The sequence below is a fragment of the Pinus tabuliformis genome, chromosome 5_1 (assembly GCF_031772625.1).
Source record: "Pinus tabuliformis cultivar Carrire ecotype Pingquan chromosome 5_1, CPIR1, whole genome shotgun sequence".
NCBI classification, from domain to species: Eukaryota; Viridiplantae; Streptophyta; class Pinopsida; order Pinales; family Pinaceae; genus Pinus; species Pinus tabuliformis.
The window spans coordinates 459,419,542-459,563,720 of NC_142305.1; the positions used below are offsets into that span (position 1 = coordinate 459,419,542).

General features: G+C 37.7%; 1 protein-coding gene and 1 pseudogene across 1 annotated transcript; both read left to right on the forward strand.

Moving 5' to 3' along the window:
* The first annotated feature begins 43,835 nt into the window (after nucleotides 1–43,835).
* On the forward strand, nucleotides 43,836–79,393 carry LOC149165469 (lysine histidine transporter-like 8; annotated as a pseudogene).
* Nucleotides 79,394–82,746: 3,353 nt separating this feature from the next.
* LOC149165470 (alcohol dehydrogenase 1-like) lies at nucleotides 82,747–87,421 on the forward strand. The gene is made up of 8 exons (XM_089432312.1): nucleotides 82,747–83,139; nucleotides 83,313–83,449; nucleotides 83,645–83,691; nucleotides 83,821–84,164; nucleotides 84,274–84,356; nucleotides 84,538–84,613; nucleotides 84,753–85,182; nucleotides 85,306–87,421. The coding sequence occupies exons 1-7, from the start codon at nucleotides 83,100–83,102 to the stop codon at nucleotides 84,821–84,823; spliced, it is 798 nt and encodes a 265-aa protein (XP_089288438.1). The 5' UTR covers nucleotides 82,747–83,099; the 3' UTR covers nucleotides 84,824–85,182; nucleotides 85,306–87,421.
* Nucleotides 87,422–144,179: the final 56,758 nt, after the last annotated feature.

Here is a 144,179-nt window from a genome sequence, read left to right on the forward strand (position 1 = left end):
AATATATATAATCAATTAATATAAAGCTTATTAATTAAAATTTAAAATTATTATTGATTTTTATTATTCAAAATTAAAATTAAAATTATATATAAACATTTTAAAATAATCTTATTATCTTCTTAAACTTATAAAATAGATATCATAAATGGAGGAGGCAAGAGCAGGACGAGGCAAGAGTGGGAGAGATTCTTTATAGCCCGGACAGAAAAATAATGACACGATTTACCTAGGGTTTATGCCTAACAACTAACAATATGATGAAATATCTTGCATTCTGGAAAGACCACGAGGTGATCATAGAAAATAAAATTTAAAGTCTAATACTTTTGGAGATTCCATTCTTGTCATCCTCCAAATGACGAAGGCCAAGAAAGCAATATCTTCATATTCCCTCCCTTGAGCCAAAGAGTACTTATTTTCTGCTTTTTACTTTGTTTTCTATGGAAATCTCAGGAATTGGAAATGCGCAGTCAGTTCCGGGTGATGAAGGTCCCAACGCCACCGCTGGAGGGAAGCAAACACAATCATCGTTAAGTTTTTATGTCATGAAGTTTTGGGTAACATCCTATACACTCGTTTTCAAATGATGTTATGTAAATATTATCTAATGCTGGATGGTCTTTGTAAAGTCTAAAGCGTTAATATATTTAGTTTAAGATGGAATAACAACCCTAGAGCTTGTAACCTTTTTAATCAGTCACTTTTTCATATCATAAAAAAATTGTTAGGTAAAGATTTTAGTCGCTGATCCAAATTTATTAATATGAAAATATCTCTATCTAAATATAAATATAAAGATAAAGATATATAAAATAAACAAACCGGCTATTTTCCACCATCCATACATTTTTTTCACTATAAAAATGAAATTAATGAAATGAAAGGACATGCTTCTCGACAAAGCGAGACTGCTCGGCTCGACCTAATTGCCCCAGAGTCATTTGAGCGTTGGTTTGATTGACACGTAGAGAAAATTTCAGACCGTTGTCAGTTCCCCTATATTTAATATCAGTGGACTCAACTTTAAGTTTAGTAATTGTTTACTCAGTCTTCCCTATATTTAATATGAGTGGACATTTCAGAGAAGTGGGTGCATTGAATAGCAAAATATATCTACTTTTCTAATTTTATATTATTTTCCTTTTCACTTCGGATTTGGAAAACTATTTAAAATGAACGACATCGAAAATTGATTTTTTTAATAATATTTTATCCATATATCAACTTCAATATGAGGTACATCATTAATGGAGCTATGCGTTTGGCGTAAAAAAAGTTGTTTATGGAAATGGAGAAATTGTTGAGATAGTTAAAAATGGTTGGAATTTAAGTTAAAAAATTCAATTCTTTTTTGTAAAAGTAGTGTTTGAATCTTGTTTTTGATGGTGGAAATAGATTAAGTACCATCAAAAACTTCAAGACATCTAAAATTATGAAGTTTGACAGCTTTTACTTGTATTTACAAAAATTTTTGCCAAATTTTTTCAAAATTCAACTGAAATTTCCATAACTTTCAGAAAGAAGAAAGAAGAAATATTACATTGAGGAATTCAACCCTACATGTGATTTACAACAAAAAGAGTTCATTGGAGCTAGCATTTAGTGGAGGGCAAAGGTTCTTATTGCTCAATTAAGGACCAACTTACATCAACTTCGGTGTGAACCATGACGGTGGAAAAGGCCTAAAGAAGCTTGGGAAGAAAGGGTGTGTACATTTTGCACGTCTGGCAGTGGAATCGGAAAAACATTTCATTTTGGAATGTGATGCATTCAAAGACATCAGAGAAATTTATGAGAACATGTTAGCATTAGTTTCTTGGCATTGTCTTTTTAGCGAGGAGATTGTTGGAAGATTAGGCCAGCGCATCATCAATTTGAATGGAAAAAAAATTAAATTACAAAAAGCGAACTAATAATCTCATAAACTACTTTTAGTCTCGTAAACCTTAAAATATTATTTCATTTTCATTTCATTTCATTAAACTAAAAAAATACTATTATCTACCTATGCGATGACATAAGGTTTAAGTGCCACCTTTCTAGTGAGAGATTCAAAACTATGCCCTTTACTATTGTTGACGTGATGACAAGGTGGACCTTACATTTTGTGGCCTTTCGTCTAGTGCCACACATTAGGTTGAGAAGAAAGGGATGTTTTAGTACATTGCACCGTTGCCAAGAAACGAAAATTAAATCCACTATGATGTTGTGGCAACAAATGAGATCGGTAGTTGCTAAACTTTTTGTTATTGGTTTGAGAAAAATAATTCCACCATTATGTTGCGGTGGCAAAGGAGATTGGCCAGTTTACATTGTGGCCCAATAAAAATTATTATATATATTAAATTAAAGATTAAATATTATTAAAATATATATATTTTTATTTAAAAAAAAATTTGAACCGAACAATTATCTAGTCTACCTTAGTCTACCCATTGTAATTTTGTAGTAGGGTGGTCCACCCAAAGGAATGGTAACTTTGTAATATGATTATCTAATAATGATATATATTAAATTAAAGATTAAATATTATTAATATATATATATATATATATGTTTATTTAATATATTTTTTTGAACTGAAAAATTATCTAGTCTACCCAAAGAAATTGTAATTTTGTAGTAAGGTGTCCACCCAAAGGAATGGTAACTTTGTAATATGATTATCTCTGTTTCTATGAGTAAACCACATTAATCCAAATTATATCATGTTTCTAGAGATTTGAATCCGCCATGGTTAGAAATATAATCGTGTGTCATATCGCTTGAGTTAGGGTTTTTCGATTTATTTAAAATAATTTTAATAATTAATTATTTTTAAATTAGGTTGGAATTATTTTTTAATTATAATATAAAATATAAAATTATTTTTTATTAATTAATAATTTATTTGGTTAAACATAAAGAAATATGTTATCAAATTAATATGGATAATAATTATCTTATTGTACGGAATAATAATTAGATTATACTAACTCAACAAAAAAAACTCAAACAAAATTTATGGTGTCACTTGCATAATAAGCATTCTCCCAATCACCCAAGATAAACCCAAGTAGCACACACATACATCACATATACATATCGAATTGTAAAATGTCGTGGATATTTCACTAAACAATTTGTCACAACAGATCTAGTAAATTATACTTAAAAATATGAAATCTAGAATGTGAAATTTCATTTCTCTTTAGATTTCTATATATGTAGTTTATTGTTTATTGTGTATGCATGCAAATTAAAATTATGTAGAGAATAGAGAACAACGAAATAAAAATTCACAAACCATGATTTGACACAAGATATAATATGGAAAACCCTTTCAGGGGGAAACTCAGTTGGAAGGTGAGGCCTCTTTACTCTCTTTCTATGCATAGAAAATGGTTGTGAGTACAAAGAAGTAAGGCATGTGGCCCGTGGGGTACTATAGTGCACATATCCTCTCTGTGTACTCTCTCCCTATCCCTCTTAGCTAGTATACTAGTATGTGGAACAAGATACACTCGAAAAGAATGGAACTCATTTTCCTCCTAGTGGCCTTGTTATAGCACAACCTGATAGCCTACTAATGGTTAGGTTTGACTCCTTCAACTCTTAACATGAGTTACAATATGGACTCTTCTAGAGTCTTCTTCATCATCATCATGTGCCTAACCCTTTTTCCATGAGTTATGGGGATGATGTGGCATCCTTTCAAATTATGGTCATGAAAATAGGAAGGTCAACTTCCAATTGGCATAACTTTTGCATACAAACTTTGATTGAGGCAATTCTTATGTTGTTGGAAAGATCTTTGTGTGTAAAATAGGAAAAAAAATGTGGTTCTAAAGCAGCAAAGTTTTATCCCCAAAAGACATCATTTGATGGCTTAAAATGCTCCTGGAAAGTTTCAGACCCCAATTTGCCAAATTGGGCCCCGTTGATAAAACTATTCCTATGAGTCGATTCCCCCACTTTTCCACTCTGAAAGCATCGAGATGGATGAAAAACAATACAATGATCCAATCTTTGATCACATATATAAAAATCTATTCTAGCCATATAAATTAGCATTTCCACTGATGAAAGCTGATAAGCTTAGGATATTGATACAAGCAAGAAAGATAATTTTGGCAATAGGGTTGGAAATAATTCAAATATTAAGATTAGAGATGTACTAAGTCACTAAAAAACATTTTAATAAGATAAATCATCACAATTTTTTTTTTATAAAATGTAAATAACTTAATGAATTTAATCACAACCTTTACGAGAGAATGTTCTTTTTTATTAGATCTTGACACTCTCTTTCCCTTTTTTTGAAATAAACATGCCTATTGAGATAGTTGATTAATATAAAAAATTAAATTTAAATTTAATATATATAATATTATATATTATGGATAGTTAATTAATATAAAAATTTAATTTTAATTTTAATATATATAATATTATATATTATGGGAGATTGATTCATATAAAAATAATGATTTTAATTTGTTCTTAATATTCTACATGGATATCATCCAAAATAATTGAAGTTTTGTCTTTCATTGAGATTTGAATGATAATTGTAGTCAGTGTAAATAATATGACAACCTCTTATTTCGACAACTAAATTACATAAATTTAATAATGAATAAATATTTAATATCAAAGAGGATTCCATCCTCTTCCAACCTATAATCTTTAAAATCCTTAAATTTCAGTTGTACATAACCTCATTGTAATCCTCCTTTAACTTGTACATTATGATGATCCAATGTTATATATTCCAAAATTGGTTGTAGTATGCATTTCATGTACCTATCCATTTAGTGCATGAAACACTTTTTTCTCTTTTCACTTTGATGTACTCAATGTCAAAGTCATATTTGTTGAGAAATTCCAACCATTTAGTTTGTCTAGCGTTTAGTGTTGGCTACTCAAACAAATATTTCAAACCACTATGGTTTGTCCCCAATTCTTTTTTTTGCCCATGAGATAATGCTTCCACATTCTCAATGCATATACAATAGCCACAAGCTCCAAGTCATGTGTAACATAATTCCTTTCATGCTCTTTGAGTTTGTTATATAAATAGCAAATAACATCCCATTTTGGGGAGGGACTCCACCAAGTCCTTCCTTACACATGTATATGCATATAACAAAATCCTCATTTGGATCGATAACCTTTTAAATAAGCACACTAATTAATAATTCTTTCAAGTCACGTTGGAAACTTTCTTCACACTCAATAGTCCATTCAAATATTATTCATTTCCTTTGTAGTGATCTGATTAGACATGCAATCTTCGAGAAAGCTACAATGAATCTCATGTAGTATCCAATTAGACCCGTAAATGATCTCACTTCTAAAGCATTCCTTGGTTTAGGTCATTCTTTGGTTGCCTCAATCTTCTCTAGATCCATTTTTATGCCCTCCTTTGAGACATTGTGGCCTAAATAGTGGATTTTCCTCTAATAAAAAGTGCACTTGCTCACGTTGGCATACAATTGGTGGTATCTCAACCCCTATAATACCATTCTCAAATGCTACCCATGCTCCTTCTCTATCTTGGAGTATATAAGAATAGCATCCAAGAAGATAATAACAAATTTTCCTAAGTAATCTTTGAGTACTCCATTCATTAGACACATAAAAATAGTTGATGCATTTGTCAACCCAAACTATCGTATTACTATTGTAACCCAAATGTTGATATCTTGTCTAAAAGGTTTTCTTGCTAGTGTCTTCTTCTCTGATTTTAATCTAATGGTAACTTGACCTTAGGTCAATTTTGGATAATATCCTTTCTCTTTTCATCAAAACAAAATGGTCATTAATCCTCAACAATGTATACTTGTTCTTTGTAATAACCTTATTTCATTGTCTAAAGTCAATACACAACCTTAGAGTTCCATATTTTTTCTTCACAAAAAGCATCAAGGCATCCTAAGGTGACACTTTTGAGTATATATGCCCCTTCTTAAAAAAATATCCTAAATACATTTCAAACTCCTTCAACTTTCGAGTGCACATTTTGTAGGGATCCTTGGAAACTAGGGTGGATCTAGGAATCAAATCAATAGAGAAGTCATATCTCTATTTGGTGGCAATTCTAGTAATTCCATAAACACAACATCATACTCTTTCAATAGTAGATAATATTCCACTTGGTTCCTTATCCTTGATTGACTCATTTATACAAGATACATATAACTAACACCCTTTCCTAAAACTTATTTTCAGCTAAAGTGGTCAAGTCCCTCTAATGGATATGGGCCTTTGAAACCTTGAACTATCCTTGAATTCTTTGGCTAATCAAGGCATGCAAAAACCTCATTGTAGCAATATAGAACAACATGATGCTTTTCCAACCAATCCATACCAAATCATATGGCCTAATTGTTATGATGTTAAAATTTTCCTTAGTGATAACTTCATTCATGTTCACTGCCCAATCCCTTACAAGCTCATTGTTTTTTCTCTTAGTTCTATTGGCTAGCTAAACCAACCATGACTTTTCATGCTTATTCTCTTCAATTTAAATCTTTCGACTAGATGATGATCTATATAGCTATGACTAGCTCTGAAATCAATCAAAATAGTTATGTGTTTATTATCAATCCCACCTTCCACCTCAATCATGTGGGATTGATTATCTATTTATCTGTTGTTTAAGAATGCATAAATCCTTGGAATTCTCTTCAGCATATCTTCCACTATATATGCTTCTTGGTTCTTATGTATAGTCTTCATCCTATGTTACTTATGAGAAAGATAATTTTACATATGGTCTCCTTCACATCCCCAACACTTTATGGATTATTTCCTTGGCCTCTTCCCTAAGGAATCTATCATTTTAGGTTCAATTTGTTTTGGTTTCTCTTACTAATATGCTTGAGAGTGTTCTTGGAGAAAGGTGGCTTGAATCTTTTCTTCCTCTGATACATCTTGCATTTCCTTTTGTTATTTTAGCCTTTTGAAACACTAGCCTTCCCTTGTTTTGATCATATAAATATTTGGTCTTCTCCATGGCTTCCTCCAAAATCTTCAACTCTTCAAATTGGATTCTATCCCTGTAGAAAGATTGTATCCCACTCAAGAACCTTTGAATTTTCAATGTTTCATCCTTGATGAAATACACATATGTTAAAAGCTCCAAGAATTTCTTCTCATACTTCTCCATGGTCATGCTTCCTAACTTGCATATTGCATATTCTTATCATAATAATGCTTTAACAAGTAATGTTGCTTGAAGTATTTCTTGATTCGTTTCTCAAAAATTCTCTTCTCCTCAATATATTTGACCTACTTCAGCTCTTCCCATCACATCGAAGCTTTCTTCTAAAGTTGATATATGGAATTCATTTCTTCCAAATTCGATAAATAGTTATGCACTTGAAAATATTTTCTCATGTCCAACAACTAGGATTCGACATCATCACCCTTCTTATACTCTCCACCAAAATTTGGTGGCATGAACTTCTTCAACTCTCCTTGAAAATATCTAACTTATTCCTTCTACATTGATGTTTGGCAAGGGAACACTTGGGCTACTCTCTAATTTTGAAAATTATTGTGCTCTTATGGTTGAATTTCCAAGTGAATAATGATGTATACTAACAATTATTGAGTGCCAATATCCCCTAAGATTATCCCTCCTAGCATGAGATTTGAATGCCCTTCTGTGTCTTACACTTTCTACATGTTTTGTGTTAGAATACTTATTAATTTTCCTTTGCAACTATTTAGACTCTATATAAATTGAGTATAATTTTGGCTTTCTCCTCTTGAGTTCCAATCAAATTTTTATCATTATCTTAATAACTGAGCATTCCTTCTATAATACCTTCATTATCTCAACCAACTCTATCAGTTTCTCCCTACTTCTATGTCCATTGGATTATGTTTTTGCATTTCCCAAGATGATTTGTAAACCTTTTATTTCATCTTCATGTCTATAATGCCATTTGGCATCCTCCATATCTCTAGTCCTCGTATTGATCTTAATCTATTTTTCATATACCCGTAATTATGCAAAATGTTCATGCAACCATAACTATTAGAAATTATGCATATTGTAGAATGTTTCATTAATTATGGTATAAATTCTTCTTCATTTTGATTAATGAATAACATACATGTACTAATCCACATTACAATAATCTATACGTGACAATACCATCTAACTTGGCTTTCAAAAGACTATTGCTTTGCTCACTTTCAAGCTATGTGTTGTAGTGTTTTCTTCTGAAAGATGTACGAAAAGAACTCACTTAAGATTGTGGATGACAAACAATCTCAACAATATAAATGGTTGCTAAAAATTGTAGATCTACAACAACTGATAGAAACAAAACTTGCCAAACTCTGGATCTATCCCACAATCATAGTTAAACAAGAAAAAGAAAGAGTAATAACTCCAACCATCCAATGGAAACCGGATATACAAAGAATAACTTTATTTTTGCACCTGTGAAGGAAAAAATAAATGATACCAGTCCCCTCTATGGAATGGGTTCTTGGCTATCCTCAAACGTCTTCAGCTTGTGTAGAGTTTCTCTCCTCTATAATGTGTAAACCCAACAAAAATATGGTGTGTGACAATGAAAATAATCAGAGTTACAACAGTGAGTGCAGCCATGAAAATAATCAAAAGTGAATAATGAATGGAAAACCCTTCTATGTATAACAAAATATTGAGTTATCCTCGAATAATAAGCAATAATAAAATATTATTGATCTCATTCTTGGATAACCACCTGGAATATTTTATTATATTTGTTTAGGAGGGAAAAAGTATTTAAACTTTTATTTAGAAATAATAAATAAATGATTTATTTATCATCTCAAGGAATTAGTTAAGGAATAATAAACAAAAAAGGATTTATTTGATTATTCCCAAGGGATTTAGTCAAATTTGACAAAGAATAATAGTTAATTAGTGATTAATTAATAGTTCTTAGAGAAAAATAAGATAATTAATGATTTATCTCTTTATTTTTCATGATTGGGTCAAACATGACAAGGAATAATAATTGAACAATGGTTTAATTAATTATTTCTAGAAGAAAATCAAATAAATAATGATTTATTTAATTATTCTTCATGGGTTTAACTATAAATTACTTTAAAAAGGTGGTTTATTAAGTAATTTATCACAGTGAAAGCAATTTTACTATGGGAAAATTGGCTTTACATGGTGTAGTTGGATCCATCTAGTAAATTAGGCTAGACGATCAATTTGTTGGTGATAACATATTTCCCCCAATGTACAAGTGTTAGGAGCAAAACGTATGACCAAAGCACATTGTAAAGACACAATCACTAGACAACACAGGGGAGTCAGAGAGAGAGAGAGAGAGAGAGACCAATGAAGCTGAATTGAAAGAGGATAGGGACAAAGGGGGAGAGACTAATTCAAGTCTCTTTTATGTTGTGGTACCGGACCTCAACGAGGCGGGGAGGCATATCCGTACTCGCCGAGATAACTTAGTACAAAAATACTGGTTCACGAGTAATATAAAACTGTGTAATGAAGTACATGCTGAATGGTACATGACATGCTGGAATAACAGAGCCAGAAAATAATGCATTGTGTCCCATATACATAATGCACCTAGAAAAAACATGTGTCAGAGCTGAATACAATAATATTTGAGTACATGTGATACAAAGCCCCTTCCCTCAAAAAATGGGTGGGAGGGAGGGTAGAACAACCGAAGAAGCCCTGCTGAACAGGGGAGGGCTCTACAAACTAAATGGATCATCTGGAGGAGACGTGCATGCTATGAACATTGCGATCGGTAGGAACCGAACCCATCAACTCTGTGGAAATTCATCTAAGGTTGTAGCATAGTAGGTATGCATCCAGGCATGTGGGGGGCTACCTGAAGGGCCACCCCATCGTGAGGTTTGAAACATCACACACACACACACACCAAGGAATCATTAGTACAAATCTACTGCATCACTAAACCATCAAGTGTATGGATCACAGACATGAAATGACCAATTCAAAGGGAAATAATGAGACCGTCTACTCAATCCAAGGCACCGAACAAGAATGGAAGTTGGAACCGATTTACACCGCCCTCTAGGTCGTTCTTTTGGAATAAATGAGTTGATGTCAACAGAATAGGGTCCGTGATAGATGAGGCAATGAGGATCCTCAACTAAAGAACGAGGGAAAATAGTAATGTGATTGATGGAATGACACCAGGGATAATGGGGAAAAAGTGAGATTGAGGGACAAACATATGACTACCCTTGTCGGAGCATAAAATGCATGGTTGACCTAGCAGCAATGGACTCAACTCTAGAGGGGATGGGGACAGTATGACTGGAGGCAAAAATGGGAAACACAGGATGAACGATATACAAATATGGATGGAACACTGTGACATGATATAATGGGACATGAAATAGACTCCAAGAATGTAAGGGTGACTCATCACAGATGCTCTAATCAACGGTGACTCGATGACGCTGCCACATAGACTAGGCCCGGTGGGGACCATCAAAACATGAGTAAATTATGGTTACTCATGATGAAGATAGGCATATGGTCCAACAAGTATTAAGAGGAGGTGGAACTTAAAGTACAAGTGTCTCTTTATGACAAAATTCGATTTTGAGAGGCGACGAAGTGACCTTTCATGGAAAATAGTTTCCTGGTGAGGTGTCAAATAATAAAAAACTGAGGAAGACCCATTATAGAACTCGGTGAGATATTTCCAACAGTGTTGACGGTTCATTAAACTGAGCTATGCTCTAGTCGTAATGGGAAAAATTGGGGATTTTTCTATGAAATGACGTTTTCCCTCCAATTTGAGAGGCGAAGAAAGCCCTAAATCTTGTGGAGATTGCAGTGGAAAAACCAACCATCAGAATCGGGATCTACAACTTTCAGGCAAGTGGCCTTACTTGTCTAAAGATGGACTTAATGCTTCTTGGAATGATGGTTCCTGATGAAGAATTAAGGGAAGAGGAAAACAAGAATGAACTACTAGAGGAGGTCTAGAATCATCCTCGCCCACTAAGTCAAACATGGGGACTACATGGACATAGAGAAAAATATTTGAAGATCTGGTATCAAATGTCTACAATATACGATGGGCATATGGCTCACCGGAGAGGCTGGTAGGACAAACTATCCAAGGAATGGGAGGATATTGACCATACCTAGATCCAGTGGAATTTAGGCCGAGACTTATGTTAATCAATTGAGAAGATGGCCAAGGGAAAAACATCATGCCCCTAAGCATGGGATACTTCTCCCAAGCATATGTGATGGAGGGGATTGATCTGGTATGCAAAGGTGGGTATGATGCCCCCTATCAGGAGGAGCTTGTGGAGCACCATTGTGTTTCGAGTGCTCAAAAAAAGGGATTCAAGCATCTCGGCCCAACTTGGCACGAGATCCTCCAAAGGATGATAAGGAGATGTAGGGGCCTATGTGCCCCACCAGTATGCTATGGGCATACTGGATTTATTTAGAGTGACAGACTCCAAATATGGGAGGAAGTACGCACGATGGTGCATATGGTTCCAAGGGTAATCAGGGGTAGTCATGGCTTCCATGATGTCCTCATCAGAATGTGAGATGGGGGGATGGGAGGAAGATAGATGACATGATGAGGCGGAAATACTTGGTGCATCAACATTAGAAAGAAGGTTCACATACGCATCATCTTGAATGGTAGATAATGGGCTAGTAGATGGAGGATTTACGGATGTTGAGAACTGAGATTATGTCGAAAGAGGTTTGATAGAAGTGCGCGCAGAAACCTTAGAAAGTTTTTCATGAGAGGAACTCAAGGATGACGATAGGTAAAGGATATGGCCTATGGTGTCTGTCATCTCGACATCAGGGGGAAGGATCATGATAGTTGGACCAGAGTCCCCCTGTTCTGGTTAACTAGTGGTACCAGAATCCACGGGTAGAGGAGTAGATAATCCACTAAGAGTGGCCTCGTATTCGCGAAGCGCCCAAAGGAAATCGTGAAATTCATCGAGACGATGGAAACAATGGGAATAGTGACCATGATGATCACACAAGGCACAAGGGTGATTTGTGCACAATGTTTTGAGTTTCTTGGCTGGTCCCGGTAAGGTAATTTGGAACTCATGGATATTTGACTCAGGGAACGCTTCATGAACCAAAGGTTTGCGTTGAGGAAGTTCGGGACAATTATTGGTGGCATGCCCAACAACTTCACACAAAGCATATGGAGGTGACAGATTTGGGGCTTTGGGGGTTGAAGAAGATTAGGGAGATTTGTCCTTGGGTTCTTTTCTCTTAGCTTCCCCCCTTGTCTAGATGCTATCACAACAGGAGTTGGTTCCTGTTGAGGTTATGATGGAACTGAAGTAGCGACAGGGGTCATGGGGACCGGTTGAACTTGGGTGAAATCATGATAAGGTATTAGCTGACCAAGCGGAATGTTTGCAGGGGGATTGGTGTATCATACTGGGATCCCAAAAATCATGTTAGGAAGGACTAGCGAAGCCATGATAGGGACAAAAAATACTCCCGGAGGGGGGAATAAGAAAGGTATTTGGCCTGTAGGGTAATGTCTCGACAAAATAGCTCCTGGATGGTTGAGACCTGGAGGAACAGTTCCTAGTGGAAACATAGGAGAGGCACCCACAAATGGAGGAGGTCCTGGGCAGGTGGATCCAGAGTGCTCAGCTGGAAGGGCAACAACAGGGTGCTGAGGAGCTAGCTATTGATTAGGTGTACCGAACTACTTAAGGGCAGCCTATGACGCTTGTAACATGCAAACACTCATCGAGTTAGGCTCTGATATGGGAGGGGAGGACCAGGGAAAGAACCCAACAATGAGGAATCTTTATAGAATCCGGCTGAAACATTGGTGGTAGGAGTTGAAGACTATTTGTCAGACATTGACGAGATAATGGACTCGAGGGAGGTCACAGATGTCGGCTCGTATTAAGTCAACTAATCGATGGTATTGATCTTCCCTTCATGGGGGAAACACATATTGCAGAACACTGCAAACATGACGACTAACATGGCATATGTGTAACTACGACCTAAGAGAATGTTGTAATCCAAAGGGGCATCAATGACTTCAATGTCGACATGGATAGTCTTGCCCACAAGGGTCACTAGATAGTTGCGGTACATGCCAAGGGGCTGGGGGGATTTTCCATACCAAGCACGAAAAATTACGGTGGAGGGGGACAACTCAGGTGACTTAAGTTGTTTCCAAACAGCAGTGAACATCACACAGGTGGATGCACCTTTATCAATAATGCATCGGGAGATGATGGCATTACGGAATCGAACTGGTATCTGGAAGGCAACAGATGAAGGAAATGGGGGATGTTCTGATGTATCAACCGGGAAGACAATCAAGCGATTGTCAGAAGGATCCACTGCACCCAAGGCAGTTAGTAGAGCTTTCTTTTGAGATGGGCACAACTGGAGGACTTCCAGTGTCGACATGGCAGCAGGTGATTGTGCCAATTCATCTACTATACTGTATGTATGGGTAGATCTGTTAGAAGCCACATTACGATGTAATGGTCCCTCTGGGATCTTAGGAATGGCTGTTGGGTTGTGTTATATTCTTTCCATGACTAGCCCACATAGTTAACTGAGGGGTTAGAAGGGGGGCGAAGCCCCCCCTTCGTTGCGCCGATTGCGTAGCGGGGGAGTCACAATGGGTTTGAGGGATGCAGGTAACCCCACTCTATGGGGTTTGGGGCAGTGCCTCGGAAAATTTTGGTTTTGGACACTATGTTAGGTTGGGCGGACCTACCTATGGTTTTGTGCATGATTTTCGCACATGGTTTTGGACACGATGGTTTTTAGTCCATGGTTTTGGATAAGATGGTTTTCGGTCCATGGTTTTGAACGTGATGGTTTTTGGTTCATGGTATTAGATGCTTCGGCATGTATAAATATGTATTGTAACATTGAAAGGAACATAATGAAAAATCAAAATGGTAGTACCGTTTTGGGATCCAGGGGAAAATCTCTGTGTATATGTGTTTTATGTGTTATGCTCTAGCATTGTTTATTTTTTGTGTTTTAGAATTCATATGCAGGTAATTTCTATATGGGATTAAAACCTACATTTGGTATCATAGTTGTTTTGGCTTCAAGGGGATGGCTTTGTTGCTGAGGGGTTTCGCTCGGGCCTGTGGTAGACCTTGTTCAGTGAGAGATCTGCGAGATCGATTCTGGTGGTGAAAGAAGATGGCGAGCAGTGGAAAGATAGAGATCAAGAAATTTAATGGTCAGAGTATTGAGCTGTGGAAACTCAAGATGGAGGATCTGTTGGTGGATAAAGATCAGTGGATCGCGGTAGATCCGAGTACTAAACCAACGGGAGTGTCCAATGAAGAATGGAAGAAGTTGGATTGGAAGGCAAAGAGAACAATACGATTGTGTGTCTCAAATTCAATATTGTTGAATTTATCAAGGGAAGCTATGGCGAAGGCTTTGTGGGACAAGTTAGGGACTTTGTACCAATCTAAGTCTATGGTGAATAAAATGTTCCTACGAAAAAAGTTGTATAACCTAAGGATGAAAGATGGAGACTTGGTGACAAAGCATCTGAATGCGTTTAATACTATGGTAAGTCAGTTATCATCTATTGATATCAAAATTTCAGATGAAGATAAGCGCATTAGTTTGTTGTGTTCTCTACCAGATTCGTGGGATAGTCTAGTTATTGCAATAGGTAGCAATGAAAATGCCTTGCAGTTTGATGAAATAGTCTCATCCTTGCTGACGGAGGAGATGAGACAGAAAAATATGGGGAGCTAGAATGGTGATTCCTTGTCTGTACGAGGACGGTCCCAGAACAGAAACAAAAATAAGTCATCGAGTGGGAGATCTAAATCTAGAGGGAGATCTAAATCTCCAGGAAAACCTGCAAAGGTGGTGTGCTGGAAATGCGGAAAGGAAGGGCACAACAAAAGGGACTGTAAATCTAAAGCTCTTGACAAAGGAAAGGGATCTGATGATGAGCCTTCTGTAGAGGCGAAAACCACCTCAGATGAAGGTGGGGATGTGTACTTGGCTTCTTCAAGTACACATGTAGATCATGAGGCATGGTTGATTGACTCAGGTGCATCCTTTCACTTCACTCCCCATAGAGAGTGGTTCTGTGAGTATGATAAATACGATGGTGGTGATGTCTTCTTAGGAGATGATAGGAAGGATAGAATCGTTGGTCGTGGAAAAGTAAAGTTGAAGTTGCAAGGTGGAAGGGTTAGAACACTTCTGGGTGTCCTACATATTCCTGCATTGGCCAGAAATCTGATTTTTGTAAGAAAGTTGGATGATGCAGGTGTAAAAACAGTGTTCAACAAGGATACCTGCAAGATGGTTTGAGGAGCACTGGTATTGATGCGGGGAGTTCGGATTGGAACTCTGTATAAGTTGCAAGGTAGCACTATTGTTGATGGGCACAACAGTTCTACGGTTCCCGAAAGTGGAGCAGAAAATCTAGTGGTCTCTGGAGAGAAGACCATGTTGTGGCATCAAAGGCTTGGACATATTGGAGAGAAGGGCCTTCAAATACTTCATGGTAAAGGTATGGTAGAAGGTATGAGTAATATCTCTTTGGATTTTGATTTCTGTGAAAATTGTGTATATGGGAAGCAGAATCGGGTGAGTTTCCCCTCTGGTGGTAAGAGGGCGAAACAGAATCAGGTGAGTTTCCCCTCTGGTGGTAAGAGGGAGAAACAGATATTAGAGCTTCTGCATAGTGACGTGTTTGGACCTGTCAAGGTTCCATCACTAGGTAAGTTTGTGTACTATGTATCATTTATAGATGACTTCTCAAGGAATACATGGATATATTTCCTTAAGAAGAAATTTGAAGTCTTTGACAGGTTTAAAGAATTCAAGGCTCTGGTGGAAAACCAGACAGAGAAGAAGGTAAAGGTGCTGAGGATAGATAACGATGGAGAGTTTTGCAGTAAGTAATTTGAAGAATTCTGTAAGAAGTGTGGTATAGCACGACAGAAGACTACTCCATATACACCTCAGCAAAATGGAATTGTAGAAAGAATTAACAAGACGTTGATGGAAAGGGTAAGAAGCATGGTTAGGACAGGAATTCTGGGTAGAGGCGGTGGAGATAGCATGTTACCTGGTCAATAGATCACCTTCATCAGCGTTGGAGGATAAAACTCCACAAGAGGTATGGACTGGTAAGAAACCCTTTCTTTCACATATGACGGTATTTGGATGTGATGCATATGTACATGTTCCAAAGGAGAAACAAACCAAGTTGGATAGTAAATCTGAAAAGTGCATCTTTATTGGGTATAAGGATGGTTTAAAGGGTTATAAGCCTTGGAACCCAGAAACAAGGAAGGTTGTGTACAGCCGAGATGTGGTGTTCAAAGAGGTGAAAGATGTTATTAAACATGAAGTCCAACCAAAGGAACCTGAGAAGATAGAGTTTGAGCTAAAGGAGGAAGAATCAGACTCTACAGCAAAGGAGGAATTAGAAGATGAAGAGTCACAAACTCTGGGTGTGAGGAGATCATTTCAAGAAAGAAGACAACTAGAAAGGTATAGTCCATATGCTTTCTGTTCAAATTTTTCTTTATCTATTACTGATGATGATCCCAAAACTGTAAAGGAACCAATAGATTTAGAGGATGGAAAACTCTAAAAAGAGGCCATGGTTGATGAAATGGCATCTTTGCACAAAAATGAGGCTTGGGATCTAGTGGAGTTTTCGGCCAAGGAAGACTAGGATTGGACAGAGTGTTGGATATTCGTGGCTTTGTTGATGCAGATTGGGCTGGAGATCTGGATCAGAGAAGATCTAAAAGTGGGTATGTGTTTAACCTATTTGGAGGTGTAGTCAATTGGATGATTAAGAAACAATCTGTAGTGGCACTATCAACTATAGAGGTAGAATACATGGTAGACACTCATGCAAGCAAGGAAGCAGTTTGGTTGCAGAGATTGTGTTCAATATGGGGTTAGTATAGGGAGCTATAAGGATAGACTGTGACAGTGAAAGTGCAATTTTCTTGGCAAAGAACCCTGCATATCATTCAAAGACAAAGCACATTGATGTTCAGTATCACTTTGTGAGGGATATGATAGAAGAAAAAAAGGTGTTGCTAGTAAAGGTGGACACTTTGAAGAATATTACATATGCATTGAAAAAATCTGTGAGCTCTGAGAAGTTCTCTTGGTGTAGAGAAACAATGGGCGTTGCATGGCTAGATAAATGACTAAACTCTCTTATGGCCCCCTGTAGAAAGAAAACAACAAGTGGGAGAATGTTGGGTTGTGTTATATTCTTTCCATGACTAGCCCACGTAGTTAATCGGGGGGTTAGAAGGGGGGCGAAGCCCCCTCTTCATCGCGTCGATTGCATAGTGGGGGGAGTCACAGGGGGTTTCAAGGGTGCAGGTAACCCCACTCTATGGGGTCCGGGGCAGCGCCCCGGAAAATTTTGGTTTTGGACCCTATGTTAGGTTGGGCGGACCTGCCTATGGTTTTGTGCATGATTTTCACACATGGTTTTGGATGCAATGGTTTTTGGTCCATGGTTTTGGATGCAATGGTTTTTAGTCCATGGTTTTGGACATGATGGTTTTCGGTCCATGTTATTGGATGCTTCGGCTTGTATAAATATGTATTATAACATTGAAAGGAACATAATGAAAAGTCAAGCTAGTAGTCCCATTTTGGGATCCAGGGGAAAATCTCTGTGTATACGTGTTTTATGTGTTATGCTCTCGCATTGTTTATTTTCTGTGTTTTAGAATTCGTATGCAGGTAATTTTTGTACGGGGTTAAAACCTACAATGGCCTCAAATTTATGTTGAGGGATCTGTAAAGGACCATTTGGTGTTGTAAGAGGTTCACCAAATACTTTGGTTTTGGACTCGGTAGCTTACAAAGTCGAGGGCTTGTCATATAGAGTTGAATGGGTTTGTAGGTTGATATTGGATTGGTTAACCTCATCAGATTTCATCATAAGGATCTAGTTGTCACTAGGACTAGAAGGTTGGGGGGGATGGGTTGCTTGACTTGGCTGAGGTTGAGCAGCAACAAACCATTGCCGATGGAAAGGATTTGTGAGCACTTCTAGTTGAGATGGCACAACATTTTGAGGCGATTATTGACATCTAGAAGTTGCTTGAGCTTCCCACATTTAGTGCATTTGGGGCAAAAGAGGACACTCATGTGTATAGTGGCCATGTACACCACAACATGCACAAGGCTTGTTCATACAAATAGCCTTGTTCTGCTTGGGTTGGTCGCCCTGTTGCTGGTTTTTGGTGTTAGGCTGGTTCCCCTGGGGTTCACTAGGTTGGTTACCTTGATTACCATGGTTACCCTTCCCCTTATTCATTTTCTTCGAATTTTGGGGATTGGTTGCACTCTGTTGCGCAAACACCTGGTCTTGAGGGGGTGGTGGCTGTTGGGTTTGAGGATACATGGGAGGCTATGACATTAATGCTTGAGGGGCTGGAGCACCAGGCTGTGCATAAGGAGGAGCAATAGTTTGGTAGACGAGTTGGGGCCCTGGAAAAATGTTACTGGTAGGAGGGGCATAAGTGTTGGAGGAACTAGTGCCCCCCTGTGGGTAGTCATAACTTTGTTGAGTATATAATGAAGAGTTTGAAAGGGATCCAATGATGCCGTCAGCAGCGTGAGACACCCCCAATGCATTGACACTTCCAGGATGAGGGAGCCCTGGAATGACAATATATACATAACCAGATTGTGCATAAATTAGAACATATCTCAGAGAGGTTTGGAGAGCTTCTTCCTCTGTCTGAGGAAAATGGGACGTGACATCTTTTCCAATGAGAGATAAAAGGCTCCTAAGAAACCAATCTAGATAGACATGGTCTTTGAAAGGCAGGGCACGATATGTGCTCCTCCTTCAACGCAACTCTTGAACATGGTCGGAAAGGAAAGTGGCGTAGGACTGACGGAATGTGGTCAATAGATTCGTACCAGTGTTGTACCGGAGAGGCAACTCGAAATATGAGAGGAACACTTTAGAAAGCATCGCGAAAATAGAATGAGATGTGGAAGGCTGGTCTACATACCATTTTGTAGTGTCTCCAGTGAGCATGCATTGGAATAGATGAAGACAAATGGAGCCATCAGTTATGGAGTTGGATGAACACCACATGTGGAAGGATCAAACATGGTTGGTAAGATCCTCTCCAACATTACCCTCAAACTTCAGGATGTCTGAGGGAAGCTTAGTCAGCATAGAGGGCCAACCAGCATCATGGTGTATGGGGTCGTTTATAAACTGGTTAAAATCTAGTAGACTTAACCCAGCCATAAAGGGGAGCATGGGGGTTGCTGGAACGGTTCCTGAGACTGTTCCACTTGATGTGACCACTAGGATAGAACCAGAGCCAACACCAGGTTAGGTTCCTGCACCAGCTGTGGGTCTAGACATGGTGACGATATGCGGTGAAGGAGGCTCGGAATCAGATGAGGAATCAGAAGAACCAGGAGAAGAGTCGGTATGGGGACTCAGAGGGCTATGAAATCGAACCTAACAGGGAGGGGTAATATGCCCAAGTGGAAACTAGGGGTGAAGGCCTAATAGTCTCTGTGACAAACACCTTGGTGGCGCAATGGTGGTAGGACACATGTGACATGGAAATGGTGAAGGGAGATCAACAATATGCCTTTGTCTCAATGAGGGGAGATAAATTTATTATGTTAAGTCTTGGCTTGGCAGTGTAAACCAAGCGCCCTTCGCTTAAGGTGTGCTTGTGTGCACAAGTGTATTAATTGATTAAACCCATAATGTGTAAATTGTAAAAGAGAAAAACGCTTGCTGAAAATAAACTAAAATTAATAACAGAAAATGAACATCAAAACAATTAACTAAACCCCACCCAAACTGGGTTTGAAAACATTGTGTTGGTTAGTGGCTAAATTGATGGAAAATACGCTAAAATGGTCAAGATATCTAAATGTCAGTGTGGACTTGATCAAGTGACGATAAGCTACTAGAAAGTGGTGCAACAACAACAAAAAACCATAGAGGAAGATTGTTGCAAAAAAATAGGGAGATGGGTGAAACACTTAGGGCTACCAATGGGACCCTAAGGCCAATGACCAAACAAGTTTAAATGTGAAACTATGGATGGTAACAACTTATCTTTACAAATCTGAAACAGAAGGGTACAAATATGGAAAATGTGGTTCAAAGCATTGCAGAAACTCAGACTAATCACTCAGCTAAACTCCTCTTAGAAAGGTGGAAGCGTACTAGAAGCCCTAGGGGAGGCTAAATTCAAATTCGATGAGTAAATCAGAGTGGATCAAGGCCTAAGTGGGATGAGATAGAGGTCAGACAACCCAGCAGACAACTCTCTGCAAAACCTAGAAATAGATTTGAGAAGACCCTAAAACCCAAAAAATGCAGGTACTGACCTGTTTTCCTGTAGGGATCGCACTTTTTGGGCTGATAAGTGCGGAGTTGCCAATTTTGTTGTAGCATTTTATTCTCAAAGATGTATGAAAAGAACCCACTTACGATTGTGGATGATAAACAATCTCAACAATATAAATGGCTACTAAACATTGTATATCTGCAACAACTGATAGAAACAAAACCTGCCAAACTCCAAATCTACACCAAAATCATAGTTAAACAATAAAAAGAAAGTGTAATAACTCCAATCATCCAATTTAAACTAGATATACAAAGAATAGTTTTATTATAACACCTGTGAAGGGAACAAATAAATGTTACCAGCCCAACTCTATGGGATGGGTTCTTGGCTATCCTCAAACGTCTTTGGCTTGTGTAGAGTCTCTCTCCTCTATAATGTGTAAACCCAACAAAAATATGGTATGCGACAATGAAAATAATCAGAGTTACAACAATGAGTGCAACCATGAAAATAATCAAAAGTGAATAATGAATGGAAAACCCTTCTATTTATAACAAAATATTGAGCTATCCTCAAATAATGGGCAATAATAAAATATTATTGATCCGATTCTTGGAATAACCACATGGAATATTTATTATATTTGTTTAGGAGGGAAAAAGTATTTTAACTTTTATTTAGAAATAATAAATAAATAAATGATTTATTTATCATCTCAAGGAATTAGTTAAGGAATAATAAACAAATAAGGATTTATTTAATTATTCCTAAAGGATTTAGTCAAATTTGACAAAGAATAATAATTAATTAGTGATTAATTAATTATTCTTAGATAAAAATAAGATAATTAACAATTTATCTGTTTATTTTTCATGATTGAGTCAAATATGACAAAGAATAATAATTGAACAATGGTTTAATTAATTATTCCTAGAAAAAAATCAAATAAATAATGATTTATTTAATTATTCTTCATGGGTTTAACTATAAATTGCTTAAAATATATGGTTTATTAAGTAATTTATCACAATGAAACTATGGTAAATTGGCCTTTCATGGTGTACTTTGATCCATCTAGTAAATTAGGCTAGACGATCATTTTTTTTATGATAATAGAGTGAGTAAGACATTATGGCCCTCTAAAGTTGTCATATCTACTCAATTGTATCACTCTCACTAATGAAATCTAGTTGAGAGGTCATCTTCACCCACTTATAGAAGAAAATCTATTAGGAACCTAGAAAACTTTTATATTAGGTGTATATAGTATTCTTGATTGTGAGTATAAAAAAACGTTTTGATTGGGGATTTGATGCTCCATTCAAATTTTACATCAATATGGAATTCTCAACTTTGTCCTTTTCACATTTTCTCTGGACTTGTAGCAAAAACATATCCTAAACAAAACAAAGCTAGGAAAATATTAGTAACACAGGGTTGTTTCGCTTGTTAAGAAGGTAAAATGTTCAATAAAGAAAATTTCCAAATTTGCGATCTAGGGTCCCTTTTTCTCCTCTGAAAATCTAAAAAATCCCTAAAATGTGGCCCATAATAGTGTATTTGAGCCTATTTTTGCATCTCTATTCCAAAACCCTTTGAATATAGACAAAATATCTATTGGGTTTCATTATGTCTTCTTCCCTAACTCATTGTATAAATTTCATTGGCAAGAGGGCCTCTTTCAAGGAATGCCACATGATTCTTCAAAAACCATTAATTTTCTTTCTATAGAAAAATGGAGCAAAATTGGTGATTGGCCCTCAATAACACTTGTGTAGTCTAACATTACTACAAGCCTACCCCTAAAATTTCACCTTGACGTAAGTTTTTTGTCTTTTATCTTGTTATGGCCAAAACATGATTTTAGCTTTAAATACCTTTATTTTTATTTTTATTTTTTTAATTTTATCTTCATTGTTGTTTATGTGGCAAGTCACCATACTCCTTTTATTTTCTTTTACAATGTTCCTTATGGGAAATGTTTTCAGCATGGCATATCTGATCTCCCTTAAATTCTTTCCTTTGTAATCACATTTCTGTGACACATGAGAAAAATTTTCCCATGAAATATCTTGCATTGGTCAAAATATATTTATTGCATGGAAATATTTACTTGATGCAATGTATCCCATGACGAAGGAAAATATTTACCATGCAACATAAATATTGCCTCCTTGTAGTATATCACACCAATCTTATATTTGATGTGATATATTGCATTGCATGAAAAATCTTTTTTTGCAACATGTGAGAATTTCTAAAGTTTTTTCAAGCTCTTTCATATACTTTTCCAAGTTTTCTTCATCTTGAAGTATCTCTTGCACCTCAGAAAATGTTCATATTTTGCAATGTGTTTCACATAAAATATTTCAGTGTGATACATTGCCCCTTCAAACTTTTCCACATTACAATTATTCTCTTTTCTTTATCACATTGCAACATAATTGCTACTTATAATCTATTGCACCAATATTATTTTGCTACATCACAAAAATATTTTCATCATGTAACACAATTTTTTTCACTTTTATCTTAAATTTGTCTATATCGTGAAGTTTTTCTTTCAAGAAAGGAAATTTTCTTCTCATGATGGTGTATCACACCTTTAAAATATTTGATATGAAATAGTACAAATGGATAAACTTTTGTGAAATCCATTTCTTGTGACATGTTGTATTACACTTAAATATTATTCATGTAATATACATCACCACTTTAAGTTTTTCTAAGTCTTGGAATGTATTACAGTGTTGGAAATGTTTCTCCTTTACATTATATCACACCAAAAATATTTTGGTGAATACATCTCACTTCAACAAAAATTCCTGATGTGTGATACACAAAATCCTCAAAATTTCAAGAAAATTTTCTGTGTCCTTATCTTATCTATGTTGACACTTAATATTTGGGATTAGGAAATGTATGTAAATAATGTAAATAGAAAATAAGGAGACTAGGAATATGAAGAAACACTAGGAGGTGAAGCCTAAGAGTCTCTCCCTCCATGTATATATCCATGAGAAATCTTAAAGCAAAAATAAAATTCACATTGTGGAGTTACCTCCTGGACTGACATGGTATTAGAGCTAGCTCCAGTTCCCTCTCTACCCTTATAACTCCCTCCTTCCTATGTTCTGCCTATTTTACAGAAATGACACCTTTGCCATGGCTCCTGAGGCCCGAATCCACCTTCCATACACGGTAATATGTTTTTTTAATATTCCAAGCCTGGACATTTCCTTAACGCATACTCTTCTGCATATTTTTAATATATTACTGTATTTAATATATTACCACTGCTAGAGATTAATACTTTATCCTCCCCTCGGTTCATTTTCCCAGAGATTACCAGTCTCACCGCACAGTCAGCCTACACTATTGGTTCTGGTCCCCTCCATCGTGACTGGTATTACGTGACTAGTATTTCCCATTCACCCTTCTGTGTCCTCCCATCGTGAAGGTATTGCGTGACTGGTGTTTTGTGGTAATATATATACCATACATTGTATCAGTATCACCTCCTCCAAATGTTGTATCATTTGGTGATACGTTGTGTTGTTTGGTGATATCCCCATACATTGAATACCATTGTAAATCCGCTCTCGGTTATTAACACTCAGCTCTTGGTTATTAGCACTGTAAATCCACTCCCAGTTATTAGCACTTAGCTCCTAGTTATTAGCACTGTATCCATTATCCAAACTGGTCGACATTATCCAAACCGCCTCCTTGGTATACGTTGACCCTCCTCCCCATACAACCCTCCCCCATATAATACCCTCCCATATATCCCCTCCCGCATATAATACCCTCACCATATATCCCCTCTCCCATATAACAACTCCCCCAAGTAATACCTCTATGCAATTTTTTACACCAGAACTGCATTTTATTTCCACCAGAAGTACATTTATGCAGTACACATATTTTAATGCATTCATTGATATCTATTTTTGGAGTAGTTATCTCTGAAAAAGAGAACTATCCTGAATGATCGTGGAAGATAAAACACACTCTCATTTTCAATGAGTTGTGGAAAGGAGTTTGTGTAGTTGAAGGAGATAATGAACTTGCAAAGCCCATCTCTGGTAAGGAGATCACCATTTGGGAAAACAATAACAATAATACCTGTGCCTTGATTGAAACATTTGTAAATGAAGAGGTGAGTCGTCATATTTCACCATTTTCAAATGCTTTTGAAGCCTTACAGAAGTTGAAGGAACTCTATGACTCACACCCTGAACTTGAAGTTGTCCAATTGATGATTAAATTGTTCAGTCTTGAATTTAAAAATGATGATCCTCTTGCTTTAGCATTAGAAGTAAGATCTATTATGCATGATATAAAAACCATTGGTGTTCAAATATACATTCCTCTTATAGCTTATGTCAACGCACTATATCCCATGTATTCAAATTATCTTGAGTCATTGCAAGCAAGTGGAAACCTCAAGGAGATTACCTTTGACTCCCTTGAGAAGAAATGTGTTGAGAGAGAGAAGGAATATGGGAAGAAGACAACTCCTTAGTATTCTGAAGAATTTGTGTATCTTGCACATCGAGAGAAGAATCATGCTCAATATTCTTCTAGAGGAATAGGTGGCCAAAGAGGAAGAGGAAGAAGAAATTTTGGAGGCAGGGGGGCAGACAGTTTCAAGGAGAAAAGTCTTATCTTCATTACATACGTTGCAATAGATATGGACATGATGCATCCACATGTAAGTTGCCTTGGATCAAAATTGAGCAGGAAAGAAATGAAGCCAAAGTTAAAACCCATTACAAAGAGAAAGGCAAAGCATCTGAATCCACTCACTATGTTGTGGCACATTGTAATATTGGAGTAACTGAAGACTTGTTTAATGCTTCACTTGCTTCTTGGAAAAATGATTGGTTTCTTGATTCAAGAGAAACTTGCCACATGAATTTTAGAAGAGATTTTTTTGAAGAATTTACTGACAATGTTGATGGAGCAGTATACTTTGTAGACAAATCAAAACTGAAGCCATCAGGGCTTGGCACAATCAGGCTCAAATTACTTGGTCTTCTAGACTTTCTTCTACATGATGTTTTATATCTCTCGGAGCTGAGGACAAACTTGTTGTATTTGGTCCACATATTCCAACAATGACACTCCATTCATATGTTTGATGGCAAGGTTGAGGTTAGAAAAGCATCAGATCGCTTACTTGTCATGATGGGGACAGAAGAAGAAAGACTTTTGAAGCTACAAGGTGCCTCTGCTCGTGCACAAAACTTCTCATACAGTTCCCATTATGATGAAGGTACATTTCCATCAAATATTTTATGGCATGCTAGATTTGGACACTTGAATTATGGCATCCTTCGTATGTTGAAGAAAAGTGGTGTTACTGGTTTGCCTACAATTCCTAGGAAGCTTAAGCAATGTGCTGTTTGTTTTGTAGGAAAGCATAGTAAAATGTATATTCATGATTCTCATTCCAGAGCACATAGAAAAACTTGAACTTATTCATTCAGACTTATGTGAACCAATGCCTATTCCTTCTGCAAATGGAAATAAATATATGATGAAATTTATTGATGACTACAACAACATATGTTGGGTTTATTTATTGAAGAACAAATATGATTCTTTTCAAACATTTAAGAACTTTCATGCATGGATTGAAAATGATGCACAATCTCATATTGGCTCTATTTGCACTGATAATGGAAAAGAATACACTTCAAATGAGTTTGAAAACTATCTTCACCAGAATGGGATTAAACATCAAACAAATGTGCCTTATAATCCCCAACAGAAAGGAGTAGTTGAAAGAATGAACATGTCAATCTTAAATATGGTATGTTCCATGATGTTTTTCAAGAATTTAAAATTGATGTTTTGGGCTGATGCAGTTCTATGTGTTGTAAATGTAAAGAATAGGTGGCCATCTAGTGCTATTAGAAACAAGACTCCTTATGAAATGTGGTATGGCCACATTCCTTCGGTAAAGCATCTTAGGGTCTTTGGTTCCACCTGTTATGCCTTGATACTAAAGGAACAAAGAACCAAACTTGGTGCAAGGAGTCGTAAGTGTATCTTCTTGGGGTATTCAAATACCTCCAAAGCATACCATCTCTATGATGAAGTTAATAAGAAGTTTTTTGTATCTAGAGATGTGATCTTTCTTGAATCTTCCAAGGCTGACAATGTTGTTGAGCGACAACTCAATCGCTTGTATAGGTTCGGACATGCAAAGTCATTTCAAGAATTTGATAATCAAATTCCACATCTTAAAGGGGGGGTTCCTATACTAGATCAATATGTGGAATCTTCTTTTGAAGCACGCTCTCCCCCACATGAAGCTCCAGCCACTGAAGACAATTTGAGGGATGTGATTGACAGAATTGGGAGACTCAATCTTGATTCAGTCCCAATTTAGTCAACTGAGTAGCCTGGGCCATCTCAAAAAGACAGGAACAAGAAATTCAACCAGGCAAAATGGAGATGATGTAGATGATTCTGATTCACCTGTTGATATGTATGTTTCTTATGATTGTGAACTAAATTTGTCTATATATTTTGAACCAACTTCCTTCAAATAAGCCTCTTCTCATGATGAATGGAAAGAAGTGATGCAGAAAGAGTATGTTGCCTTGATAAAGAATGGCACTTGGAAGTTGTTTGATCCTCCATTGGGAACCAAACCAATTGGTTGCAAGTGGGTCTACAAGAACAAGTATGAAGTTGATGGCTCACTTGACACGCACAAAGCTAGGCTTGTGGCAAAGGGTTTTGCACATAAATAAGGGGTCGACTATGAGGAGACCTTTTCTCCCATAGAAAAATGGGCTACCATCTAGACACTCTTTTCCTTGGTAGCTCACAACAATTGGAAAGTCCATCAAATGGATGTAAAAACTGCTTTCTTGAATGGAGATCTTAAAGAGAATGTTTTTATGTCCCAGCCAAAAGGATTTGTTGTGAAGGGAAAAGAACACAAGGTATGCAAGCTTATGAAATCCTTGTATGGCCTCAAGCAAGCACCGCGAGCCTGGTATGAAAAGTTAACTAAGCATCTTCTGAAACCCAACTTCAAACATTATGATATTGAAGATGCAACTTTGTTTGTCAAGAAACTTGGTAAAACAATTGTATATCTTGTGGTGTATGTAGATGATCTTTTGATGACAGGTAACAATGAGAGCTACATTGCATCCATAAGAAGGAATTGAGGAAAGGTTTTGAAATCACTGACTTGGGCTATGTTCACTACTATCTTGGTATTGAAGTAACTCAAAATCTAAAGTTTATATTCCTCTCTTAAAAGAAGTACATTGGAGATCTGTTGAATAGGTTTGGCATGGATGAGTGCAACCCTTTGACTAATCCAATGGAACATAACTTCAATCTCACATCCATGGAAGGAAAAGAATTTGAGGATGCAACAAAGTATATACAACTTGTAAGAAGTCTTAACTACTTGACTACTACTAGACCAAACATTTCATTTGATGTTGGAATCCTCTCCACACTTATGCAAAAGCCTTGTGAGAGACATTGGTGTGTTGTGAAAAGAGTTCGAAAGTGCTTGAAGGGAACTCAAGACTTTGGACTCAAGTATACACAGGTGGGCGACTTCAGCTTGATTGGATACTCTAATTCAGACTTCGATGGAGATAAAGAAACTGAGGTATCTACTTTAGGTTATGCTATGAGTCTTGGATTAGGAGTTGTCTCCTGGAGGTCACACAAACAATTAGTTCCACCAGATTCCACAATAGAGGTAGAATATGTGGCAGAAGTTGAAGCAACAAAGGAAATTGTGTGGCTTAGGAAAATTATGGAATATTTGGAGGTGAAATAAGTGCATTCAACTCCACTCATGTTTGACAACACTTATGTAATAAAGTTGGCCAAGAACCCAGAATTCCATGATCGAATGAAGCTCATCAATACAAAATACCATTTGATTCGACATCATGTTGAGGCCAAGACAATCCATCTACACCATTGTTCCACAAATGAGCAGATTGCAGACATCTTCACCAAAGCGCTTGGAAGAGAAAAGTTCGAAAGATTCAAAATGATGCTTGGACTCACCAACATCCCTTCAGATTAAGGGGGGGAATGTTGACACCTAATCTTTGGGATTAGGAAATTTATGTAAATAATGTAAATAGAAAATAAGGAGATTAGGAATATGAAGAGACACTGGGAGGTGAAGCCCAAGAGTCTCTCCCTCCATGTATATATCCATGAGCAATCTTAATGCAAAAACACAATTCGCATTGTGGAGTTACCTCCTGGCCTTACAATCTTCTTGGATGATAGCACTATCTTGCATGAAATTTTTTTCAATGTGCAATGTAGATTGCATTGCACAAAAACTGTTTTCATGCAATTTGTATAAATTTCCCCGGAAAATCTAAGATCTTCCACACTAAGTCACTTTCCAAAAATCTGAACTCATGGCTATCATGGAAGTGATAAGCTCGACCTCGTAAGCCAAGTTCAATCAGCTAGCTGCTAAATCAATTCAAATTGTAAAAATATTAAAAAATTACACCCTAGCTTTTTATTCATCATCAACTTTTGCTCTTTAGTATTTAAATTAGAGCATACTAACCATGAGAGGTTTTTTCCTTTTTGTTCATATAATTGCACAACGAAATTTTTAGTGGGATTGTAAATTTTTGACTATTTAAAATGTGTTTCTGAATGCATAAATAAATTAAACACCCTCAAAAACCCTAAAACACTCATATTATATAGATTAGAGAAATCAAAATTAACCTTCCCAGAAATTCTCTTTAAATTTTGGACAATGATAAAAATATCACCAAAAAAATAAAAAAGATTTGTATACATGGATAATACTCATAGTTTCTTCTTTTCTCAATAATATATATTTTTATTTTCGATTTGGATATTGTTACCGTGTCTAAAAATTCATACATTTGAAGAGGACATTTCAAAATCTTTAACATGCTCAATGTTTAACGTTTAGGGATTTATTGGGTTGAGAGTTTAACGCTTAGGGATATATTGGGTTGAGACTAACACTAGTTAGACTATGGTTGTAACATATGAGGTTCAAGTGTCACTTTCCTCAGCTATTGGTTTGTATATTTGTATGCTTATGTGGTTCCCAGCTGTGGTGACCTTACTTTACTTTTGTATTATAGGTGGGGCCTTCACCATGTTATGGACAGATTCACTGACGCACTTTTCATGATACACTAATATTACATTTATATTTTGATTTTTTAATAAATAGTTTATATTAATTTTATTATTTTAAAGTTTTATATTTACGAAAAATTAAATAATATTATTAATGTAATTAATATAATATTTTTTTGTAATTTTAATAATATAATACAATAATAATATAATTTTTAAAATACTATATATTTTTATTTATAAATAAGATTTTTTTTGTAATTTAATTACTTAATTTTAAAACTCTGTATATCTCTTATTATTTTTGAATTCAATTTATATATTAAATATTTTATTTTATTATTTAATTCAATTTATATATTAAATATTTTATTTTATTTTATTATTGGGTTATTAATAATTATTAGGTATTTAGAAGGAATTTTTTTTTTTATAGAATAATTTAAAATATTTTTAATAATGGTATGTCAAAGGTTGAAATTTATCTCAAAAATAATTATGTTTTTTTTTTAATTAAATTGATTAATTAAAAATAAAATGTCTTATGAATATGAGTTTTTTGAGCATGTGATATTAATAAGCCATGGTATTGCCCTATGCTACTGTAACAAAACATATATTTACAAGTTAAGAAATAAAATGTCATATGAACATGAGTTATGAATTTTTGGGCATGTGGTATTTTTTTTTTGTGTTGAAGGCTTGGCAATGTTATTATCTAAGAAGAGTACATACATGTTTTCTTGATGTTAAGGGCTGCCCAATAGGGAAATCGGCCCAAGAACACCAATTCAAAATCCTGAGATTACAAACACCAAAGTTAACTAGATTGTCTGACAAAATTTTAGACAAAAGAGCCTAAGTGTGGCAAAAAGATACTACATAGCCCTAGTTTAGGCCTCTGGCCACAAAACTAACTATATGAGTGACTAACATAACATAACTATGATGAGAACCAGACTATTAGTTGCACTACAAAAGCATACTCGCATAATGGCCAGTAGAGCAACAAAATATTATAAGAAGAAGTCGATAGGTAGATGGAGAGCACACCAATAATAGATACCCGGTTGCTTTGAGGGTTCAATTTTCCAGTAACAAAGATTCAACAATGGAGATCGAGTCGGTGAGTGGGTAGCAGGTGTCAGAGGGGCAAGACGGTGAAGCAGAAAGAAGTTTTCCAGATCTGGTGAAGTGCATTGTAGAGAGGAAAAGATAGCCATAGAGAGGTTGCGCAAGGGTTGTGCAGAAGCCTCTAAGAGGCAGTTCAATTTGCAAATTCGGGAATTCATTTAAGAGTTCCAGAGGTAGGAAAATTTCCGCAGAGGCTGGGAGAAGTGTTTCTAGAGTCAATGGTAGATTGAAGAGGAAACTCAGTGTGAGATCCAGACTGTATGTATTTGTGCCTGCGTAGGGGGTAATGCAAGGAAATTCGTGGAGGGGTTTCAGAGGCCAGTCTTCATTGCCAGATTGCTTGTGGGGTGAGGAAAATTCCTTACTATATTTTTGCTAGTAATTTCTCTGCAAGATTGGTAGTTTTCAGCATCCAGATTGTACTCAGATAATTTCACTGCTGCTTAATAATATAAAACCCTCAGTTGGCGCACTGGTTTTCCCACATTATGTTTTTCCGAGGACATTTGTCCAAAAACAATTGTGTTAATTTTGATGTGTGTGTGCTAGCATATTTCTTAATTTCCAGTTCCCACATTAATTTTGTGAAGATTGCATTGTGTTTATTTCATTTTTGTTATTGCAATAAACTACTAATTTAATTAACAACTATTGTCTTATGCTATTGTAACAAAACCTATTAACAAGTTAAGAATATCTATTGTAAAGTGGGGTTGAATATCAATGATCTAGAATATTGTTTTTTTTTGTAAGTCAGTAGAGAATCTTTATATTACGATATAAACACAGAGTACAAACATGGCAACTGGTCTGCCAAATTGGAAACTAGACCAACTGCAAAAAAAGATTGTCTTGATCACATACTTAACTAGGCATGCCATAAGGTTTTTTTTGTCTTTGGTATCCCTTATATAGTTCAACAAAATTACCTTCCTTACTACTGCTAATTATCGGTCTGTCTACCTTACTGACTACACATTTTAGATCTACAAACTCAAATTTAACAAAATAACTACCATGATGCCTATGAAACCATAAAGTAAAACTAAACAAAAGAGTGGCCAATACCATAATCAACTAACAAGAGTTTCTTTCGTCGCAAGTCCCTAGACGTTCCTCAACCACAGGGGTTGCTCCCTCGCTTTGCATCGCTGATATTCCCACACCTAGAGTGGTATGTTGATGACTGCTTATAGCTCTGACCTCCTGAGCCTGATATTTTCTCAGATGGGCCAGATTTCCTTACTCTTCGCCCAACGTGATGTCCAGATTATGGATATATTTCAGCTAGATTGAGAATATTTTATTCAAATCCCCAATCCTTTCATTCTACAGACATTCAATTCTTCCTACACGTCTGAGAGCCTTCGCAAAAGCTCACAGTCTCTGGTCTATCGCCTTAAATTGGAGTTGTGAATCCATCTGTCCCTTGGATCTCTCCTATGTTGCCTCTGCTTGCAGCTTCCCAACTAGAGTTTTAACATGCCAAATCGTCTCCAAGGTCTTATGGTACACCATCATCCAAGTTATGGTATTCCCTGTGTTGATGATCCAGCCTACTTCCTCTTCAATTTGATCATTCGGGGCATCCTTGCATTGTCTTCTAACTTCCTTCTACCAAGTTTCCACTATCTCCTTCCCTCTTTGTGAGACAGTCGTGTGATAATTGACGCAACCAACCTCACCGCATCTTCCATTCGAGTCCTTTAGTGGCCTCAGAACCTTGAGCATCCATGCAAGGTCTACCCCTCGGCCTGCCTCCAACACTATGACCCTTGGCCATTACACTCCCTAAAACCTTAATTTCTTGTGCTAAAATTGCTAACTCACCCTCACTATTACACCACTTTCCAGCTTCTAGCCTTATCTCTACAATTCCTACTCCATGTCCTGACTCACAATTTAAAGGAAACAACCAAGACATGACCAACCTCACTGATTTTTTAGTGTATTCCTTCTCTAATTTTGGTAACTTCATCATGCCAATGGGATTGCAGTGCAAACGTGTGAGCTTGTGGGAATCCTCCTTCTCATTTGCCCTTTTGATCGATTTGTATAGAGTCATAATCACCACTTCCTTGCTCTAGTACGCCACCCCTCGAGATATCGTACTTCTCCACTCCTCTCGCAACCTTCTCCAATTAATGCAGTGATCCGAAGGATGGTCTATTAAGGAGGAAATCCCCTCTCTCCCATCATCAACCACCATTTCTACTGTATACGGTGAACATGTACCCCTTCTCGTTTCCCAACTAGCTACTACTTGTATTTCCATAATGAGGGTTATTCATTTTCCTCGCTAGGTGGGTTGTTGTCTTGATTTTGGCCCACCCCTTCTCAATCAACCCACCTTCTTGACATGGAGTAATCTCTCTCTACCAACCTTTGGAATCCTCCTTTAATTGACACTCAGACATTTCCTCTCATGCCACGTCGGTTAGTGATTGGTTTCTCTCGACCCCTGCATTTTCCACCCTGTCCACCAATGTGTTTGCTGAGCAACATACTAAGGTGAACTCCACAATTTTCAATACCTCGAGATGTTTCTGAATTTGTTGGATTAACTGGGCTAGGCTCCAGTTCTTCGTTACTTTGCTCAGTTGTGTGCCACATTGCATCCATCATTCCGCTTGGATGGCTAAGGCAAAGTCCCCTTTGACTATCACATTCATCATTCCTTCACGGATCATCATTTCCAGCCCATGCTCCAGGGCCTGGAATTCTGCTGCATTGTTTGAGGCTTATCCCATGTTTATGAAGTATAATCTGCATATTTTACCTATCCAATCCCGAATGACTCCTCCAACCCCTACCTTGCCCAGATTTCTTTTCGATGCCCCATCAAAATTCAGTTTCAAGAAACCATCAGGGGGAGCCAACTACACCGCAGAGCCAAGCTAGATATGGTGTTTGCTGGATCGATGGCTCAGACCGCTCAGGTATTCCATATCAAAAACTTTCAAGATTCTCACTTCTTGGGGGATGGTTGTTCCTCTAAGGATTGAGTTCCTCTCCTAATAGCTATCTCCATAAGCTGAAGACTTATTTCCTCCACCAGGTTTTTGATAGGGAGCTTCTTATCACGAAATATACGATGATTGCACTCCTTCCATACTACCTAGAGGATGAACCCTAGAATTAAACTCCTGGTCATATTCACCACCTCATGTTTGGTATATTGCACCCGCCATTTCTTTATTATTTCCTGTATGCTATCCATGTTTCTATTGTTTTGTCGAAATATGAAGGCCAACCAGTCACAGAGGATCTCCATATAGCTACAGGTGTTAAGTAGGTGATTAAGGTTTTCCTTTGTGTTTTCGCAGAGACAACACCAAGATGAACCTATATATCCTCTCTTTATGAGATTGTCCCAAGTTAGAACCTTCATATGTAAAATCAGCCACATAAAAATTTTAATTTTAGGCTAGTGTGGAGCCACCCATACTTTCTGCCATGATGGGTCCTTGAAATTAGTATGTCCCATACTAAGATATGCTTTGGCTTCCTTGAGGTTGAACTCACCTCCTTCCTTTTCCCCCCACCTAAGCTGGTCCTGATCATTATTGAACAAAATTTGTCTCTGGCTCAGTTCCTCCATTATGTTTTGAATGGCTAAGTCATTCGGGCCTAGCTGTCGAAATATGTTTAGATTCCATCGTCTCCATTTGTTATTCTCTAGTCCTTGTTCCCATAATTGGTGGACTTCTCTATACCCATAGTTGTTCATGCTTTGTTGGAAGGGATGTCATTCCTCTCTGCTTAACTTTGGTTGTTGCTACCAAGCATCATCCCAGAACAAGGCTTCTTTTCCATTTCTTATTTCCCAAAAACAGTGTTGTTGTATGATGCCTCTGTTATTCCATGCCAGATTCCAAATAGCCGACCCCTGGATTGAACCCAAGAGCCTAACTAGGTCTTTTGTTTGGTAATTAGGAGCATATTTTGATTTCCATAGATTCTCCCATGGTGTCGACCCCCCTTTTAACCATCTCCACCACAATTTTGCTCCATTTTCTCTGTTGGTTATTTCTGGATCTTGAAGACCAAGGCCTCTTGCATCTTTTGGTTTACATATAGTATTCCAAGCCACTAATGCCCATTTGCATTTTTCCTCTACCCCTCGCCACAGGAAGTTCCTTTGAACTTCCCTGATCTTTTGGAGCACTCCCTTAGGAGCAGGAAGGATAGATAACATGTAACCTGGGATATCCTGAAGCACCGCCTTTGTTAGGACCAGTCAACCAACCAAGTTCAAGGCTCTTACCGTCCATCATTTAACCTTGTCCTCAAGGTTTGAGATAACTTTCTCCCAATTAGAATTCTTCCAAGATTGCACTGTTAGAGGGACCCCTAGGTACTTTGATGGGAGGGATTTTATTTGGAACCCTAAGATAATTGTTAAATTCCTCTGGATAACAATATGAGTGTTAAAGAAAAAAATCATGGACTTGGACTGATTGATCTCCATACCTGAAGCAAAAGTAAAGGTATCCAAGATGAATTTGAATGAACAAGCCTCCTTCACCATGGGAATACCATGCAACATGGTATCATCAATGACCTATTAGTGTATTGTTTCCTGACCTTCCTCATGTAGCTTAAGGCCCTTTAGATTTCGTTCTCTGCTTACCCTAGTGATCACCCTCCCCAGGCCTTCCATCATTATGATAAATAGAAAGGGAGACATGGGGTCCCCTTGCCGTATTCCTCTAGACAGAAAGAAAGGTTTCTTCGAGGCTCCATTAACTAAGATTGAAAAACTAGGGGATGAGACCAGGGCCATAATCCAACTGATCCATCGCTTATCAAAACCAAATGCCCCTAATATCGCTTTCATATAATCCCAGCTAATCTTGTCATACGCCTTTGATAAATCTAGTTGAATAATCATACCTGCCTTTTTCTGGGTCTTCAATGAGTGAGCTATCTCATGCGCAAGAATCACATTATCCAAAATTTGTCTCCCCTCAACAAAACCAGACTGTTCTGCTGAGATCAAACATGGAAGAATCATTTTCATTCTATTTGCTGCTACTTTGGATATGATCTTGTATAGAAAATTACATAGGGATATTAGCTTGGATTTTTCAGGAGTGTTGGCCCTTTCTTCCTTCAGAATGAGGGCAATAAAAGTCAAATTTAAGGCTTTTAGAATAGTTGATGAATCTTGTGAATCTACTACTACCTCATGAATATATTGTTTAACTATTTCCCAACACACTTTGAAGAAATCAATAGTAAAGCCATTCGGCCCACGGGCTTTTCCATTAGGCATTTCTTTCATGGCTTGGGCCACTTCTTCCATGGAGACTGACTTATTCAAATTCTTATTGTGATCCTCTGTGATCAAATTAGGGATATGCCTAACAATTCTTTGGATATTCTCTCGTCTATCCACTTGAGGCTCTTATGTTATATTTTAGAAGTGCTCAACTAGGACTTTCTCAATATCTTGATGTGCTTCGTAAGTGTGCCCCCTCTCATCCTTAATTATGAGAATCTGATTGGAATTTCTATGTTCAATAGTTGAGAGGTGAAAGAACTTTGTATTCTTCTCACCCTACCTGAGCCATAACACTCAGGACTTCTGTCTCCATATAATTTCCTCCTGTCTGCACCTATCCTCCCATTGTTTTAGTAGTTCCATCTCCTCTTTTTTGCTTCCATCCGAGTAGCCTTCTGTGATCAACTTTTGTTGTAATGTTTCCATCTTTTGTTCCAATTCCTTTTTTGCTTGGAAGATGTTACCAAATTCTAACTTATTCCATTGCTTTAATTTCAATTTGATATATTTTAACCTTGCATGTAAGATGTACATCTTAGAGCCCCTAACTGGGATTTGTTCACCCCACCATATTTTAATATTCTCCATAAATGCAGGGTGATCCAACCAAAAGGCCTCAAATTTGAAAGGTCTATTTTTGGGAGAATCTAACATTGCGAGCATTAATACCACCGACCAGTCATAATGATCTAGAATATTGTTACAGTGTATTTTTAAATGTATATATTTAAGCATAGAGGCTTGTTTACTTTGGATTAGAGTTTCCACAATTTTAATTTAATTATCAATGATATTAGGTAGATGACAGGGATTTAACCTCCATGGAATATTCTAAAATATTCATAGTAATATATAGTGGTATAGATCCATCTTAACTATGGATCTAGCGAGACCCTAAAGAGATCAAATTTCTTGATTTGCAAACTTCTTTTAGAGTGCAAAATATGAAAAATGATTTCCAACTAAAAAGATTTGATCCCTCTCTCTACACACACACACACATGCCACTATTATTATGATTCAATAATTTTTCTTGTTATTATTATTATTATTATTATTATTATTATTTAAATGTTCCATGTTAATTTTATGTTAAAAAGTGAATGAATTACAAATCTCCCTCTTATTACTTGAATTATTTTACTTTTAATTATTTTTCTTCTTTAGGTATTGGAATATTTTATATATATTTGAAGTTGATATTAAATTAAATTAGTTAGCACATATATTTAAATAATTTATTTAAGTTTTATATTGAAATAATTTTAAAATGCATAATAACTATTAAATAGGTTGAAATATTTTAAAATTTATAAGAATTATATTTATAAATTTTCTTCTATTTGGTTTCAAAATCTCAAAAATTGTCCACGTTGAGGGGAAATCCCACTGATAAGGATCAAAATATTTTAGGAAAAATATGATATCAAGAATATGAACTTCCTAAATGCATCTTTAAACAGGTTATGTTGGAATTTATTCCATGACTTATATTTTGTTAGGTTTCAAAAGCCGAAAAATTATCCACAATGAGGGGAAATCCCACTAATCATGTGGTAAATTGTTTAGATATTGGTTCACAATATTTTAGGATATATGAATAGAGGAAGTCGAGCCTCCTAAATGCTCCTAAAATGATGCATGAAACATGTCATGTTAGATTTTTTGTTATAAATTTTCTTTTGGGAAGTTCCATAAGTTGAAAATTTGTACACATTGAGGAGGAATCCCATTGATCATGTGGTACAAATTTCATATATTGAGTCACAATATTTTATGAGATATGAGCAGAGGAAGTGAAGCTTCTTGAATGCCCCTAGAATTGTGCACCAAATAAGTTATGGTTGTATATCAGTTAAAACTTTTCATCTATGAGGTTCTAGAAGTTGAAAATTGAACCATAGTGAGGGAAACTACCATTGATCATCTAGTTCAATTTCCATAACTTGTGCTACTACAGTTTAGGGGATATGCATTGAATCATTTAATATATTAGTTTTCATGCAAAGTGTTTGAAGAAATGCTCTAATAGTTCAATGATTCATTGCATACAAATTGTTTGATGAAATTCCCCAATGAGTATGTTGTTTTGTGGTTGGGAATAGCATTATTGTATAATAGTATTGTTGTAGCTAATATATATTTATTTTGTGTGCAAAGAGTTTAATATCTTAGTTTGCATGCAAAGTGTTTGAAGAAATGTTCAAATGGTTTAATGATTCATTGCATACAAATTGTTTGATGAAATGTCCCAATGAGTACGTTTTGTGGTTGGGGATAGTATTGTTGTGTAATAATATTGTTGTAGCTGATGTATGTTTAATTGTATGCAAGGAATTCATTATATTAGTTATGCAAAGTGTTTGAAGAAATGTTGAAATGAAAATGTAATAGTATAGTAATTGTTTGAAGAAAATGTTGTTTTGTGGATGGGACAATATTGTTGTGTGATAATATTGTTGTAGTTGATCTATGTCTATTTGCATGCAAAGAAATGGAAAAGCAGCATGATTAAATGGCACATTTTTCAGTTAGTATGTTACAAGTGGAATAAGTGCAATGCTTTTGATTTAATCTCATACAAATTGTTTGACAAAAGGTATACAAGATAAATGCTACTTAATTGTTTGTATTCAAAATATTTGAATAAAGGTTTACTTGCAAAGTTCTTTACAAAATGTATAAGAGATGAAAATCAAGTTTTTGCAAGTGTGGTTAGGATAAATTTATTAGGGGTACATGACAAGTGTTCCCATGTTTATAGTTGTAACTTTGAGTTTGCATTGTCAATTTTGAGACCACATTTCCATAAATGGATATTGAAGATTGGGTCTTTGTAGTAGTTTCATCCTTCTACCTTAGTGTGGACCTTGGGTGGTAAGGGGGTATGTTACACATACTTATGTTAAAAATTTGTTGTTAAATTAATTGAAACGATTACATATAATCTAGTAAGCTATACTGATTAAAGAAATGTTTTATGATATTTCATGGGGAAAGTAAAGGCATTAAAGTATTTAGTTTTGGTGAAAGCACTTGTCACACTTTTCAATAGATGTGTTATTGTAAGGATACAATACAACCGTGGAGTTATTGCAATCTTTTTGGTTAAGTGTTTAAATCAAATGTTTAAAGTGCAATTTGATAAGACGAAATTGAGATTAAAGTTTTCCTAAATTATAATAAAAAAAAAATTATATAAAAATTATTATTAATCTTATTATCTACATTAAAAATAGCATACGTTGAGTCAACATATGGATGAAAATCAAAACAACCATACAACAACACATTTATGATTTTTTAATGTGTGTAAAAGAATCAGAAATGTAGTCTTGTTCAAAGAACTTATCATACTTTTCAATGAGTTTGTTATTGTAAGGATGTAGGAATGATGATGGAGGCATTGTTTAAATGGTCTTTTAGGGAGTCAAAATGTAGGATAAAAGTAAGAATATTTTTTTTTTTCAAAATTTTCCAAGAGAAAAAAACATTATCTTTTATTATAAACAAAAGAGAGTTGCAAATGCATACTTCTACGATCCCAAAGGTCTATGAGCATCAAATATCTGGCATAGGAGAAAGAAAAAGTTATTGCATCTATGGATCTATATCATCATCATATATATGTCATGCTATGTAAAATCATGAATATACCTAGTGGTGAGCCCTGGTATTGCACCAAGAATGTTGTAACTCCCAAGGGCTCCTCAACTCAAATTATCAACCTGGGGCTCATATAAACTTAGAGGTGGAAGTGTTATATGCACAGTAGGTTAGACTATACTCATGCCACCATTAGTCATTACATTAGATCAAGGTGTTCATAGGCCATTCCTCCTATTGAACTATAGTGAAAGTTTTCTTATGAAAGTGCAATTGAAAATTAATTCTAGATATGAAAGTGGAAATGTCATTTTCTCAACTTGTAGATGCTAATTAATCATTTCATGAAAGGAAAAGGGATAATATACTTGCAGAAGGAAAGCTACTCTATCTTTCATAATTCATCAAACCAACAACATAATTGCACGTATCATCTACCTATTTCACACTTGCTTGAAAATTAGAGACCTAACTTGCATCATACTTGTAGCTGAAAAACATTATTCTCACTAGTACAAAATGAGAGATTAGTGACTACGCGACTAAAAATGTTAGTCACAATAATTATTTCAAGTGAATTACTACTAACTTGAATGACTAATTTAGTCAAGGACTAAAATACATGACTAGATAATAAGTAACAAAATTAAAAATGATTAATGTAAATGACTACTATAGTTCAAGAATAAAAATATGACCAACTAACAAGTACAACAAGTATATGAATTAGTCATTTATGCTAGTCATTTTTAATTGTCACTCCGGAAATGGAAAATTGCAATTTTGATACTGAAGTGCAGTGCAAGCCAAAGAAGTTTCATTTTGGGGTTGAGGCCATTGTTTTCATCCCTTTGCAATGGTACAAGCCTAAGACCCATTCTTACTATGTAAAACATACTAATGACACTAAATATCCCCCATAGAGGCCTAAGATCCCCTATAGAGGTCATGTGTGGTTCTTTGGGAACTACTTCACAAAGCTTAATCATCAAAGATTCAAATAAGGCCTAAGACCCTTATGTTCCTATTTTGACCAAGCCTACACTTGTAAGCATCATATGTGATTTGAAAGCCTCTTAATTTCATTAAGGTCCAATGATGAGGCTCCAAGACCCAATTGTGGTATGTAAAACTTTTGAATGGTAGACACATCCCTCCTAGAGGCCAAATAATATCCCTTAGAGAATATAATTAATGTGGTGGTTTGAAGCATTTTTAATGGCCACTGATTATTTAGAACTTAAGTCCCATTTTTTTAATTTCCTTCCTTGGTCGTAGTAAAGGCCATGAGACCCATTCTTATTATGCAAAACATACTAAATGCCTATATTCCTAGCTAGAGGTCTTCTTCATGACAATTGAGCATGAAAAAGACTAATTTAAGGACTAAGGCCCTTGTTTTCCTCTCCTAACCATAACATAGATACTAACTCCCATGTGTGGTGAGAAATACCCCTATAGTACCATATCTCAACATAAGACCAAAGATCCATTAAAAAAGATCTATGTGGAATAACCTCATCTTTACTTGCATGAGTGACTTTTAGTCAAAATCAAATCTGAGAGACTGAGTTCTTTGCACTTGAAGAAGAATTCAAAGTTAATGTGACTTTCATTTGGGTTTTATTTCCTTGCATTTCATTTTCTTTGTCACGGGAACAAGCTTTAAATTTGACGTATGTCTTTAAATTTGATGCCCATATACTAGTTTTTATGTTTTTAACCTGTAAAAAAAAGGTCATTTTAAGATAAACACTTCATTACTAACTTCCAATTTTTTTTGAAAAGTGTCATAATGACGAGCGTATAGGAAAATCAGAAGTTTGGAAGATTATATATCTATATATATATAGATATAGATATATATATATATATATATATATATATATATTTGTTCACTAGTCGGGTCCACCATTATTTTACTCCAGAAATGGGTAATTGTATTAAAAGTTGGTCACTCTATTTTGGACTGGTACTCGCCATTTCAGAAATCCTCACAAATTAATATAAAAACATTAGTCATGATATAGCGTGGCCTCCAAGAACAAGGACACCATTTCTTTCTCTACATGGATACCACAGGTGTCCATGCTCACACTATCTCCATACCGAAAATGCAACCATATAGAAAATATCATTCATTCATAATACTCTCAGCCTTTGGACTTGCATGTTTGTCGCACTTGGGAAGGCGTAGCAGGAGCTCATACTATCATTACAATTTAACCGAACTCAAATATTTGTAAGCTATTGATCAGGTGCTCAAAATTTTACTCAAAATTCAAATTTGTTGGATTGGTGTGGAACCTAAACAACCGCATAGTGCTTGTCATCCTTAATTCGGCGCAACTCGTTTTGCACGAAATGTACTTTGTATGCTCCCAAAAACATGTTCTGTTCACTTTTCCAAATAGGTGAATTTAAAAAAAAATTGCAGAACCTAGTCAGCAGTTTATACTGTTGATGTGGCGCTGACTGGGCATGCCTACATGGTAGGGTGACTGTGCATTGCCTATTTTCCTCCAGCGAATTAGGTGGTGCCAAGTGGCATGATTTCAATGGCGCTGACATGGCGTGATATGGTTGGTCGGTTGGTGGCCAATTACAGGCTACCACATGGCCCAGCTAGGGGCCGCCACGTGATATCCCAAGGGCCACCAAAATTGGTTAAAGGGTTGAGCGGAATGGGTAGGGGTCGAACACAAGACCTCCATCCAACTAACATCGTCGCATACCAATACGCCACTGTGGTTCTTATTAAACCATGGCACAAAAATGGTATTTAAAGTTTATGAAGTCGGAGTTGTGGGGGAAGGGAGCTAGGGCTTAGCCTTGGCCCCCCATTTAAACATGCATACGACTTGGGTGGAGAACCGTTGGTGGAGGTTAACCACCCCACCTAACTGCTATATGCTACCATCGACAGAGCACCATGTGAACACTCAGCGATAGTTATCAAACCAGGCAAGATTTTTGAATGGGTGCGTAAGGTAAAGCCCCATCCCCATGGGCGTATGGGGGTAACGTGACCGCAGTGGAGCAGAGTGGGGGCCCGACCGGTGAGGGCGGGCCATTGGCCTTAGCCCCTGGGCACGTGGACACACGTGACCCAACTTTTTCAACTTTAAGGCCTTACCAGATTTTTTAACTGCCCAACAAATCCGCTTAGATTTCAGCGAAATTGTGGGTTCAGTGTCGGAATTTGGGGAGTTTGTGGAGCGAATAATAGCCAAACTTGGAGAGAGCATAACTTGATGAGTTTTTGACCAATTCAGGAGCAGGAAGAGGCTAGACTGGAATTTTTGGCCATTTTGGAGCCATTGGAGCAGGTTTCAAAGATGTTTGAGCATTGTAAACTCATGTATTCACACTTCTGAGCATAATAGAGAGGGCCAAGCCATTGGAAGCTAGACCAAGGAGACGTAGCCCAGGAGGGGTGAACTCCTTCATCATGTGCTATTATGATACTGTTTTGGTGATGTTCTTGTATGTTGTATGTTGTTGTTCAGTCATTTGTTTATGTTTTTTTGTACATAAAATTTACATAAAAACACTCAAAAACTCATGATAAAACTTGCAATTAACCTCATGAATACTTAAGAACTTTTACATATTCTGAAGACGAATTTAGCATAACCAAACTAATTTTCCCATTCATATCAAGTTTGGTATCAGAGCTCTCGGTTTTCTTTATGCAAGGAGACGTAGCCCGGGCGGGGTGATCTCCTTAATCATGCGTTGTTGTGATACTATTTTGGTGATGTTCTTATCTGTTTTATGCTATTGTTTAATCATATGTTTATGTTAATTTGTACATGAAATTTACATAAAAACACTCAAAAACTCATGATAGAACTTATAATTAACCTCATGAATCCCTAAGCACTTTTACATAATCTGAAGAGGAATTTAGCACAAAAAACTAATTTTCCCATTCAGATCAGCTATACCATAACATAATACTTACAAGTTACAACAACAATGGGGGTTCCAACTTCCCAGTATAAGATATGGTAGATGGGATAAGATTTTGGGGCTCATGGGTTCATGCATTTTTCGTGCATTGGTATATCTTTTTCATTGTTTTGAGCACATGACTATTGATAGCATTGTATTATGTTGCAGTACTCGATGACAGTGGAGTTTCCCATGATGATGGCGAAGTAGGAAGAGGAGAATCTCGTGAACAAAGAAGTATGGTGAGGTGAGGAATGTGGGTAGCCTGTGTTTTGTATACTCAATTAGTTGTCCGCGTTGGATATGATGATTACTTGGGGGTGGTTTTGTTGTTATCAAAATGGGAACAGGGCGCAAAAAATCTAAGGAAGAAGAGGATTCATCTGAGGATTCTGTGAGGAGCTTCAGGTTGCAAGCGCCTTCGGGGACTAAGGAGGAATCAGGGGGAGAATGATAACTGGTCTCAATACCGCCCACACCCATGGGAGCCACACCCCCTTTCACCCCTGGTGCTCGTTCTCCCCACCACCAGATTTCTACAAATTCTCATTCTCATGCTCTTACCCCTGGGCAGAGATCCCCAGACCTTCTCAGACAACTGTGAGCACTTGCCCTCCTTCATCCTTGGTGTCTCCTTCCATGCCTAGGTCCCCTCTTCTCAAGACTCCCAGGACACCATGGACTCCTTCCCTTATCTCTCCCAAGGTTCTGAGCCCCATTGAGACTCCCATGCAAAGGGTTTTGACCAATATGAAGACCTATCTAGAGGAGGTTGGGCACCTCACCAAGATCAATCCTCAAGATGCGTGGCTACCCATCATAGAGTCTAGGAATGGGAATTCTTGTTATGTATTGTTTCATAATCTCAATGCAGGGATTGGGTTTCAAGCTAGTGAGCACCAGTATTGTAGCAATAATGCTGCAACTCCTGGGCTGCTTCCTTTACTCTTATCAACCCGGTAGTTTGCAACAAACTTGGAAGCGACGGTGTTGTATGCACAAGTACTAGTTCTTACTGCAAGTTGTCACTTGGTCAGCCGACGCAAGATCACTAGGAGCTCAAGCCAACTTCTATGGATTCTAGAAGAAGCTCTATATGTGATGAAAGAAGAGAAAGACTACTCTACAGATACTACTCTAACTACAGAAAGGAGCAATACTGAAATGTAAAGCAAACCAAGTAAATCCTAATTAACCAACTAATTATAATTTTGTAGAAAGCACTATGAAAACCATGAAAAGGATACCATCATCTATTCAAAGAAGTAAACAACATCTAACTAAGCTATTTCTGGAAGTAAATGAGCAAAAAACATCTTTTTGGATTTTCAAGTATTTTTATGTGAATTTGAAATGCATGTAATTTATTTGTTTGTGAATGTGGCAGCGAATAGGTGGCGTTAAAGGGTGGTTTTGGGACTTGAGAGGATGTAGGATGGTGTGGTTGGGCCCTAGGAGGTCTTCTGGAGACTTTTCCCATACTCGGCCTTCAAAAGAAAGCCTACAGGAAAATCTACAGGAGGAAAAACAACGTTCTACAGGAGGAGGCCGAGAGAAATTTTGGCTATTTTGAGGGTGTGAGAGTGGGTGAAAGAGGTGAATGAAGGTTGGAATGAGGTGTTAGGACACCTAGGGTCTCCCAAGAATCATCAGGAGAGAGAAATATGATTGGATTTGCTCAAGGAGAGAGGAAGAAATTTTATAGAAAATGCATGAAACTAAGGCAGAATTGAGGGGAGACTTGGGCGACCAGTAGGGAATGGATCAGATGGAGGATGGGATGGCTAATAGGCTGGCCTTCTAATAGAATATGTCTTCTGCATAAACAACTGACAGTCAACCAATGAGATTAAGCAAGCAATGAAATAAGTGCATCTAGAAAAACAGAGTTTTGCATCAAACTAGTCTAAACTATGATCTATGAAAGGAAATGCTAAGAAATGTTGCAAGAAAGGAAAGCATGAAAGAATATTGTTGTAAATAAAGAAATGAGCATGATGGAGAAGTTTGGAAGCAAAACAAAACTAGACTATTAACCAAAAAAACTGCAAACACTAGAAGTCCTATGAATGAGGAAAATTTGTGTTTTTGGGGCAGCAAGAGGGTCTTTGCCTCAAATCATGGTCCCAAAGGGAGGAAGAGAGGCCAAGGCACTGTTGCTAGCCTTTTTAATCTTTTCTTTATCACTGCTTAACCTAATATAGAAAGCACAAATGGAAGCAAACTACTGAATCATCAAAAGCAACCTATTCTTAACCATGAAAGAAATACATCTAACAACAACCTAATCTACAAACTGAAATAAAACATACAAATACAAGTAAATAGGAGCTTGGCTACTTGGATTGGGCCCTAACCTAAGAGCTTCAGCCCTCTGAAGTAACTCAGTGCTAACTCAAAAAGGATTCCATCTTTATTTCCAAAACAATAACAAGATTACATGGAACTGTCAAAATAATAAGCTTGAAGTTGAGCAGAGTTTACATAAGCAAAAGTACAACAAAAATCCAACAAAAATCTGACCCTAGTGAGGCCCTAGGCCTCTCTACTTATACAAATGAATCTACCAATAGCTTCCTTAAAATCAGGGAGGCTTGGCTCCCAAAACTCAAGATAATCATTAGTCATCCTCCACTTGCTCGGCTACCTTCTAGTGCATGACTTGGTTGCTTGTACTTCGAGCTGAATGAAGGGGAATTCGAAGTGAGGAGTAATAAATGAGGGGGATTCCCTCCTATAAGTCCTCTCCTTTGTCCACTTCGAGTTATTGCTGCCATTTGTCCACTGGATCCTTGACTTTGACCTCAAAAATCATTAATAATCTGCATTAAACACATGTTAGACCACATGGCATCATAACTAACTCAACTCACTCTATAAGCATAAATATAATCAGAAAAACATACAATAAGCTAAGAGAATGGTTGATTTGACTAGGTTAGGAGTTAAAATGAGGCCATATAACTACCCATTTGTGAGGCTCATCATCACCCCCTACTGAAAGTGTTGCTCATCCTTTGAGAAACTTAGCCCATCTCCTCATATTTTATGGCCCTGGTGGCCTCCCTAGCATCCCATGCTTTTGATGTAGTCTCTTCTTCCTTGTCATAGAATCCTGCCTTCCTGTCTATCTCTTCCCATTGCTCCTGCTCTTCTTCTCCTCTTCTGCCTTCCAGCATGCCTAGCAGTAGTGGGGGACTCAATTTGAGGCCAACCCAATTGACCTTCAGCCTCTACATGGAGCGCTTGTACATTGGCACTCTCCTTAATGCCTTCTTCATCCTCATTGGGGAATGATATTCCCTGATCTGCAGATTGTGTGGTAAGGTGTTTCATCTCCTCATACATGCATGCACACAGTCATCCCCAAGTAGCCTTTCCATATCCTCAAAGTGTGAAATGGCTTGTGCCTGATCACTTATATATCTAGGGGCAATCTGAAGATTATTGGAAAGTAGGTTATGTTTGCTAATAAGTCCCATGGGGTCTGATGGCTTAGCTCTGATCATTAATGGCTCATTCTACTCCTTTATCATCAACCTTCTTATTTATGCTGCCCTTAACTCTTCATGGTTCATCCATGAGGCCATGGCCATTAGTTGTAGGTCCCCTAGCCTAGCATTGGGGTCCCACACATTCATGTCTGTGAGGGCCATGTTATGTAGGTAGAATTCTGCCATCTTTGCCTTATCCTTTGATGTGCTTTAGTCACACAGGTCCATAAACTACCTGTAATCTTGGAAAGGCATTGTGCCTCTTTGTGCCAAAGTCTTTATCTAAAATTGCAACCATTGGTCCTTGAGATACAGGCCATAGGATTTTGCTGGTGTTCTACATTGCAATGCCTCCATGGACCAGCTAGCCATGCATGCCAGTTGGGTCTCTTTCTCTTGCAACTGCCTCCTTAGCAATTCATTTTCTGTTTCAAGTTGGCTTCTTGTAATTGCTTCCCTATGTCTGATAGCACTCAACTCTCTGCCCATTTCTCTGAGTTTGTTCTCCATATGGCCAATATCCTCAACTCCTTTGGATTTGGCTATTTGCATCCACCTATGTGTTCTTATCCTCTCTTTCTCTAATTCAAAGAATAGTGGAATTACAAATTTTTGTGGAATTATTCTCCCCCCCTCAAGAAGATTGTAGTAGGAGCCAAGACTGGGCTAGGGATCAGGTTCTTGTAGCTCTGTTTCTTCCTCTTTTCCATGTGGCTATCCTTCTATCCTTTTCTCAAGCCTTTGGGTCTCCTGTAGTTTTGACAATGTCTCCTGTAGGACTATTTTTGGGTCCTGTAGTTCTACCTTTTCTTTCCATGTGGGAGATCTAGGAGTCCCCCTTTCATATGTGATAGGTGCCTTAGAAGGGGATTCTTTTCCTTGGGTAGAGGGTGAATCTTCAATTATGATTGGCACTTTTGAATAAGGTTGGGGTTTCCCTGTTTTGATTCTTATGCTCTTCCTAGACCTGAAATACATGGAGGCCTACCTTTTCCTCTTATGCTTTTGCTTGATGGGTGTACTGAGGGCAGTGAGAGTAGCTGCTACCTCTCTTTCCAGAGCCTCAGGGGATGCTTCTCCTTGTTCTGTCTTTTTTGCCTCTTTCTCTCCTCCTTCTGTCTCTTTTTCTGTCTCTGCTTGCTCTGTTTCTTCCTGCTCTATTTCTTCAGCTTTCTCCTCCTCTACCTTCATTTCTTCCTCCTTCCTTTCTTGTTCTGCTAAATCACCAGTTGCTTCACCTTCTCCCCCTTGCTGCTCTTCCTCCTCACTGCCAGTAGGACTGATATCATAGGTTAGGGTCTTTATGTCATCCTCAGCTATCATGTTTCATAAGATTTCCCATGCTATAGGGAGTGTAAATGTATGGAGGGCTTCTTCCACTAAAATTTTGATTAACCCATGGTGAGCTAGCTACTCTGAATTTCCTGCTTGAACTTTAGTGCTAGAGCCAATGAGATATTGCAGGAGGAAGTAGGGGATGCTGAGCTTCTGAGGGGCTAGAGTGTCCATGCCATACCTTAATTCATGAAGGATTCTAAAGTGGTAACCATAGAAAATGTTGTACCTCCCCTCACAGGAAATATATTTGATTATTTGGTAGCTGACCTCATCCCAAGGATATGGTATGCTAGCCCTTCTAATGCCATTTTTATCCTCTACAGGGGTTTCATTGTTCTGGAAGAAGTTTTTCTTAGCAGCCTGGCCAATTGGTTTCTCATCCCTACTCCAAGGCAACCCAAGAGGAAGGGTAATGACTCTACTGATAAATTTAGGGGTTACCTCCATGGAAAGACCTCTAAAGGTGATAGTGGCATGTGTTCTAGTGTGAGGGACCAAAGAGTGGGCAAATTATTGAGCAATTTCCTCATCAAACCCTCGAAATTTCTCAAAAAAGTTCATCCAATTTTCTCTTGTGAATATGTCCACTACTTGGGGATGTGCATGGAGCCTGGAGGAGTTGGTGGGCTCCTTCCTCATAAAACCTCCTGCCATTTTGTTTATGCTTCTTTGGGAAACCAAATATGGAGAAGGAGACAACAATTTTTGAAGAAAAACAGAGAAACAGAGAGACAGTGTTTTTTTAAGAAATAAGCAAGAAAAAATAAAAAAATTCCTCCACCTAAAGGCTTGATTTCACCCTCAAATTTAAACCACTGCTTGCATATTTTGATATTCAATGGAGGTATGCATGGAACCTACCTCCTTAGCCCAAGAATTGTGCTAAAACCCGTGTTTTCTCCCTTCAAAACAACTCACTGGCCCTCCTGTAGAAGACTGTTGTCCCTCCTGTAGAATCCCTGTAGGTGCTCCTGTAGAAAACGCCGAGAGCAGGAATATGGGAGAGATTAATGGAGAAAGATGGTTACTAGGGAGAGGAGGTTTACCCACTTGTCTGCATCAGGCAAGGAAACTAGGACTTATGCTTCTTAGCCAACTGGTTAGTAAGCTATTGGGCCTAATAGTCTATATTCTACTGGTCCTATATCATATGCTGAAACTGGTCATGCTCCTCCTGTATATGCTGGTGGTTCAATAGGGGACAGACTATGCATCTACTCCTCCTTATTAAGCTATTACTTTCTATGCTACTGCTCCTAGATCTTAGTAGACTTTCGCTATTAGGTCGTCGTGGATATTTTCTCTACACCAATAGAAACCTCCTCTCCCTCTCCCTTATTGTCGAGCGGCCTAACGGCACCTCTCCCTTATGGTCGAGCCTGCTTGCAAATCCTCTCCTTATCAGTCGAGCCGATGGCAGCCTTATTAGTCGAGCGTGCTACGCACCCTGACGGACCTTATGGTCGAGCGGCCTTACGGCTCCTTGCTGTCAGATTTTCAGCCCTCAGCTGAGCAGACTGTACAATGTCTGACCGTCCTTCACAGTATATGTTTTCAGTTTCTTTATGATCGTCTGCCTCATTTGGTCCTGTGGCTTTCCGGGGCTTGTACTTCAATGAAGGCTTATCGAGGTTGTGGGGGCACGAGGAGATTGCAGGAGCGGAGTTTCGAGGAGAGAATGAAGGAAAAGGTGTTGAGAGTGCTCGGGGAGGAGTACTTATTACTTTTTATGGATATTTCTGGTGATGGAGGGTGAGCTGGCAAGGTGTATGTTGGCCATATTTGGACCGTTCATTCCCAACTACCTTGTCATCGTGGCCCTTTCCTTGTAATCATCCCTCATGATTGCATCGGAGTGCACACTTCCTCCACTACTTGTCCTTGACATCTTTCTTGAGTTGATTGTGCACACGTGCGTGTGACATCTTCAGATGAGTGGAGTCAACTAGATGAAGGTGGCCAAGTTAACTGGCCACCTTTCCCTCATTCAACCTCAACCATCTCGTTGTTGTTGCATGCCTTCTAATTACACAAATGCAAACAGAGGAGTGGTTTAGTTACTTACCTAAGATCCGAATGCATTTACTTGTGAGGTGTTGTGGCTATTCTCTTTGTTGCATGCCCTTGTTTCTTTTGATGCATGTTGTCTTCTTGCTAATGTGTGGTTATGTATTTTGCAAGTTCTTCTCTAGCTGGATCTGAGCTTTAGGTGTTTTCTTCCACCTTCATGTTTTCACTCTCTTATTGCTGATGCTGGATTTTAATGGGATCTACTGCTACAGGAATTACTACAGGAGCTCCTATAGCTACTTCTCCCCTTGAATCTTCAGCTCTTTCTATGCTTGGAGCTGTGAGGATGATGCCAGAGATGTAGATAGGGATGGAGAGGTAATAGGTAGGCTTCATGTGAGGTGGATGGTGTTGTTCCTTTCTTATTTTATTTTTTTCCATTTCCTGAAAAACTATTTTTTATTTTTTATTTTTTTTGGACAGGAAGAAGAATGATGCTTGGGATGTGATGCAGGCTTGGAAATGATGGCAAGGAGGTTTGAAGACTGCAGGAGGATTTATAGATTTTTTATGAAGCTTCCCTGTCCCTCAAACTTCCTTTTATATCCATTTCTGGCTCTCTGTAATTCCTACAGGAGCCTCCTGTAGAAAACACAGTTTTTGAAAAAGAAGCACGATGAGGTGAAAAAAATGCCAAGAATGATGGAGAAAGGTGTGGGAAGGTAGGATAGGTGTTGGTGTTGGTTTCAGGGCTCGCTTGGCTCCTTTTTCTACTTCCTATAGTCCTCCTACAAACCCGCCATGCAACTAAAATTTTATTTTACTTTCTCTCTTTTTTTTTTTGGAAACAACTAGGGCGCCTCAAGGAGGTTTTCACCCTAATTGGCTGCCTTGGGCGCCTCCAAGGGAAGTTTTCATCCAGGGATCTTATTTTTCTCCCTTCTTTTTTTGACATCACTGGGCCGCCTCAGAAAAGGTTTTCAACCCAATGATGGGACTCAAGCGCCTCATAAAGGTTTTCACTTGAGTCCTTATTATTTTTTTATTTTTCTTTTTCTTCAATGAGTGGGTGAAGTGGAGGCTAAGACATGCTCCACTACCATCAATGTCTTATTCAAATCTTTAATGAACTCTCACTTGGAGAGGGGTTTCTTGTAGACTTTCAACCGATTTCCATTGACAAGCATGGGGATGGCTTCATCATCAGTGGCTCTGATCAAAACTGAACCATTGTCATTGCATTTCTCCACAGTGTAGGGTCCCAGCCATCTTGTCCTTAGCTTGCCCTTGAAATCTTTGTATCTTGAATCATAGAGTAGTGCCCAATCTCCCTCTTGGAATTTCTTTTCCTTGATATTTTTGTCATGCCATATCTTTCTTTGAAGTTGAACTACCTCTGTATGGAGAAGGGCCTACATTTTGTGTTCATCCAATCCATTGAGCTAAAGTAATCTTTCTTTCTGTGCATGGGTGAGGTCTAGGTCTAGCTGAGCTGCCATCCTTAGGGTATTGAATTCAAATTCTATTAACAGCAAAGCATTCTTCCCATAGACCAGTTCATAGGGTGTGAACCCTATAGTGGTATTCCATGTTGTGTTGTAGGCCCAAGTGGCCTCAACTAATCTGTCTGCCCAGTCTTTTCTGCTACTGCTCACTACCTTTGTCAGGATTCCTTCCAATGCTCTATTAGTGACCTCCACCTGCCCATTGGCTCGTGGATGGTAAGGGGTTGAAGTCCTGTGCTTGATTCTATGATATGTGAGCAGGTCTTCAATCAAATTGGAATTAAACTGACTGCTTTGATATGTGACCAGCTCTCTTGGATGCCCAAACTTGTAGAATATGTTTTCTCTCAAAAACTCAACTACTTTTTCTTCTATTGTTGCTTTGATTGCTTTTGTCTCTGCCCACTTTTTTAGGTAATCAGTGCACACAATGATATATTGTTTTTGCTTTGAAGGAGGGCTGATAGGACCCACAAAGTCCATGCCCCACTTCTCAAATGGCTCAAAGGTCACTTGAGGTTGCATGGGAATTTCATCCTTTGGAGTAGGTTTCCCCATCCTCTAACACCAATCGCACTGGTTGGTATATCTCCTCACATCCTAATGAAAAGTGGGCCAGTAGTAGCTTGCTTGCAGTATCTTGAAGGCGGTTCTTTTTGCTGCAAAATGACCTCCACAAGGCCCATCATGACAGGTCAGGAGGATGTCAAAGACTTCCTCCTCTCTGACGCATCTTCTCAAGATCTGATCTAGGCTGAGTTTGAAGAGATTGCCTCCAATCCAGGTGAAAGGGGCACTTTTCCTTACTATCTTGCTCTTCTCTTTTGAGGACATGTGTGGTGGGAACTGTGCTGAAACCAAGTAGTTTGCTATATCAGCAAACCATGGAGAAAGTATTGAGATAGAAAACAGATGTTCATCTGGCATTTGGTCATCCACCATTCCTTCTTCACCTGCAGGCATATTTGCTCTATAGAAAAAGTCAGCAACAACATTTTCTTTACTAGGCTTATCAATAATGGTAAAATCAAACTACTGCAGTAAAAGAAACCATCTAATAATGCGAGCATTTACATCCGGTTTTTTCATTAAATATCTAATTGCAGCATGATCAGTGTGCACAAAGGTTTGATAGCCTGTGATATAATGTCTGAATTTGTTTAAGGAATGCACGACATCTAGGAGTTCCTTCTTGGTCATTGTATAGTTTAACTCGGCCTTTGATAAGTTTTTGCTTATAAAGCATATGGCATAAGGCAAATTTTCATCAATTTGTCCCAAGGCTGCTCCTATTGCTTAATTCAAGGCATCCGCGTGAATGTGGAAAGGTAGGGCCCAATTTGGGCCTCTCAGAATTGGGGCAGTCACGAGCTTGCTCTTCAAGGTATCTAGGGCCTCTTGATAGTTTTCCAACCATATGAACTCGACATCTTTACCTAAGAGGCCAAACAAAGGAGAGGCTAGCTTGCTGAAATCTTTAATGAATCTCCGGTAATACCCAGCTAAGCCTAGGAAACTTCTGACATCTCTCACCTTTTGAGGAGGTGGGACCCTTTGGATGATGGCAATTTTGTTGGGGTCCACCTGCAGTCCTTGTTGAGATATTGCATGACCTAGCACGGTCCCTTCAGTCATAAAAAATTCACATTTTTCTGGACTAAGGGATAGGTTCATCTCAATACACTTGTCTAGAACTTTTCCTAGATTAGATAAGGCTTCCTGAAAGTCAGAGCCATAAGGAGTAAAGTCATCCATGTATATCTCTACTGCATCATGAACTAATTCAGAGAATATACTCAATACCGCTCTTTGGAAAGTGGCGGGAGCGTGAGACAACCCAAAAGGAAGGACCCAGTATGCAAAGGTATCCCAAAGGCAAGTGAAGGTGGTATTATCTTGGTCTTTAGAGCTGATTTGAATCTGATTTTACCCGCTAAACCCATCTAGGAAAGAGAAAAACTTTTTCCCTGCCAGACCGTCTAACACTTGGTCTATGACAAGTAAAGGAAAATGGTCCTTTTTAGTGGCTTTTTTCAGTTTCCGATAGCCAACACAGATTCTCCACTTACCATTTTTCTTTGGAACTAGCACCAAAGGAGAGACCCATTCACTATCAGAGATGGGATAGATGAATCCTTCATCAAGCAATTTCTACAATTCTTCCTTAACAATATCTTTAAGTGTTGGATTCATCCTCCTTTGAGGTTGCCTGACTGGCTTGCAATCCTCCTTGATGTATATATGATGAGTGCATACTAAAGGGTGCACTCCCTTCATCTCCTTATAACTCCAAGCGAAGGCATCTAGGTGTTTTCTCAGCAGGCTACACAGTTCCTTCTCCTGGGAAGTGGATAGGGATGGATTGATTTTCAAGGTTCTTTCTGGGCCGAACTCTATATTCTTAACACGGAGAGGAGTGGAGTTGGTCGCACAAAGATCAGTTGAGGGGTTGTTTTGGGTTTCTCTTACTATGTCCTCTAATGGTGATACATTGGGAGGTGGATTCTAAATCAGATTTTCAATCATATCATCCTCATCTTGCAGTTTTCCCCCCATGGCGATTTCTAATGCACAAAGCGGTGTAGAATAGACTTCATCCTCATCTTCCTCCTCCAACTAGAGAGGTAGATCATGTTCTAACAAGGGTTGGGCAGGAGGATATAGGATTAACTGCTTGAACATATGCCCATTCTTTATGGTCATGTTCCTAGCTCGACAACTGATGTAGGCATCGACAGTAGCCAACCAGGGTCTTCCCAGAATGATACCACTTGTTATAGATCTAACCCAAAGATATTATGATAATAGAAATAACCCAAGAATAACAAGATAGAAATAGATAGAAATGCTTCTTTATTGATCAAACCCTTAAGGTAGGGCAACACCATACATTCACTCCTTAAGGAAGGAGAACACTCCACAAGCCATATGCATGTTCATACAATAATCCTTGACATCCCTCAATGTGGAGTCTCTAGCCTCTTTATAGGCCTCATACATACAATACCATGGGTCATTACCATGGTTCCTTCAATACCATCTATCTAATACCATGGGCCCATCACATTATTACTAACTACTTGTGGCCCCTTACATGATATGGGTTAACCACCTTATTTATTACTATGGCCCATCCCATTATTACATTATTACCTTGGGTACCTCCCTTGGTACCTCATATTATCCCCCCTAGGTATATAAAATTCTACCCCCCTTAGCATGTTTCGTCCCCGAAACATGGGAAGAACACAAATAATAAGATCTACTCAAAAGCGTAGTCCACTAGTACCATGAACGTGCATCTAGCCATCCAAGAGAAAGGTGAACCTTCGATCTCGCTGGTGCCTCACTCGCTTGAGATGGAAGTTGACCGTGGCAGCTCTCCTGTGTTGATGTGTAGTAAGTGGATCGTCGTTCCTCGCTATCTGTCATACGGGGGTTGTTGTCCTTATGACTAATTGGTTGTTGGTTGTTTTCTTGCGGGGTGATGTGGGTGATGATATGTTGAATTTTTAACCCACGGTGCCTTTTTCTTTAATTCACCCTGCTGTGGTGCCTGTTGTGGTGTCTTCGTTTCCAATATGACTTCAACCACTGAATCCTCATCAGATGTGTCAGCACCTGTTACCTTTTCAGCTTCAGCCTCTATTTGTGTTTGATTTTCGACCATCATATGCTCATCATCTGATATGTCAGTCCCTGGAACATCTTCTGCGTCAATCTTCGTGGACTCTACCTCTTTATTGATGGAAATATCCTGTAATGTAATTTTCTTCTTTTTATACCAGAGCTTCAGGAATTTCTTTTGCACATTAATATTGACCGTACCCACAGATTCCATCCAAGGATATCCCAAAACAACATCCATGTTATCCATATCTGAAGTATAAAAGTCACAATGCAACACATACTTATCCATAGAAAGCTTCAAATCTTTATAAACTTGAACATCCTCATTATCAACCTGTATGTTTTCAATGTGTTTTGTTGGAACTTGCAATTTTTTTGCCAAATTAACATTGATAAAATTATGCTTACAACTAGGATTTATAGACACAACGATCTTCTCCTTTTGAATGAATCCATGAACCTGCAATAAGGAGATACCAGCAGAAAATAACCCTTTAGGTTCCTTGGTTTCCTTCTTTCCTGTAAAAATAAAATCTTTGCTAGGTTGTGTGTCTGTCTGTGTGAGCTTATCCACAAGATTAGCTTTACGGTCAAAGTGGTCCATAAGAGCTTTTGTGAATTTGTCCCAAGTCAAGGGCCTTCGACAACAACGTTGATGCCCTTGCCACCATTGCAATCTTTCAATGTCCAAGTACATTGTTCCCACACTCAGCTGAGTCTCATCATCCATGATGTAATTCAATCTAAAACATTTCTCCATTTGTGCTATCCATTTGGCTGGATGAGAGCCATCAAATGGATACAAGTCCCTCAAATTCAGATCTAGGCACGCCATCACAAAAAATTGGCGAAAATTTGAAATGGTCACAATTCCGTCAATATTGCTCAGAATCCCTATTATAACATGTTTCCAGAAATGGAACAATCATTTTGCATCTTCCCATGTGATAGAAATCTTGATCCAGACACTAGAATTTCATATCTGTGCTGCAACTCTTCCGCCGTCACCAAAATTTCTGCAAAAAAGAGCTGATTTTAAATCAGCGATATCTCCCTCATCCGGACTCCGATTCGACTGATTTCTTTTTTGAATTTGGGTATTTTTTCACAAAGAATCCATATCTACAATTATATTTTTCAGATATTGCACTAGGACGTCCAGATCTGCGCCGCAAACTCGCTGCCCTGAAAAATTGTTTGCAACCCCACTGATTTTTAGATCAGCGATATCTCCTTCATCCGGACTCCGATTCAACCGATTTTTTTTTTGAAATCGGCTATTTTTTCACAAAGAATATAGATATACAATTAAATTTTGCATATTTTTCACCAAAACATATAGATCTGATCTGCAAACTCGCCGCCCTCGAAATCCTGCAAAAAATTGAAAAAAAATTCTCCACTTTTGTGCCCAAAAAAGTGCTCTGATACCACTTTTTATAGCTCTGATACCACTTGTTATAGATCTAATCCAAAGATATTATGATAATAGAAATAACCCAAGAATAACAAGATAGAAATAGATAGAAATGCTTCTTTATTGATCAAACCCTTAAGGTAGGGCAACACCATACATTCACTCCTTAAGGAAGGAGAACACTCCACAAGCCATATGCCTGTTCATACAATAATCCTTGACATCCCCCAATGTGGAGTATCTAGCCTCTTTATAGCCCTCATACTTACAATACCATGGGTCATTACCATGGTTCCCTCAATACCATCTATCTAATACCATGGGCCCATCACATTATTACTAACTACTTGTGGTCCCTTACATGATATGGGTTAACCACCTTATTTATTACTATGGCCCATCCCATTATTACATTATTACCTTGGGTACCTCCCTTGGTACCCCATATTATCCCCCCTAGGTATATAACAGTTGGGCAGGAGGATATAGGATTAACTGCTTGGACATATGCCCGTTCTTTATGGTCATGTTCCTAGCTCGACGGCTGATGTAGGCATCAACAGTAGCCAACCAGGGTCTTCCCAGAATGAGAGGATACCCAGTGATCTTTGCCTTTGGCTGGAGAACTAAAAAATCAACAAGGTCCTCCCAAGAATCAATGGAGACCATCACATCTTCCACAATCCCTTAAGGGGTCATGGTGGAGCGGTTTGCTAACTGTAGCACGGTCGTGGTCTTCCTCAAGGAGCCCTGGAGGTTGAGTTTGAGTAATGTGTCCTTTGTTATCACATTAATGGTAGCTCCTAGATCAATCAAGTGTGTAGGATCATGGTTCCATTGATGTGGACATCGACTGCTGGGCTTTTAGGGTCCAGATACTTTGGACAGATTACCTGCCCCAACATCAGGTCGGACAGTTGCCCTATGACATTAATGGTTGGGGCATCTCTATTGCGCCTTCCTGGATGACTAAAGCACTTCTCTTTGATCAACCTATTGTAGATAGGCACATCTTTTATGGCTTGGAGAAGTGGTATCTTCACACATAAATGTTTCAATTCTCCCAGGAGTTCAGTTTCTTCTGGGGTAGGCTGAACTGTTGCGGATAGTCTCTCAGGAAATGGTGGATTTGCCCTAGGTTCACTTTCCTCTTTATATTCCTCAACCTCCCTAGGTGGAGGTTGGCTATCTGGGAGAACTTTCCCAGATCATAAGTTAATTTCCTGAATCTCCACAGCATAAGTTGGGCATGATGGTTCCCCACTATACACTTGTTGAGCCTGTCTGTTGTTCGGGTTTGGATTTGGTTGGGCAGGCATTTGGGGTTGCTTTGGAGGAGCAGGAGGTAACGATTGTGGTTGGGCAGGTGGTGGAGGCAAAAGAGTGGGAAGAGAGTTGTATTGGGGCCTCCACCCCTGATGAGTTGCATTCCACTGAGGTGGTGACTGAGCATAGGATTGAAATGAATGGGTGGCTGGTTGAGCATGATATGGAGATGTGAAGGACCAAGGAGGAGGCGTGGATCAGGAAGGATGAGCAGGGGGGCCCAAGAAGGTATGGAAGTGACTTGGTTTGGGTTGTAGTATGCCTGAGATGTCCCTTGCATCCACTGCTTGTATGGTTTAGGCCCATGTGACCTCCTTTGGTTTATGTAATAGAGTTGTTCAGTGACTCCCTCAACCCCTTGATATACAACTTTAAGTCCAGGTAAGGAAGGGCACTTGTCTGTAGAATGGTTTTCTTCACAGATTGAACAAACTTCTATAGAGTTCAATGGGCATTCATTCCTAGGATGCCTCCTAGTGCATCTAGGGCAAAAAATGGCCAAAGCCCTCTCTGCTTCCTCTTGTTTCCTTTTGATATGTAAGGTATCCATTTTCATGGCAAGATTCTGCAGCATCTCACTCTTGAAGTCTTCTAGCATGTTTCCAATTTCTCCTTTAATGGATGAGTTAGAGGAAGAGGTACTGGCTGACTCCCCCTACCTTTCTTTCTGGCTACTCTAGAATGGTTTCTAAAAACAATCTTTATGTCCTCATAGGATAGTTGGTAGATGTCTCGCCCGACCAGTAGATGGTGGGTGTCTAGAAGATCTTCTCGAATTCCCCTGAGCAAGACCAGTTTCAGAGATTCAGGGTCAAGTGTACACCCGACCCTTTTGTAACTGAGTTGGAACCTCTCCTCATAGTCTTCCAGGGACTCATCACTTCTTATAGTCATTCAAAAATTTCTTCTTTAGTATCTTTTGACCTACCATAGTCTCGATACTTGTTATTAGAGGCTTGCTGCATTTGAGCCCAAGTTGTGATGATATTGCCAGGTAATCCCATGAAAAAGCGCAATGTTGCATCCTTGAGAGTAGAAGGGAACAATTTCAAATTTTTCTCATCTTCTGCATAGTCATAGGTTCGACAGATAACAACAAACTCAAACAAAAAGGTGTCAAGATCTTCTGTAGTCAAACCATGGAAATGAGGTAGGGCGGAAGGGTTTATATTCTTCATTTTGGTGTCCCCATTGGTATCCCGAATGGGAAAGGTACCCTTTATTCTCTCCTCATTCCCCCTAGCATTTCTGTGTTCAGCCATTGGCTCCAAAAGAATGTTTTCTTCTTCTTCTTCCCCTATAGGTTCTTTAAATATGTCTGGCTGTGCACCTAAGGGTTCTTCTTGATCGTAGCCACCGAAGAAGAGAGAAGGCTGGCTGTGTGAAGCAGTGGGGGTGTTGGGCAAAAATTTTCCTGAATTATCTCTATTCCTACGAGGCATGAAAGGAAATATTTTTGGTTGGTTTTTGTTTCTTTTTTCCCCACACTGATAGTACCTGCAAAACTAAAATTGATTGAACAAAACAAATTGCAACTAGCTGAAGGGAACTTGCTGAAATGAAATTTGCAGAATTGGAAAGGAAAGCAAGGAAATGCAGAAATTGAAGGAAAAGAAATGACTAGTCTACTCTTTTTAGATAGGAGGAATGACCTGTTATAGAGTTTTAGTGAACCCAACGTTTCGGACTACCAACTGAATCCATCATCAGGGGATGCGTCAATAGATATTCTTCAGATCTTAATGATGTATCCAGGAGCTAGATTTAGGTTATATATATAGGAAATTCAAGAAAAGATGTAAGAAAATAGTTCGGCTCGATTTTCATTTATTTAATTAATTAGTCTACTCTTGCTGAAATGAAATTTTCATAATTGAAAAGGAAAGCAAGGAAATGCAGAACTGAAGGAAAAGAAAGGATTAGTCTACTTTTGCTGAAATAAACTATTAGCAAAATGTTGCAAGAAAAAAATAGAAGAAAGCAGTAATCACAGAATACTCTGACGTTTCCCCGGCAACGACACCAAAAAGATGGTGAGAACCAATATTGCAGCAATAAATCTACAACTCCTAGGCTGCCTCCTTTACTCTTATCAACCCGGTGGTTCATAACAAACTTGGAAGCGACAATGCTGTATGCACAAGTACTAGTTCTTACTGCAGGTTGTCACTTGGTCAGTCGGCGCAAGATCACTAGGAGCTCAAGCCAACTTCTATGGATTCCAAAAGAAGCTTTATATGTGATGAAAGAAGAGAAAGACTAATCTATAGATACTACTCTAACTGCAGAGAGGAGAAAGACTGAAATGTAAAGCAAACCAAGTAAATCTTAATTAACCAACTAATCCTACTTTTGCAGAAAGCACTATGAAAACCATGAAAATGATGCCATCATCTATTCAAAGAAGTAAACAATATCTAACTAAGCTATTTCTAGAAGTAAATGAGCAGAAATCATCTTTTTGGATTTTCATGTATTTTTATGTGAATTTAACATGCATGTAATTTATTTGTTTGTGAATGTGGCAGCGAATAGGTGGCGTTAAAGGGAGGTTTTGGGACTTGAGAGGATGTAGGATGGTGTGGTTGGGTCATAGGAGGTCTCAGATGGCCTTTTGGAGGCTTTTCCCATACTCGACCTTCAAAAGAAAGCCTACAGGAAAATCTACAGGAGGACACATGAAATCTACAGGAGGAAAAACAACGTTCTATAGGAGGCCTACAGCAGGAGGCTGAGAGCATTTTTGGCTATTTTGAGGGTGTGAGAGTGGGTGAAGGAGGTGGATGAAGGTTTGAATGAGGTGTTAGGGCACCTAGGGTCTACCAAGAATCATCAAGAGAGAGAAAGATGATTGGATTTTCTCAAGGAAATAGGAAGAAATTCTATAGAAAATGCATGAAACTAAGGCAGAATTGAGGGGAGACTTGAGCGACCTGTAGGGCATGGATCAAATGGAGGATGGGATGGTTGATAGGCTGGCCTAATACTATAAAATATCTTCTACATAAACAACTGACAGTCAACCAATGAGATTAAGCAATAAATGAAATAAGTGCATCTAGCAAAACAGAGTTTTGCATCAAACTAGTCTAAACTATGATCTTTGAAAGGAAATGCTAAGAAATGTTGCAAGAAAGGAAAGCATAAAAGAAGACTGTTGTAAATAAATAAATGAGCATGATGGAGAAGTTCGGAAGAAAAACAAAACTAGACTATTAACCACAAAAACTGCAAACACTAGAACTCCTATGAATGAGGAAAATTTGTGTTTTTGGGGCAGCAAGAGGGTCTTCGCCTCAAATCATGGTTCCAAAGGGAGGAAGAGAGACCAAGGCACTATTGCTAGCCTTTTGAATCTTTTCTTTATCACTTCTTAACCTGCTATAGAAAGCACAAATGGAAGCAAACTACTGAATCATCAAAAACAACCTATTCTTAACCATGAGAGAAATACATCTAACAACAACCTAATCTACAAACTAAAATAAAACATACAAATACAAGTAAAGAGGAGCTTGGCTGCTTGGATTGGGCCCTAACCCAAGAGCTTCATCCCTCTGAGGTAACTCAGTGCTAACTCAAAAAGGATTCCATCTTTATTTCCAAAACAATAACAAGATTACATGGAACTGTCAAAATAATAAGCTCGAAGTTGAGCAGAGTTTACATAAGCAAAAGTACAACAAAAATCTGACCCTAGTGAGGCCCTAGGCCTCTCTACTTATACAAATGAAGCTACCAACAACTTCCTTAAAGTCAGGGAGGCTTGGCTCCCAAAACTCAAGATAATCATCAGTCATCCTCCACTTGCTCAACTGCCTTCTAGTGCATGACTTGGCTGCTTGTACTCCGAGCTGAATGAAGGGGAATTCGAAGTGAGGAGTAATAAATGAGAGGGATTCCCTCCTATAAGTCCTCTCCTTTGTCCACTTCGAGTTATTGTTGCTATTTGTCCACTAGATCCTTGACTTTGATCTCAAAAATCATCAATAATTTGCATTAAACACATGTTAGACCACATGGCATCATAACTAACTCAACTCACTCTATAAGCATAAATATAATCAGAAAATCATACAATAAGCTAAGAGAAATTTTTATTTGACTAGGTTAGGAGGTAAAACGAGCCCATATAATTACCCATTTCTGAGGCTCATCACAGACCTTGATTATGCCTGTTAGCTCTGCTACAGTTCGAGGAGTTGAGGTGGACTCGGCTCTTGGTTTTGCTGAAAGAAGATTCTTAATGGCCGCTTTAACCTTCCCCTCCGCCTCATCTGTCTCCCTTTCACCTCCATTTCCCGGGTCACTCGTTAAAATCCATATAAGGCTCTTAACCCCGAGAGCGGAGCTTAAACTGTCATATAACTGTATTCGTGTGACCGCGCGCATTCACCAACTTTCCCTGCCACCACAACCCTTTTTCCCGCACGCTAAACCCTGTTCTTTTCCTCCACCGTCGATCACATCCACCGTGAGATCCAACAGTGATCGCTCGTCCCGCGCCCGTAACTTAACCACACGTTAATGCGCGGGGAAAGCGGTTTCCCGCCGGTCCCATCCGCCATGTGTCGTGCTGTAAACGTGATCGCGAGCCCATATACGGATACCGCCGCAGCTCCAAAAGCGGTGCGGGGAATACCGCCCGCCAACAAAACCGCCCTCCCCGCTTGCTAACCCTCGCGCAACTTCCTCGCCCGACGACCGTTGGATCTCCCCGCCCGAGATCCAACGGCCCGCAATCTCCCCGCTCACGTACCTCCCGATACTCCTTATCAAACGATCTCCATCGTCCATACATGTGATCCGACGGATCATAATCACTTCACCCCACGTCCTCCCAATGCCTCCCGCCAAGAGATCTCAGCCATCCGTCTGTTCCATCCAATGGCTAATATTTATTCCCTGCCCTCCATTCATTCCCCATGCAGTTTTCGTGTTTTTGGCCTATCCTGTGCATCTGAAGGAAGAAGGCGATCACCTACCAGTACCTTGCACCATTACTCCTCAACGACTGCGTTCAAAGAGCAGAATGGCTAAGAGAGAAAGGACAATCCTCGAGCAGTTAAATGCCTTCAGCAGTTATGGTAATTTATTCATACAACACTCCACCTGCTTGAGGAGTACAACAAAGTACAAGAGAATGTCAAATTCATTCATTGAAACAGCACATCGTAGCAGAGGCCCATTTTAGACAGTTAATGTGGTTGGTGGTCAATTATGACCCCTCCACGCATAGAACAACAGGATATCTTTGTAAACAAACTCTATATATACCCAGAAACAAGATGTAATGAGGGTTGATGGTTGTAGTTTTGATGTAAGGTTCAACTTCTGGAGACTGTAACTACTGTGATACCTGCAGCGTCTGGTCTTCATTTTCAGCTAATACAAGCTTCTTTTGTTGTTAATTGCTCACTTTCCACTTCTATTTTGTTCTAGGCTGCACCTGTTATGTATTTTTCATTTGCTCTTGATGTTTAGCATTAGAGGGGTTGTCATCCCACCTCTGTGTTAAAATATAGTATGTATTATTGAATGTGCTATGCAGGTTTCTATTTACTTAGTGCCAGAGAGCTGTCATCCTGTCTGTGCATTAGGAAATAGATTTGCAGACCTCTTTACTAGTTGCAGCCGGCCATTACATGGTCTTGTGCATCTGCTGGTGTGGTCAGTATTCTCCATGTTCACTTAATCCTAAAACTGTGAGTAATTGGTGGTCTAAAGCCTTGTAGCCTGGGGGTGTTCACCCATGTCTGGGGTTAAGCATAGTAGAAGTGGTTATCTGGCTTGAACATGCATCATTCCTTCCATTCCTCCACCTATTTCCAACATTTTTGTTGAGTTTGTAATGTTCCCGAGCATCTCTGAGATACAACCTAGGAAAGTTTCTTGGGGTGATAACATTAATTGGCGCCATTGTCGGGGAGAGGAGACTGAAGCTTAGCTTCCCTTGGAAACGACACAGTTCCAAATTTTGATGATAGACAAGGTCTGGGCACATTTCTGGTTGTAATCATCTATCTGGTGACTCTACTGGAGGAAGACCAACCTTTGGCGACTCCACATTGCAATTCTGGCTCAGTTTGTGACTCGAAGAAATCCTTAGAAATCACTAGATGAATCAGTGCCTGACCCTGAGAAGATTGTCAAGTTGAAGAAAACATCATAGAAAGGAGCATCAGGATCAGGTAAGCCTAAGAAAACTCATGCATCTCTGAAAGATAAGGTTATAGCTGAAGATATACAGTTTGAAGTTTTAGAGCCTAGCTTTGCAAGTGAGAAACTTCCTTTAGAGATTCATACAGCTCCTTGTTCAGTTAGTTTCCCTTTGAATCTCAGTCCAAAGAGAGTTTCCCACATAGTCCATAACATCCCTTTGTCTCTGTCATCCATTTCATTGTTTCATACTGCTCAATCTGCCAATGTCCTTCCACATACCCCAGTCATGGCAGGCCAGCAAGCACCTACGAAGATAGAAAGAATTGTAACTGCCAGGTATGGACCTCTGGTCTTGCCCGTTCCTTTGAACACTATGCCTACAAGAGAATACCAGAAGTATATGCCTAAGTTCACTAGTACAGAGGGAGTAATAGCAGAAGAACACCTTGAAGCTTTCTGTAGTTATGCTGATAACTTGGACATAAGTGAAAATGATGTGTGGATGAGAGTTTTCGTACAAAGCCTTGATGGAGAGGCTAGAAAGTGGTTCAAAGAACTAGCCCCTAGATCTATTGATGATATTGAAGCCTTAGATGATGCATTTTTGAAGCACTGGGAGATAAAAAAGATTTTCTATATTATCATACTGAGTTTGGTAACCTGAAGAGGGAGAATGGGGAATCTTTGCTTGATTTCAATAAAAGATTTAATCATATATAGTAAGATACCAGCTGAGGTAAAGCCTACCCCCACTTCTGCCAAACTCACCTATGCCAATGCTTTTGACTCTGATTTCTGTCTGTTATTGAGAGAAAGAAGATGTGCCACTCTAGCTGACATGCAGGATGTAGCACTAGAGGTGGAATCCAATATTATGGCTACAGAAAAGCTAAAAAGTCATGTTGATAGAAGGAGTCAGAGAGGCGAGGCTTCTTCTTCCTTTGCTTCATCTTCAGGTCCAAAATTAGATAAAATGACTAAGATGATAGAGTCATTGGCTGCTAAAATATCTAAGCTGAAGGTTGAGAAGAATTCAGGAAAGACAAGGCAGCATAATACATTTGCTCCAAGAAATCCAAATCCATTCAGAAGAGCAAATGAACAGTTACAAATAATTCAGAGGGGAAAAGAACCAAATGAAGAACAAAAAGTTAAAGCTCCTTTCCAGAATGTAGTCATGGAGGAGGAAAAGATGAAGATGAAATTCATTGTATGGAAGATAATGGCAGTGTTGCTTTTTTTACATTGGTTGCATATGAAGAATCATTGCTGCAGGACCAAATAAGTTAAGAATCGGACATAGAAGCTATTCTGCAGACTGGTGAACAGCAAAGATATAATCTGAGGTCAAATGCAAAAAATGTCAAGGAGAATCCTACCCAAAGAGCTGCTGTCCAAACAGAGTCACAGAATATCAGGCAGAAAATACCAGCAATTGATCCAATCATCCTCAAAGCTCTAGTCCAAGAGGTAAGAAGTTCTGATAAGGTGCCTGCCTCTTTCAGCTTTGAGTCAGAAGTCCAGAAGTTAAAAATATATGTGCCTCTGGTAGAGTTGGTAAAGAGTGAAGTGTTTAGAAAGCTTATCCTTGAAGCTCTTGAGCTGGAAACCACACAAACCTCCACTGACTCTGTCAATTTGCAAGATGATAAGCCCGTTATTGTGCTTAGCCCCATGATTGAACCTGCTGATAATAATTCTGCATCTTTTTATGTTTCATTGACCATTCATGACAAAATCCTCCACAACTGCCTGCTAGATACAGGGGCCATCCACAATTTGATGCCTAAAGCTGTCATGGACGAGTTAGGCATTGACATCACTAGACCATATCATGATTTATTCTCTTTTGATTCAAGGGAAGTGAAATGCCTAGGATTAATCAAAGACTTGGCCATTACCTTAACTCATCTGCCCATGAAGAGTATGATGATGGATATTGTGGTAGCAGATGTCCCTCCTAAGTTTGGCATGCTACTGTCTAGAGGATGGATTAAGAGACTAGGTGGGACATTACAGAAAGATCTATCTTATGCCACTGTCCCAGTTTTTGGAGGAGAAAGCAGGAGATTGTACAGAGAAGTGCAGCTGGCATACATCATCAGTGATGAGAAGGATCCTACTAATCATCCCATATATGTTGTGGACACAGATTTTGGAGCATGTATTCTCCAAATAGAAGAATCTCAGAAGGCCTCAATGCAGATCAAGAAACCAGTTCAGGCTAAAGAAGAGCAAGGAAGTCAAGTTTGGGAGATGTTCTTTGATGGAGAATGTTCCAGGGAGACTACAGGAGCAGGGGTGGTGCTAGTATCTCCAGAGCAAGAAAGCACACATCTGTCTTTCAAGCTGGCTTTTCAAGTCACTAACAATATAGTAGAGTATGAGGCTCTGCTATTGGGCCTTAATGCAGCTAAAGACAGAGGAATCAGGAACATAAGGGTGTTTGGAGATGCTGATTTGATCATTCAGCAAGTAAACAAAACATTTCAAGCAAAGCACCCAAGGCTGAAAGCGTACAGAGATGAGGTATGGAGACTCAAAGATTCTTTTGATAATTTCTGTATTTCATATATCCCTAGAGCCAAAAATCAGCTTGCTGATTCCCTTGCTATGTCTGCTAGCATGTTTGTCCCTCCCATGCCTCCCAGACTAGTTTATGAAGTCCAAATGAAGTATAGGTCATCATTGCCTGATAATGTCCAGCATTGGAAAGTTTTTGAAGATGATGATGAAATAAATAGGTTTCTGCAAGCCATTGAGGAGTTTTCTGAAATGCAAATTGACCAAGAGAATGAAGCCTTGGAAGAAAACCCCCAATCACAGCTTAGAAATAAAATTGGCAAAGATAACATTGTCCAGCTTCCCAGTAATTATATACCTAAGGGTTTAATTCCTTTAGAAAGACTGTTTGACCAGAATGATGTGCCTTACAAGGCTGCTAAAAAAGAAGATCAATCTGCATTCTGTAAGGATGATATAGGAAGTCCAGGTCAGCCTAGATACATAATTCTTTCTTCCCATTTGTCTGTTGATCAAAGTTCTGAATATCGCAATCTAATGAAGCAATTTGCTGATGTGTTTGCCTAGGAGTATAGTGACCTGAAAATCTATGATAAAAAGATTATTCAGCATAAAATCCCTCTGAAGAAAGACACCATACCTTTCAAACAAAAGTTGAGACTAATAAATCCTATGCTTCTTCCTCTGATTGAAAAAGAAATTAAAAAGTTGCTGGCTGCCAAGATCATAGTTCCTCTCAGATATTCAAAATGGGTAGCCAACTTGGTGGTAGTGAGGAAGAAAAGTGGAGAAATCAGACTCTATGTTGATTTCAGAAACTTGAACAAATGCTCTAAGAAAGACAATTATCCTCTACCCAAGATGGAGCATTTGCTGTAAAAAGTCTCAGGAGCTAAAGTATGTCTTTCTTGGATGGATTTTTAGGGTTTAATCAAATTGTTGTGCATCCAGATGACCAAGAGAAGACTATATTCATCACTCCTTGGGGCACTTTTATGTATGCCAAGATGCCTTATGTGTTGATGAATGTTGGAGCTACCTTTCAGAGAGTTATGGATATAGCATTTGTGGGAGAGAAGGATAATTTTGTCCTTATCTACCTTGATGATATAACAGTATATTTCAGCAGCCATCAAGATCATTTGCAGCATTTAGAGAAAGTGTTTCTGAAGTGCATGAGGTTTGGGATTTCAGTCAATCCTAAAAAATCACAATTTGCTTTAGAAGAAGGCAAGTTGTTAGGACATGTTGTTTCTGCTGCAAGTGTCCGAATTGACCCAGAAAGAGTAAAAGCAATACAGACTTTGTCTGTCCCGAGATCAAAGAAGGATATTCAGTCCTTTCTGGGCAAGATTATTTTTGTGAGGAGGTTTATCCCAAATTTTGCAGAGCTGATGAAGCATATTACCTCCATGTTGAAAAATGGGTCAGAGATCAAATGGACTGATATAGAAAGAGGATCTTTTGAGTCCATTAAGAAAGCTATTATGGAGGCTCCCATTTTAATAAGTCCAGATTACAAAAAGGAGTTCCATATATTTTCTTTTGCCTCTAATGACACCCTTGCAGCAGTGTTATTGCAAGCAGATGAAGAAGGCTCAGAGCATCCGGTGGCATTTTTCAGCAAAAACTTAAGGGATGCTGAGCTGAGGTATGATATCATTGAAAAACAAGCATATGCTCTTATCAAATCCTTGAAAGCTTTCAGAGTTTACATTCTGCATTCCAAGATAATTGCATATGTACCCTCTGCTGCAATAAAATATGTCTTAACACAACCTGATGCTGATGGAAGAAGGGCTAAATGGATTGCAAAGCTAATTGAATTTAATATAGAATTAAAGCCCACCAAACTTGTCAGAGGTCAGGGTCTTGCCAAGTTATTGGCTGAAGAAAATTGTAGATCATTGGATATTGATTTCCTGTGCACAATTGCATAAATTGGTCAGACAGATGAAGAAGAGGAAGCAGCTGAACCAGAGAGAAAGCAGTCAGTGGCCAAAAATCTAGCTTCTTGTGATTGGTATTCTGCAATAGTTAAATTCTTGCTGAAGCTAGAAATCCCTCCAGGCTCAAGCACAAGTCAAGCCAGAACTATAAAGCTTAGGGCAGCTAAATATTGCATTAATAAAAATCTGCTCTATTGGAGGGATCCATCTGGAATGCTTTTGAGGTGTCTGGACAAAGAACAGTCAATAGAAGTCATGCAGCAATTTCATTCCAGCATGTGTGGAGGGCACCATTATTGGAAAACCACTGCCCATAAGATTCTCAGAGCCGGGTACTATTGGCCCAGTTTATTTTTTTTATATATTTTCATTTGTTAAATCTTGTGACAGGTGCCAAAGATTTGAAGGAAGGAAGCAATTGAAGTCCCTGCCCTTAAAACCAATACATGCAAAAGGACCTTTTCAGCAGTGGGGCTTGGATTTCATTGGAGAGATCAATCCACATTCCAGTGGCCAGCACAGATGGATATTAGTAGCCACTGATTATTTCACTAAGTGGATTGAAGCAATCCCTACCAGGAAGGCTGATCATAATGTGGTCATGAAGTTTTGAATTGAAAATATCTTTACCAGATTTCGTTGTCCACATAAGTTAGTCACAGACAATGCAACAACCTTCAGGGCAAAGGAATTGGTGGATTTGTGTGATTCAATGGGTATTAAACTGGTTCATTCCACCTCATACTATCCTCAAGGTAATGGTCTAGCAGAATCCTCTAATAAAAGCATGATAAGGATAATTAAAAAACTGCTAGAAGACAAAAAAAAGAATTGGGATTCTAAGCTCAAGTATGCACTGTGGGCTGATAGAGTGACCATTAAAAAATCCACAGGAAATTCTCCATTCAGGATGGTATATGGCACTGTAGTTGTATTCCCAATTCAGTTAACTCTCCCTGTGGCATACTTTCTGCAACAAGAACAAAATGAGGAAGAAGACATGGCAAAAAGGATCACTGATTTGGCAGAGGTACATCAAATCCGAGAACAGCTGATTGAAAAGGCTGCAACACATCAGAAAAAGATCAAGGAAGCTTTTGACAAAGGGACAAAATCAGATTGTTTTCAGGTTGGAGACTTGGTTCTGAAATGGGATGCACTGAAAGAAAAGAAAGGCAACCATGGGAAGTTTGATGCTTTCTGGACAGGGCCTTTCATCATTTCTCAGATTCAAGGGAACAATACCTTCATACTGAAAAGTATGGGGGGAGAAGCAGTTTTTGATGGCCCAGTTAATGGGCGTTTTTTGAAAATTTATGTGATTTAAGGTCTTTTGGCCTTAAAAATTGTAAATATTTGATTTTAGCAGTCTTAGTGTAGGTTCAGTCAAACTCCATGCCCAATGGAACACTAGGAATTTTGCTAATTTGTTTTCATCAGGAAGGCATTGATCTGCAGGTTCTTGAGACCTCACAGGGAGGATCTCATCCCCAGAAGGAGCCAGTGTTAGCTCTGCTACAGTTCGAGGAGCTGAGGTGGACTCGGTTCTTGGTTTTGCTAAAAGAAGATTCTTAATGGCCGCTTTAACCTTTCCCTCCGCCTCATCTGTCTCCATTTCCCGGGTCACTCGTTAAAATCCATATAAAGCTCTTAACCTCGAGAGCGGAGCTTAAACTATCATATAACTGTATTCATGTGACCGCGTGCGTTCACCAACTTTCCCCGCCACCACAGCCCTTTTTCCCACGCGCTAAACCCTGTTCTTTTCCTCCACCGTCGATCGCATCCACCGTGAGATCCAACGGTGATCGCTCATCCCACGCCCGTAACTTAACCACACGTTAATGCGCAGGGAAAGCGGTTTCCCGCCGGTCCCATCCGCCACGTGTCGTGCTGTAAATGTGATCGCGAACCCATATACGGATACCGCCGCAGCTCCAAAAGCGGTGTGGGGAATACTGCCTGCCAACAAAACCACCCTCCCCGCTCGCTAACCCTCGTGTAAATTCCTCACGCGACGACCATTGGATCTCCCCACCCGAGATCCAACAACCCACGATCTCCCTGCTCATGTACCTCTCGATACTCCTTATCAAACGATCTTCGTCGTCCATACGTGTGATCCGATGGCTCATAATCACTCTGCCCCGCGTCCTCCCAATGCCTCCCGCCAAGAGATCTCAGCCATCCGTCTGTTCCATCCAACAGCTAATATTTATTCCCTACCCTCCATTCATTCCTCATGCAATTTTTGTGTTTTTGGCCTTTCCTGTGCATCTAAAGGAAGAAGGCAATCACCTACTAGTACCCCGCGACATTACTCCTCAACAGCTGCGTTCAAAGAGAAGCATGGCTGAGAGAGAAAGGAAAATCCTCGAGCAGTTAAACGCCTTCAGCAGTTATGGAAATTTATTCATACAACACTCCACCTGCTCGAGGAGTACAAAAAAGTACCAGAGAATGTCAAATTCATTCATTGAAGCAGCAGATCGTAGCAGAGGCCATTTTAGACAGTTAATGTGGTTGGTGGTCACTTATGACCCCTCCACGCATAGAACAACAGGATATATTTGTAAACAAACTTTATATATACCCAGAAACAAGATGTAATGAGGGTTGATGGTTGTAGTTTTGATGTAAGGTTCAACTTCTGGAGACTGTAACTACTGTGATACCTGCATCGTCTGGTCTTCATTTTCAGCTAATACAAGCTTCTTTTGTTATCAATTGCTCACTTTCCACTTCTATTCTGTTCTAGGCTGCGCCTATTATGTATTTTTCATGTGCTCTTGATGTTTAGCATTAGAGGGGTTGTCATCCCACCTTTGTGTTAAAATCTAGTATGTATTATTGAATGTGCTATGCAGGTTTCTGTTGACTTAGTGCTAGAGAGTTGTCATCCTGTCTGTGCATTAGGAAATAGATTTGCAAACCTCTTTACTAGTTGCAGCCAGCCATTACATGGTCTTGTGCATCTACTGGTGTGGTCAGTATTCTCCATGTTCACTTAATCCTCAAACTGTGAGTAATTGGTGGTCTAAAACATTGTTGTTTGGGGGTGTTCACCCAAGTCTGGGGTTAAGCACAGTAGAAGTGGTTATCTGGCTTGAATATGCATCATTCCTTCCATTCCTCCACCTATTTACAACATTTTTGTTGAGTTTGTAATGTTCCTGAGCATCTCTGAGATACAACCTAGGAGAGTTTCTTGGGGTGATAACAATGCTAATGGATTTTACCTTCTTGGGATGGTATGTAGAATGTTCTTGATTTCTCTGTCTTTTTTCTTTCATGTTTTCATTGGTTTTTTAACAAAATTGATTTTTAGATTCATCAAAATATGATATGATGTTAGATCACATGGATGTATTTTTCAAAATAATTTGAAGTGATTTTAGATTCATCTTGACCCTGATCTGTTATACTTAAAAAATGATCAAATTCCTCAGGTTAAAAATCTCAAAGTTTTCACACTGACTTGGTGTGATTAAATCATATTGATATTGCTATATCTAATTAGGTTGTAGAATGTGTCAGTCCAATTGAATGTAATGGATAAATACATGGATTTCCTCTGTAGAATGTGTCTCAGCTGCAATGGATAAAAATGTGGGTTGTCGTGGGTTTGTTTCTTTTGCAACCTTTGTTTTCATTTGCATTTTCTTTTTTCTTTGATATTTGTATTGTGACATTATTTGAGATTTGTATCATAACTTAGAACTGAGTTCTATTAGTTTTATATTTAAATAGATCCATCTTTAACTAATATTTAAATAGATCCATCTAAACTCCATAACTCCATATCTGTTCAAATAAATATTGAATTTTTAAAAATAACAATTTTATGTTTTGAATTCCTAAAAATAACAATTTTAATGTTTTTGCACCCAATCGACAGAGTTAAATAGTCATTTAAGTTGTTGGGATTCAAAATAATTGATATTACTACCTTGGCTTTAGAATGTGCCTTTTAGAGCTATGAATATAGAAGTGTGTTGTTGTGGGTTTATTCCTTCTTTAACATTGTTGTGATTTGTAGTTTCTTTCCCATGAGTATAAACAAGATTCCTAGATCTGTTCAAATAAATATTGAATTCCTAAAAGTACCAATTTTTATGTTTTGAATTCTTAAAGGTAACAATTTTTATGTTTTTACACCCACTTGATGGGCTTAAATAGTCCTTTAAGCTGTTGGGATTCAAAATCATTGATATTACTACCTCTACCTTGGTTGTAGAATGTGCACGTGCCTCTCAGAGCTATGAATATAGAAGTGTGGTGTTGTGGGTTTATTCCTTCTGCAACTTTGTTGTGATTTGTACTTTCTTATCCATGAATATAAACATGAGCTGGGGAATAATTTGTTTGACCATAGCATACATGTGGCAACTCTACACTATGTGGGTTCTTATCATGCTTCATGAAGTTGTTCTGAGGGAACGCTACAACAAATATGTGGAGCTTGTGCATGTTGCATTTGGTAACAATAATATATACCTTCTGCAATTACAATCTTGATATCTAGGCTTCTTTATTACTAAGCTTAAGCTACATGCCTGTTTCAATTGGATATCAAAGTGTGGATTGCTATCTCCAATGCAGAGTCCATACAATCTTCAATTTTAGGTCTAAAAATATGAGTTTAGATATATTTTTTGTAGATCTAATAGATTCAAGTATATATTAATGTTGGATATAATAATCCTAGATGGAAGGAATGTATGAATGTCAATTTTTCTTTAAACATTGCAGGGGAGAGGCTTGGTGTATGGTTGACTCTATTTCCAATTGTTTATCTATTAGCCAGGATGACAACTTCCCTGATACTGATTGGTGGAGAGACAATGAAGTTGTTTTTACAAATTGTTTGTGGCCCAACTTGTGGATCCAATCCACTTACTATAGTGGAATGGTATTTGGTTTTTGTGTCCCTTTGCATTGTTTTGTCCCAGTTGTCTAATCTTAACTCCATAGCAGGACTCTCCCTTATAGGTTCTATAACTACAATTACATATTGCACTATGGTCTGGGGTTTGTCCACAAGAAAATCTAGACCCTTGGGCATATCTTGTGAAAACCTAAAGGCCAAGACAGACACTACAACAACATTCTCAGTCTTGAATTCATTGGGAATTATTGCTTTTTCCTTCAGGGGTAACAATCTTGCTTTGGAAATATAGGTATTATGCTTTTGTAGCAGCATAGACTTGTGTTTCCTTATGATTTCTTATCTTTGTCCATATTTTTTAGAGAAGGTTACATGTTGATAGCTTACCTTATAGATGATGTTTCTTTCCTGTGATTGACTAGGAAGTTGTATCTGAGAATGCAGGCTACTATGCCATCTAGTCTCAAGCATCCTACCTTTGTACCAATGTGGAGAGGAGCAAAGGTTGCTTATTTACTTGTGGTCATGTGCATGTTCCCCATTGCAATTGGAGGTTACTGGGCTTATGGATATTTTGTAAGTATCGATCACTTGCCTTCTCAAACTTGTATTTGAGTAAAATCATAGATGCTTTGACTTTCTATATCTTATTGATGTATTTTATGGCAGTAAATCTAATGTTGTTAATTTATTTCTTCATAGTTTGTTATGCCAAGTTGCCAACAATATATTTCCCTCCCGTGCCTTAGGAACCTGCATCATTCAAATTTTGTTGTTAATTGGTTGGTCTCATAATATTCTAGTTCATATCGTTGTGCATATCAATTGTTCATAAAGAACACAATCTTTTACCATTATGGAGTATCATGAACTTACTTTAACTGGTATCATTTTGGAATTTTACATTTGTTACTTAATGGATCCTCTTTTATAGCCATATTTAACTTGTATTAACTAACTTGTATGTAGTTTTCACTTCTTGTGACATGAACAACAAAAAGACAACCATGTTCAAGAAAACCATGTTTGAAGTTGTTTCCTTGGTAATTGAGGAATTTGGTTCACTTAACCTAGGTGCAATTTAGGTTGAGGCTTCTTGCATTGATATTGTGGTCAATAGTTGGTGAATACACTTGCTTTATCAAACTAGACACATAAGATTCCTCTTATCTGACTCCATTCTATGTGCAGATCCTCTACCTGACAATGTTACTTCTCTACTTTTGTTGGGCATATTACTGTCATAGGCCTTTCTCTGTAAGAGTGTCCTAAAGAATTGTATCCCAATGCCTCACTTATTTTAGTTGTAACATAGTCTTCTCCACTTTTCACTTTTAGCTGCAATGCAGGGTAAAATTAAATATTAAAAGTCATGTGAAGGGCGATTTAAAAATAAAACCGTCATAAAAAAAATTATCTGATGGGTAGGGGGACCTATCAAATTTAACGCCTGCACGGGAGGCTTGTAGGAGGCACATCATTGATAACAGAAGTGTGGGGTTTGATGGTTCTTCACAGTATTCTCATAGTAGAGGGGAAATAATATTTGTTGCAGTGAAGGTGAGTCGAACAGAGCTTGCAATTGCTACATAGAGCAGATGGATCAGGTAATGCTCTCCAAGTTTGCTTCACCCCCACCAACGCTTGCAGGAAGGTATGTCTCTTCTTTCAATTTTCTCTCATACCCATTCATGTCTTTTTTTTACTTCAATTTCTTTGTGGAAATGCACTCCAACCCTTAGTGTCTTGCACAAATATTTTCCATTCTTATTTTTGAGTTTTTATCAATTTGATAAAAACGAAGTTTGTTGGGAGAAATTTCTATCGAAAAAGTAGCTATGGTTGGAATACTCTTTATATACTTGGCTTGAATTACTAGTTTTTCTGTCACTTGGAAAATGTGTCTGTTGCTTACTAGTGCAGAGTAATTAGGGTTAATTTATGGCCAGAAAATGGGATTACAACTTGTTGAGGGAAGCTTTGGCATAATATAATTTCCATTCATTAACTTATCACAAATTTATATGATTTTTCTACTTCGATTTTTTTGAACTGCTAGAAATTCTGGTCTTGCACATCTTGAACTTTGCCCGTAATGCTACATCCTCCACTTTATCAACTTGAAAACATTTCCACTAAAACTCCTAGATAATACATTACCATTTTTTTAATGTTATTTTTTATTTACTACTTCAACTGAGATCCGTGACTGGGGTATCTATTCTGCCATATTTTCCTAGGTGTTGTATCTGGTTCCATCCACATGGAAGTTGGAGAAGCCTGCTTATGCAAGTGAGACAACTAGCTTGTATGGAAAGATGGTACATAATGGGTGAATATGTGGCTTGAGACCCAGACCCTGTGACTAGGGTATCTATTCTGCCATATTTTCCTAGGAGTTGTATCCGGCTCCATCCACATGGAACAACTTGCTTATGCAGGTGGGATAGCCCGCTTGCATGAACAAGATGGCACACAAGGGGTGAACATGTTGCTGGGGGATTTGAACCTTTTGTGGGGTAATGAAACACTCTCACTCTATATGTTGAGGAAATCAAGCGTATTGTACAATGGTACTATTCCAAGTTCCAACTTGATTTTGTCTCTAGTTGTTGTATACAAGTACAAAACAAGTGACTCTCATGAAGATATGCTGACAACTTGTCTATGATTGTCATGTAATCCCCATCTATATTTGTTTTCAAATGATCAAATTAAGCATGTATCCACTATTTCTTGAGGAACTTTAATTCTACTTTTCATTCTGAGATTGATAAACGTCTATGATGAGAAATAACTTGACGAAATGACATGTACTTATTATCTACATTGTTTATTATAATACTTAACTATGCATTTTTTGTCTAACCAGTTGTACACAATGTCAGGGGTCTACGACAAATCCACTACATCCATCAAGGATGGGATTTCCAGGATATAAAGTAAATTTTCTTGGCCATCCCTTATTTTCTGGGGATGCCTTGAAAAATTCCCAGGACATGTCTTACTAAAAGTGGATGCCCATAACATGGCCATCCCCTATACTTGGATGGATTCTTTGTCTTTTCTTGACCACTCTTGCTTCCTACAGGGAGACATGGATACTTCTAACAATCTCCTACTGCCCCTTGGCCATGTGTGTGTTTTAACTTTAAATTCCATTAACTTTTTATTTTTATCAAACTCAAATCTCCTTTATTAACCTAATGTAACTTACTAAAAAATCTACACCTCAAACAAAACCCTAAAACTAAAAGTCACTTACAAATAAAATTTTGCAACTGAATAAAGGGGCTGCTTGGGGTAGTGATGAGCCTTGGTAAAGGGATAATGACAATAATGGGGGAATTATTAGATTGCATGGATCTAGAAGATCAAGATGTTCTATCTGAGCTAGGTTAATGATACACCCTTTTCTCTTTTTAATATTTTCATTTAGATTATGGTGATAATGTATTGTTGTATGCTTAATTTTCCTTTGAATGAGAAGATCATTGATTCACCAATTTTAAAAATTATTTAATTTGGTGCTTGCAATGTGCATATTTATTTCATCGTATCTAACATTACAATATTCTCTAGTTGTATTTACCATTTCTATTGGCTTAGACATTATGTGTGTGTAAATTATGTTTTATGTGTTACCACATCCAGTATATCCCATGCTGCCTCCATTTCTCTTGCCCCTTTCCCACATTTTCTTGAAATAGACCACCATATGCACTAGAGATTGCCATATTATGTTTGAAGTGCAGAGAAACACAAGCCTCAATTCAAAGTAATGCCACACACCACATAGAAGCCCCCAAACAAGAGAGCCCACCACCAATAGAGCAAATGAAACCAAGAGCAGACCACATTACCAGGTGACTACCCAAGAAAATCCTTGTGGAAGTCCTACCTAAGTGAATAGAGCCTATCTAGTACTTAATGGACCCATCTCTAATGTGATGACCAATCAAAAAATCCATGTAAGAGAAACCACTGCCAATAGAGAGGTAGACCTTGCCTAGCCATATAATGAAATCCAAATTGCCCCTAATGGAATCTCATCTGAACCAATATCCATGGATTTCCAATCCCCTTCCCCCCAGATGACCCACAATGTCTGCCATGAACCAAAATAAACTCATATAGACGTGGGAAAACTTCCAATGGAAACAAGCCACCGCATCACATCCTTACATAAAGGAACTCTCGAGTGTGGATCTACACCCAACCAAGAGTGAGGGAAACACAATACTATCAATGGGCACCAGAATCCTACTCTATTCCCCCCTGAGCCCACTAATCACCTACATCACCCTGAACAATTGTGCTAAAATACTAGAACCAAGAACCTGTAGCCCAAGCGAGTGTGTCAAAACAAGTCGAAATCCTCAATAATAACCGACTGATATATGCATATTTAATCTGCACAACACCAATATCCTCAACAACACCTTCTCCAGCATCACCAGCTTTATCAACCAAACCTCCTTGCCATCCTTCTCTATAACTTGGGTATCTTTATTGGAAGTTGCAATCTACACAACAGCAATAGTCGCTACACCAACACCAGCTACACTAAATCCAACAACAACAACATTTCTAGCCAAAACTCATTTTCCTAGAACCCAACATCATATTCAGATGACAATACTCACAAATAGAGAAACGATGGGTATTTGCTTTGAGATTACCTGTGAAATTTGAAGCTCGGATTTCTCTGGTGTTACAAATCAAACATAGGGCCCGGGTTGAGAAACACAAGCAGAAGAGTGGCCATGCTTTTGTCGCCTACATTATGGATAAAAGTAAGAATATACAGATCCAAAAAGAGAGACATATTATTAAGGTGATTGAAAGGTAAGGTGAACCTGAGAATTCAATGCCAAAAAGAAAGGTGGATCCTTTAACTAATCTAATGGAACCAAGGTGATGTATAGTTTCTTGTTATCACTAGTTTCAAATCAATGGACAAAATGATTAAAAAAAAGGAAAAAACACTCTAGTAATGTATAATTTAAACTCCATAGTATGAGATAAGCAAATATATTGTAAAAAAACTAGATTAAATAATGGTCTTGTCTAAACCATATAGATAAGTCTCATTTTAATTCAAACACCTAACTTTAAAGTAGAAAAAATTAAAAAAACCAAACTAAATCTTGAGTGAAAAAATTATAACATAAGTAAATATAAAAACCAAAAATAAAATAAAATCTTCAAATCTATCTATTTTATTCTCTTTTATATATATAAGTATAATTCTCAATAATTTTATCTATAAAAAAATTATAATTATAAATCTTATTTTATTAACCAATAATACATAATTAAACCTTAAAATAATACATTCATACTATTATCCCCTCATCTTAATCATTTTTCTATATTCCAACAACAATAAATGTCAATATATTTAAAATAATCAAATCTATAAACATAGAAAACATTCACAATAAACTCACGGAAGGCATAAATACTTTCTTTATGGTATTCCAAAAATTATAGATGCCAAAATGTTTAAAATAATAAAACGTGCATATATGTATAAACACATTAAAGCCAGTTTCTAAGGGTGGATATGGATTTAGAAAAAGACGTCATGAAACTAGTATGTGTTATGCGTTTGCAGGTAGTTGAGAGTAATATCGATTTCGATAGATGGTAATTATTGTAGGTTTTAACTTCGTAAAGAAATTACATGTATACAAATTCTAAAACAAAGAAAATAAATAATGCGAGAGCATAATACATAAAACACATATATATAGAGATTCTCTCCTGGATCCCAAAACCAGCTTGATTTTTCATTATATTCCTTTCAATGTTACAATACATATTTATAGATGCGGAAGCATCCAATACCATGGACCGAAAACCATCGCGTCTAAAACCATGGACTGAAAACCATAGGTAGGTTCGCCCAACCTAATATAGGGTCCAAAAAAAATTTCCCAACGCACTGCCCGGATCCTGTAGAGGGGGGCCACGCGCCGCCCTCAAACCCCCCGTTTGTGCAATCGGCGCAACGAAGGGGGGCTCCGCCCCTCCTCTAACCCACCGGTTCACTACATAGGTTAGTCGTGAAAAGAATATAACACAACCCAACATTTACATCCATTTTGAAATGTATATTTAAAAAAATTAAACTAAAAAAATTAATACTTTTTAATGTAAGTATAAACAACTTTTAGACATTCCCTCCATTGTCACTTTCTTTAGATTTCGAGGATCTTCATAGATTAATGAAAGCTTATTTTAATTTCAGTTTTTGAAAATTCGAGAGGAATTGATTTTATGTAAATATTATTTTTGTTTAGAATTAAAAATAATAATAATAATAAATAAATATTAAATTATAATTTTAAGAATTTTATTTTTATTGACGTATATAGAGTAGGAATTAGTTTAATATATTAATTTTTTTTTTCTCTGCAAATACTAACTTCTATTAACTGTAAGGCAAAATATTTTTACATAGTATCGAGGCTTGGAAGCACTCGACAGAACAGAACTGCACCTTTACAGACATAAGCCAGGGAAACCAGTTACAAAGATCAAGAAACCAGATAACAGACATAAAGAGAGACATGTGTTGCCGAGAAGGAGAACTAAGCGAGCACAGAAACACAAAAACATTGCAACCAAAAAAGTGTCACCAAATTCCCATCTGGGAGCCAAAAAACAGTAGGACATTAGCACTGAACCTTGACTGCGAGCCTGAAACAGTAGCCGAAACAAAAAGAGACAGTCCCAAGTGGCGCTACTTCTCCTTTGTTGGGCCATGGTTCTTCTTCTCAGCCAGACCTATATCATCAGTCTTCAGACCTTCATTGCCGCTCAAGTCGCTGCCAGGGATTGCCATGGCATGGCCTGCCTCGCCATGAGTCCCGTCCTCAGCTGCAGGTCCTGTATCTTCAAGGGGAGGAATATTTTTGAGAAATTCTTCCTGTTCAGATTTCTCATTTTTCCAATTCTCCATCCTGTCTTTGTCCGAGGAATGCTCACTGCTTGGGGAAGGATCAGGGGTGATGCAGGCCAAAGGGGAGACTTGGTTTTCCTCTTCCGAAAGAATAATGGTGATGTGAGCAGTGACCAGGGGCCTATGCAAATTACTTTGAAATTTAAAGTGCGTGGTTTGGAAAGCACTGTTCGGGATAGGCTTACGACCAGAACTTATAGAAGGCCCAGCTTCATGGACGGGGGAGGGATTGAAGGGTTCCGGCGCAGTTTCCATGGCATGACCGACTGGAGGATGCAAGCGACTGTCACGACGCCCCCCTGAACGTTGCCTCTTGCCCGAGCGAACCATGATGACAGACAGGAGGTAGGGCGCAAATGGATTATGGACGGGAGAACCAACAGGACAGAGTCGATTGAGGCGAGAGGGATGCCCAACAGAGCTTGCAACCGACAATACAAAATAACAAAACTTACAGACGACCACAGAACTTGCAGACAACAACACAATGCATGAATCCAGAACAGGGGAGAAATTACCCTTGATAGAGTTGGCTTGGAGCTCGCGGCAGTGAACCAGAATTAGTCCATCACCAACAGCCTCCGCAAACCAGGTTCCGTTACCGCGCAACTGAGCACAAGGCATGGTGAAAGAACTGTGGAGCGGCATGATTATAACAGTAGGAATGTTGCGTCGATCAACGCAGAACATAAATGCGAATCCGCCAACCGATCCAACATTAATAACCTTCCCCTGCTCGCATGAGTTTACGTCCCGGGAGGCCACGCTGCTCTGCAGCTGGCAGTACCGGACATTAACTCCTTGCATGGGAAACAGTAAGGTCGTTGGTTGCCCCGATCCAGGAAGTTTAATATATTAATTACTTGTTAAGCATTGAAAATTTATTTTATTATATATTTTAAATTTTAAAATTAAAATTAATGTAGATTCATATTAAGTTTAGATATATCAAGATTTGAGAGGGATCAATTATTTCAAAGTGCGAACTTATTTTTTCCAGTGCAAAATTTGAGGAAATATTTGCACCTCAAGAAATTCGATCCTTCTTGAATTTGATAGATCTAGAAAATTGTTATATATATATATATATATATATATATATATATATATAATTTTAAATATTTTATTTATTTATTTTTATATAATTTGACCTAGTCATATATATAGACATAGTCTAATTTATTAATTTTTTTCACGAATCTTACAATACAATTTTGAACAAAAACAACTTAAACTCAAGTTATATATATATAACTTAGAATGAAAGCATAGGAAACCAAAGTACTTCCCCAGGTTTTGAGGATGGTAAACTAGGTAAACTTTGAAGAGAGTGATTAGCAATAATATAAAGAAACTTCACATTTGTCTATAAGCTAACCTTTATATATATAAAAATTTTGACATAGTGAAAATAATTTAATAACATAACATAAGAGGACATTACAATAACTCTTCCATATTAAGCGGAAGAACACCTCTTGTGCAAAAATCATAAGAATTAACTAAATTGTAATTTTATTTAAAATAATTATTATTGCTAATAATAATAAAGTGAATTAATATATAAGTTATACAAATATACATGTAAAAAAATATGAGTCTTACCCATAAAGATTCAACCCACTTTGTTATGGAGATTTTAATATGTATTTATGTTTTCTTACAATACTATGATTATCAATACCACATGTCCAAAAGACCATAACTCATTTCATAACATTTTTTTAATTAATGAATTTAATTAAAAGAGGAAAAAAGACATAACTACTTTGCAAATAAATCTCAGGCTTTGATTTACGTGTATATTAAAAATATTCTAAAATATTTTATAGAAATTAAATCTTAACCATTTACATAATAATTATTGATAATTAAATTAAAAAATTTAAAATAACATTTCAAAATAAATATATATAAACATAATTACTCATAAATAAAAATTAATTTACTAATTAGGCCGATAGGCCTTCCTTTGAAAGACCTTTTTCGTCGTCCTTTTGTTTGTGAGACTGACACTTGGCATCCACATTCAGCGGGAAATTGTTCAACCGTTTCTGTTAGCAGTTAAGTGGAAAAACGCAAAACGCAGACTCGGATTTCATAGATCCTGTATGGCTGATAGGTAAGGCCACCAGATAACCATGGACTCCATAAATATTGCAGATAACTATGCCCTCATTAATTCAAACTAATGACATGGAGGCTTATCCCGACAAATATGGCATGCCTGACTTCGCAACGCCTTCACCGCATTCGATATCAGTGTTTCAAGGGAAGTGGGATATAAATTCAGGAACCATATCTGCCTTCACCACCAACGCAAGAAGGAAGCCTTTGTTTGTCCTGCATAATACTACCATAGCGAGAGAAGACCATTTGCGCAGAAAGGAAAATGGCGAGCTCTACTGCAGGCCAGGTTATCAAATGCAAAGGTAATTACTCCAGTTGAGTTCAGTTCAGTGCAAAGAGTCATGGCCACATTCTATTTATTTCATGTATATCATTTCAGGGCAAAATTGAATTTCAGGGTTAAGTTGGATTTATGCAAACTGTATGTGTGCTTCTTGAAATCTGATATATTTTGATATTTGTATATCTGTTGCAGCTGTTGTTGCCTGGGCAGCAGGGGAGCCTCTGAAGATTGAAGAAGTGGAGGTGGCTCCCCCACAGGCAATGGAAGTCAGAATTAAAATTCATTATACTGCCTTGTGTCATACAGACGTTTATTTCTGGGAAGCAAAGGTATGCTTTGAAAAATTATTGGAACTAAATTTATTAAACATCAATAAAAATTAAAGTCTGGATATGTGGCATTCCCTTGCACTGTATGATACATTAGCTTCCTCTTTATACAATTAAGTCACTACAAACATTGATTATTACATATTTTCAACAGTGAAATTAAATTACTGATACTCATACTGCTTTCTGTTGCAGGGCCAAACCCCTCTCTTTCCCCGCATTTTGGGACATGAAGCAGCTGGGTATGCACTCTGTTTTTTATTCAAAATAAATTAATTAGTTATACTAGTAGGCATGTAGAATTTCAGAAGGGAAAAAGAGACAGAAACTTTGTGATTTATTGTTCACTAACTATAGGTTGGTTGACACAGGGTTGTTGAGAGTGTTGGAGAAGGGGTGACTGACCTCAAGGAGGGTGACACTGTGCTTCCTGTATTTACTGGAGAATGTGGAGAATGCAGACACTGCAAGTCAGAGGAGAGCTGCAAGTCAGAGGAGAGCAACATGTGTGATCTTCTGAGAATTAACACTGAGAGAGGGGTTATGATAAATGATGGAAAAACAAGGTTTTCAAAAGATGGAAAACCGATTTACCATTTCCTTGGTACATCGACTTTCAGCGAGTACACTGTTGCTCATGCCGGTTGTGATGCCAAAATTAATCCAGAGGCCCCTCTTGACAAAGTCTGTGTTCTGAGTTGTGGTGCCTCAACAGGTAACTACTTCATGCGAACTTCTTAATGTACTTGGTTGATGATTGTGAAACCCATGATCGTTTCCTAGATTAGAAATGTCCTGCAAACTTCATTTTGCTGTGGATTCAGGGATGGGTGCGGCTTTGAATGTAGCCAAACCCAAGAAGGGTTCAACAGTAGCAGTATTTGGCCTTGGGGCTGTTGGGCTTGGTGTAAGTACTAACGAAAAGTGTACTCTCTTTATGTTCGTGTCAATACTCTTATTTTACAGTCATTAATGGATTATGATGATTATTTAACAGTTCAGCACTGTTCCTGAATATTTTGGGACCAATATCATGAGTGTACCCTTTAGTTTTCTGTTACGCATCTTGTTTGGGTTAATCTATGCAGGCTGCTGAAGGGGCAAGAATTGCAGGAGCTTCTCGAATAATTGGAATCGATTTAAACAGTGAAAGATTTGAAAAAGGTTGAAAATTGACCATTTCCACCATTTGTTAATCAGTGTATATATGTTAAATTGCCCATTTCCGTCATTTGTGAGTCAGTGTGTATATGTTTGACTGAAGAATTGCCTTTCCTTTCTAATTTTTTTGATCCTTTTACAGCAAAACTCTTTGGTGTAACGGAATTTATTAACCCACTGGACCACGCCAAGCCTGTTCAAAAGGTCACTTAGTTTATATTAATTAACTTTTAAAGCTGAAGACAGTTTTACCTTGCCTTGCATTCCATTGGTACAACATGGGGGATATTTAATCTGTGTAGCAGTGGGAACTAAGTTACTAACACATCAATGCCTTGCTCACTACCATTTGCAAGTAAAGTTCCAGAAACAACTGCCATTGAGGCAGTGTCACATGTGCTTATACTTCTCATACAAGCCTTCTTACAGAAATGCTCTTTGGCTTCACCAACCAGTCCACATACGGTGGATGCACCTTGGCAACAACAGTTTTTAACTATATCAGAGAAATTAGCTTCAGCAGAAAAAGTGTAGCAGGAGGTGGCAGATGAGGCCCACTTATTAACAACCTTGTACATTTCTCTTGCCCTTATTTGTTGCAATATTTCTAGCATAATCGGATCACTACATGAGTATTTGACCCAACTTTTAGCACATCCTATGACGCAGTGACTGCCATCACTCTAAAATTGCAGGAGGAATGTTAACTATGATATGTGACTTGTGCCTATCATCTGCACAACTCACTTCTGAAATAGTGGTCATACTGTAGCAAATTTGTTGTTGAACTTCTCCTCAGAGAAAATTTACATTATCATAGGCTCAGTAAACCTCTGATCTTATTTACAATCAAATATCCCCACTTAGAAGTTGTCAGTACTCATCAATTGTCTTACAGTTGAGGAAGTTTCTTCTTGATTTGATTTTCATTTGATCCAAGTTGTACCACTTGCCAACCAAGGGCAATGCCGCAATTGTCCTCTGAGCCCATTCTTATAAAGTTGCACAGTTTCCTATTTGGTTACCTATTCTTTGCACTACAGAACTATGTCTTCTTCCACTGCTGTGCCAAAATTAAGACAATCTACAGAAAATGATGTGATGGACTCCTCTTCATCTTCATCAAGGATGGATGTCTTGTAGAGCTTCAAGCAAAGCTATAGACTGAGGTGAACGCTAGATCAATCCCAATGCACGATGGCAAATCCAACTTAAATGCCTTCTCTCAAATCTGGTGGATGATTCTCTGTGGAGTATGGACCCTATCACAGAGTTTTATGCTTTCCCTCTTTCTTTTTTAAGCACTATTTCTGAAGATACACTAATGCTTTGTCTCCTACATGTGATGAAATGAATCCCAATGCACGATGGCAAATCCAGCTTAAATGCCTTCTCTCAAATCTGTTGGATGATACTCTATGGAGTATGGACCATATCACAGAGTTTTATGCTTTCTCTCTTCATTCTTTAAGCACTATTTCTAAAGATACACTAATGCTTTGTCTCCTACATGTGATGAATGGTCTCATGCCACCACAGTGCTTGAGTGTATTAATGAAGTTTCCACACAGCTCCAAATGGTCTATCTCTAAAGAATTATAATTGGAAATGAAAGTTGATAAACGACATATTCAGCCCAAAGACTATTAAGCTTATTCAAGATAATAAGCTGCTGTGCAAAGGTGTTTACAGAGTTGTTGCACTTGGTACATAAAATGACAAATCGAGCCAGAGCTTTTACACCAGGTAAGGCTCACCATGTGTTAGTGCTCAAAGAAGAGCATGATAATATAAGAGGGGACTGTTACCCACAATAGTGCCTTGCGCAAAATTGGGGTAACCAGGAGGGCTATCCCCGTAAATAAAAAATAGTGATAACAGTCAGAAGTTTGCAAGCAATGTGTACCTGTGACAGTGTTTGCAGAACTGATCAGTAAAAAAAATATAACGCTTTTGCACTCCATAACTATGGTGATGAAGGTATGAAGAAGTCCTTGAGGAGGTTTGATACGCATTTCCTTGTTTATGCAACCCAGAAACAGCTGCGTGAGATGACCAGTGTATCTGTAATCATGAGCACCATTAAGGGATGAGTATTCAGGTCAGAAATTTTGCATCAATATGCTGTGTTAAATCCAACGGAATTGGTTTGGATGAGATCTGTATCTACTGCCCAGAACACTACCATCAAACTTGACTATCTCATCAATAAACTGTTTTCCTCCATTTGAATGTTGCCAAAGTGTCTTGCTTGCTTGATCCCTATCAGGTGGAGCATTGTCTCTGCCAAGCAATCGAATGAACTTACATAGCCTTCTTCAAGAGCAGTTCCACCATCCAAACTTAAGTTCCAGTCAACGTCTCATCATCAAATGCCAAGCTTACTGTCCACATACACCTTTGACATCAATGCTGAAATCACCAACACGTCTCTTTCTCTTCAAGTTTTCTTTCATGCAGTCAATGTCAGATCTGGCAGGTTTGCTTAAGTGCTCGAGACAATTTATTTATCTCTCTTTTTCCAGTTAGTTCTACTTATTACAGGAGAGATCGGACTAGACTATGTTGAACAAGTGCACAAGAATATTACATGTTAAAGGCAGATCCCTGGCATATCTCTTTGGAGCAGAAGAAGCCCCGTCTCCTAGCTTTTAACTTCCTTGAGGAAATTATCCAATTCACCTCTTCAAGGGACATCAACAAACAGCTATCAAGGATCATATAAAAGGGTCCCACTGCAGTGAATTGTTCTTCAAAGGACTCCCTTCTGCAGGTTATGGGCAATGAATCAGTTGTTGGTGACAACGAACAGGTACTGCCTCACAGTATAAATTTTACTTATTTTTTGTACATTGTCTTCAGATTCAGATCATAGATACTGTATGTACTTGTGTACCAGATGTAAGTCCCATCCTCTAGGTCAATTATAATCCTACATGGGTGTTCACGTAATATCCTTCATTCTCTTTAATCATTTATGAATGGTTTGTGGTGCATTTGATTGCCCTTCATCCTCTTTTTGATGCAGGCATTGTCCAAGAGTTCCCTAAATTTTGGTGTGCATTCACTCACCATGAAACTTGGGACTTTTTTCACATCCTCCGGGGCACTGTGCAGCACTATGCTTGTTTCCATATTTACTTTAGTTCCTTTGAAAGTCAGAAATTATAATCATATTGCCTTCGTCACTACTTACCTTTATATCTGCTTGACTATCTATAGAACTTTCTTCCTTTCACTACTTCTATCGGCCTCTCTTTGTACCTTTTGGGACAATTGCTAGTAAATAATATCAATTAATATTAAGATTATGATATATTTACATTGCGTTGAAGGACTCGAAACCTGTTAAAACGCGTTTTGAACACGCGGCTGCTCTACGTGGCAACATCTTTTACAGCAGCGGGACACACGTTATGTGGAACTCTGTTTCTTCCTCATCGCATAATAATTCCATTTTTGAGGTGTAAAGGCATCAAATTGAAGTGGGGAATGTTTGAATTTGACAGTAACCGCCATTGTTTATAACAGCTGTTCCGGAGTTCACCATTCAAACAGAAAGAAGAAAAAATAAATTACCTCAAAAGCGGGTCGCACAGTTTGGAAACTAGTTGCCTTGTATGACACGTCCCAGCGGTACACACCGACTCCACCACTAGCACAATAATTATGTACAAGAAACAAATTTTGCAAACTATGTAATTGTCCAACTTTTGTGAAACATTGGAAAAAAAGCCAAACATAGTATACATAAAAAAAAAAAAAAAAAAAATGTCTCATCATATCAAATAAAATTAATTTATTTTTTACCTTTGTCTTGACGATGAATCATATTAGATGGTTCGAAACATCGACCAAAAATTAATGATGTGATTAATCCAAAAGAATTTATCAAAATTAGTATGGATCACAAAAATCTAAAATCAAACATTATAGTCATTTCTCCTAAGAAAGCCATTAAAACCATTTTTCCAGAAGGTAGAAAAATGATTTTGTTAGTATATTGTCATTATACCACTGATACCCATGGCCACATATGCTATGAAGAAACCAGAGAAAGAGGCTCAAGCTCTCCAGAAAAATCCCGTAGCAAATATAAAAAAATACTTCACTTCCATAGAATCCAAAAGAAGTGGAGTATAATAGCGAACATAAAAACCATAGCTACATATTCTAGAATGAAAATAAGATGCAAACCACCTTGAAGAAACAAGACTTGTAGGACACATATGAAAAATGATAACGAAAATACCTCACACTGCCATTTCTAGTTGTGATCAGAGGAAATTAGAGCAGGTGTTTGGGAACTATCACTTAGATGATATGTGAGGTCACTTGAGGCAGACTCACTCACAAGGAAGTTTTCCACACACACCAAATGAGGGTTCACATTGTCTAGGAAGAAATGTTGGTTTCCTAGCGTACACTTAACGTCCTCCGAAGAGGAAAAAAGTTATAGCTCTCCACTTGTTTGTCCTTAAACTAAGTTGCAAGAGAGTAGCCATTTGTTGATGAAGAGCCAAATAATTCATAAAATAGAGTCGCCTTTTAATGAACCTACCAAAATCATGGACCTATTTCATATCCTCCCCCACCAATAAAGAATCTGAGTGATACAGTCGTTCCCTAGAATCTTTCATCTCTAGCAACAAGATTTCCTTTCTCACCTCCAAAGGTACAACATCAAAAAACGTGGCAACATAGTCATATGCAAAAGGACAAACCCTTTTGTGTCAAATATTACCTCCACCACCCCTTCTATAGCTCATTCTCTTCCTAGAAAGCATGATGAAAGACATCAATGAACACTGGGGACAAATACAAGAAGATTTTTTGCTAAGAAAATTATAGAAAGGACGAGACACAGGGTCTTGAAACGCAAATCTTAAGACAACTAGATCATCACCACACCACAAGGCCAAAACCCAGCAAATTGTCAAGCTTATCACATTGCAATAACATGACACAATCCAATGGCAACTAGTGGGAGTTCTTTAAAGCTAAAATTGACACAAAGATGCTAGAACACAACGGAAAACTTCTAATTTCACCAAGGAACACCTGACACTGAACACTTTGGGCAAACTGAAAGGGACACAAAGGGCTAAGGTCCAAAGCATCAGACATAGAGTTCTTTTGATATAGAAAAACATCACTAACAACAAACACTAACCAGGGTTGAAGAAATTTCTCAAGGACTCATGAAAACCAATGAATTGATAATTTGACCTCAAAGGCCCAAACAGAGGAATTAAAGAGGTAGTCTGACCAGATTCATAACCTAGACCCAATATATAAAACTAGAAGCCCAAGACAATCAGAATGAAACTCATTGGCACAAAGAGGAATAACCAAGCACATTCCAAATGAGAGAAGATCCATAAAATCTGTCTCTGCAACCGAAGAATGAAATGGTATGCCATCAAGAAGAAACCGCTAATGGAGGACAAGGAGAAATCCATGCCTCCTTCCACACAGAATGTGTACCTCAACCAACCCCTATGCATACCTGAGCTTTTAAAACAACAATTCAACCACATACCTAACACACTTGAAGTAACTACCCACTGCCACGCCATGACAAGGAGAAGACATGTGTGATGAAAGCACACACTACGAAGTAACCTTGACATTCTCAGAACCACCCCCATCGTGGACCTCTGATTTGTCTGCCTCCAAATAATCCCAGAGAGGCTCTAAATCCTCCTCCAACCTAGTGAGAGGCCAAACTACATTGAAATCAAAATCTCTAAAACGACACCAAGGTTTACCAAAAGATCAACAACCTTGTTCGCCGATCTCCTGGAATGTTGGACAATAACATATTCCAATTTACATAACAAGTGGTTTAAGCTTCCAAATATACTTTTCAACCAGCAACTCTTCACAATCTTACTTGCAGGTTGTACATTTAAAAGCTTTTGTACACATTGAATAACAATCTTGAATCGCCATCAATCTGCAACAATGGAAAACCTTTATGAATAACAATCCAACTACCTTTCTCCAATGCCAAAAACTTTGCCATATTGTTACTATTTAACTTACAACTATGTGCAAAAACTCTCAAAGTTGAAGAGTTAGAATCTTGGAATACACCTCCACAACCAGAGATACCAGGATTACCCTTAGACGCCCCATCAAAATTCAATTTGATAAAACCTTTTGGTGGGGGAGATAGACAAATTCTAGGATGTATATGGATCCAAACGTGATGTTTCTTTAAGAGTGCTCATTTGAATCCAAATTTAATTTTTGCATGATCATTGCCTTAAGACCATCAACCTTCCATTCATCATTCAGTCAGGAGATAACAAGGAGGGCTTTCTTTCGATTTTACATAATCACCTCTTTAATCACTATTGTCATTCTCCGCTTATCTCTAAAAATGCTTGCATTCTTTCCCTTCCACAAATTCCAAAAAATAAAATCCATTGAAAAAAAACAATTCCAATTCCATTAAGTTACCAGTACCACTAAGTTCTCTTACTACTGATTATGTTGCCAAGGATGAAGAAAGAATGAACCATAAAGCATACCTCCTTAATAGAACCACAAGAAACAAAGATATGATCTGTAGTCTCCTCAACCTTATAACAAAATAAAACAAGAAATACCCTTCGAAGCCTTTTCTTCTTATGCAATCCCAAATAAGTAGCATATGCCTATTGACCAGCGAAAAGGAAAAGCGAAATTTTTAACGAGTGGCCCCGGACAAGACTTTATTCCAAATTGTCTTTCTTTAGACAAGAATAACCCTTATTAAAACATAATAAGCTTGCTTCAAAGTAAACATCCCAATTGGTCGAATACCCCGGTGTGAGAAACGAACTTTCCTTTCAAGTAATTCATGTTGAAGTCTTTATTCCTGCACTACCCTGAAACACGTTCTTTATATTCCCAAACTAGTGTGTGTCACATTCGAAAGGCGCATCCCATTACCGTGTAAGATCCACCTTCTCATAATAATAATAACAAATAACAAAGATCATAGCTTTCAATCTATCACCGCCCTTGGAAAGGGTGACACTTAAGCCTTATGTCATTGGATATCCTTTTCGTTTTCTCCATTATGACAAGTCCAAAACTGGTTCCTTTAACGATGGCCCCCATATTGAGGTAGATATTTACTTTAAAAGATTATTATCTTTTTTTTCGATGTCGTTCATTTTAAATAGTTTTCCAAATCTGGCGTAGAACATAAGTACAACAAAACAACATTTAGAAATAAAAACTTGAAAAGTAGAACAACTTTTGCTATTAGTGCACCCACATCGATATAAGGGAAGACTGAATAAACAATCATGGAGTTATGTGATATATAATATATTAAAAACAAAACAAATTATATTAAATTAAATAAAAATATAATAGAATAAAGAATTCAAGACATAAATGAATTCTTTATTTTAATTTATTTTGGTTTTGATTCATTTTGTTCCTTTTTCTTAGTGATAAACTTATTTTTATATTACATATTTCCTCTTTATATATATATAATTATAATGTTTATAAATATGTTTAACCATAAATTTATTTATTTTAAGGGGTAGTAAGATTGGGAGGGGTAATATATTGTCTTTAAAAACAAAAAGAATATAGTTTTGTCTAGGGTTTAAGATTGGCATTTAATAATCAAGCCAAATTTTGGGCATTTTGGAGAGGTCTCGACTTTGCCAGGGACAAAGGAATCAAGACATTGAGGAGTCTAGGAGATTCAATGGAAGTAATAAGACAGGTCCTTAAGGTGATATCATGAAGCTCATCTTGTTATCCTCCAATTGTCTGTCGAATTGCATTGTTGCCATCAAAATTTGACGAACTCTCTCTCCACCATGTCCTTAGATCCCTCAATGAGGAGGCGCATATCCTAGCTAATTAGGGTTCCCAACTAAAATAAGGTGTTATCCAGCTCTAAGATGGAACAATATTAATTGCGCCAATCTCGTAATTGAAGGTAATAAATGAAAAAAAATGGAGAGCGAACAAATCAAACTCTCTGCCAGTTGAATTAAGGAGAACACAAGTTGTCAAATGGAATGATATTGCCAAATAATGGATTATGAGGGATGACATATGGGAATTCGGTCTACCCAACACATGTTACATACCATGCACGGCAACATCCCCACTTGGAGTATCAATGAAGAAGGGTGGCTTGTTTTAAATACTCATGTGTCTTCTAAATCACAATCGATTTGGGAATTGCATTCATTTGAGGAGCAGCTCTTTAATGCCATCAAGTGATCCCTCTACGCGAGGATTGGCTCAATGGCCGAGGATATTGCTATGATGTTTCACTTGCAAGAGGATTTAATGGTAACATTTGAGGAGAATCCTTCTCGATATGAGTGAGAGTTGATAAATAAGGGAAGAAATTATGCTTATGAGCCTATATGGTTGTTATCTGGTTTGAATCCTCTTCTGAGGAATCGGTCACTAACGGTGATGGAGATTCATGACACCCCTGAGCATGGAAACTTTTAGGGGCTGATATTCGCGGGTGGGCTAATTTTCCATGATTTTTCCAAAAAAAAATTCGCCAATTTCAATTTTTTATAAAAATGATTCGCCCAAATTTTACAATATAACATTATTTTACCTTAAAAATCGTTAACATTATATTGAGAGTATATAAAAAATCCTTATAAATTTGAATAATTTTACAAATACATCAATAAACATTTTATAGTTTGCATATTAGGGACTAGTGAGATTCACCAATGTTTTTAAATTTCAAGATAATTTTCCATCCTAAAAAATTTTCCTGCCCCCAAGGATTTTGATTGTTGGAAGAAATCAGTAGGGAAGCTCTTTAAAAAATTTACAGGCATGTATGAACTACTGTGCAGGAGGCTGAGCTTTATGGAGAAGGAGCGAGATGATTGTGCAAAGATGGTGGACCGTAAATTGGATTGGATCACGCTCGTATGAAGCGCAAGCTTATTCATATGGAGAAAAAAATTCTTCTTCTGAAGATTAGGCAACGAGAGTCGACATGGAGCTCGGAGGATAAAGAAAAGTAGGGTTCCCCAGAACCATTATTGTAGCGGAGGGAGATGATGGAGCAACTCATGGTAAGTAGGTGACACCTAAGAACAAGTTAGACCTTGGCCCTTCTGGGGAAAACTAGACAATAATGTATTATGTGTTGCAGATATGAACAATTTTTGGGGAAAATTTGTAGAATTTATAGACATTTTCAATGTAAGATTGTAAAACAAAAAGCTCGCGACACTAGGAAAACCAAGCTTTGGTTGTAATAGAATTTTGAAGTTGCTTATATAACTGATGAATGTAAACGGAGATGGCCATGAAAACCAGCCTTTTAATCTAATACAAATAGCCACTTTGTTTAAAAATAAAAATAAAAACTAATCATCCCGATCCGCTTTACAGTTATTTCTTAATTTTTATTTTAAATCAATTTCATTATTTTTAAAAGTTTAATATATATGATCCTTCTAATATTTTCTTTCCTTTATTTCTATTTTATAATTTAATAATTAATATATTCTTTAACGTTTCATTTGAATAAAATATTATTTATTTTCTTTTTGTTATGATTTAACCATTGTAATTTTTCTTTGCATCTCTATAATATTTAAAAGCTTGCATAGATCATACTATTCATCTCGGTCCTAATGATGAACCATGTTAGGTGGTTCATTTTCTTTCCTTTATTTCTATTTTATAATTTAATAATTAATATATTATTTAACGTTTAATTTGAATAAAATATTATTTATTTTCTTTTTGTTATGATTTAACCATTGTAATTTTTCTTTGCATCTCTATAATATTTAAAAGCTTGCATAGATCAGACTATTCATCTCGGTCCTAATGATGAACCATGTTAGGTGGTTCGAAATGCATCGACATGAAAAATATATATGTGATTTAATCCGAAAATGCTTTTTATAATCTATTTCACTTTATCATGATATAAGAACATATACATATGAAGGAATATTAATGAAAAATTGAAAATATCAATACAAGGATGAAGGAGAATGAAAATAGGCATATATATATATATATATATATATATAGGAAGGAGGGCAAGATTAAAAAGATAAGAGGGTAAGAGGTCGAGGAATTAAAATTAGGACTAAGAGATAAGAAGGGAATAAAATATGAGGATGGAGCAAAGGAAAAAGGGGAACCTAGAAGGAGGAAAAGGAGAGAATGGGGGAAGGGAAAACTACCGAGTGAGATGGTGGATAACAGGTTTCCAAGAATGACTTCATTTATAACCATCTTCTCTGTTAAACTTGTAGGGGTGCTCCTCTATTTTGAGGGCTTCCTTTTTATTAATTTAATATCATTTATTAATGACTAACTGATAAGCTTCCTTCAATTAAAAATCCCCCACATAGTTTTATTTGAAAAATTCTCTCAATATGAACAACTGTTGAAATCTACACTCTCATTTTCAACTTTTATAACTTTTTGTGTGAGTGTAGAAGCTTCAAACATGTAGTACAAGTTCAAAGAACATGTCATACTTTTCAATGAGTGTGTTATTGTAAGGATGTAGGCATGATGATGGAGTCATTGTTTAAATTCTTTTTAGGGAGTCAAAATGTAGGATAAATGTAAGAATTTATATATCCAAAAAGAAAGACATTTTGTTTAAGTGATTGAAAGATAAGATGAACCTGGAAAATTAATGCCAAAAAAAAAGGTGGGTCCTTTAACTAATCTAATAGAAGCAAGGCAATGTATAATTTCTTGTTATCACTAGCTACAAATCAAAGGACAAAATGACAAAGAAAGAGAAGAACAAAAAAATATCCTAATGTATGATTTAGACTCAAAAGTATGAGATAAACAAAGATATTGTAAAAAGCTTAAACTAAGTGATGGTCTCATCTAAATTATATAAGCCAATCTAATCTCATATTAATTCAAACACCTAGTTTTGTAGTAAAAAAAACAAAATAAAACCAACTCTTACTTGAAGCAAGTCATAAGTGAATGTGAAAACCAAAAAAAATATAATCATCAATATTATATCTATATATAAAGAATTATAAATATAAACCTTATTTTATTGACATAATGGTACATAGTTAAATCTTAGAAGAGTGCATATATCATATCATCCCCTTATCCTAATCATTATGTTATATCCCAAGAACAACAAATGTCAAAATAATCAAACCTATAAGAATAAAAACATGCAAAATAAACGCACTAAAGGCATTTTCTTATGGTGAACATGGATTTAGAAAAAGGTCCCATGAAACTAGTATGCATTTGCAAGTGGTTTGGAGCAATATTGTCGTATAAGCAACTTTACTGCGTTTTCACTTCTTTTTATTTAATTGTCATACACTCCCTCGAGTGTCATTTTCTTTAGATTTCAAGGATCTTTGTAGATTTGAATGAAAGTTTATTTTAATTTCAATTTTTTTGAATTTTGAGGGGAATTAATTATATTTAAATATTAGTTTTTTTTTAGAATATAAAAGGAAAAGAAACATTTATAATTTCAATATTTTGTTTAGTTTAACCAAAAAAATAATGTGTTTTGTTATTTTATTTTTGTTGATGGATTATTATTTGTATATAGGAGCTAGTTTAATATATTAATTACTAGTTAAGTATTAAAATATTTCATGATATTTTCAAGTTGTCAAAATTAAAACCAAGGTAGATCTATTTTAAGTCTGGATCTATCAAGCCCCTTTTGTGGAACTGCAAACCTATTTTTTTAGTACAAAACTTGAGGAAAGATTTGCACCTCCAGAGACTTGATCCCTCTCGACACTAGATAAATATGGAGTTAAGATGGATCTACACCGATTTTTATGTAATTTGACCGAGTTAAAATATTTTAGATAACATAACATAAGAGGACATTATACTCTCTTCCATAGAGAGCACCTCTCGGTGCAAAAATCATAAGAATTTTAACTAAACTATAACTTTACTCAAAATAATAATTATTGTTAATAATAATAGAAATAATTAATATATAATTATACAAATATACATTTAAAAAAATATGAGTCTTAACCATAGAGATTCACCCCCACTTTATTATGGAGATTCTTAATCTGTAATTAGGTTTTGTTACAATACCATGGGCCAAAACCATGGCTTATCAATACCACATGCCCAAATAATAATTATTGTTAATAATAATAAAAATAATTAATATATAATTATACAAATATACATTTTAAAAAATATGAGTTAAGAGATTCACCCCCACTTTATTATGGAGATTCTTAATCTGTAATTAGGTTTTTTTACAATACCATGGCTTATCAATACCACATGCCCAAAAGACCATAACGCATTTCATATGACATTTTTATAATTATGAATTTAATTAAAAGGTTAAAAAAAGACATAACTGCTTTGGAAATAAATGTGTATATACTAGGAATATTCTAGAATATTTTATAGAGGTTAAATCCTTACCATCCACCTAATAGTTATTGATTATTAAATTAAAATTCCGGAAGCCCTATTCCAAAATAAACATGCCTATCGGTATAATTACTCACATACATACGAGTTAATTTACTTAGTTTAATTGATATTGTTAATATTGTGATATATTTAACTATTAAGAAATAAAGTAGAAAGAGAAAAAAAAAAACAAAAGAATTATTTTATATTTTATAATTATTTAAAAAAATAAAACAAATAAAGTTTCTTTATTGTGTTGAGAGGCCATATCTAACCCAATATGGAAGAGATGTTTTCATGTCCTATAATGTCCGGTTATGTAAACATTTTGAATCTTACACGAAAATAAAAATAAAATAATAAATAATTATAAGTATTCCCGATTGTGGTGGCACATCAAACAGATTTGGGAATTTGGGATGAGATTCGCCACCCCACAATCCTAATTAACATTCAGTAAGCATTGTCATGACAGATGGTAAACATGTGTGAGGGTGTGTACTCCCAAGCCAATTCAGGGTGGTTGTTAATGATTTAACATTGGTTTATGTGTTCCTAGGCATGTTGTACCAGAGGAAAAGGTAGTGGATTGTCCGTCGGCAGATGAGACATCCAAGTATAATGGGAAGGAAATTTAGGGGTTGGGTGTTCATTTGTGCATTAAGGCTTGTGAGGATATTTGCAAGGAAGGCCCCCAACCTCAATCCTAAGGAGGAATTGGAGAATCCTGCGAAGAATTGGCCTTAAAGACTGTGAGAGTGTAGGAGGTCTTGGGCGGGGAAAAGTAGATAACTGGAAATGTGCGGAGTGATGGAATTTCTCCAGAGAAGTAGCCTACCTTCAAATCAGACTTAGTGTCTCATGGCTCAACTAAGATGATACTGTGGGTGATTCACGCTAGGTACAAACTTATAATATTGATAGTGTGTTTTGTACTAGTTAATTGTGGGTCGTTGATTTATAGTTCGACTAGGATTGGTAGGGTAGACTGTTGGTCCTGTAAATTGTCTTATGGGTTGCGTTCTTGGTTCCCTGTGGGGAAGTTATACCATCTTGTGGTTAGTTAGTAGGCTAGGATATATTTCTAGGAGGTTTTGTGGAGCACAAGAACTCTGGACCCAGTTGGTCTTCCAACTCTCTAGAATTTACAGGACGAGTCATTTGTGACTCCACTTGCATGTTTGGTGGTCATATTTGGTATTTGTGTCGAGTTTTGTAGTGACACCATGATCGCTCTCTGGAAATTTTGGTTGGCCTCTATGGTGATTTTTGTGGGAATCTTGGGAAAGTGGATTTGGAAGAAAAGAAAGTGGGTGGTGGTGAACCCCAAAGTGGCATAAGGACACTCCAGAATAGTTGCTATGTCATGTTGGTGCGCTAGCAACGCAACCATCCTAGGATGTGAAGGTATAAGGAGGGAGATAAACATGCATCTGCAACGTGGATGGAGACATAGAGGTAGAGAGGCAAGGGATGTCCTGGGTTGGAAACTGTAGATATTATGGCTTAGATTTGCAACTACTCATGAAGTTTTAATCAAAATCACAAGACACAAACCTACTCTACTGCTCTACGGAATTCAATTCATAATTTAGAACATCAATCACAAACATGAATGAGAAATAATGCACATGCAAACAACATTTTTCTAGGGGAAAGCAATCTGCTAAAAACCCCTATGCCTTCTTGCATAAATCTGATGAGTAGAGATGTATTACAATTGCTTTGTTCAATTTAGCACAAGTTGCAAGTGAATAACCTATCTCTCTGCTCACTTAGAAGCTTTGACACATACTTGGTCAATTTTTTCCTCGACTTGAGCCCCTATTTGCTTGCGCAATTCCTTAAGAAATTAGGCCCCTCTTATTTATGAATTTCTCCAAAATGGATTGCACAATTCCAAAGATTGATCATATGACTGCACACAACACTCATACACCCAAGATTAGTCTACAACTGATCTTACACTGCCTTGGAATATCCACCATAGTTGGTGAACTCAAATCCTCTGCATGCACTAGCTACTTTGAGTTGATTAATCAGTTAACTAGATGATAACTGATCTAGACTGAAGTCTCACTGCACAACTGACCTTCCACTAGTTCCTCTAACAGTTGGAACTAGTTTAACTGAAAACAACTTGAAACAACTGACCTTGACTGCTACAAATTCACAATCACACGTGCTTAACTGAACTCTAACTCCTCCAACTCAAATTTACTGATTAAATTGGGTGACACAAACGATGTCACACAAGTTAACTGCATCCAAGTTGTCTTCTGATGTGGAAATTCAAATTTTCTCAATTTAATCAAAGGAAAAATCAAATTGATAATTTCTCACTACATTTTTCAAGACTCCCTCTCAACAAGAAAGGGATTATCAACCACCCCTATCCTGGACCTATGGAACTCGAAATTCCCTCTTGACAAGGCCTTTGTCAAAATGTCAGCATCTTGTTCCTTTATCATAATGTATTGTAGCAACATTATCTGCCTCTACACATAGTCCTACAAATGGTGATACCAGATATCTATATGCTTGGATCGATCGTGAAATACAAGATTCTTAGAGAGCTTGATGTTTTTGGGTGTGTGTTATATTATTTCCATGACTAGCATCGGGCACAGGGGGGGCGGTAGCCTCCATGGACAAGGTCCAGGTAGCGCCTCATGACTTTTTTTTTGGACTCTATATTATGTGGGTGGACTTACCTATGGTTTTGTGCATGGGTTTTGCACATGGTTTTGGGCATGATGTTTTTTTACCCATGGTATCTTATAGATATGGTCAAGAGAACTATGATTATGTTCTAATCCAGGGTTAATGGATTGGGGTTTATGAATGCTTCGGCATGTATATGTATGTGTTGTAACATTGAAAGGAAAATAATTAAAAATCAATCTGGTAGTCCTGGTTTTGGGATCCACAGGAAAATCTCTGTGTATTTGTTTTGTGTTTCTCGCCATTGTATATTTTTTTCCTTTTAAGAATTCGTTTGCAGGTAATTTATGTGCAGGTTTAAAACCTACAGATGCGACTCATATTATCACAGTAGATCACAGTTGGATCCATCATCAGACCAAACATTCCTACAAGTATCTTTATCCCCAAATCACCTCACATGTTTCTTGACTTGCAGCCATGTATTCTACTTCTATCGAGTTGAGCGCTATAGATCTTTCCTTTTTGTTTTACCAGGAAATTGTTGCGGACCCAACACTAAAAATTCCATCTAATGTACTCTTTCAGTCAAATGGCCCAATTTGCGTCTGTGAAGCCAAAAAAATTCACTCCCTTTGTCTGTTTATACCATATTCCAAACCACGTAGTGCATCTAAGGTGTATAAAACATGCTTAGTTGCCTTCCAAAAAAAATCGGTTGGCCTAAACATAGCTTGGCTCAACTAATTGACTGCATAGCATATATATGGTCATGTGTTCATAAGATACATTAGTGAACCCACTAACTGTCGATAAATAGTAGCATCAACTTCCTCACCTGAAGTGGAATCCTCCTTCCTATAATTGGTCACTAGAGGTGTCTCCATGGGTTTACAACTCTCCATCCAGAATCTTTGTAGTATCTCATTTGCATACTTGCTTTGAGACACAAATAGTTCCCCATCGCCTTGCCATACTTCCAACCCAAGGAAGTAGTGCATGAGACCCATGTCCTTCATTTCAAATTCCCTTGCAAGATCTAATCAACTACTCATCACCAGTCAAGATAAAATCATCAACATATGAGAAAATAATAAGCAATTTACCTTCCACCAAGATGTGATAGAGGTTTTCATCTACTTCACTTTTGGTGAAGCCCAAGCCGGTGAGATAATTGTCGATCCTGGTGTACCAAGCATGAGGTGCTTGTTTGAGACTGTACAACACTCGCTTGAGTCTGCACACATGAGACTCTTGATCAAATGTATCAAAACCTTCTGTTTGTTTGATGTAAACCTCCTCCTCAATAACCCCATTAAGAAATGTTGTCTTTACATCCATCTGATGGATCTTCCACCCCATTATCATAACCAAAGAAATAATTTCTCTAGTGGATGAATACCTTGCTACAGGAGAATAGGTCTCCTCATAATCAATTCCCTCAAATTGAGAGTACCCCTTGGCCACAAATCTAGCCTTATACTTCTCTATGCTTTCACCTGCTGCATTCTTAACCTTGAAGATCCACCCATAAATGATTTATCTGTTGGTCTTGGGACCACTTCCCAAACACTTTTATTTACAAAGGATTCATATTCCTCCACCATTGCATCAACCCATACAGGTTGTTCTATTGCTTCCTCGAAAGAGAATGACCCAGTCTCTACAAGATCAATCATTAGATCCATGTAGCCAATGTACTGTTCAGGTGAGCTTCTCTACCTATGCAAATATGAAGGAGCTCCCACATGATCCCTTACATCCTACGCAAGTCTATCAACTTCCATAGTTTTCTGTTTTTCTTCTCTGGATGGTTCTAATTGAGTGAATGTCTCCACTCTCTGCTCCTCAATTTGTGTTTGCTCCATAAATTCCCTAGGATCCTCCTTTGGAGCTAAAATATCCTCTTCTGGTAGGATCTAAATCTCCCTCTCAAGAGAGCAGCACATTAGTTTCTCCTCATCAAAATTGATATTCCTTCACACAACTATCATTCTGATGGATAGTAAGTACACATGGTAGTTGTGACGAGTTTTTGTGTAACCCACAAATACCCCCAACTCTATTATTGGGTCTAGCTTCTCGCTTGATTCTTTGGAGACATGGCAGTAAACAGAGGCTCCTAAAGTGCGACACATCAGACTTCCTCCCCGAGAAAGCCTCATCTAGTGTAATCATACCAAGAACCCGATGACGAATTTGGTTCTACAAGTCGATTGTTGTGTTTCATGCCTCAACCCACAAATGCAGAGGTAGGCCTTGGTCATGTAACATAGCTTTCACAGCTCTCGCAATGCTACAATTCTTTATCTCCGCCAACCCATTTTGTTGTGGGTTTTGGGGTGTTTTCAACTCTCTTTGAATGCCTTATTTCACAGAGAAATTTTTGAATTCATTCGTAACATACTCCCCTCCATTATAGCTCCTGAGAGCCTTCACCTTCTTGTTGGTTTCTTTCTCAACCAGTGCCTTGAATTCTATGAAGTTGGAGAATGTCTCATCTTTATTCAGCATGAAGAAGATCCAACACTTCCTTGAGAAGTCATCAATAAAATTGACAAAATATTTGTGTTTGGAAATGGAGAATATCGAGAAAGGTCCACAAACATTAGAGTGCATCCTTTCCAATACTGCATGTGCTTTGTTGTCTCAATCATGGAATGTGGATTTTGTGTACTTCCCCAAAGTACATCCTTTGCATACATCCTACTACTCAAGTGCTCCTTTAGGGAGGCTAGTGGTTATTTGTTCCATAATCTTCAAGGCGCCATGATGCAAATGACGAAGTATTTTGTGCCAAAGTTCATCGACGTCATGGCTCTGCACTTTCTTCGCCTTAGTGCTTAATGCAGCACAATCTTCCACATCTAGCTTATACAGGTTCTTCACACGAACCTCAATCTACTTCACTTGTCCTATGGCTATGTGTCTCAGGAATTCTTTCCATTTTTTGGAGAGCACATCATAACCACAGTCTTCCAAGACTGATCGGAATCTGGATTAGGGGCAAAAATTAGCTCAAAACTCAAAGTACTCAAAATCAATTGATTCCTAAACGTCCGTGTTTGTCTTGGTGATATGATCCCAACGCAACTTGTTTCACTCAAAACGGAGTTCATATGAGGAAGTTAGAGCCCACTGACCGTTTAAAAAAAAAATTGCAGGTACTGCCGAATTAGTAGTTCGTACTGCTAACGTGGCAGGTGATTGGGCAGGTTATTGTGTAGGTCAAAGGTGGTCAATGCCCAATGATTGCTCGCCAAGTGTTAATCGGTGGTTGTTCTTCAGATGGGTGATGTGGTGCAACATGATTAGGTTTGGGATTGACCAATGAGAAAATTCCACGTGGCAAACCCGGAGGCCGCCATGTGGCACCTCCCAAAGGTCAAATGGCTAATGTGTGTTTGATTAAAATTGTGTGGAGGTGTTAGAGTTCGACCTCGCGACCTCCCCTCCACTAACTGCATGCCTTACCAACTCCACTACACATTAATAATTAACATATTATGGTTTGACATTGTAATTAAAGTATTAAAACCGTGGAGTTGGGGAGTTAACACTAACCTTAACTCTCCACATGTGACCACCTCTACCTAACCGCTAGCATTAAACCTTAACCACAGAGGATTAGCGCTAATTAAGCCATGATTAGCCCTTAATTAAGCATTTTTTAGTTGGCAGAGATTTTGGCAGATTCTGCCAAATCTGGATCCACCCCCAAATTTAGCGAGATTAACTGAAGTTTTCCAGATTTGGAGGAGATTCCTAGGGGAAAATTGAAAAGACCATGACTTGATGGGATTTTAACCAATTTTAGAAAATGAATAGTCAATTTTGGATGATTTCGACCTTTTGAAGACAATGGAATAGGTTTCAGGGGCAATAGAAGAATTATACAGTTGTTGTTTCGACAGGGAAGTTTAGGGAAGCCTAGGGCCACAAGGGAAGGAGGTCATGCCTAGATCAACCAGAGTAAGTTTTCAGAGATCTAATAGTCATTTTTGGGGTTTTTGGGTCCTCTGAACTGAATGGTATAGTCTGCAAGGCCATTGGAGATCAGCAGAAGCTTGTAATCAAAAATTTGACCAATAATTCCAAAGAGGGTCTAGCCATTGAAGGTCCTAAGAGATGTAGCCCAGTACTGGAGGGCAAACTCGATTAGATTTGTCTTATGATTTTTTTGTGTATATTTCTCTGCATTTCATTTTGTTGAAAAGTGTGCAACAAGAAATGCTTGTTGAGAATGCAACAAGATGATGGAGCTTAGTGAAAAGAGTCGCCTTCACTAAGTGGGCCCGCAGGCAAATTATGGCGCAAGTTCTATTTTTTATCACAGTGTGGATGATCACAATGTGAGTGATCACAGTGTGGGTGATCACAATATGAGTGATCACAGTGTGGGTGACCACAGTGTGAGTGATCACAGTGTGAGTGATCAAAGTCTATTTTTAGACTGGCTGTCAAAAATAGAAAAGTCAAATATTATTGTCTCATAATAATATTTGGACTATAAACTTGATCTTATTCTCTTGGAGAACTTCAGGATGAGCTACGGATGTGGTACATGCAGATCCCAGAAGGAAATACGTGGTTACCTATGGGATGACTAATATTTGCATGCAGGACTTCAGTTAGAACTCAAGTGAGTTGAGTTTAGTGGACTGGAGGTGCAGTTGATGGAGTTGTGTTCAGTTTAACTTTGTTAAACTAGTTGTATTTAGTCTAACTGATCAATAGACTAGAGATAAGTTGGGTGAATTAATTATTAATTAATTCACAAGCTATTAACTCATAATGCAACTATAGAATACAGCAATTAACTCAATTGCATGTTAGTGCATGTTCAGTTCAGCGAGGACAGGTGTTAGAGGATCAGATTGCTATTAGTTGTGACTATAGTTGTGCATGATGATTTGCACAATCAGAGGGATTGAGTATGCCAATGAATTGGCCAATATCATGAATTGTAGCCTGTGCTCACGTCCAACAAAGTGTGAGTGATTATTTGTAGGTCAAATACGAGTTTGGTAAACCATTCTCATCAGTTCTCGAGCAGGTATCGAGCTAGAGAGGCAGGCAAGCAGTGGAATAGATTTGGAGATCAGATTTGAGTTGTATTGTGTGTAACAGGTGGAGCTAGTACTTGATTGCTTGTGATAAGCATTGTACTTTGTAATGTTACATGATTCAATCAATATAATATACAGATAGTGTGGGGTTTTTAGCGAGATGCTTTCCCCGGGATACATACTGTGTTAATGAGTTTGATTGATGCTTCTATGTGTGCCTGTGAATGTTTCTGCTTCTGTAAATTGATGATCAACGTAGAGGAGATTATGTATTATACATGTTCCGCTTATAATTGTATGATCAGGATAATCTCTGTGAATATGTGTTAAATTATTCAAAATTTCTACACATTTGTTGTCCATGTTATTTAAGAAACTAATTAACTCATAATTTTCTCACACATGACACATAAAAGAGATATAACTTGACACAAAAAACTCTTGCATAACTGGGTAAATGAGACGATCCTAAACATATTTTAACTAATGAGGGAGCTTACATAGAATTAACAAGTTTTCCCAAGATTTCAGATCAAGTTAGTATCAGAGCACTTGTTAGCTCATTTGAACCTTGAGATGGTTTGCCAAGGTTAGCTAGAGATTTAGCTATTGGTTTTGAGATTTCTACAAGGATAATTAACAATGTGCAAGTTTATGTGATGGCAACTTTAACAAGTGATGTTTCCAATCTCTCTTCCTGAGCAAGACTCTTTAATGAAGATATGTTGTAGGAGTTTATCATCATGAGATATATGGTGCAAGAGATGTATGAAGGTAGGAAGGAGAACACTATACTTCAAGAGCAGTTGGTGGCCATGAAGGAGGAGAAGCAAGCACTTCTTGAAAAGATGCATGAGATGGAGACTCAACTCCATGTTGCAAAGGATACCCTAGCTAAGTATGTGCATGAACAAGAGGTATGAAAATCAAGTTTATCTTCAATTTCCTCTCAAAATGAATGTTTTGGTGCTTTTGAAAGGCATAATAGAGGAATAGGGTCCAAATTATTGATGAAAATGGGCTATGAAGGTAAAGGGTTAGGCAAACATGCACAAGGCATAGTTGAGCCAATTGTTGTTGAGGAAAGGCCTAGGTATTTGGGTCTTGGTTATGGACAAGATGATGGAGAATTCTCCAAATCCAAGGAGGCTCATGAATAGGTTCCAAGAGGGAATTTCATTACATGTTCATTACCTCAAGCTTGTAAAGTTTGTGTTCATGAGGAATGCAAATGTTTTATACCCACTTTGCAAGAAAATGCTCATAAGCATGCAAACAATGGTTTCAATGAACAATAGGATGTTGAAAGTTCTAATGTTATTAACACCATTGTTGGTATTCCAAAGAGAGCCACTACCTCATCAAATTCACCTACTCAAGAAGGCGACAAAGGTGAATGTGCAAGGTATAAATCTGTCTTTAATCAACTTTCTTTTGATTATGTTAAACATGGTAAATCTTCATGTAAGAATTGGAGAAAAAAGTTCATGTTCTTTTTGTGGTTTGAATAACCATAATGGTTCAAGATGTTGGAATAAAATGGCCACATACATGAAACTTTCAAAGAAAAATAGATAGAAAACCAGAGATCCATTGGATAATGGAAACCATACTGCAAAGAAGATGCAATTGTTTTGCACTCATTGCCATAAGCAAGGTCATCTCATAGACAAATGTTGGACTTTGAATCCAGCAACTCATCCATGACATTTGAAGAAGGTGGAGAGAGACTTTGGAAAGAATGGAAAAGAGAATTTCATAATTGGTGTGGGTCTAGATGATTCACAAGATGATGTGGAGCTGCAAGAATTGCCACTGAAATGGTTTGGTAAGAGGTGGATTGATTTCTTATCCAAATAAGGCTTGCAGTACTTTTGTTGATAGATGTAATTCTTTGCCTTACGTTTGAATTTCTTTGCCTTATGAATGCATTACTTTTCTGTTGAAAGTATGTTGCAACTTGTATGATGCAAGATGTTGAAAGTGGAGTTCTGTTGGACTCACTTTAATGCAACAAAGAAGGCAATTTGTGGTTACAAGTTTGTATGTGAATGCATTTATTTTGAAAGCATTCTTGATGTTGCATATTTTTGCCATGAAGGTGTGTGAAAGTTGAGTATGTTACTCACTTCATTTGCAGCAAATTTTTCATTCTTGTTGTTGCATAATTTCGCCATGAAGGTGTATGAAAGTTGGGTATGTTACTCACTTCATTTGCAACAAATTTGTCATTCTTGATGTTGCATATTTTTGCCATGAAGGTGTGTGAAAGTTGAGTATGTTACTCACTTCATTTGCAGCAAAATTGTCATTCTTGATGTTGCATATTTTTGCCATGAAGGTGTGTGAAAGGTGGGTATGTTACTCACTTCATTTGCAGAAAATTTGTCAATTCTTGATGTTGCATAATTTCGCCAAGAAGGTGTGTGAAAGTTGGGTATGTTACTCACTTCATTTGCAGAAAATTTGCCAATTCAACTCTTACATACCCATACATGTTTTTGGGTTTATTGTACTTGTGTTTTACTTGAGGGAGAGTTCAAGAATTGTATACATACATGAGAGTTTGTGTGTGTGTGAACAATGAAACTAGCAACATGCATGTGTGATTGATCTATATTGGTCGATTGCTTTCTGAGCATGTATGATTGACAACTTGAGAATTTTCATTGTGTTTGGATACATGCATGAGTGTCAACTTGTGTCGATTGTTGTCACATGTATGTCATATCGACTTGGAAGAGTTGATTTTATCTCCAAGTATGAAAGGTAGATTTTGACGGATTATTGCATGAAATGTGAAATTCTTGTTGTTTATGCAAAGAATCATCGAGTTGTTGTACATGCTTATGTTTGGCTCTCAAGTCAAGTCAATTGTATGAAGAGGCATGTTTTGTCGACTTATGTTTGGTCGATGATGTTTTTTCGATTGTGTGAGTCAATATTTTGTACACCAAGATGCAAGAGTACATGGTGATGCTACATGTTGTGACATTTGTTGCTTTGAAGGAGAAAAATAAGAGTTCGTTGATTCACATTTCTTGCATAATGTGTTTTTTTCCATTTAATGGTGTATTTGTGACAAGATGTCGTATGATTTTTGAAAGGTCCATTCTTGAGCAAGATGCTCATGATTATCCTTTATTTTCAAATCAAAACATGAGTACCATGTTGAACTGGAGGATGATAGAGGCAAGATGCCAAAAATTTTACAGCCATGGAAGATCGTTGTTTTGTGTTAACACCAAGAAGCAAAAGAGATGGCGAATGCATTCTTCCAGATGTGGAATTTGGAACCGTGGAGGTAAAATAATGGTCATTTCTTTTCTTGTTGTTACTGATATTGGAACTCATTGCTATAGTTCACTCAGATGGGCTTAACTTGGAAAAGTGTTTTCCAAGAAGAAACTTGCATCGAATGCATGTGTTGCGAAGGAAGAATATGATTCTCAGTGGGTAGGCTATCAACCAGTTTTCCAAGCATCAAGGGATCACTTTGGTACAAAAAGGTGTATAATCAGTCAACAAGAAGCCAGCAAGTGTTGGATTGGGTCAGCAGCAAAAGAAGAATAGTGGTTGAGGGACATAGCCATTTGCAATGCAAGGCATGTCAGTGTACCCAAGTGGTTGTCATGGAGACTTTTCAAGTAGAATCAGTTGATATAACTTGGGAAGGAGAAGAGTATTCAGCTCTCATCAGATAACCAGCTTTTGTGGGTCTAAAAGCCCGTCAGTGGGAAGGAGTGATTGAAATTTGGATTAGGGGCAAAAATTAGTTCAAAAATCAAAGTGCTCACAATCGAATGATTCCTGAACGAACGTGCACGTCTTGGAGATACGATCCCAATGCAACTTGTTTCACTCAAAACAGAGTTCGTATGAGGAAGTTAGAGCCCGCTGGCCATTTCACCAAAAAAATTCCAAGTATTGTCCAGTTAGCAGTCCGTACTTCTGACGTACTGCTGACGTTGTAGGTGACTATGCAGGTCAAAGGTGGTCAACGCCCAATGAGGGCTCGCCAAGTGTCAATCGGTGGTTGGTCTTCAGCTAGGTGATGTGGCGCAGCATGATTGGGTTTTGGATGGACCAATGAGAAAATGCCACATGGCACCTCCCAAAGGTCAAATGGCTAACATGCTTTTGATTAAAATTTTGTGGAGGCATTGGGGTTCAACCCCGCAACCTCCCCTCCACTAACCACATGCCTTACCAACTCCACTACATGTTAATACTTAACATATTATGGTTTGACATTGTAATTAAAGTATTAAAATTGTGGAGTTGGGAAGTGAATGCTAACATTAACTCTCCACATGTGACCACCTGTACCTAACTGCTAGCATTAAACCTTAACCATGGAGGATTAGCATTAATTAAGCCATGATTAGCCCTTAATTAAGTGATTTTTATTTGGTAGAGATTTTGGCGGATTCCGCCAAATCCATAACCACCCCCAAATTTAGCAGGATTAACTAAAGTTTTTCAGATTTGGAGGAGATTCCTAGGGAAAAATTGAAAAGACCATAACTTGATGGGATTTTGACCAATTTTAGAAAATGAATAGTCAATTTTGGATGTTTTCGACCTATTGAAGACAATGGAACATTTTTCAGAGGCAATAAAAGACTTCTACATGTGATTTTTCCACAACGAAGTTCAAGGAAGCCTAGGGCCACTAGTTAAGGAGGTCATGCCTGGATCAGCGATAGTAAGTTTTCAGAGATCTAATAGTCATTTTTGGGGTTTTTGGGTCTTCTGAACCTAATGGTACAGTCTGAAAAGCCATTGGAGATGAGAAGAATCTTGTAATCAGACATTTGACAAATAATTCCAAAGAGGGCCTAGGCATTGAAGGAGGTCCTAGGAGATGCAGCCCAATATTGCAGGGTAAACTCCTTGATCATATTTGTATTATGATTTTGTTGTGTATATTTCTTTGTATTTCATTTGTTTTCCATGTTATTTAAGCAACTAATTAACTCATAATTTTCTCACACATGACACATAAAAGAGATATAACTTGACACAAAAATCTCTTGCATAACTGGGTAAATGAGACGATCCTAAACATATTTTAAATCATGAGGGAGCTTGCATAGCATTAAAAAATTTGCTCAAGATTTCAGATCAAAAACTGCAACAGCGATGAGATTCTTCTTTAGACATGGAACAAACATGACATCCTTAAGTCTGAGAAGGGATCTTGACTCCCTTTGAAAGGTGATTGTACCAATCCCAGTAGCACTGTACCTTCCGTCGTCCCCCATCTCGATGTGCATTTGGAGATATTTCTCCTGCAGGTCAATGAAAAATTCTCTACACCCTTTCATGTGGAATGAGGCGACAGAGTCCAAGTACCACACACTCCCTGTCACTGTGTTACCCACATATTTGAAAAGGGTGAAGTCAATCTCAAATTATGAAGCTAAAGCTTCACTTTCTACTCCTCCTAAGGTCTTCTTACTTGACTTTTTGTGTGGAAACTTCGTGGCATAATGCTCGAATTCATGGAAATTAAAGCATTTAATCTCGGACAAATATTTCTTCTTTCCCCCTTGGCTGGATTCTAGTTTGGTTTTAGATTTCTTCCCTATTCCCTTCTTTCCCTTTCCAACCAATGAAAATTTTTCTCCATCCTCATTGTTGGATGAAGTTACATCTCTGGTATTTTGCCTTATTTCCTCCTATACCAAATCGGACCATAAGTGTTCCCAATTTGGTAGTTTCTCCGTCCCGTTCACCGAGTCTTGGTAGTTATGCCAACTCTTGGGAAGGCCTAGAAGGGCTAGGCTTACCAAGTCACTGTCTGAAATAGTAACACCAACTCGTACAAGCTCATCACGAACTTGTGTGAACATGCTCAAATACTGTTGAATAGTATCATTCTTCTGCATCTTGACATTTAAAAGTTTATCCTTAAGCGCTATTTTCCTATTAGTGCCTACCACATTGCATAAGGAGTTTCTTTCCCATGGAGATTTTTGACAATGTGGTCTCGAATTCCATCCAACATTATTATCCTCACCTTGGCTATATCTTTCTTCCATTGGGCTAGGTTTTCGGCATCAGATTTCGCTAGTTTTGCAACATCTCTCTTGATGTATTCTAGCAAGCCATTGTCATCCAACATTGCCTCCATGCAATCCTTCCATGCAATGAAATTTGAACTTCCTTCCAAGGAATACTCTAATATCAGTCCATTGAAGGTCATTTTCCCAAATCTGAAGAGATCATGCTACACTGAAGCTGCAAATTCGAACCTCCTATTATGCTCCTATACCAATAGGTGCCATATTTCATGATTGACTGGTAAAATCCCTAATATGTTCATCCTTTCCATGCTGCAAAGGTTCCATATTTTGAAACAATCAAAAAATTAAAAAATGAAAAGAGTGTATGCCCTAAAAGAAAGATCAAAGGGCAAAAAGAATGAAATGGTCAAGAAGAAAGGAAATGAACCCCAAATGAAGAAGACCGGGAAAGTGTGCTAGTCCAAAATGCCACTACTGTTCTATTTTGGCAAAGAATTTCATTGTGTGCAATTAGTTGACTCTTGTCATAGTCGATGGATGGCCAAACAGCTTAATATTAGCTAGTTTATGTTTAAATTTCTTATTTTAGAGATAGATAACAAAATCTGTCCAAACAGTTCAAGCTTGGTAGATAAGTAGTTAGGTAGAGAAGCAAAGGAGCTCAACAGTTGAAACTGAGCCCCTGGAAGAAATAAGGGCAGACTTAGATAGGATGGCAATTAAAAGAAAAGAATAGAGTAAGGGTTTGCTAGTTTAAATGCACCCAAGGAAGAAGGAAGAAAAATGTTAGGTATAATAGGCTGGGTAGGCAGTTTTGATGTTGCAGAAGCAGGCTTATGAGTAATTTTTTCTTTCAAAGGTGATTCATCTTACTGATATCATAAGTATAATGGCAATTGTTTGGTTACAAATCAGGTGATGCATGTCTAACTTCCCCTCACTCTTATCCCAAAAGACATTTATTAACCTCCCCCCTAAAGATATTGAGATCTGCTCAATACTCTTAAGTCACTCCATTTCATGAAAAGCCAGAGGAAAATAACAGTCTTTCTTAATGCAAAGAAACCACATTTCTTGTGTAAAAATCCTCTTGGTCCATCATCCAGAGTTATCCAACTTCATAGCTTAGCGCCCTTTCATTTCCCTAAGCCTAAGTCTTTGACTTTACAACCTAGTGCTTTTTGTTCAAATATATCTTTCATATTAACACATTAACCTTATTATATAATTCCTATATGAATTGTTCCCTCTCGTGTTATCTAAATATATGAAAAATCCCCGAAAAAATTCAATATCCCGCCCCTGCTATAGCGATATGTCATTTTTTAAAACGGGATTATAGGTTCATCTGGAACCTTATAAAAACCCTCCCCGCACACAAATATTCAAAGGTTGATTAACGTTTGGTTAATTAACAGTCTTAACCCCCGACAGCCAATCGCAATCGCCCCGGGAAGTCTTAAACCATAACTTATATCACGTGGGTCCCGCGTCGTATCCCCCCGCCACCGTAGATCTCCGCTAATCGTTGGATTCGGGCCCGCCGATCGGACGGCCCATAGCAATATCGCAAGACCCCTCCACACTGAAGATTAACGCATGGGGAACGGTGGTATTCTCGCCGTATCGAGGACATGCGGCGCCCTCCCGGCATGCTCGCGACCCTCCCCACCAATACCACCTTGGTCGATAAGCGATGCGGGCCAATACCACTTACCGCCCCCGCTGACATCATCACCATACCATCCACCACGTCACCTCCGCGTCATTGCCACGTCAGCCTCCGTTCCCAGCTACGCGACAAAACATCACGTCATGCTGACGTCATCCGAAAAAAGCGCCCGCCAAAGCCAATATTTGTTAAAAAACCGTAAAAACCGTCATTTTTGTTCATGTTAATTTGTTTTCTTCCCGGGACTGTGCATGCAAACTACGTCCAGAAAAATACAGAAGCTCCAGTCCGCCACTCAGCCAGCATAATCCAGCATCCCGCTTTACAATTCATCATCCAACCTGCAAATTACACTCGTTCACCGCAAGAACACAAGTATTTTTCAAGCTACCTCAGCAAACCAGAGTGGGTACATCATCTACTGGAACTTCACAGCAACCTACCTAAGAAAGCACTGCACGAGCTGCAGGGACATCAAAGGGCAAATAAGTGCTAGATACAGAGCAGCACATAATGACAGATCAACCAGCAACATCAAACGAATAGGGCCAAGGGAAAATTCCTCCTGTCCAGACCAAAGCAGCAGAGATGCCAGCATTACAGACTCCTCTAAATGAGGAAAGGGGTAGGAAAAGGGACAAATAAGATGCCACACCTGTAAGTGGACCAGCAGAGCAACCAGGGGCAAAAAGGCAAAGAATAAATCCTCTATCTGAAGAGGAAATGATTGAGGAAACCATAGAAAGCCTAAGAGACGAGAGGGCAACCAGCCCACAGATCTCTCCGGTAATAGAAACATCCACCAGCCCTCATAGGCAAGACATAGAAAGGCAGCATAGTGTGGAAGTTTCCTCCACAAGGCCATAAAGCAAGCAGGGCTCTGAGATCAAAAAGATATTCACAGAGATAAAAGCCCGGAATGACCCACTTATGCTGCAACTTTATAATCAGCTTCTCAAGATGACCCCGCCAACCAGAAAAGGTTAATGTCTGCATATGACATTAAAGAAGGAAAAATGATCTTGAGCCACTTTAAGTCTAAAGTGCAGCAGCCACAGTCAGCAGCTGACTACATTAGAACAAATCTGGAGGTCCTTGCCAAAGACATTCATCCTATGGACCAGATTGAGTTGCATAAGCAAACTGGAGAGATGGTCTACTCTACATTGGTAGATAAGGCAATGTTGACTTATACATTGCAGAACTAATTGAACAACACATCTGCCCAATTGGATTTGGAGAAGGCATCTTCTTTAGCCAAAGACAACAGAATAAAGTCCCTGGAAGATATTATCATCGAGTTGGTACATGATCCCAAGGATGCCAAAGGAATAAAAGCATTGATGAAAAAGAAGGAAGAGGACATTGCTGCCCTCAGGAAAAAATTGAAGCTGCCTCTACTACGCATCCACAAACTACAGAGGTTGTACAGCAAAAAGCAGAGGAGGACATGATGGACATGCTTACGAAAATGAATGAGAGACTAAGTGAGACAGAGTAGGCATTGGAGAAAGAAATAAGAGAGAAGCAGGGAGAGTCGACCTCCCAGCCACCTGAAGTAGCTCCAATAGTCACAACTACCCCTCCAACATCAGCAACAACAACAATCACCACAGGTACTTCAGCAACAACAACAGCAGCAGGCAGCAGCACTACCATGACCACAGAGGAGTTAATAAAAGCCATGGAGGAATTAAAACTCCAAGTATCAGAATTGAAAGAAGCCAAAGAGAAATTGGCAAAATTAGAAGTGAGTTATGACAAATCCAAAATGACTGTGGAAGAAAAGACAAGAGAGGTGAAAGCATTAGAGAACAAGGTAAAAGCATTGGAAAAGGACCTCTCTTTAGATAAGCCTCTGGGAGAAATCAAAGGCATTTTGTGGGCTAACATCAATCAATCCATTAGTAATGTGTGGAGATCTATTCAAACTATTTATGAGTAGATTGACTTGATAGCAGTAGCCCAAGTGGAAATTCAAAAGGCCAGAACTCTATTGGGACATATGCCCGAACAGGCCAACAGGCTAATCCATTTTTTGAACACTAAGACCAGTGAAGAACTAGCAGCACTGGACATCAGAGACAGGACAGGCACCATCCTAACAATCAAAAGAGTTTTGACCAAGGGAACCCTAATGCAGAATCTGGAAAGGAGGTGCCAAGATATGCAAGTGGAGATAGACTCTTTTATAAAAAGATTTGCAGTTTTGCATGAAAGGGGCTTGCCAAATCTGTTGGGAAGCAATGAACGCCTGTTGAGACAAGTTGAGTACAAGCACAAGTTGGAAAAACATGCTGCTGATCAAGTAAATGTGTCATCAAGTACTTCAACGGAGAAGGCCCTTCCATCTGGCCAAACTCTCTATAACAACTTGGAAAATCTATTTTATATTCAGCATGAAGTGAAACATCTTTTTACCGTCCAGCCTAACTTCTTCAGATACACAGATGCTGATGAGACTTTGAGAAAGCTACAAAGATATAATTTACCAGAAGAGCAGTGGTGGAAAAGCATGTTGGAAATCCTATAAGCATGTTTCAACTTTTGTTTTACCTAGGATAGAACAGATACCATAAAGCGGAGAATAGGAATGGATAAGAGTCATGCGGGGCAACAATCTATCAAATCAAAATTAAATACGCCCGAGAAAGCTGAGGCAGCAGCGTGGAATATCAGTGGAAACAGCCACCAGCCGACTCACCGAGCTTACAGTCAACACATCTCACCAACTGAGCAGCCAACACAACAACATTTACTTCTTCATTTATTTCTCCCTGTTTTCAAGATCATTTACTTCTCCTGTAAAGTAGGTAGAATGAGTTATTACTAGATATTATCTCTTTGAGATATTTTGTAAACACTTTTGTATAAATACCTCCCCAAGCGAAGTATTTGGGGTTGGTGATACATTTCTTAGACTACGTTGTAACTCTGAAAACCTTCTGAATACAAAAGTTGTTGGAATCCATTGTTGCTGGACTCTCTGGATGTGGAATTGATAGCAGAGGACTTGTTACAGAATTCTTGAATCATCTTATGGATCAATAAGTCCCTCTTACTTGTGTTTTCAGTTTCTGTGTTTACTATATCATATATTTTCCATAATCTGAATAATAGAGAAAAATAATAACTCAGAATTTGTTTATTCGCACTCTGTGTTCAATATCTATTATTATTAATGGTTTCTTCAGAATTAGCATAAACAGGAATTCTTAACTGCTCCTGTTTCCCCTAGTTCTTACATCTTGAATATTAGCTAAGGAATTCTTAGTTGCTCCCTAGCAATAATCATCCACTTTCCCTCTGTCTGCATGATGAAGGATTATTAATTGCCCTTCACCCACTGACTCCATCCCATCTGATTCCAGCTTATAAATTGTTCCATGATTGATTACCTTGCTCTGTAGTACCACCCTCTGTCAAAGAAACCATATCCAGCAGTTCATCCTTATAGACTCCATTAGCCCAATGGACTAAACTTCTCAAATTTACACCCCTGTTCTATTGAATGTCACCATCCAAAAATCAAACAAACCCTTGTACTTCATAACTAGCCTAATATACCTCAAAACAACGCTAAATTATAAAGAGAGAGCCCTCTCTAGATGCAGATAGGCTAGAATTTGCTTCTAAAATATTGGTTTGTGGTTACCTCAGCCGTATTCCCTTTCTTACAACTTTTGGAAACAACCTGAGTGATAACATCATTGGCGACTCCACTGGGGAACTGAATAAATTGTTTGTTACTGCTGTTTATTTTTAAAAGCTACAGATGGATCCCAAAGTTAGCTAGCTAGCCTTTGAAACTGCTTTTTATATGCAATTACAGGAGTAAATAAAAGCTGCTTCAGTCTATATCCAGTCTAGTTTTAGGCGTTGAACAGCTGTCCCAAATATTTGGTCAGTTCCTTGTTTCAATATATCTACAGGAAAATTCAAAACTCCCATATTTCAAAAGCTTCCTACGAGATACTATCAAAAGTTGTATCCTTCAAAATATTTCAAGAAAAACCAAAAAATATATTCAGAAGCTGGCTCCAAAGAAAAGGATCCGTTACACCAGATCAAATCCAGATCCAAATCCTCCACCTATCTTTGAAAATCCTAATTTGATCCCTAAGAACCTTAGAAGTTGATATAATCAAGAATATTCCGCTGATTTACACCTTGACACACCTCTGCAGAACCCTATCCGAACTGAGCTTACTCCTGGAAAAGCACCAGTCCTTTCTGCCATTACTGCTACTTCATCCAGTTCACCATTAGCACTTCAAACCATCTTTCCCACTCCCTCATCCACAGCATATATTTCCACTGTTACCCCCGTTCTTCCAGCTGTTACACTTATCCCTGCAAATATGGTAAACCGATATGCTCCCCTGCAATTACCGGCAAATCCAGGAGCTATGCCCCAAGATTATCAAAGCAAAATTACCTATTTTGATGGTACTAGCACCTATACAGCTCAACAACATGCCAAGAAAATGACATATTATTTTGAAAACTATGAGATTGATGATGATGATGTGAGAATGAAGATCTTTGTTCAGAGTTTAACTGGTGATGTTAGGACCTGGTTTAGGGCACTCCCTGTAAACACTATTGCTGACCCAGATGCCTTTTATCAAACTTTCTTGAACATATGAAAAAAGAAGAAGGATCCTTTACACATCCTATCAAAATACGAAAGCTTGAAAAGAGGCCCACAAGAAACTGTTTAAGGTTATTGCGCCAGATTTAATAATGTATACAATGTTATCCCTCATAATCTTAGACCTCCACCAGACCTGGCCTTGATCAAATTCCCTGATGGATTTGATTCTGACATGGCATATCAGATAGGGAAAGAGCTCCTCCAAGCTTAGAAGACATGCAGAGTATAGCTGTCAGTGTAGAGGCCAACCTGATTTCTAAACGAGCTCGAGCTAGAGCTGAAAGGAGGACACCTTTCAAAGAAGAACCTTCTGCATTTGAACAAAAATTAGATGCAATTATTAAAGGAATGGATAGACTGGGTGATAGAGTAGAAACAATTGAGAGGAAATCCTCTTGGGATGGTCAACCGAGCAACACTGGGAGAAACCCAAATTTCAGAAAAAATCAGAATCCCAATACTGGAAAGGTTGGTCCTAACCAAAACATTAGACCTCCATTCCAAGAAAACTATGCTGAAGCTTCAACGTCTAGTGAACCAACAGAGGACACTCAAATTAACTTAATGGGTCTCAATAGTGAACAACAAATTTTTTTGACCCAGGATGACCAAGAAGCTCATACTTTTAATCAATTCCAAACCCAATCTGGAGAATCATTCGATTTTAGGGAGGGATATGATACAATTGTCTATGAGGTTCATAAGCAATACAACCTGAGAGGCAGAAAGATAGATGTCCCTAAAAACAATAAACAGAAACAAACCAAGCAACCTACCAAAACCAAAGCTAAGAACCTTCTTGTACAAACGTCTCCTAAAACAATTCATAATCAAAATCATCCAATAGTTGAAGATATATCAGACAATCAACAACCTAGCAAACAGCCTTCAACTTCTATTTCTCTTAAAGGAACTATGTAAGAGTCTCCAGAAATGGACTTGGAAATAGATTCAGCTCATAACAGCACTCCCAAAAAGGAAAATAACACAGAAAATGCAGCAGGAAAAGAAAATCTTGCTGCTCGAAATGCAAAAATTCAAATAGAAAAACCTTGAGACCGAAATAGGCAAGTTAAAGATAGCCATTCCATTATCCGAATTGGCTAAACATGATGTCTATAGAGAACAAATCAGCAGATCACTTCAAATTTCAGAAAACAGAGACGCAGTAAATGTCCTTGATGACCAACCCGAATTAATTATTGACCCTGAAGTAAATGGAAAATCAGTAGATTGAGGAGTTCCTCCTTTCTATATAAGTATGAATATTCATGACAAAGTACTTCACAATGCAATGTTTGATTCTGGAGCTTCCCATAATTTAATGCCCAAATCTGTGATGGAAAAGTTGGACCTAGATATCACCAGGCCATACAAAGACTTGTTCTCTTTTGATTCTAGCCAGGTCAAATGTATAGGGTTGATCAAAGACTTATGTGTATCATTACTTCAATACCCTGCCAAGACAATTTTAATAGATGTAGTGGTAGCTGATATCCTACCAAAATATGGCATGTTACTGTCTAGATCTTGGGGTGCAAAACTCCAGGGATCTTTGCAGTTGGACATGTCCTTTGCTACCATTTCAGTATTTGGCCAGCCAAAGAGATTGTACCGAGAAACTCTGATGAAATATGTGGTAAACACCCAGGAGAAACCCCAGAATTTTCCCATCTATTCCTTGCATTTTGATATGGAATCTTTCATCCTATGCAATGCTGAAATTTGCCCTCCAATTAATGACAAGGTGTTAGCATCGGCACAAGAAAAAGTCATAAATGAAAAATATAGTATTCAGATTCAAGAAATTTCTATGACCAATGATACAGACACACAAGGGAAACCTCATGAAACTGAAGGTCCAAATCTCCCTAGCAAGCAGATTTCTAAGACCCCTGATGTTAGCTGTGATCAAGAAATCCTACGGTATTTAGAGTTTGATGGATCAGTCAATAAACTAGGAGCACGGGTAGGGATTTGGATACATAACATGGAAAACGATCATGCTGGAGGACATGCATACAGGTTGAATTTTAGATGCACAAATAACATGGCTGAATATGAAGCCCTCCTGCTAGGACTCAAATTGATCAAAAGTTTAGGGGCAGTTAGGATATCAATTTTGGGAGACTCTGATTTAGTTATTCAACAAATGAAAGGAAACTTCCTCACAAAAGATCTCAGATTAAGATCTTATAGTGGGGCAGCAATTGAAATACTCAATACCTTTCTAGAAACACAGCTTGCCAAAATTCCAAGGAAACACAATTTACATGCTCATAGTTTGGCAACATTTGCCAGCACTTGTAAACTGTCGTTTGAGCCTAATCATCATTTTACAGCCGAGATTAAACACAGGCCGACTGTACCTGACAATGTTAAAAACTAGCAAGTGTTTGACAATGACACTCAGATTAATAATTTCCTGACTTTAAAAGAATAATTTTCCAGCACTAATATAGACACAGGCACTGTTGGTGAAGTTGATCAAATAGACAAAATTGAAACTCACATTTCAGCTGAAACAGCAACTCAAATACTACATCCAAAAAACTTTACCAACAAAGAGTTACAAGAGCTGAAAGAAATAGACTTTGATGAAACTGTTGAAGGAGAGTGAAGTTATTGATTTAAAGGACAATTTTTTACCCACAGGATTAACTCCTCTGGAAGACATTTTTTATTCTAATGATATTCCAAGGAAACCCAAAATGCAGACATTAAACGCAGAAACTGAAGACTGTAATATAGGGACTAAACGGAATCCTAAAATGATAAAATTGTCCAAAACTTTGCCTCCTGACCAAAAGCTGAAATATGTTGAACTATTCAAAGAATTTCAAGATGTTTTTGCATGGAACTATGAAGATCTCAAATCCTATGACACTTATGTGATTCAACATACAATACCCCTCAAAGAAAATCAAAAACCTTTCAAACAAAAACTCAGAAGGGTCAACCTTGTACTCCTCTCTCTAATTGAAAAGGAAGTCAAGAGAATGTATGAAGCTAGGATAATTGCACCCATTAGATTCTCAGAATGGGTCTCTAATTTGGTCCCCACTAGGAAGAAAACAGGAGAAATCAGGTTGTGTGTTGATTTGAAGAATCTAAACAAAGTCTCTTTAAAAGACCACTACCCCTTACCTAAGATGGACCACATTTTACAAAGGGTAGTAGGTGCCTCTAGGATCTCACTGTTGGATGGGTTTTCAGGCTTCAACTAGATTTTAGTTCACCCTGATGATCAAGAAAAAACTGCTTTTACAACACTTTTTGGAACTTTCAAGTATGTAAAGATGTCATTTGGACTGAAGAACGTAGGGGAAACTTTTCAACGGGCCATGGACATAGCTTTTGCTAAAGAAATTCATGATTTCTTGGTCATATACTTAGATGATCTCACTACCTTTTCCAAATCAGATCAGGAACACCTAGATCATCTCAGACAAGTGTTTTTAATCTGCAGAAAATATGGTATATCACTAAACCCAAAGAAATCATTATTTGGCCTAGAAGAGGGAAAATTGTTAGGTCACATCATCTCCAAAGAAGACATTAGAATAGATCCAGACAGAATACAAGCCATTCTGCAAGTTCCTCACCCTAGAAATATCAAAGAACTCCAAGCTTTCCTAGGGAAAATCAACTTTCTAGAAGATTCATAACTAATCTGGCTGAATTAACCAGACTGTTGAACAACATGTTAAAGAAGGATTCTTAGGTCAAATGGACAATAGAAGCTAAACAAGCCTTTGAAGAAATCAAAATAGCTTTAACCAAAACACCAGTCCTTACAAGCCCAAAATTTGACAGAGACTTCATAATCTTCTCGTTTGCATCTAAACATACTATTGCGGTTGTTTTATTACAAAAAGATGATCAGGGGTGTGAAAAACCCATAGCTTTTTTCAGCAAAGCGTTTAGAGATGCACCGCTCAAGTATCAAATCATGGAAAAATAGGCTTATGCACTTGTAAAAGCTATTAAGGACTTCAAAGTTTATATCTTATTCTCACATGTAATAGCTTATGTGCCAAATAATGTTGTCAAAGATATCCTAACTCAGGAAGGAATTGAAAGCAAACGGGGCAAGTGGATAGCTAACATTTTGGAATATGACATTGAAATTAAACCAACAAAACTGATAAAAGGACAAGGATTAGCTAAATTTATGACTGAAACCAAATTTCAAACCCTTGACATCAATGAACTGGATAATGAACAGGAGATGGCGACTCCACAGATCAATCAAGACTTTTTACAATCGCCTTGGTATGCTGATATAATTTATGTATTGCTCAACCTGCGGGCTCCTCCAGGGTTATCCAGAACTAAAAAGAGATTTCTAAAAATGAAAGCTTCAAAATTCTGTATTTTAGATAATGTTTTATTTTGGAAAAATCATGAAGGTGTTTTACTAAGTTGCTTAACAAAGGATGAAATTGACAAAGTGCTGAAAGAATTTCATGCGGGGGACTGTGGTGGACATTTGTACTGGAAATCAACTGCTGATAAAATCCTAAGGGTTGGATTTTATTGGCCCACCCTGTTTGCTGATGTAAAGAATTTTGTAACTTCTTGCCACAAATGTCAATTTTTTTAAGGCAAGAGAAAACTTATACCTCTACCCCTTAGACCAATTTCTACTGAAAGACCATTTCAACAACGGGGTTTAGATTTCATAGGGGAAATTCACCCTCCATCTTCTGGCCAGCACAAATGGATTCTGACTGCCATAGACTACTTCACCAAGTGGATAGAAGCCATCCCTTGTAGACAAGCTAATGATTCAATAATCATGCAATTCCTAGAAACCAATATCCTGTCCAGATTTGGCTATCCTGAAAAGATTATAACTGAAAATGCTACTGCTTTTAAATCCAAGAGAATGATTAATTTCTGTCACAAATACCACATTACCTTAGGCCACTCCACAGCCTATTACCCTCAGGGTAATGGTCTCGCTGAATCATCCAATAAAAGCCTAATCAATATCATTAAGAAAGTATTGGAGGAAAACAAGAAAAATTGGCATAAGAAGCTTATCAATGCACTTTGGGCAGACATATTGACTACAAAGAGATCCATTGGAACAAGCCCCTATGAATTGGTTTATGGAATGAAGGTCGTATTCCCTTCATCTTTGGGAGTCCCTGTGATAAATTTGTTGCAAGAAGTTCAGGCAGAACCCAATGACATTCAAAGAAGAATAAATCAGACTATACATTTGCAGCAGACTAGAGAAGAGGTATATCAGAGATCTCAAATTCTACAAGAAAAACTTAAGAAGATATTTGACAAGAAGACTAAGGCAGAATATTTTTTCATAGGAGACAAGGTACTGAAATGGGATTCCAGAAGAGAAGATAAAGGAAAACATGGGAAGTTTGACTTCTTATGGAAAGGACCTTTTATTATTCAGGCTTCACAAGGAAACAACACCTATTTTTTAAAGAGCTTGAATGGCACAAAAGCAGAAGATGGACCAGTTAATGATCGGATGCTGAAGCATTATTTTGATCCAGTTTGTTGATATGTTAGGACTCTAACTTGTACATAAAAATGTTTACTTTCTGCAGTTTATTACAGCAATAAAATGGGAAGGAATATGTGGCAAATTTTGAGGAACAATCAAGCAACTTTGCCACCTTTTTGTGTTACCTTTTTTCTTCAAACAAAAGTTGAAGAAGAAGACTTGGGAGCTGTAAATATGAGAATAAACATTTAGACAAATTTTCCAGAACAGAGCTACAATTGTTTGAATGAGCTCATGGGAAATGTATATATGTTGCAGAGGTACAATTTTGTTTACTTACAACAAAGGGGAAATTTCAGAATGTAGCAAGAATTGAATATAAGGCCATCTGACCTGCTATTCTTGGCTTTTCACCAGGAAAAGCCATCCCCAAGTGAATTTTATGCTCCTATACCAATAGGTGTCATATTTCATGATTGACTAGTAAAATCCCTAATATGTTCATCCTTTCCATGCTGCAAAGGTTCCATATTTTGAAAAAATCAAAAAATCAAAAAATGAAAAGAGGGTATGCCCTAAAAGAAATATCAAAGGGAAAAAAGAATGAAATGGTCAAAAAGAAAGGAAATGAACCCCAATGAAGAAGACCAGGAAAGTGTACTAGTCCAAAATGCCACTACTATTCTATTTTGGCAAAGAATTTCATTGTGTGCAATTAGTTGACTCTTGTCACAGTTGATGGATAACCAAATAGCTTAATCTTGGCCAGTTCATGTTTAAATTTCTTGTTTTAGAGATAGAGAACAAAATCTATCCAAACAGTTCAATCTTGGCAGATAAGTAGTTAGGTAGAGAAGCAAAGGAGCTCAACAGTTAAATCTGAGCCCCTGGAAGAAATAAGGGCAGACTTAGATAGGATGGTAGTTAAAAGAAAAGAAGAGAGTAAGGGTTTGCTAGTTTAAATGCACCCAAGGAAGAAAGAAGAAAAAATGTTAGGTATAATAGGCTGGGTGGGCAGTTTTTATGTTGCAGAAGCAGGCTTATGAGTAATTTTGTCTTTCAAAGGTGATTCATCTTACTGATATCATAAGTACAATGGCAATTGTTTGGTTACAAATCAGGTGATGCATGTCTAACTTCCCCTCACTCTTCTCCCAAAAGACATTTATTAACCTCCCCCCTAAAGATATTGAGATCTGCTCAATACTCTTAAGTCACTCCATTTCATGAAAAGCCAGAGGAAAATAACAGTCTTGCTTAATGCAAAGAAACCACATTTCTTGTGTAAAAATCCTCTTGGTCCATCATCCTAAGTTATCCAACTTCATAGCTTGGCACCCTTTCATTTCCCTAAGCCTAAGTCTTTGACTTTACGACCTAGTGCTTTTTGTTCAAACATATCTTTCATATTAACACATTAACCTTATTATATAATTCCTATATGAATTGTTCCCCCCCGTATTATCTAAATATATGAAAAATCCCCGAAAAAATTCAATATCCCGCCCCTGCTAGCTATAGCGATATGTCATTGTTTTAAACGGGATTATAGGTTCATCTGGAACCTTATAAAAACCCTCCCCGCGCACAAATATTCAAAGGTTGATTAACGTTTGGTTAATTAACAGTCTTAACCCCCGACAGCCAATCGCAATCGGCCTGGGAAGTCTTAAACCATAACTTATATCGCATGGGTCCCGCGCCGTATCCCCCCGCCACTGCAAATCTCCGCTGACCGTTGCATCCGAGCCCGCCGATCGGACGGCCCACAACAATATCGCAAGACTTCTCCACACCGAAGATTAACGCCCGGGGAACGGTGGTATTCCCGCTGTATCGAGGACACGCGGCGCCCTCCCGGCATGCTCGCAGCCCTCCCCACCAATACCACCTTGGCCGATAAGCGGTGTGGGCTAATACCACATACCGCCCCCGCTGACCCCCCCCCCCCCCCTGTTAGGATATTCCGACACATAGGATATAGTTAAGTTCAACTTGGTCTAGTATAGAGTTAGGTTAGAGTTAGGTAAAGTGTGTTTCTTTACCGTTGTACATTTTGTAACTTACAATCCGACGGTCACGATATGTAGTGATCCGACGGTTCACTCTCACCTCGGTATTACCGACACTTGATCCGTGGCTTGACACCCGATTGGTCCATGAGTTCTATTTAAAGCGCATGGAGGGTCATTGTTCGGGTAATCCGTGCATGAGAGAAGCTTATGTAAATTTTCATTCTTTGATTAATAAATTGCCTGTAGTACCCACGTTGGGACAGGCCGTGGACTGTTTCCCTCCTTGCACTTTGAGGGTTTTAACCACGTCAAAAATACTGGTGTATTGATCTGTGATCTGGTTGTGAGCGGTGTCCTTTTGGTATTCTTTCTGAGGAACTTACCCTGTAAATTCCTACATGGTATCAGAGCTATTTGAGGGCCGCGTCCGTTGGTGATCCAAATCTGAAGCCGGTAGAACTGCATGCGGCTGTCGTTTCCTAGATCTGTTGTTTCTGACTGCTTTCGGGCCGAGAGGACTGCTCTGTTGCGTTCGGAGCATCTGTTCCAGTGAGGAACCCCTTTCGTTTCACGCGAAAAGGTTTCCGGTAGCCCTAGCTGCGTCATTTTTCAGATCGGGAGGTATACAGTGTTTTTTGCAGTTTACTGTTATTTTCTCTCTGCTTATTTCGGTCTCAGTTTATTTAGCCTTTTTTTTAACCGGATCTATACCTTTCATTTCTGCGTATGCTCTTTGCCCTGCGACTCTGTGCGATCTGGGCAAATCAGAAACAGAAAGGAAGGATTTTTCTCATGCGTATGCTCTTTTCCCTGCACCTTAGTGTGATCTCGGAAAATCAGAAACATTGAGAAAAATATTTAGTTTTTCGGCTAAAGCTAACTTTGAGATTTTTTTTAAAATTTCTAGTTTTTTGGCTAAAGCTAACTTCGAGCCGCAAGGTTCGTTTTTCTTTGCATATTCGTGTTGGGTTTTGTGTTTTGTAGGGAAAAAGAGCTTTCTCAAGGCAAGCACGCAAACCAAGGGCCCCCCCCCCCTCTCTCTCTCTCTCTCTCTCTCTCAAATTTTTTGTATAGATCAATTGGTTCAAAGCTATTTTAAGAGAGTAGAGGTCTTGGGTTCAAGTCTCCATTTTGTGGGGGCGGATTTTTTCATTCCCGCACATTCGCGCACTTTGCCGGCAACGTCAACAATTTTTTTTTCAAAAAGCCATAACTTCTTCATCCGGAAGCCTTTTTCAGAGCCGTTTTTTTTAAAACCGCCTATTTTTTCGAGATCTATCCATTGGAACACTTACTTTCAGCATCTTCAGCTTCAGTTTTTTTTTTTTAAATGGAAAGTCCATGCCAAGTCATTCTTGACAGCACTAACTACTTCCAATGGGTAGCCTACATGGAAGATTTACTTAGAAGTAAAGGTCTCTTCAGAATAGCCACAGACCAAGAGAAGAAACCAAAAGATGAAGACAAGGCTGCAAAATGGGAAAATAGACAAGATCAAGCACGTGGTTTGATAGGGATGTCTATTTCTCCTGATCTTAGATTCCACATTGCAGAACTTGAGACTCCTCATGAAGCATTAGAAAAACTCGCTAAAGTTTTTGGGATTAAAAATGAAATTAGAGCCCATCAACTTGAAAATGAGTTGCTTACTTTGGATCCTAATAATTTTTCTTGCATTGAAGATTTCTTGTCCAAATTCAAGACCCTTAGATATCTCTTGGAAGGTGTTAAAGTTAAGAAAGAAGATGGTAACCTTATTTATTCCATCCTTACTAAGTTGGGACCAGCCTACTCTGTATTTGTTTCCACTTTCCATTCTACAAGGGAAGCTTTCATTTGTCAAGGAAAAGACTACAAGGCCCCTTCCTTTGACTCCTTTTGTGATTCCTTAATAAGAGAACAAGAAAAACTCTTACACCTTGGTCTTCTTAATCTTGGAAACTCTTCCACGAAAGCGTTAGCCGCCCAGCAGCAACCAAATTCAAAGAATCCTAAGAAGTCATATCCTCAAAAGAATGGTCCTAAACCATCTCAGCCTCAAAATGAAAGATCATTTCAGCAAAATGATAAGACCAATAAAAACAAATGGAAGAAGACTGATAGACATTGTAACTTTTGTAATCGAGATGGCCACTTAGAATCTAAATGCTTTAAGAAGATGGAAGCCTTGGAAGCCGCAATGAAGAAACATAACATCCATGTGGAGCCTACTTCAACTTCAACTTCCGGAATGGCACTTTCTGCATGTCGTTGTCAATCATCTCAGTCTGGTTATGCATTAAATGTATCTTCTTCTTCTTCTCATTCTCATGAGTGGCTCATTGATTCTGGAGCCTCTTATCACATGGCCAAAAACCAAGCCATGTTTTCTTCTTTAAATGATTGTAACACCAAAAATATATATATTGGTGATGATAGATCTCTTAATGTTGTAGGGACTGGAACTGTTCATCTAGACAATGGTCAGTTTAATGATGTATTATGTGTTCCAACCTTATCCTGCAACCTTCTATCTGTCTATCAGATAACTCATTCAGGTGAAGGTAAAATTGTTGAATTTTCACCTCATGATGTTGTAATCAAGGATCTAAAAGATCCTAAACAGATTCTAGCTACTGGTCTTGCTGATGATTCCAAAAGGTTGTATAAGTTTCACAACTTTGGGTCATCAAATCTTCCCTCAGTATTTGTTGCTCATAATGATGAAGTGAGCAAACTTTGGCATGAGCGATTTGGTCACTTAAACTATCGCTCCCTTCAGCATCTATGTAAAGAAAATATGGTGACAGGTCTTCCTATGGTATCTTGCAGAGATGGTGTTTGTTCCGGATGTGTACTCGGAAAACATCATCGGGACAGTTTTGACAAACGTGCCTCTTGGCACGCCTCAGCCCCTTTACAGCTTGTGCACAGTGATTTATGTGGTCCTCTTCCTGTTGCTTCATTCTCTGGCTGCAAGTACTTCTTAACTTTCATTGATGATTTCTCCAGACGCACTTGGGTATACTTCTTAAAACTCAAGAGCGAAGTATTTAACACTTTTTTGGCCTTCAAAGCCTTTGTTGAAAAACAATCTGGACATCAAATTCTTAAGCTAAGAACTGATAATGGTGGAGAATATGTTAAAAACACATTCATCAACTTTTGCACCGAAAATGGAATTCAAATGCAACATACTGTTCCATACACTCCACAACAAAATGGTGTAGCTGAAAGGAAAAATCGCACCTTAAAGGAAATGGCTAATTGTATGCTGCAATCTAAAGGACTCAGTCTTAGTTTTTGGGCCGAAGCAATTAATTGTGCAAATTATATAATCAATCGCACTCCTACTAAGGTTCTAGAGAATATCACTCCAGAAGAAGCTTGGAGTTCCATTAAACCAGATGTAAGTCACTTTCGTGTGTTTGGAAGTGAAGCATGGGCCCATATTCCAGATGAAAAGCATAAAGCTTTAGAACCTAAGAGTGAGAAATGTACTTTTGTTGGATATTCTGAAGATGTAAAAGGTTATAGACTTATTCCATTTAAGTCCAAAAATGTTATCATTAGAAGAGATGTAAAATTTGATGAAAATAAATCGGCCTGCGAGCCTAGTCCGGCGGATGTGCCACCTCTTCCTATCTCTTCTACTTTTGAAAACATTTCTTCTTCAGATGATGAAAGCGAGGATGATAATCCTCCCCCACCTTCTCAGGATCCTCAACTTCCAAGATGGGTCCGTGCTACTCGGGATGCAGCAGGTGATCTTGCCGGTGATCCTACAGATCAGCGACGTACACGTTCTCAGTTTGAAAGAGCCTCTTCTTTACTGGCTCAAGCTCCAGTAAATCATGATCCTGACACTTTTGCAGAAGCTTCAGGCCATCCACATTGGGAAGCAGCTATGAATGAAGAATATCATTCATTGATGACAAATGATACATGGGATCTTGTTCCTCTACCAAAGGGACGCAAACTTGTTAGATGTAAATGGGTTTACAGAACCAAGTATGGACCAGATGGGAAAGTTGATAAACATAAAGCTCGTCTCGTTGCTAAGGGCTTTTCACAGGTTGAAGGCATTGACTACACTGAAACCTTCTCCCCTGTTGCCAAAATGAACTCTATCCGCCTTGTTCTTTCCCTTGCTGCCTCTTTAAAATGGGAAGTCCATCAGATGGATGTTAAATCTGCCTTCTTGCATGGGGACTTGCAGGAAGAAATCTATATGGAACAACCCATTGGCTTCATACAAACAGACTCCAGCCTTGTTTGTCGACTTAAGAAATCCCTTTATGGCCTCAAGCAAGCTCCTCGGGCTTGGTATGCCAAAATGGATAGCTTTCTTTTAGAATCTGGCTTTTCTAGGTGTCATTCTGACAATACTGTCTACACCAAGAAAGTGGGCAACTCTCTTATCATCCTTGTTCTTTATGTTGATGATCTTATTCTTACTGGTAGTGATCCCAACCTTATAAACCATGTGAAGTCCAGCCTTAAAAAGAAATTTGAAATGACAGACTTAGGACACTTACACTATTTTCTCGGTCTTCAAGTCTTGCAATCCCAGGAGGGTATTTTCCTTTCCCAGTCCAAGTATGCTTGTGATATTCTTCGTCATTTTCACATGGAAGACTGTAAGCCAGCCCCTTCTCCCTTTCAGTCTGGAGTCAAACTTTCAGTCTCTTGTACTTCTCCTGAAGTTGATGCTACCTTATACCGTCAACTTGTCGGAAAACTCTTGTATTTAACCCATACTCGTCCTGATCTTTCCTTTGTTGTTGGCCTTGTTGCTCGTTTTATGCAAAACCCCCGTGAAAGTCATTGGAAAGCAGCTAAAAGAATACTTCGTTATGTTCGAGGTACAGTACAGTTTGGGATTCATTACAGTGCCAAAGCAGCTCCTCTGTTAGTTGGTTTCACTGATTCTGATTGGGCTGGTGACCCTGATGATCGGAAGTCTACTGCCGGTTATGTCTTCACTCTTGGTTCAGGACCTATTACATGGGCTTGTAAGAAACAGGCTGCCATTTCTCTTTCGTCAGCAGAAGCAGAGTATCGTGGTGCCGTGGAAGCTAGTAAGGAAGCCTTGTGGCTTCGTCAGATCCTATCAGAGTTTGGCTTTGAGCAGCAGCATCCAACCACACTTTGGTGTGATAATCAAAGTGCCATTCAGCTATGCAAAGATCCAGTCCAGCATCAGCGCAGCAAACACATTGAACTACACATGCACTTCATCAGAAAGCTCATTCATGACCATGTTCTTGAAGTGCAATATTGTCCAACAGATGATCAGGTTGCAGACATCTTCACAAAGGCTCTCACAGAGGCGAAGTTCACTAAACTTCGATATATGCTTGGAGTTCAGGAAGTTGTCACTAAGGGGGGATAGGCTCTAGTGCCTCCTTCCTTCTCCTATTGTGTCATATTTGTAAATCCTTCAATCCTATCCCAAGTTGTTCTTAAGGGGGGATGTTAGGATATTCCGACACATAGGATATAGTTAAGTTCAACTTGGTCTAGTATAGAGTTAGGTTAGAGTTAGGTAAAGTGTGTTTCTTTACCGTTGTACATTTTGTAACTTACAATCCGACGGTCACGATATGTAGTGATCCGACGGTTCACTCTCACCTCGGTATTACCGACACTTGATCCGTGGCTTGACACCCGATTGGTCCATGAGTTCTATTTAAAGCGCATGGAGGGTCATTGTTCGGGTAATCCGTGCATGAGAGAAGCTTATGTAAATTTTCATTCTTTGATTAATAAATTGCCTGTAGTACCCACGTTGGGACAGGCCGTGGACTGTTTCCCTCCTTGCACTTTGAGGGTTTTAACCACGTCAAAAATACTGGTGTATTGATCTGTGATCTGGTTGTGAGCGGTGTCCTTTTGGTATTCTTTCTGAGGAACTTACCCTGTAAATTCCTACACCCCCCCCCCCCCCCGGCTTACGTCATCACCACGTCATCTGCCACATCACCTCCGCGTCATCGCCACGTCAGCCTCCATACCCTGCTACGCGACAAAACATCACGTCATGCTGACGTCATCCGAAAAAAGCGCCAAAAGCCCGCCAAAGCCAATATTTGTTAAAAAAACCCGTAAAAACTGTCATTTTTGTTCATTTTCATTCGTTTTCTTCACGGGACTGTGCATGCAAACTACGTCCAAAAAACTACAGAAGCTCCAGTGCGCCACTCGGCCAGCGTAATCCGGCATCCCGCTCTACAATTCATCATCCAACCTGCAAATTACGCTCGTTCACCGCAAGAACACAGGTATTTTTCAAGCTGCCTCAGCAAGCCGGAGTGGGTACATCATCTGCTGGAACTTCACAGCAACCTACCCAAGAAATCACTACACCAACTGTAGGGACATCAAAGGGCAAAGAAGTGCTAGATACAGAGCAGCACATAATGACAAATCAGCCAGCAACATCAAAGGAACAGGGCCAAGGGCAAATTCCTTCTGTCCAAACCAAAGCACCAGAGATACCAGCATTATAGACTCCTCTAAATGAGGAAAGGGGCAGGAAAAGAGACAGAGAAGATGCCACACCTATAAGTGGACCAGCAGAGCAACCAGAGGCAAAAAGGCAAAGAATAAATCCTCTATCTGAAGAGGAAATGATTGAGGAAACCATAGAAAGCCTAAGAGGCGAGAGGGAAACCAGCCCACAGATCTCCCTAGTAATAGAAACATCCACCAGTCCTTATAGGCAGGACATAGAAAGGCAGCATAGTGTGGAAGTTTCCTCCACAAGGCCACAAAGCAAGCAGGGCTCTGAGATCAAAAAGATATTCACAGAGATAAAAGCCCAGAATGACCCACTGAGGCTGCAACTTTATAATCAGCTTCTCAAGATGACCCCCGCCAACCAGCAAAGGTTAATGTCTACATATGACATTAAAGAAGGAAAAATGATTTTGAGCCACTTTAAGCCTAAAGTGCAGCAGCCACAGTCAACAGCTGACTACATTAGAACAAATCTGGAGGTCCTTGCCAAAGACATTCATCCTATGGACCAGATTGAGTTGCATAAGCAAACTGGAGAGATGGTCTACTCTACATTGGTAGATAAGGCAATGTTGTCATATAAATTGCAGAACTCATTGAACAACACATCTTCCCAACTGGATTTGGAGAAGGCATCTTCTTTATCCAAAGACAATAGAATAAAGTCCTTGGAAGATATTATCTCGAGCTGGGACATGATCCCAAGGATGCCAAAGGAATAAAAGCATTGATGAAAAAGAAGGAAGAGGACATTGCTGCCCTCAGGAAACAATTGAGGCTGCCTACTACTACGCATCCACAAACTACAGAGTTTGTACAACAAAAAGAAGAGGAGGACATGATGGACCTGCTTATGAAAATGAATGAGAGACTAAGTGAGACAGAGTAGGCATTGGAGAAAGCAATAAGATAGAGGCAGGGAGAGTCGACCTCCCAGCCACCTAAAGTAGCTCCAACAGTCACAACTGCCCCTCCAACATCAGCAGCAGCAGCAATCACCACAGGTACTTCAACAACAACAACAACAGCAGGCAACAACACTATCATGACCACAGAGGAGTTAATAAAAGCCATGGAGGAATTAAAACTCCAAGTATCAAAATTGAAAGAAGCCAAAGAGAAATTGGCAAAATTAGAAGTGAGTTATGACAAATCCAAAATGACTATGGCAGAAAAGACAAGATAGGTGAAAGCATTAGAGAACAAGGTAAAAGCATTGGAAAAGGACCTCTCTTTAGATAAGCCTCTGGGAGAAATCAAAGGCATTTTGTGGGCTAACATCAATCAATCCATTAGTAATGTGTGGATATCTATTCAAACTATTTATGAAAAGATTGACTTGATAGCAGTAGCCCAAGTGGAAATTCAAAAGGCCAGAACTCTATTGGGACATATGCCCGAACAGGCCAACAGGTTAATCCATTTTTTGAACACTAAGACCAGTGAAGAACTAGCAGCACTGGACATCAGAGACAGGACAGGCACCATCCTAACAATCAAAAGAGTTCTAACCAAGAGAACCCTGATACAGAATCTGGAAAGGAGGTGCCAGGATATGCAAGTGGAGATAGACTCTTTTATAGAAAGATTTGTTGTTTTGCATGAAAGGGGCTTGCCAAATCTGTTGGGAAGAAATGAACGCATGTTGAGACAAGTTGAGTACAAGCACAAGTTGGACAAACATGCTGCTGATCAAGTAAATGCGTCATCAAGTACTTCAACGGAGAAGGCCCTTCCATCTGGCCAAACTCTCTATAACAACTTGGAAAATCTATTTTATATTCAGCATGAAGTGAAACATCTTTTTACCGTCCAGCCTAACTTCTTCAGGTACACAGACGCTGATGAGACTTTGAGAAAGCTACAAAGACATAATTTACCAAAAGAGCAGTGGTGGCAAAGCATGTTGGAAATCCTATAAGCATGTTTCAACTTTTGTTTTACCCAGGATAGAACAGATACCATAAAGCGGAGAATGGGAACGGATAAGAGTCATGCAGGGCAAAAATCTATCAAATAAAAATTAAATACGCCCGAGAAAGTTGATGCAGCAGCGCGGAATATCAGTGGAAACAGCCACCAGCTGACTCACCGAGCTTACAGTCAACATATCTCACCAACTGAGCAGCCAGTACAACAGCATTTACTTCTTCATTTATTTCTCCCTGTTTTCAAGATCATTTACTTATCGTGTAAAATAGGTAGAATGAGTTATTACTAGATATTATCTCTTTGAGATATTTTGTAAACACTTTTGTATAAATACCTCCCCAAGCAAAGTATTTGGGGTTGGTGATACATTTCTTAGACTACGTTGTAACTCTGAAAACCTTCTGAATACAAAAGTTGCTGGAATCTATTGTTTCTGGACTCTCTGGATGTGGAATTGATAGCAGAGGACTTGTTACAGAATTCTTGAATCATCTTATGGAACAATAAGTCCCTCTTACTTGTGTTTTCAGTTTCTGTGTTTACTATATCATATGTGTTCCATAATCTGAATAATAGAGAAAAACAATAACTCAGAATTTGTTTGTTCGCACTCTGTGTTCAATCTCTGTTATTATTAATGTTTTCTTCAGAATTAACATAAACAGGAATTCTTAACTGCTCCTGTTTCCCCTGGTTCTTACATCTTGAATATTAGCTAAGGAATTCTTAATTGCTCCCTAGCAATAATCATCCACTTTTCCTCTGTCTGCATGGTGAAGGATTCTTAATTGCCCTTCACCCATTGACTCCATCCCATCCGATTCCAGCTTATAAACCGTTCCATGATTGATTACCTTGCTCTGTAGTACCACCCTCTGTCAAAGAAACCATATCCAGCAGTTCATCCTCATAGACTCCATTAGCCCAATGGACTGAACTTCTCAGATTTACACCCCTATTCTATTGAATGTCACCATCCAAAAATCAAACAAACCCTTGTACTTCATAACTAGCCTAATATACCTCAAAACAACGCTAAATTATAAAGAGATAGCCCTCTCTGGATGCAGATAGGCTAGAATCTGCTTCTAAAAGATTGGTTTGTGGTTACCTCGGTCGTATTCCCTTTCTTACAACTTTTGGGAACAACCTGAGTGATAACACCTCCTAAGAAACAACTTTGAAATGTCTATTCTAATGTGAATCCTACTCTGATGCCATGTATAAATTATGGTGTATATTTAGAACTCATGAAGTTTTAATCAAAATCACAAGACACAAGCCTACTCTACTACGTTGTGGAATTCAATTCACAATTTAGAAGATCAATCACAAACATGTAATGAGAAATAGCACACTTGCACACAATATGTTTCCATGGGAAATCAATCTACTAAAAATCCCTATGCGTGCTTGCATAAATCTAATGAATAGAGAAGTATTATAATTTATTTTCTCAACTGAGCATAACCTGCAAGTGAATAACCTATCTCTCTACTCACTGAGAAGCTCTAACCCAAACTTAGTCAAATTCTGATTCTGCTTGATCGCCTATTTCCTTGCGTAATTCCTTGAGAAATTAGGCCCCTATTATTTTAGAATTTCTCCAAAATGGATTGCGCAATTCCTAAGGTTGGTCATTTCACTACATGCAACGCCTGTACACTCAGGACTAGTCTACAACAAATGTTACTCTGCCTTGGAATCTCCACCACAACTGGGGAACTCAAATTCTCTGCATACACTAGCTATTTTGGGTTGATTGATCAGTTAATTGGATGATCACTAAGTTAGCCTGAAGTCTCACTGCACAACTGACCTTCCACTAGTTCTTTCAACTATTGGAACTAGTTTAACTAAAAACAACTTGAAATAATTGACCTTGATTGCTAAAAAATAGAAATCACACATACTTAACTGAAATCTAACTCCTCCAACTCAAATTTACTGAGTAAACTAGGTGACACAAGCCATGTCACACAAGTTAACTACATCCAAGTTGTTTTCTAATCTGTAAATTCAAATTTTCTCAATTTAATGAAGGTAAAATCAAATTGAGAATTTCTTGTTGCATTTTTCAACAACAAGTATCAGAGAAAATTTAGGGAGAGACTACGGACTCACTAGTTTCTTCATTGTTTCCCTTAGGGGTGCTGGACTCCTCACTAGAAGTTAATACCAGGCTGATTCAATAGCTAAGTAGTTCGCTAGAGTAGCTTGATTATGCCTAGCAGGATGATCACAATGATACCCTAGACTTTGTGAACCATATTCAGTGGAATTTATGGGAGATACATGAAAAATTGATCAACCTATGGAGAGGAAAATGATGCATCTAGGAGTAGATTGATCAGTTGGAAACTCGACTGGCTCACATATAAGGACATGTTCACTGCGAATTCAAGACCCCACCATCCCTTGGTTTGAGTCCAGATCATCTTGCCCCAATAAATTCTGATGATGTATGATTTTAATTGGTTCTCTTCTGGTTTTAAGGGTGTTTTGACGTTTTTTTGTCAGTTAGTGTATGTAAATTGTTTTCATTTTGCAAATTCGTTATGTACCTGAGTATGCATCGGTTGGCCAATAAAACGAGTAAGAGCGAGGCCAACCAGCTTTTGGAAAATGCCACAAGAAGATGTAATCTTTTTTGAATATATATATATATATATATAGCGAGAGAGAGAGAGAGAGAGAGAGAGAGAGATCTTCGATGATTTAATTATTAATTATAATTATAATTTTTTATTTTATTTTAGTTTTTGATTTTGATTTTATTTATTTTTATAAAAATTGATGGATTCAAAATGTTATATCTATATATATATATATATATATATATATAGATATAACATTTTGACTCCATCAATTTTTATAAAAATGAATAAAATAAAATAAAATAAATAATTATAATTATAATTAATAAAAAAATAATCGAAGATATATATTGACTCTGGATATACCAAGTGCTAAGAGGCATCAAATATCTTGAGGTGCAATCCTCTTTTAGAGTGAAAATTTATTTGATGATATTAAAAAAAAATCGTAAGTATACATAAAATAGGTCATTCAAAAAATTTTCCCATCATGAAATTTTGATAAAGAGCACCCTCTCCACTTTCAAATCTTAGATAATGGGTGAGTTTTACATTGCGTTCAAAAGACTTAAAACTTATTGAAATTTGTTTTGAACACACGATTGCTCTACGTGTCAAAAGATTCTACAACAACGGTACACATGTTATGTGGAACTGTGTTTCTTCATCATGGTGCAATAATACATAATAATTCCATTTTTAGGTGTAAAGGCATCAAATTGAAGTGGGAATTGTTTGATTTAATAGTAACCACCATTATATAATAGTTGTGTGGTAGCCCCGTAAAAGTAGTTGGCACGGTTTAGAAACTTGGCGTATGTAACATGTCTCAACGACACTTAATGAATCAAATATTGGGAATGGCATAGTCTACTCTTTCTATTTTTTGGATTTCCTGTCAATTGATTTTTATGTCGATAGGTGTGGTTTATATTGGAATTGGGCTTCATGAACTTCCAATATTTAAAATATAAAAAGTTATGGATGGTCTTGATTTAGTAATCCAAGAATATTCCCCATTGTATACATGATCTAATGGATGAAATTAAGGGTTTACAAAACATTTTTTCAGTTTCATACTTCCATATGACAAATGGCATATAATTATTTATGAATTACATTTAAAAAAAATTATTAAATTTATGCATGTGCTTGTGAAATTCCAAATTTAGGAGTTTTCCATCGTTTCATTTCAATCGGCAGGTGTCAATTAACATGTTTTTTTTCCACTTGTCTGATTGGAATATTTTTCATCATTTCATTTCAATCACAGTTGTTGCATTGTATTGTTGAATGACTCTATTGCGCCCATTGATTTGCACACATAATTTAATTTGATTTTATTTTTTTTTCAATGAAACAGTTATGGGACTACCCAATAGAACTCGTTTATACAACTTTTTTCCACAAATTTCACCAAGTAGAACATGTCTCCATAGATTTGAACCTGCCACAGTTGGAAACACAAACATGTGCCCCATCGCTTGAGCTAAACTCTTTGGACTAATTTGATTTGATTTTATATAGCCTATAGTGCATGATTTAATTTGATTAATATATCAATGTCCGTGCAACAAAATTCTTTATTAACTAGTGCAACTACAACATGTTTCTTTCTTAATGGTCAATGGCTCTATGCCAAGCTCCCATTCTGGGTCTAGAATTCCCAAATCAACATCCTCAGATAAATTTGCTGAGGAAATCCCCTGGAATGTCCCAAAGCAGAGGGGAGAGGAACAATCTTCCTGCTCAAAAAGGTGTTTTTTGACGACATATTCCTTAATCAAATAATCAAGAGAATAGGACACCAAGTTTTTTGTAGTTGTGCCCTCCAATGATAAGGAGACCTGTGGATGGGCTTTACCCCTATCCCCACCCACACCATGCATCAAAGGAGCCGAAATAGGAGTCTGAGCCTCCTCAATCGATGTCATTGTATCTTTATAAGGAAAATTTGAATCCTCAATTGTGGAAGATTGGATTCCTATTAGAGGTACAGGAGACAATTTTTCCTTAGAAGATATGTCTCAGCATTCCACCCTTTGAAAATATTCCATGTCTCTTTCCCCATTAAAATTTTCCCGACCCTTCCAGGACCTACCACCCCCGAATCGCATAGGGAATTATGCAATCAAATGACCCATGGCATAACAACTAGGCACCTAAAGGGGACACCCGAGTCAACCTATTGTCAAAAGGATAACGACCTCCAAAAGATATAGAGTGCAACCGAGAGGCCCCTCTGTGAAATCAACTTCCACCAGGACCCATGCTACGCTTTTATCTAGTGCACCCATACAACCCTCATCCACATAAAAATACTTGCTTATCTTGTTTTCAATCACCTTAATGGCTATCTTGGTCTAGAGTTCCAATGATGGAGTGAAATATAACCACAACCTCAAATCCATGGAATATTGGCAATCTTTTCAGAATCCTCCACCTTCAGGAAGAGAAAATTGAACCATCCATTGAGGAAGATGCTCACTTTCAACCTGTATGGTAGGGTGGGAGACCAACGCCACCCAATCCACCCTTTCATTTGAGCTCCAAACATTTTGGAAAATTCCACCAACCAACTAACACATGTTGCTTTAGTCACTCCACACTGTCCCAATAGACATCCACCCCAAGCATTAAGCATTGTATGGAATCATTCACCTTAATTAGATTTATTTATTTATTTTATTTTTTATTTTTTCTTGTGCAAGGAGTTGTCGGGATCCCTCCTAGCATTGTCCAACCTTGATACATAGACTGCCATGACCTCTAGGGAAAGCCTACCATCATCACTTAGGGGAAGATTCAAGATGGGAAGGCGACCAACCTCATTGCTCTTTACATTCTCAACAACAACCATTACATCTATCAATACCTCCAAATCAATTGTGTGATCAAACTGTATATCTTGGCCCAACATTGATCAACAAGCAATGAAATACCAAGGATCAGTGAAGGTAGACAGATAACCCCTGTATGGGCATTCCAAAAACCCTACAAACCACCATATGCACTAGAGATTACTAGATCATGTCTGAAGTGTAGAGAAACACAAGCCTCAATTCGTAGCAATGCCACACACCGCACAAAAGCCCCCAACAGGAGGACCACAAATGGGACAATCACAAAATTAGAAAACTAACCAATGGATGCCCCGAGAGATCCAATATTAGCCAGAGAGGCAGAACTGATAAAATTTGGACCCAACACTAATGTCAAACCAAATCAGAGCAACCAAGTAGGAGAGCCTACCACCAATAGAACAAATGAAACCAAGAGCAAACCACACTACCAACTAGCTACCCAAAAAATGTCCCGTGGAAGTCCTACCTAAGCCAACAGATCGTGTCTAATATTCAATGAACCCATTGCTAATGTCATGGCAAGTCAAAAAATCCATGTAAGAGAAATCACCACCAATAGAGAGGTAGGCCCCGCTTAGTCATATAATGAAATTCAAATCGTCCCTATTGGCATCCCTTAAGTACACCAATCCAAAAGTGAATCGAATGACAACACACTCTAGGAAAAAGGTCCACCTTACTACGGATACCAGTCCCAGTAGTTATGTTAAATATAGCCCTTCACATCACCAGCCCAGAACCCATAAATGGGAAAAAATTAAAAGTTCAAAAAACTTACTAACCTCACCATTTGCATTGATTGGTATAGTCTTTAGACGAAATGTGAGTTCCCTCCTTTCGCCACTCACATTAGAGCCAAACATATCCATCTAGGTGCAAAGACCAAAACTCATTAGCACCTCGCCTAAACCAATACCCATGGATTTCCAATCTCCTTCCTCTCAAATGACCCATAATGTCTGCCATGAGCCAAAATAAACGTATATAGACATGGGTAAACTTCCAATGGAAACAAGCCACCACACATCACATCATTACATGAAGGAACTCTCGAGTATGATCTACACCAAACCAAGTGTGAGGGAAGAACAATACTATTAATGGGCACCAAAATCCTACTCTATTGGCCCCCTAAGGCCACTAATCACCTGCACCACCCTAACCAATTGTGCTAAAATACTAGAACCAATAGCCTATAACATAAGCAAGTGTGTCGAAATCGACCGAATACCTCAACAATAACCCATTGATATATGCATATTCAATCCACACAACACCAATATCCTTGACAATAATATCAACAACACCTTCTCCAGCATCACCAACTTTACCAACCAAACCTCCTTGCCATCCTTCTCTATAACTTGGGTATCTTTATTGGAAGTTGCAATCTACACAACACCAATAACCACTACACCAACACCAGCTACACCATTTCCAACAACAACAACATTTCTAGCCAAAACTCATTTTCCCATAACCCAACATCGTATTCATATGACAATACTTGCAAATAGAGAAATGATGGATATTTTCTTTGAGATTACCTCTGAAATTTGAAGCTCAGATTTCTCTGATGTTACAAATCAAACAGAGGGCCCAAGTTGATAAATGCAAGCAAAAGAGTAGTCATGCTTTTGTCACTTGCATTATGGATAAAAGTAAGAATATATAGATCCAAAAAGAGAGACAAACTATTCAGGCGATTAAAAGTTGAGATGAACCTAAGAATCCAATGCCAAAAAGAAAGGTGGATCCTTTGACAAATCTAATGGAAGCAAGGTGATGCATAATTTCTTGTTATCACTAGTTTCAAATCAATGGACAAAACGATTAAAAAAAATGAAAAAGAAGGAAATAAACTCTACTAATACATAATTTAAACTAAAAAGTATCAAATAAACAAAGATATTGTAAAAAAGCTAGATTAAGTAATGGTCTTATCTAAACTATATAAGTAAGTCTCAGTTTAATCCAACACCTAGTTTTGTATTAGAAAAAACAAAAAACAAAAAACCAAACTAACTCTTGATTGAAGAAATTAAACTATAAGTGAATATAAAAGCCAAAAATAAAATCAAGTCATCAAATATATCTATTTTATTTTAAAAAATTTAAAAGTATAATTCTCAATAATTTTATCTATCGAAAAAATTATAATTATAAATTTTGTTTTATTGACCTAATGATACATAATTAAACTTTCGAATAATGCATATACGATATTATCACATTATCTTAATCATTCTGCTATATTCCAAGAAAAATAAATGTCAAAATGCTTAAAATAATCAAATCCATAAATATAAAAAAACATTCAAAATAAATATACTAAAGGCATAATTTATGGTATTCCAAAAACTATAGATGTCAAAATGTTTAAAATAATCAAACGTTTATATAAACAATGTAAACTTTGAAACGAGAACTAATATTGTTACCCGTTTTGTAGAGATAGCAAAAACGTGATCTAATTTTAAAAATGGGCGATGTAGAACACATATTTTTTTTAGAGCATAGTTTTTGGCACTTTAAATTTTTTTATGTACATTATGTTTTAGATTGTTAGTGATTTGTCTGCTGATTTTAAAAAGTGGTGATTCTACATCACGACCTTTTTCTAAAAGACCTATTTTTTGAGTTTAAATTTTCTAATGCATGAAATATAAATAATTATTTTCGAAATTTAACAATTTTTGAAGTGGGTCTTCTTCTTCATATTTTCTTGTTTTTATTTATTTTATTTTTTTTGGAGTGAGGTTTTTATTGTTTTTCATATTTAAAGAAGAAGGTCGATATTTTGAAGTTTCGATATTCTACATATTTATAGGTTTTTATTGTTTTTCGTATTTAAAGAAGAAAGTCGATATTTTGAAGTTTCGATATTCTACATATTTATACATCGTTAATTAATTTTTCAATGCACATGAAATAATTGTCTCTAAAAAACAATAATTTTTAACAATTGACATAAAAATAACAATTTTCAACATAAATATAACTAAAAAATTACACATTTTGGTCATTTTTTGTAATTTTTTGTTAGAAATAACATGTCAAAATCACAATTTTTATAGGAAAATTTTAACTAAAAATGATTAAATAATAGTTTTTTGTTTTTGTTTTTTTTTTTTTTTTTTTTTTTTGTTATGAATTTCAAGTTTAAAAAATAATAATAATCATTGTTTTTTTCAAAAAATAATGACTAATGTAAAAATTAATGTGAAAATCACATAATACAAATATTGAACACATAACAAAATTAATTGCATGCTTATTCTTATCATAAAATGTCAAAGTCAAAACATTACATGTATAACTAATTAATAGTTACAAAAATTGAGCTTGATTTCCAAGCACAACTTAAATTTAATCAACAATATCACGTAATCCAAACTCTTCATCCTCTAGAGTTTCATCATTATCTTCTTCCACAATATTTTCTGCTTTATTTTCCTCATTTTCCTCTTCTAATGGATCTTTGATCTCTGCAAATCTCCCAATGTATGCCTTTCCAATCATTCCATGTAATGGTGGTTGGGGTTCCTTTGCCTTTTTTGCCACAAGTGATTCACTAAAGTCCCCTTTCTTCAACCTAATTTCTTGGATTGCATCTGGAAGAAATTGAAGAGCATTAATTCTTTATTAAATAAAATTGCACTATATTGGATCTTTTTCAATGGCAATGCAATTTCTTCATTTTTGAAGGCAACATGCTAGCGTTGTACCTAATTATCAAGCACAAAAGAAATAATGAAGTAAATTAGTACAATGAAATATAAATTAAGAAATAAAATATTGAAATTCAATTCCATATAATAAAACTTACCAAAGCCAGAAAGTAAATCCAGAACCCAATCTCCTTCATTTGAACATATGTCTATAAGATAGTTAATCAATAACTGTGGTTTTTTATAAATGTAATTATCTCTCCTTTTGCTTCTAGGTATTCATATGTTAGTTTTCTCACAACAGCGTCATAAGCCAATACTTGGCTATGACTCTTTCCATCTACCCGATTAAAAATCATAGACATATAGCTATTATCTTTTTCCCAACTATCAATATGGATGAACTCACAATCATTTATAAATGGTTGATTTTCACGGTTAAGAAGATTTGTCTTTTGCCTGTAACATGAAATAATAAAAGTTCAATTAACTTGTACAGAAATGAATTTTTTAACATTAATCAAATATACATTTTCAACGTCTTACCATGTAAGTTGCATCCTTGAGTTTGTTTTCCCCTTGAAGCTTGACAATAACATTGCAATTGTGTGTCTGAATGAAATGTCACAAATCTTCATAATGGCGATGATGTGACTTCTAGAAATCCCGCAACCACTTTACTTAGAGCTTGATAAGTATAAGGGTCACTATCATAGTCAATGTTTGGAATATTGAAACCATGGGGAATATCTGCAATAACTAGGGCATAATCCCTTTTACGTATGAGTTTAGCAATGTCTTCACAGTCGCCTTTTATTACTTGATATTAAATAGTGTCAAGCGCATTCCAAATGAAATAAGTAAGAGTTGGATCAAATTCAACATTCTTAAGACATTGCTTCTTTAGTCTTTTGATCTTAATTTTTTCAATAAAGGTTCTCAAACTATCTGGTGCTCCATTTGCATCCTTTCTCATCTTTAATAAAATAAACAAATATATGTGTAAGTTATAAAATAAAAATAGTATACATATGAATAAAAATGAATGTATAAATCAACATACCTTTTTAAATGCAAGAGAAAAAAATTTAATGTTGATGTAGAACTTGAATTTGGATAGTTGCGTACAACATCATCCCAACTATCTTCATTCAACAATTTAACCATTTGTTCTTGTATTTTCATGTAAACTTTGTGGTTGCATAAATAAAGTGAAAAAAGTTAATATAATGATATGTATAACAAATACTACCAAGAACAATATGTTAAATTTAAAAGAAAATTATAATCTAAAAATAAGTAAAAATAATTCAACAAACTTACTTTTGAAATTCTTCAGACATTTCCTCCAATGATAATTCCCCTGACCTCACATGAGATAATATTGCTTTGACAAGTTTTTCATCCTTCAGCCCTTGCAATGCTCTCCAAGGTGTGAGAGTAATATCTTATAGAAGTTGCTTCATTTCAGGACCTAATTTACTTTTACTACATATCAATGGTTTAGACCTTTTGACCTTCTAGTTTTTAATGCCAATGTTTTCCCACATGCTAAAAATCTCATTAATCAATTCCCATATCTCTCTAGTTCTAAATGCCAACTGGAAAATGTTACCAATACCTCTGAATAAATCAGTATTTACTCTACCGCCTTTTGAATTGATTTTCTCCTCAATTTGATAGCCTATTTCCATACAACATTCCTTTCGGAAATCTACAGTAACATTTAGCTTATCCCCACCACATTTTTCTTCAAATTCATTATGAATAAATTTAACCATTTGGATGAAAGTAATAGACTTCCTATATTCATTATCTGATTTATGATCACATGCCACTAACTTTGCTTCTGTATCTGATAAACCAGCATAAATGATACATTTCATTGTTTCAAAACATCGGTTATTGGGATATTCCTCGATCAATTGTCTTTGAGTTTCTACATAATGGTTCCCCCAAGCACATAATAATTGTATTCAAAACATTTTGA

Excerpts from the sequence above, each read along its gene's own strand:
- LOC149165470 (XM_089432312.1), top strand. The coding sequence starts at position 83,100 with ATGGCGAGCTCTACTGCAGGCCAGGTTATCAAATGCAAAG. Across the intron at positions 83,450-83,644 it reads TTTATTTCTGGGAAGCAAAG|GGCCAAACCCCTCTCTTTCC; the intron begins GTATGCTTTGAA and ends TTTCTGTTGCAG. Across the intron at positions 84,357-84,537 it reads TTGGGGCTGTTGGGCTTGGT|GCTGCTGAAGGGGCAAGAAT; the intron begins GTAAGTACTAAC and ends TAATCTATGCAG.